Source organism: Eleutherodactylus coqui, chromosome 3, assembly GCF_035609145.1.
Source record: "Eleutherodactylus coqui strain aEleCoq1 chromosome 3, aEleCoq1.hap1, whole genome shotgun sequence".
Lineage (NCBI taxonomy): Eukaryota > Metazoa > Chordata > Amphibia > Anura > Eleutherodactylidae > Eleutherodactylus > Eleutherodactylus coqui.
Window position 1 is genome coordinate 16,613,082 of NC_089839.1, and position 128,021 is coordinate 16,741,102.

Consider the following 128,021-nt stretch of genomic DNA (forward strand, 5'->3'; position numbering starts at 1 on the left):
ATAGCGCAGAATCCAGGTTGTTGGACAGACAGAGAGACTCTTCTTACCGGTGGTCCATCTGTTGGCGCGGCTATCACTCATACCACTACTGAAATGAAAATATATGAATAAGGTGAGCATAATTAAAGTATCCTAATTCAGAGAAGTCTAAAGAGACATCTATTGGGCGTGATTGAACCAAACGTGGTAATAATACTATCCAGGACCTGCAGAGGCAATCCATGTGAAAAAAAAGTTCAAAGTGGCTGCCATCTTTGATTCAGTCCGAGAAACTTTAATAGAAAGGGTGTCATAGGATACATGATTTAATTGAGTTTCATCAGAAATTGGTAGGTGCAGTCATTTTATTCAATACCGGCAACCATTTTCGAGTTATGGATGCCCAACTGAGTAGTAATAAAGTTATGGTGAATTATGTGGTATGGAAAACACTAATTGCATGTATTTTCAGGTACCAGAAGATGCTGTTAACAATCTAGAACAGAATTGAGAGCACCTTGAAAGGTCGGTAGCAGGAGTTCACGTGAGGTGGAGTCGGCTCTCAATCAAGAACACCCAGGAAGAGGCCAATGAGGGCACAAACTGTCAGGAAACTGATTCAGAAGTTCAAGCAAACTGGTAGTATCCAGGACAAACCAAGGACTGGTGGTCCAAGCGGTGTTTCTAATGCCATGGTGTCCACAGCTGAACGAGCTGTTTTCACGAAGAGTTCACTGAAACGCACCAGTGACTGGCATTGGGGAATGGTTTGAGTCAACCTGTTGTCTTAAGGATCCTCAAGACACACAAGTGGCACCCATACAAACTGCAGCTGCAATAGACGTTGTGGGAGGGTGACCCTGACAGCCGCTTGGCATTCTGCCAGTGGGCATTACCAATGTGTGAACAAGATGCAGAATTCCTACATTCTGTGTTGTTTAATGATGAGGCACTTAATTCTGCCCTGGATTGTTAATAGCATTTTCTGGTACCTGAAAAGATATGCAATTAGTGTTTTCTATACCACAATAAAGATAACTTTATTATTACTCAACATGGCATCATCCATAACTCAAAAATGGTTGCAGGAATTGAAAAAAATTACCGCATCACTCAATTTCCAATGAAGTCTTATCCTTGAATCATATATCCCATGACCCTCTTTCCTGGAAGTTTATTAGACTGAATTCAATTTTGAACTTTTTTTTTACATGGATTGTGTCTGCATGTACTGGATAGTATTACCACCAAGTTTGGTTCAATTCCAGTAGATATCTCCTTAAACATCTCTGCGTAGGGATACTTTAATTATGTTCACACTGTATGTCAGACTGGGGTTTCTTGGGCCTGGATGGTCCCTCTCTACAGAAGAGGTACGCATTCACACACAGACCTTATTGATGATCAGTCCTAATAGCTTATTTATGACTCATTCTGTAAGAAATAGACCTATGGCCAGGGATTGGCTCCAAAGTCACCACCAAATGGGGCTGTCTTGCTGGAGTCCATTTCTGTCTCAGAGCCTGTTCCTTAGCATTTTGGTGGACCAGTCAACCCTGGATTACAGTGCTGGAATTACAGTAACTTTTGCTTGTGACCCTTTTGTTTGTCAAGATGCATTGTATTCATTGATGCATAACTTCTAAGAAGAACATGAAAAAAAAGTAGGCCTTTCGCATCATTAGAATCAGCGGTGCCTCAAGCCTTAATTCTGCCTGAGGCGAAGTGTGAAGTGACACCCAACCCCTGCAAAAAAAACAGTCATACGCAACACATATTTGAACCATTGAGACTTGTTTGAAGTGACAGAGTAATAGTGCTCCCCAGTAGTGGCTCCAATACTAAGTGTTCCCCTTGGTGGCCACAATAGTAATAGTGACCCTCTTAATGACCCCAGTAGTAATAGTGACCCTGTTAGTGGTGCCACTAATAATATTGACCTCCATATTTGCCCAGTAGTAATAATATTCTTCTTAGTGGCCTCAGTATTAATAGTAACCCTTGTTGGTGGTCCCAGTATTAATAGTGACCTCCATAGTGGCCCCTGTAGTAATAGTGTTTCCCTTGGTGGACCTCCAGCCGGGCAGCAGCCAGATAACATCAAGCATTTAACTCACTTGGTCTGTAGCTCTGGTCTGACGGTTGCAGCCACCGCCGTACTCAGACTCTAACCCCTGACCTCTCCCCCCAGAGTCTGCGTTGGCATCTACATGCAGGAATGCAGACAACAGGGGGAGAAGTTGGGGGTCACAGTTTACCTTAAGCAGTGGCGGCCACTGCTGAAACTACAGACTAAGTGTTGTAAATGCTTGTCAGCTTGCTGCCCGGTGAGCTAGCAATTATTTTTACAGTCCATCAATATAGCCGGTAAAAAATAAATACCGCCCTTAATTATCGCCCGGGTGCCAACCCTAGTGCTGCCCCCCTGAGGTCCTGAGGCGCTGGGCTCCTCATGGTAGGGACGCCTCTGATTCGAACAAGAGAGGACAAGAGCTCAGCGGAGTCCCGTGCCCATCTGGTTTCCATGTGTATTTTGTTGCTCTTTTCCTGTTTACAGTCTCTCAACTTTCTAGAGCCTACATAAGCATCCCAACAACAGAAATCGCTCACATGACTGCTGCAGCCAATTGCTGGCCTCAGCAGATACATGTCATTCATTGCACACCGAACCTCTGAGGCCAGCGATTGGCTGCAGTGATCATGTGATAGATGAAAGTGACATCATTACTTCCTGTTTCAGTAGGGACTGGAGCACAGGCAATGGGTCCATTTTCAAAAGTTGCAAACCGCTTAAAGAGTTATTCCCATCTTAAAATGCTACGGCAGATTGCTCAAATATGCCATAACTAATCAATGGGAGCCTCAAAAATTGAAATCCCCACCGATCCTGAAAAAGAAGGCACAGATGTCCCTTCACCAGTTCTCCTGTACATCAGTAATCCTGGTCCTCTGTTGTGCTGGGAAGATACAAGATATCTACATTCAGGGATATCTTGCAGTTCCCTGTATGCGGTGTACCTGGGATTGGTACTAAATCAGTAACGGAACTGCAGAGCTTAATTAGCAAAGTGGCTCCTTCATCCTGAGGACCGTGGGGGTTTCAGCTGTCGACAGCTTACTGATTAGGAAGTGATGGTGTATCCTAGCAATATGCCATCCCTCATATCTCCCAACCATTCTGGACTTTGTGGGACTACGCGATCAGCCAATAAGTAAGTTTCGGCTCATTTGTTGGCTGATTGTTCATCCTTTTACACAGCCCAATTGTCAGGAGAACTTGTATTGATAGAAACATTTGGGTGCGATGATCGGCCCACGTAGAAGAAGCTTTGGAGTAAAGGGGGCATGGCCTACCGTAAAAACATTGTCCCTCTTTTCATTGTCCCGAGGTTGGGAGGTATTCACCGCTTCCTATCGCTGCACAATCCTTTAATGTCACTTAGTGATGTTGCCAACAGCTGAATCAATTTGACACTCGTGAAAAGTTAAACAGTTGCTTAAAATGTTCACGATGTTCCAAAAATAAAAGTTTTTGGCGTCACACTTAGAAGAAAAAATACACAATACTCTATATGGTTTTATTGACATAAACTTTGATCTCTCTCTTAATACAGCAGGCACGTTGGCATCAAATGTTTGGCATAAGACAATCAAGAGAATTGCACTTGACCATGACATGAGTTACATCACTTTGTGGGTCGTACGGATTTAGTGTCAGGTTCCCGACATTTTGGTCTAAAACTGACATTCAAAAATTGAAATGTGAGGGACGACGTCCATTACGGCGGCTCTGAAGTGCTATCTGTTTGGCGTACACGTTCGTCTCTCCCTTTACACACATCCTTCTAGATTTGGAACATTATTTTTATTGGCTCAACTGGCAAAACAAAAAAATGTAACGAATGTATAATTGTGGAAAAATAATGAAAAAGTTACCCTCATGCAACTTCATCATGCAGGCGACTTAATGCCATTTTGTTAGCACCTTACCTTAAAGGCTATGTGCACCTTTACACTCTTTTTTTTTTTAACCAATGTGTTTTTGGAATTGAAGACTTTTTGCAATTGGTTTTCCTAAAAAAAATTTGATTGTTTGATTTCTATGCTTGCATTGCTTTCCTAGGCACTGCAGACTGGAGGACTAAACTGACAGCTCCTTCCTAGCCCTCCCCCTGTTGTGAGATTGCATTCACTGCCTTTCCACTGAGCTATTATAGAAGGCTGTACGACAATGCTGGAGGGATGGTGGAGGATAGAGATGAGCGAGCATACTCGCGAAGGGCAATTACTCAATCGAGCATTGCCCTTAGCGAGTACCTGCCCGCTCGGAAGAAAAGGTTCGGCTGCCGGCGGCGGGCAGGGAGCGGCAGGGGAGAGCGGGGAGGAATGGAGGGGAGATCTCTCTCTCCCTCTCTCCCCCCGCTCTCCCCTGCAGCCGAACCTTTTCTTCCGAGCGGGCAGGTACTCGCTAAGGGCAATGCTCGATCGAGTAATTGTCCTTAGCGAGTATGCTCGCTCATCTCTAGTGGAGGAGATCAGGAGAACAGAGAGCAGAGAAAGTTACTATTACAGAGGGCTGTATTACAGTGTAGGGGTTGATGGAGGAGTAGATTATGAGGACAGAGGGCAAAGAATGATTTTAAACCCTCATTACTCAGTTTAGTGACACTCAGATAAATCTGATATCAATGGGAACAGAAACTCAAAAATTTTCACTTAGTGAAATCGTCTAACGGTAAGACGGTTCTTGTTGCTCATAGCCACTAATCACAGCGAAGCTTTCATTTCTCAAGCTGTTGTGGTTAAATGAAAGCTGCGCCGTTATGACAGTTTTGCTAAATGAAGCCCAAAATGTTTTATTCTGCCGTTCTCACCACTAGGGGGATATGAGACAAAGTAGCTGTCAACGAAGACAGGAGAGCAATTTGTGGCCTTGGTTTTCACGTCTACCGGTCTGTTGTTAATTGCAATGCCATTTTCGAACAAAAGTTTGGTGAAGATCCACCCAGTTGGCACACAATTCGCAAGTGGTGTTCCAAGTTTAAAGAAAGAGGAGGCAACTGACAAATGTAAGCGAAAATCATCTGGTCATCTACCAGTAAGCGTGGAAACCGCAAAGTGTGTCCATGCAAGTTTCACACAAAGTCCTCGGATATCTACCATCAGAGCAACCAGGAACAGGAAATCCTGGGTTTCATCTTCCAACAGGATGGGGGCGCTCTCCATTTTCAAACTGAAATCAGAAGTGAGTTGCGGGAGTGTTACAGATAGAGTCTACATACCTTCCTGACCACCTGCCATGCACGATCTGCGAGGATGCATCACAGAAGCCATTGCATCAGTCAGTTGTGATCCGCTACAACATGTATGGCGGGAACTTAAAATACAGGCTCAATGAGTGACAAAGGGGGCTCACATTGATCACCTCTGATGGGGAAAGCATTTTTGATTATGTGCAACAAAACCGTTTGAGTTTCTATTTCAATTGATATCAAATTTATTTTTCTGAGTGTCATTAAACATGAGCCATGAGGGGTTCAAATCAGGAAGATCATTTGTAATAACCCTGTATTACAGAGGTCTGTAATTCACTCTGCTCCTATCAGCAGTGTGGGGGAGGGGGACCAACAGATTCTCAAAGAGAAGATGAGAAAGACTGACAAATAGCTGTGTAGTATTGGGTGGGTGTGGTTATGCAAAACAGCCTCTGAAAAACGGGAGGGGAGGGGGGGCTGAGGTTGTGGACTTTCATGAGAGAGACCAGTTGATCAGTGCTGCGAATATTCCCAACCCAGAAACCTGAACATAGGAGAGCCTGCAAAGCAAGTATAAAGTTTTCTAAATACATAAGAAGGAAAACTCAATGCAAAAAAGACAAGTGCATTTTCTTTGCAGGAACATAGTAAGATATATGTGTTAATTTTTCATGCACAAAGGTTTCCATAGCCTTTAAGGTCAATTCATATGCCGATGGAACTCTGGGCAAAACTGATCCACTCTTTTATGCCTGTTGGTGGAGCATGGAACAGGAATTCAGAAAAACACCACAGAGAACCACCCTCTAAGGCCCTGTACTAGATGTAACACAGTGTGTTAGTTTTGCCTGGAGTGTTCCTCATGGGCAGAACCTAATAAAATCATATTGCCCACCTCTGGCCATGCACAATGGGGTACCGGTTTATTGGCCCTCTGTAGAAGGGTATTTGCAAACCTAAAGCTTTGAGTGGGTTGCACATTTGAAAAAATATGGCTGCTTTCTTCCTGAAACAGCACCACACCTGTCCATAGGTTGTGTCTGGTATTGCAGCTTACCTCCCTAAGGTTTCTTTCATACATACATCAGTGATGCACAAAAAAGCTGAAAAATATTGGTGTATGTCTGTGCACAATTTTTCCCTAGAAAAGTAGGTGATTTTTATTGTAGGGGAAGTGGCCTCCTGTAGCCCAGCAAATTTACTATAATTTACTCCAGAAACTGCTCTTGGTTGAGGAAGATTTGACTGTCTGATACACAGGGGCCAGAGATGAGCCTCATTTATCAAGAGACACAGGACATGAGCCTCTTAATCAGGTGAGCCATATTCCAGCGCATTGCTACTGAAGATTGGCGTAAGATCACCATGCAGTGAACAAGCTGCATTTTGGGTAAAAACTACTGCATAGACCCAAAAAAATTGCGCCCAAAGTGAAGAAAAACACCAAAAAAAACCTCCAAAACCTTACAGTTTGTTTTATAAACCCATTGATCTACAGCTAGTACCTGATTGCGACTTTTTTCTTGAAAAAAAGATGTTAAAAATGTCACAAAAAACAGTTTCCCTAAGATCGTTACGTACGCAACCACCCTCATAGTGCGTGGAGGCAACCTACAATACCACACACAACCTTTAGATACATGTGGCACTGTTCTTAAATGAAGGCGGCCGTGGCGTGCTTAGAGTGAAACTTTACAGAACATAGCAAGCATCATAATGCATGAAGGACATCCTATTGATGGTGGTAAGGTTTGACCAAACGATTCCATACTCTGAGCCAAGTAATGGCTACAGAACTGAACATGTCTCATGAGCCATGGATGTTATGTAGCAGGCAGTGGATCATACAGGCAAATGTAAGGCTAAGCTGGTCCTGGAACATATAGTCTGCCAAGAATGTTACAATATGGTGTACAAGGGTGGTGAAGACGCAAAACTGTGTGCGTAAACAATATCTCAACAAGTTAGTAGCTGTAACTTGTCCCTCAAGATGTGCTACTGTTATGTGATGCTAAAGGCTCCAGTTCATAATGTTCATGTTCCACTTCTGCCTTTGTTCCTCGTGTGTCTAACTGATACTTATTACTGTGATTCGCCTTGTTCTGTCCTCTTTCGGTCGTACTTGATGACAATGCTTGTGAAAAGGCTTTGAACTGCAACTTTTTTGGCAACGGAATCTGACCACAACTTCCCTGTGGTCCTAGACAACGGCACATACATTGAAAAAAGAAGGTGGCAAATGCCCAGCTAATGCACATAATCAACATCATGAAGGTACCCAACTGGGTGTAGGCCAGAACAGTTGAAGGCATCATCATTGCTCCAGCCACGAAGGTCGTCAGAGCAGCCATAGCTATAGCAGAACCCATACGACTTAGAGAGAAGACCACTTTCCCTTCTCGATCAGGATCTGGAGCAAGACGATAGGCAACGCCATAATGTACGGCAAAATCTACTGATAGACCCACAGCAACGGAGATAGTGACAGATTCTAGAACGTTGAGTTCCCATCCGAGAAGAACCAAGGAGCCAACGGTAACAAATATAGTGCCCGCTATGGAAACTATGGCATACAGACTTATAATAATGTTCCATGTAGTAAGGAGCATGACGCTAAAAGCTACGGCAACAGATAATCCCATGGCAATCAAGGTTCCATCGGAAAGGCTGTCTTGGAGATCGTAAAATTCAAGGTTGCTGACAAACCATCCATTGCTGAGACCAACAGGAGCCGACTGGAGTTCCTTTGAAATCCAAGCGTCAACCTCCTTGTAGAAGTGATGCATCTTTTCATATGCGAAAGTGAAAAGGTAAGCGCTTTTAAACTCTAAGACTACAGCTCTGATGGTGTCATTAATGTCAAACCTCGGGCCGGGAGTCTTGCTGTCTAAGTGGTAACCAGTGCTCCTTTCAAGCTCCATGATAGCCCTTTTGATACAGAGCTCAAATACCTCCTGCTTATATGGAAATCCTGACTGGCTGCAACATGGGTAAAGTGAAGGTTCGTCGCAGTCCTGATTTTCCATCCACTGTTTGAAGGTCTCGATGAAACAGCTGGTGAAGTCCTGTTCATCCGTTTGATAGTAGAAAGTTTGGTTTTTCAACTTTTGGCAAAAATTCAGAATCCACTGTTGTGAGGCTGGGCTGGCAATATTAAAGCTACTGTCCAGTTTGAGCTTGCCCTTGCTTTTTGGGTTCAAGGGATCTCCATTGTCTTCTGGAGAAATTCCCCATACGATAGTAATGGGCATATGGAGCTCCTCCCCATGGTGGACCCGCTCAAAAATAAACAACTTTTTGAACTCTGCATCGTATCGCTCAAATGGATGGGAAGACCTGAAAACTTGGAATTCCGAAAGTTCTAACGATGGGAGTTTCATCTTTGGATTTACACATACGATATAGGCTCCACCAATAGTTATGGCCAGGAAACCAAACACCCAAACGTATCTGAATTTAATAACAATACACGGCAAGACTTTCTCGAAGAAAATCCTTGATGCTTCTGAAACGGCAAAGAGAAACTCCTGAACCTTCTGGCACATTACATTCCAACAGCCTTTCTTATTGTAAGGTCGTTGTTGAGGACCTTTAAAGCATGTAAAAATGTTCAGGAGGTAACGTTCATGTAGGACAACTACGGCAGGCAGCCATGTGACCATGAGAAGATAATTAACTAATATGGCGGTGCCAGCATAGACTCCGAAACACCTGATTGCGGTAATATTGCTGACGTAGTTGGCATAGAAGGCCGCTGCGGTGGTAAAGCTGGTGACAAACATAGAAAGAGCAGCATGTTGCAGGGTGATGCTAACTGTCTCTGAGGTTTCGGCATGAGGTTTGTCAAATTTTGTGTAGTTCCAGACGTCACACAGGACAAAAGCATCGTCCGCCCCAATTCCGACGAGAATTATCAGTGCAGTGAGGTTCATGAAGGGGAAAAACTCAAAGTTAAATACGACACGGTAGAGAAAATACGATACAATCAATGAACTAATTATGGCGAACATGGTCATCAGTGTGATAAAAATTGATCTTGTGTAGATACACATGACCAAGAGGACAATTAAAATGGCGATGGCCGGATACACAGTATCCATTAAGAGATAGTCTTGAAATAAGCTATGTTTGATTCCAAACTCGATTCCCGCGACGGTCGTTACACCATCAGAACAATTCCAGTTCTCAAAATTATCTAGATAAATGTTCATCATCGACTCCCCTTTTTCGGTTGGGGAGAAGAGCATACTGTGCCTTAAAACTGGATTGGAGAAATCCACATTCTTTGGGTTGGAGAAGTCTTTATCTACCAGGTAATGGAGTATCTGGTAAACAGCATTGTACTTGGTACATTTTCGAGGCACATTCGTACACTTCAGCTGGTCCTTCCTCTTGGCCGCCATATCCCAGCAGTCTGGTCCCAATGTTCCGTTATGGTAATATTTGGCACAGGTACGAATGAGTTTTAGTGTGTGAGACACGTCCCTCTCTACAATCTTATGGCATGATGATCTGTTGTTAAGAATGGCAATGTAGTTTCCTAAGGTCCAGCTGGGGCAACATGAATCGGCAGTGGTCCTCTGGCACAGGTCTGAAAACTGTTGGTGGGATCTGATCTGTGGGAAGGAAGAGAAGAAGAGTCAGTCTTAAAGGGGTTGTACGAGAATCTAGGATAGGCGATAAAAGGCAATAGGCAATCCAAGTCAGATCGGTGGGGCGATTGTACTCGGTTATCTCCGACAGTTCATTGAAAGTGAATAGAGCAGCACTGCACATGTGGCCACTGCTCTATTCAATCACCTCCTCACTACAGGGGGTACAGTGAGAAGGAGGGGAAAAACAGAACACCCATTCTCAAAACCAGTGGGGTCTCAAAAGTGAGACCCTCACCAATCAGATTTGTATCACCTATCCTAGGAATAGGTGATAAAAGCTGATTCTGTTAGAACCCTTTAACCCCTTCAGTGGCAGGTTTATTATTACCATATAATGGCAGGGAAATCTCAGGGGCTTGCTGCGCTGAGTATGCAGTAAAAACCCCGGAAGATTTCAGATGACAGCTCAGTGCTCTGCACATTTCAGCCTAGAGCAGTCCATGGAAAAATTCTTGGGTTTAACTGCATGGTCAGTGCAGCAAGCCTCGGAGATTTTCTGGGCGTGTCACTAAGGGGGTAAAGGCTTGATAATCCTGGGTTTAAACCCCACACATCTGCATGGAATTTGCATGGGTTTCTTCCCACACTCCAAATGCATACCGATAGGTAACTATAGATTTTGAACCCCAATGGGGACAGAACCCAATATGCATATACTATATAAATAAAGGTGATTATTATTATTTACTATATCTGGGAAGAATCTGGTGATAGACAGAAAGTATTGGCCAAATGATCATTCAGCCGAAAGCTATTCCTCCCAATCCCTGGCGGACACAAGTGATGAAATTGCCATATACATCTGGCATCAACTTTTCCTCCTTGAGAACAGAAGAATCAGTTATGTTGAATTCCAATAGCTCAATCCTTCTTTCACACAATGTCTGCCATTGGGAACTGTCAGGATAGTCATAGATTCTACAGGTTCACCTGACATTACTCTAACGCAGGGTTCCCCAACTCCAGTCCTCAGGGACCGCCAACAGGTCATGTTTTCAGGATTTCCTCAGTATTGCACAGGTGATGTAATTACTGTCGGTGCCTCAGACATTTCCACAAGTGTTCTTACCATAGGAGATCCTAAAAATATGACCTGTTGGTGGTCCCTGAGGACTGGAGTTGGGGACCCCTGCTCTAAGGTGTGCGGCCACATCCATAGATAGCTTAGCTTGGCCAAGCATACATGTTTATGTCATTGGGGAAAGAGTGGCTTTTCTCCCGTAGGAACAAATGTTTGGTCATGTTGAGATCCAACATACCTAGCTGCTACCCTTCCCTTTATATACATCAAAGCTTCTGCCAATCCCACCGAAATCAGTGGATTCAGAGTGTATGGCTAGTAAAACTGCCCATATAACTAGATGGAAATCTGCATCACACATACAAACCAATGGCCCGGTGGTTATAATGTCACCCCAACGAGCCTACAAAAACTTCAGACAGTAAAAAATGAAAATAACACCCCCCCCCCCCCCCCCGGAGAAAAAGCAAGAAATGAAACGTTTCATCAGCCAAGATCCATCCCAACAAAACACGTCAAACCACAGAATGCGAACAATATGCGTATATACCCGCAGTGGGAGGCCACGGGTAGCAGCAAATCAGTGTGTGTTGTGGATGCTGGTTTACGTCTGCGAGGCCACAAACGATTATAGAGATTGGCGTGTGAACACATCTTGTGGCCAGGTCACATTTTATGCCCCCATTTTCACAAAATTGGAGCAAACCTCAATGGGGCAAGCTTACCATAGAAATGGAACAGTCTTACATGATTCGCACTAAATTCATGATGCCTTGTAGACACTTCCAGACACTTTTTCATGGTGTTAAAAAAAATGGTCATTTTACCCGGGACAATTGCCAGGGGTAGATGCACCCGGCAGTCGTTCCAGCGACGCACAGTAGCAGCCATCACTCAGTGAATGGAGGCAGAGCGGCTGGGAATCAGTCCGGTTCACCCGCCTCAATTCACAGTAAACAGGCAGTCGTTCATAGATGACCAACTGCCTGTTTACACAGGCCGATCGTAGTTTGATTTTCAACCCCTTAAGGACCATAGTATGTATGGTTTTGGTTTACAGGGCGCATATGGCGACGGTTTGGTTGGCGTCAGCTTTGTGTTATTTTCTTTCTTTTTTTTTCACTGCGAAATTCGCAGCGTTTTTTTTTTCGGCAGGGGTCTATGGGACTTGTAATGTTAAAAATCGCGATCGCGCAAAATCACGATTTCACGGTAAATTGCGATTTTAACATTACAAGTCCCATAGACCCCTGCAGAAAAAAAAACGCTGCGAATTTCGCAGTGAAAAAAAGACTGCAGTGGGCAGTCAGTCACCCTTATGTACATATTGTTGTTTTATTCTGTTATTTTGTTTTACTAATGTATGTAATTATGTTTTTTACTATTTACGCCCCCCATGACGTCATGTAAGACCTCTGGGGGACATTCTCGTTTTTTAATTTTTTTATTTGACAGTTTCCCACTGTAGCTGAGGCATCCATAGGAGCCGCATCCATAGGAGCCGCATCCATAGGAGCCCCAGTTACAGAGGAAACCAACCCCTGTAGTGACGTTAGTCACTGGCACGGCTGCCCAGGGTCTAGTATGACCCTCCAGATCTTCTGTAGCAGGGAACCCCGGCGGTCACATGATCCCCCCGTCTCCCGTAGTGAAAGTTACATTGTACTTTCACTTTCTAGTACACAGTGCTCACTGTGTACTCGGGGAAGAACAAGGCAGAAAGGGTTAAAAACCCCTCCCGCCTTCTTCTCCGGGTTATCAGCTGTCACTAACAGCTGATTGATTGCACAGGCAGGAGACTTAAAGTGCCACCGTCATTTTACTATCGGCGGTGCTTCAAGCCCAGGACCAGGCGCTGTAAATTGACTGTGCCTGGTCCTTAATGGGTTAAGCGTGAATAAACTGGTCGCCGAATGATAAGCGCACAAATTATCGTTTGTCGCTGCAACCTTTTACGGTGTAGATTATTTTTTAGATTCCCACAATCCAGCGATAATGATGATCGGCACGTGGAAAAGGGGCTTAGACTTCGTCTGGTCGTATTATTGGACCAGTTAGTAAATCTGCCCCAATGTGTTTTGCTTCGATTTTACAAAAAAGTAGAGCAAAAACCGCAGTCTGTCCGCGCGGGAATATTCGCTGACGCACTCGTCCTTCATGTTGCTGCTAAACCGCCATTAATAAATCTGCATTGATCGGCCATAAAAACCTCGTTACCGGCAAACATTATGGACGGTCTCTGCAGTCAGACATGTTGGATTAACCGTGCACACCGGGGGTTAAACTCTACAGCTCCCATAATTAGATTACGGCTCCAGCGCCCTCCGTAATGAGGCCCTTTTTACTGCTTAGCGTGAACCATAACTAAAGGCCCCGAACAGTTTGTATTTCATGTTTAATTGCCTGTGTGTCCTACAGTGATGAAGAAAAAGTTAAATTAGGAATGTTCGGCATCTGAACTCCATTAGTGACTCGCCCGTAATTACCCACAACACAAGCCTGGGAATTGAGCGGTTTGAAAAGAACCCCCTTGTCACTATAAACAGTCTCAAAGCAAAACCGACCCAAAGTCAAACACGAATGAGACAGATACTAAGCCTCCAGTCTAGGTTATACCCCGTCCCTATTGTTCCCTGTTATCAGCCATTTCTGGAGAGAGACTGCTTGTACTGGGTAGAGAATGGAGGAGTCATAAAACCTGTTGTGCCCATAAATGCTAAATTATCTCCAGTGTTTAGACCCGCCATATACATTCTGTGTCAATAAACAAGCCGCCCCCAGAAGAAGTTGTCGTTTTGCTGTAAAGCCCGTCCTGTGGTTCCATCTGTAAATGATGAGAGTTGTGGTGATTAGATGGACGGTCTTGTCACCGGAGGCCCTATAAGTGGTTCCCCCTTGGCCTATAACAGGCTCTCGGAGGCTCCTTGTGTCTAGTGACCACGCAGAGAAGAGATCAACCCTGCCTTTGCTGTGGAGCGGCACACTGCCCCCTGCTGGTGTGATGGTCTGGGGGTCATTTACTGTAGAAATGGTGAAAACTCCTTCTGTCGCCCGGGGCCATACTCTTACCGACTTTTCTAACTCATTGATGATCAGACTTTTCAAACTAAACTGTCCCCTCTCCAATTCATCCTGAGCGGCAGTCAGGCTCCTATTTCTGTGCCACACCGATGCCTCCACTCTGTGCCAGTCACCACACTGATGCCTCCACTCTTTGCCAGTCACCACACTGATGCCTCCACTCTTTGCCAGTCACAGCAGTGGTTGTCCATCCACTATAGAATACAATATGTACTCATCATCCCATCCATAGAGCTCTCCTCAGTGCTGCACCGCCCTGTATGTCGTCCCTCCTCTGCTACCCCTCTACACATCATCTCTGTTAATGACCTCCTTAATCTGAACTTCCCACTCCGGTATCCAAGACTTCTCCACAGTGGCACCAATTCTCTGGAATATGCTACCCCAAACAATCTGGTTAATCACCAATATCAGAAGCATGACCTAAAAACGCCCCTCTACACGGCACGGCTGTCGGATATGTAGGCACCCCACAGCCATACAGCCACTATCGTGACGACCCTCCTGCTTCCATCGGGCGACAAGACGCTCAGCAGTTGTTGTGTTTGAGCAACAGAGCAACTTGTGACAACTGAGTGACTTTTCGCACCGTGTACAGGGGCTGACAATCTAGTGGGAGCAATTATTCCGGCGACTAACAGCCCGTGTAAAGGGAGGTTGATTACATTCCCCGGTCTAACTCTTTTCCATTTACCCCTCCTCTCCACACCTCCTACACCCCAATATACTTCATATCTGTAAGCACACGGCTCATACAGCTTTATATATACTACCCTAGTCGTATACAAGAACAAGCACTGCTACCTCTCAGGTCCCTCTATTGTAAGCTCTTGTGTCCCCTATTTCCTCATAGACTGTAAGCTCTTGTGTCCCCCTATTTCCTCATAGACTGTAAGCTCTTGTGTCACCCTCTCTCCTCGTAGACTGTAAGCTCTTGTGTCCCCCTACCTCCTCGTAGACTGTAAGCTCTTGTGTCCCCCTATTTCCTCATAGACTGTAAGCTCTTGTGTCCCCCTATTTCCTCATAGACTTTAAACTCTTGTGTCCCCCTATTTCCTCATAGACTGTAAGCTCGTGTCCCCCTATCTCCTCATAGACTGTAAGCTCTTGTGTCCCCTTATTTCCTCATAGACTGTAAGCTCTTGTGTCCCCCTATCTCCTCGTAGACTGTAAGCTCTTGTGTCCCCCTATTTCCTCATAGACTGTAAGCTCTTGTGTCCCCCTATTTCCTCATAGACTGTAAGCTCTTGTGTCCCCCTATTTCCTCCTAGACTGTAAGCTCTTGTGTCCCCCTATTTCCTCCTAGACTGTAAGCTCTTGTGTCCCCCTATTTCCTCATAGACTGTAAGCTCTTGTGTCCCCCTATTTCCTCGTAGACTGTAAGCTCTTGTGTCCCCTATTTCCTCATAGACTGTAAGCTCTTGTGCCCCCCTATTTCCTTATAGACTGTAAGCTCTTGTGTCCCCCTATCTCCTCGTAGACTGTAAGCTCTTGTGTCCCCCTATTTCCTAATAGACTGTAAGCTCTTGTGTCCCACTATTTCCTCATAGGCTTTAAGCTCTTGTGTCCCCCTATTTCCTCATACACTGTAAGCTCTTGTGTCCCCCCTATTTCCTCATAGACTTTAAGCTCTTGTGTCCCCCTATTTCCTCATACACTGTAAGCTCTTGTGTCCCCCCTATTTCCTCATAGACTATAAGCTCTTGTGTCCCCCTATTTCCTCAGACTGTAAGCTCGTGTCCCCCTATTTCCTCATAGACTGTAAGCTCTTGTGTCCCCCTAGTTCCTCATAGACTTTAAGCTCTTGTGTCCCCCTATTTCCTCAGACTGTAAGCTCTTGTGTCCCCCCTATTTCCTCATAGACTGTAAGCTCTTGTGTCCCCCTATCTCCTCGTAGACTGTAAGCTCTTGTGTCCCCCTATCTCCTCGTAGACTGTAAGCTCTTGTGTCCCCCTATTTCCTCATAGACTTTAAGCTCTTGTGTCCCCCCTATTTCCTTATAGACTGTAAGTTCTTGTGTCTACCTATTTCCTCATAGACTGTAAGCTCTTGTGTCCCCCTATTTCCTCGTAGACTGTAAGCTCTTGTGTCCCCCTATTTCCTCATAGATTGTAAGCTCTTGTGTCCCCCTATTTCCCCATAGACTGTAAGCTCTTGTGTCCCTCCTATTTCCTCATAGACTGTAAGCTCTTGTGTCCCCCTATTTCCTCATAGACTTTAAGCTCTTGTGCCCCCCCTATTTCCTCATAGACTGTAAGCTCTTGTGTCTACCTATTTCCTCATAGACTGTAAGCTCTTGTGTCCCACTATTTCCTCATAGACTGTAAGCTCTTGTGTCCCCCTATTTCCTCATAGACTGTAAGCTCTTGTGTCCCCCTATTTCCCCATAGACTGTAAGCTCTTGTGTCCCCCTATTTCCTCATAGACTGTAAGCTCTTGTGTCCCCCTATTTCCCCATAGACTGTAAGCTCTTGTGTCCCTCCTATTTCCTCATAGACTGTAAGCTCTTGTGTCCCCCTATTTCCTCGTAGACTGTAAGCTCTTGTGTCCCCCTATTTCCTCATAGATTGTAAGCTCTTGTGTCCCCCTATTTCCCCATAGACTGTAAGCTCTTGTGTCCCTCCTATTTCCTCATAGACTGTAAGCTCTTGTGTCCCCCTATTTCCTCATAGACTTTAAGCTCTTGTGCCCCCCCTATTTCCTCATAGACTGTAAGCTCTTGTGTCTACCTATTTCCTCATAGACTGTAAGCTCTTGTGTCCCACTATTTCCTCATAGACTGTAAGCTCTTGTGTCCCCCTATTTCCTCATAGACTGTAAGCTCTTGTGTCCCCCTATTTCCCCATAGACTGTAAGCTCTTGTGTCCCCCTATTTCCTCATAGACTGTAAGCTCTTGTGTCCCCCTATTTCCCCATAGACTGTAAGCTCTTGTGTCCCCCTATTTCCTCATAGACTATAAGCTCTTGTGTCCCCCTATTTCCTCAGACTGTAAGCTCGTGTCCCCCTATTTCCTCATAGACTGTAAGCTCTTGTGTCCCCCTAGTTCCTCATAGACTTTAAGCTCTTGTGTCCCCCTATTTCCTCAGACTGTAAGCTCTTGTGTCCCCCCTATTTCCTCATAGACTGTAAGCTCTTGTGTCCCCCTATCTCCTCGTAGACTGTAAGCTCTTGTGTCCCCCTATCTCCTCGTAGACTGTAAGCTCTTGTGTCCCCCTATTTCCTCATAGATTGTAAGCTCTTGTGTCCCCCTATTTCCCCATAGACTGTAAGCTCTTGTGTCCCCCTATTTCCTCATAGACTTTAAGCTCTTGTGTCCCCCCTATTTCCTCATAGACTGTAAGCTCTTGTGTCTACCTATTTCCTCATAGACTGTAAGCTCTTGTGTCCCCCTATTTCCTCATAGACTGTAAGCTCTTGTGTCCCCCTATTTCCTCATAGACTGTAAGCTCTTGTGTCCCCCTATTTCCTCGTAGACTGTAAGCTCTTGTGTCCCCCTATTTCCTCATAGATTGTAAGCTCTTGTGTCCCCCTATTTCCCCATAGACTGTAAGCTCTTGTGTCCCCCTATTTCCCCATAGACTGTAAGCTCTTGTGTCCCCCTATTTCCTCATAGACTGTAAGCTCCTGTGTCCCCCTATCTCCTCGTAGACTGTAAGCTCTTGTGTCCCCTATTTCCTCATAGACTGTAAGCTCTTATGTCCCCTATTTCCCCATAGACTGTAAGCTCTTGTGTCTCCCTATTTCCTCATAGACTTTAAGCTCGTGTCCCCCTATTTCCTCATAGACTGTAAGCTCTTGTGTCCCCCTATTTCCTAATAGACTGTAAGCTCTTGTGTCCCCCTATTTCCTCATAGACTGTAAGCTCTTGTGTCCCCCTAGTTCCTCATAGACTTTAAACTCTTGTGTCCCCCTATTTCCTCATAGACTGTAAGCTCTTGTGTCCCTCTATTTCCTCATAGACTGTAAGCTCTTGTGTCCCCTTATTTCCTCATAGACTGTAAGCTCTTGTGTCCCCTTATTTCCTCATAGACTGTAAGCTCTTGTGTCCCCTTATTTCCTCATAGACTGTGTTCCCCCTGATCTATGAGGTGTGGAATACGCTGTCGCTATAGATATGCAGATTATTTTTATTAGTTTCTTTCATTATTTCTTCCTTTGGGTACAAAAAGAAAATTTCCTCCTGTTTGTAAAAGTTTTTGGGTCCGGACCGCTGTCTTTTCTCCTTAGGGAGAACATCTAGAAGGTGACTGAGGAGACTTAGAAGGCCGTTCACACATATGATGCTGGATCTCCCTCCCCCCCCCCTCCTGGATTTGCCCCAGGGAATCACTGAGGGTAATGCTGCATCTTAGTGTGAATTTCTAGTATTTTAGCAATTTAATGGCATTCCGCCAATCACAGTGGGAATGACACTTTTGTCAGTTGGCTCCATTCCTACCCTGGAGACATGTAAGCAGATTTGTAAAGGAAGCTGACACCACCCCTCCCCCCATATTTACTCTCGGACTTTATCCATGTGACCTCTACAAATAGCAGACACTATCCAAATATCCCAATCCCAGGATGCGGTGGGACCCGGGGGGTTTGTTTCATAATCTCAAAACGTTATTTTAGAGAATTTCAGGAATGCCTCGAATATTGGACATTTTTGCCCTCACCCTTGTATTGTCTATATTGCACATGGACTTGATGGCTTGCAAATTCCATAGACTCTGCCCAGTCACTGAGGTAAATACGATTCGAGAATAGTGGTCATCTGAGAAAGAAAAAAAGAATTAGATTAAGATGATAAAATGCCCAAAGTCTCAAAAACAGAACAAAAAGAATACTAAATTTCATATTAATTGAACGTAACATCTTAAGACGGCCTTAAAGGGGTATTTCCATCTTGGCTTTTCCTGTTCTGTTTCAACTACCTGTTGAAAAGAGCCGAGCGCTTAGAGCAGCACTGTTTCCGTAGCTTTCATTGAAGTGACTGGGAGCTATGGAAACAGAGTGGCACAGCGCTACATTGTTTCAGTAAATCCCCAAGTTAAAGGGGTTGTCCCGCGGCAGCAAGTGGGTCTATACACTTCTGTATGGCCATAATAATGCACTTTGTAATGTACATTGTGCATTAATTATGAGCCATACAGAAGTTATAAAAAGTTTTTCACTTACCTGCTCCGCTGCTGGCGTCCGTGTAGCTCCGCCCCGTCACGTGCCGATTCCAGCCAATCAGGAGGCTGGAATCGGCAATGGACCGCACAGAAGAGCTGCGGTCCACGGAGGGAGAGGATACCAGCGGCCATCTTCAACCGGTAAGTATAGAAGTCACCGGAGCGCGGGGATTCAGGTAAGCGCTGTGCTGTTCTTTTTTTCAGTCCCTGCATCGGGGTTGTCTCGCGCCGAACGGGGGGGGGGGTTGAAAAAAAAAAAAACCCGTTTCGGCGCGGGACAACCCCTTTAAGGCATTGGTGCAGCATGCTGTGCCATGCTGTTTCTGTGGCAATCCTTCACTTCAATAAGAGCTGCGGAAACAGTACTATGCTTAGTGCTTGGTCCTTTCTGTAGGATCCAGCCAGTGGCCATGGGAGTCATGTCTCTTCTAGACTATGAAAAGCCAAAATGGGAAGACCAATTTGAAGTGACCCTTCAGTCCTGGAGACAGGAGGGGGAAGGATCAATTATCTTCTAGCCTCCATTTTTGGTGTAACTCGTCAGATCTGCCGATTCCTGGGTCCAGAGGCGTAACTTGAACCTCCTGGGCCTCAATGCCAGAGGCGTAACTTGAACCTCCCGGGCCCCAATGCAAAACCTGTAACAGGGCCCCCAACTATAACGCATAACTCATAGTACTTGGCTCACTGTATGGAGAAGAGAGACCTTATGGGCCCCCTAAGGCTCTTGGGCCCGGGTGCAACCGCATCCCCTGCATCCTCTATAGTTACGCCCCTGCCTGGGCCCCTCCCCTCTTATTACGCAATACACACTGTGCATCGGTAGTCTGAGACACATCATGCTGTTTCGGGATGGGCCAACACTGCTCATGTGAGAAGCTCTGGTCAATCAGAGAGCAGCGTCTTAGTCTATGAACACTGTGCATCCAATAAAAGTTAGATGGTAAGCAATACTATTCCCCTCCTCCCAGGACAAATTTCATTGCGGAACTGAAGGGTCACTTTAGCGGTCCTCTCACAAGTGTTTCCAGGACTAAAATATTGATGACCTATGTTCAGAATAGGCCATCAATGTCACATCTGTTGGGTCTGTTGGAAGGTCCGCCAGTACAGGAGCCACTCTTGCCAAGCGGCTCCAAGTTCCAGGTCTTAGAAGGGACCCCGTTCTATGACGTTCATAAGCCCTAACAGGAAATATGAAGAGAGGTTGTACTCTTGGAACAACAGTTAAGCTTATTCCAAGAGAACGTCCGGCTCGATGCCATGAAACCCAAGTTTGGTAATACCCAACATAGATGGAGCATCTCCTGCATGGATTATTGGGACAATACCATCAGGAGTCATGGCCTCGGGGTCTAGATGCACAGCTTCAAGCAGATTAAACGTTTGGGGCATGTCCAAACAAAAACATATTTTTTTTACCCCACATCCTGACTGGGAAGACAGACTTACTTGGCACCGCACAGAAAAAGCTGTCCTTGTGGAAGTCCCAGTCTACCTGTCTTTTTTCCCTCTCGTAGTGATCTTCTGACCATCTGTCGGCCTGATGACTGTAAGAGAAGACAATGTGATAAATATAGTTATATACCAGAAAAACAGCAATCTAAACCATTTTTCTTTGTTTTATCCCACAGGGCTTCAAGGAGATCTGATGAGGTGCCACCAGCACTTCTAAACCTAGGGGTTTCTCAAGGGGAAATTGCCCACTGGGCCCCAGATCTTGAATCAGGAAGTTAATAATGTGGTCAGTTTCCAAGGAGGCACCATCGCCGGGGCTGGCCGGAGACTTTTTGACAATTTTCCAGCATTTGTAAACTCTTGTATAATCTGAAGATGGGAGCAGTTGACGTCTTTGTTCTTCGGGGAGAAGCTTTTGTTTGTTCTTAGGCAGCGTCCTCGTGTTTTGAGAAGCTGCACCCCCGCTGATGCTTACAAACGTCTCTTATTGCAAGACTCAGCATGAATCTAAAGGCACTGGAAAATCACTGATACGGGCGAGCAGGGACTACAAAAGGGAAAATTACATTATGAATTCACTTTGTATCTCATGCCAAACAAATCCCAAGAGTCAAGTAGCCAATGCATCAAAAAGCCAGGCCTTAGCTACCCATACAGATCAGAAGGAATTTAAGAAGGTGCAGGGGTAGTGGTAGCACCCAGGCCCTGGTACCAAAGTGATCCCAAAGGCCCCTCTGCAACATGGCCAGACACAAAATGGCACATAATAGGTAAATATTTTGCATTGGGGCCCAAGATATATCGGTGACCATAATGGACAAGTTTGACTATTCCAGTTGAATGGTTGTTTCTGACGTTCGTCATGCGCACGATATCCTTTACAAATAACCTTGTATGGCCATGGCCAATGGTGAGCAGTTATTTGTCAACTGTTGCATGTTCCACTCATCGTTCTGACCACTTGCCGCCAGTAAAATAATCTGCACCCTGATGGCATGCCAAATGATGGAAGCATTGAGTAATTGCAAGTGAATCCACCTCCACCCCATATTACCGAGTCCACAAGAATGAATAGAGGTCAACATGGATGATGGGAAATGTAATAAAAACACCCTTGTTCTAAGAGTGTCAAGATCCAGAAGAAGTAAATCAGATGAACTCCCAAACAGGAGGCTCATCTCTTAAGTGAGACGCCCAAAAGCCTCTCGGGCAAGGATCCTACGCATGGCAGGCTTTGGGCATCGTATGGCTGCTTCAGTTGCTTATTGAGGTCATTCAATGAAAAATTTAAATTTGTTAAAACAAAAAACGTAATAAACAGGAACAAGCGGTGATGCAGAAGATAAATAAGAACGACTTAACTACTTTTTTGCTTGCTCATCTGCATATTTGAATGGATAGTTGGCCAACGTTGCCTTGTATCCTGTATTCTCCACCATGTTGTTCCAGGTCACCAGTCTTTGGCCAATGGCAGTCCCCCTGGGCTCAAAGCCCTGCGAAAGAAGATAAAAGGAATGTCAGTGTTGACAACAAAAGAAGCACAAATGAGCCCATGTGCAGAAAGAGGTCAGATCAGACAGGTCAGAGGTCACCGCCTCCAACAGGTGGAGGAAAATGGATAACTCCATCCTGGAGATGAAGTGCTCTGTGTTGTAAATGCTTGGGGCTACAAGTGGTGATCATCTAACATGCTTATTAAGCGGAGTCACAGACGACTACTATTCGTTATGTCCCTAAGGATATCTAAGACTTCAACATATTCTTAGTGTCAACCTGTCAAGCTCTATGTGGAATTCATCGCATAACTCCCATTGAAAAACATGCTTATTCATCATGTGCCAACATGCTCAAGAAAATCCAGTCTTGGCCAAAGAACAGTCCAAGAATCTGATACCTGCTGAATATTGGCCTTTTTTTAAAAAATATTTTGAGATAAGTGGTCATTGTCATTGGATGTCTATGGCCAGTTTAACGCCAGACTAGAATCACTTTGGGACCTTTTGGCCAGTCTTCTACCAACATGGGACATTCTGGCCAGTCTGGCACCACCATGGGACCTTCTGGCCAGTCTGGGACCACCATGGGACCTTCCGGCCAGTCTGGGACCACCATGGGACCTTCCGGCCAGTCTGGGACCACCATGGGATCTTCCGGCCAGTCTGGGACCACCATGGGACCTTCCGGCCAGTCTGGGACCACCATGGGACCTTCCGGCCAGTCTGGGACCACCATGGGACCTTCTGGCCAGTCTGGGACCACCATGGGACCTTCCGGCCAGTCTGGGACCACCATGGAACCTTCCAGCCAGTCTGGGACCACCATGGGACCTTCCGGCCAGTCTGGGACCACCATGGGACCTTCCGGCCAGTCTGGGACCACCATGGGACCTTCTGGCCAGCCTACGACCACCTTCATGCAGCTCTAGGCCTATTGTACAACCTTCAGGTCAATCTAGTACTAATGTAGGACCTTCAAGCAAGTGTATGAAAGAGACTATACCCACTTCTGTGTCTCCTATAGTTTCCATCATGGTATCTCTCACATGTGGTTAAATTGCAGACTACTCTACAATGTGACAACAATGTGACATACCGGGTGGACAGAAACAGGGAGAGTGGGTACTTGCTTGTCAGACAACAGCCTGGAACTTGCTCTAACGCTAGAGACCAAAGAAACCTTGGTTCCCCCGGTATTTAAATCATTTACACACTGCGGTCAGTGTGACTGCGGCATGCAAAAGATGGACAGAAGGAAGGGGCTCATTCTGTCAAACATCGGACACCTGCAATGTGATTGCAGGGTCCCAATTAGTTGCTATAGCACCAGGAGGCTTGACTATAGCCTCCGGGTCTGCCAGCTACTGTGACCTATGAAGCTCAGCCCCTGGCTTTCTAATGCACTACTATACTGAAATAAAGTAGTATATTAGGAGATTGATAAAAGATGCAGATAATTAATAATGTCCCTAGTGGGACAAAAATAAAAAGTTAAAAAAGTATTAAAAAATAGTTTTAAAAAAATTAAAAATTCCCAAACCATTTTCCCCTTTACTATGTAAAAAAAAGAAAAATCACATATGTTGTATCACGGCGTTCGTAATGATCCAGGGAAAAAAGTTATTTAACCTGCAAAGTACATGTCATGGAAAAAAAAATACTAAAAAAATGGTTAGCTAATTTTGCATATCTTGCCTTACAAAAAACGGAATAGAAAGGGATCAAATAATCGCATTGATAAACAAATGTACTAAAAAGTACAACTTGTCCCGCCAAAAAAAAAATCCTTCACAGCAGCGTTGACACAAAAAAAATATTTAAAAAAAAGTCTAAAAAAGTTACAAAAAAAAAAATATATAAATTTGGTATTGACGTAATTGCATCGGTCTGCAGGATTAATTGAACATATCATTTATACTGCGACCATATGAAGCATTGATTCCAATGCATCCGCTCAGATGGGCGATTTTCCAGCACGTAAAATCGGCCAGCCGGAAAAGATAGCGCATACAGAGCGCATTCCGGACGGAAAATATAGAACTCGTCCTGCCTTTTTGCAAGAATATGTAGCCGGTTCGCATAGAAGCCTATGGGAGCCTATGAGAGCCATTAGAAAAGGGGGAGGGGCAGGGAGGTGGGAGGGAGTTTAGCAGTACTAATGGCCAACGGAAATCGGGGCTGTGGCGTATATACGCTGCAGTCCGGTGGCCTGAATAAAAGAAACGGGAGATTTAGCCGCGACTTGGACGTGGCTTTCTTCCGTTTATGCGCAACACCCGTGTAAAGGAGCCCTTATAAAACACGTCCTGTTGCGAAATACGAAGAAAAAAAAGCCTTCCAAAAATAAGCGTTGTGCTCCACATATTTTTCAAAGAGCGATTGCATGTTTCAGATTTGTGATAGAAAACACAGATGTATCAAATCCCAAAATTGGCCAAAATATGACATTTTTTAATTTCAAATTCCTTGTTAGCTTTTAATTTATAGCTTCTTGTGTTTTTCCTTTGACCTGACAAAGGGAACGCTTAAAGCAGCTCTGTGGGGCAAAATCTTCTCCCGAGATTGGGGGGAAGAGTTATATTACTTGTCGTCCAGCCAGTATTCATTCATCCAACATGGCCACCACAATTTCCGAACGCACGCTGTACAGCGGCAGGCACTTTAATGCTGCTTTCTGATAGGCTAGCTCTGATTACATAAGAACTGCAGGCCAATCAGAGAGTAGATATAGCACATCCGGTAGTCAGAAGATTGTGGTGGCCATCTTGGACAAGCAAAAACAGAGCCTGTAACCCGCGGATCTGCGGGTAAATGGCGCAGAGGAGAGAAATTTGTTCCGGGACTAGAGGGTCACTTTAAAGGGCATCTGTCCATTTCCCCTATTTCCCAATTCTAGCCATAGATGGAGGAAATGTAGACAAACCCAAGCATACGTTTAGTTTCATGGTCTGTACCTCCATGGCTCCTGAAATTACCATTTAATATTTCCGCCATTTAAGGTCACTACTGGTAGATGAAGGAAAATGTTACGGACAGACTCCCTTTAAAGGGATATTTTCATGATTGACCATAGGATAGGTGATAAAAATCTGATTGGTGGGGTCTCACCATTGCAACCCCCACCGATCCCGAGAGAGTCCAGTGTCCCCCTCTCCTCCTTACAGTGGGCTTGCTACACCCCCCCCCCCCCACCCCCCATAGTGAGGAGGAGATTGAATGGAAACATGGCCATCTTCAATGGGACTGCGGGAGGTAGCCGAGCGCTCAACTATATGTCAGCCCCATTTAAACGAATGGAGCAGGGCTACTTATGGACAGCCACCGCTCCACCCACTGTGGGGGATGCATTGAGGAGGAGGGGGAGACCCGGTACCCCTCTTGGCTGTGAAACCCCCACCAATCGGACTTTATTACCAGTCCTATGGATATGTGATAAAAGCCAATTTGGGGATCCGTAGCCATGGGAGGGTGCAGAGGAAGCAGTTGCACCTTGGCCCAGATGACTGAAGAGGCTAAAAGGCCTGACTACTACAAAACAAGACCCCAGTATATAAATGCATACGGTAGGTGGAAGGCCGCTTACAGATTTGGCTTTGGGGCCCAGAAGCTTGAAGCTACACATAGACGTCTAGAAAGTGATGCGTTCAACCATACGTACCAGCAGCGGATCAGAAAAGTCTGGGAGATCGGGCACTAAGATGCCAATCAGGGCGCAGACGACGATCAGCACGGTACACATTCCCAGAACCACCACAGGCCAATCTGCTATCAAAGCGGCATAACTAAAAGAGAACAGATGACGTCATCAGACTTTTATTTGATCAAATTAATAATATTCACAATTAACGCATGTGGCCAGGAAGGAATTGGGAAAGAAGTTACATCAATTGGGCTTTCTTGTGTATTTCTTGCGTTCGTGAAAAAATGCAGTAAATACGGAAACAACAAAGTCGTTAAAAATGTGTATGCACCAAAGACGCATGTAAACACAGTGAAAATGGTGCTTTTTCACAGACAAAAATTGCATAGGCCCTATACAGTCTGACTCTTTCTGTTCTGTACAGATCACTTCTCAGCAGTCATCGTATTATCATCACAGCCAGGATTATAAGGACAGGTGACACCTATATAAAGCAACACAAGCACTACCATGCACAATAGGTAATAGTCATAGTTCACCTCCTCCCCCTCCCTGCACAGACCACAGAGCACGTCCACAACACTCTCTCATAGAAATCAATAGATGATGATCATAGCTCACCTCCTCCCACTCCCTGCACAGGCCACAGAGCATGTTCACAACATTCTCCCATAGAAATCTCACTAAATCATCAAAAGTCCGACAAACTGTAAGGGGTTGTCAACAGGTAGTTTCAGGTATGTCCAACTACAAAACGGGTTTGATGGTCTTGAGTTTTTGGAAATCAAGGAGGTCCAACTTTTGGGAAACCGGCAAGTAATCTTATGAGACGTTTGCATGCTGTTTTTAGTTGAATTCTCCCTTTCAGCTGGGCAGATGCAACCGAGCTCCATGGCCAGACAGAACGTGTGTTGGCAGGGGCGTAACTATAGAGGGTGCAGGGGATGCGGTTGCACCCGGGCCCAGGAGCCTTAGGGGGCCCATAAGGCCTCTCATCTCCATATAGGGAGCCCGGTACTATGAATAAAGCATTATAGTTGGGGGCCCTGTTACAGGTTTAGCATTGGGGCCCAGAAGCTTCAAGTCATGTCTCTGTGCAGCATAAGTTAGGTATGGGTACGGGTACAGATAGAGGGGGTGCCCCAGCTCACGTTTTGCATCAGGGCCCCTGAGCCTTTAGTTACGCCCCTGTGTGTTGGGTAAAGTTGGGGGTGAGAAGCGGCTCTTCCAACTGTTGGAAGCCTCAAAAACTCTCAAGGTGAACATTGCACCAATATAAATGATATAGTCGGGGGAGAGACACCATGTTCTTTATGGCCAACCCAAGTGTGGTTCTCCTCCTATGACTTCAGAACCAGATTTTAAAGGGATTCCATCAGCTCCTATGAGTCCCATAAACTAAAGTTAGGGCTCATAGTCCCCGGAGCGCTGAGTCCAGGGATTTGTTACCCTCATGCTCCCCTTCCTCCCTGTTCCTGCGCTGTTATAGATGAACGTCTAGAATCGGGAACTGACCTCTATTAAGTTTCTCATAGGGCGTATGGACATGGTTATGGACAACCCCTCTACAATGCGGCATCTGAGAGGTAAGTGTTTCGGGGTGGTGTGAGGAGTTCTCCGGCGCCTGCGGTGACCTTCTGGCAGGTGCAGAGCTCATCTATGTCAGCGCAGTTTTGGAAGCAGAGCACAGGCTCAGGGCTGTGCAATAACTTGGCATTAGACTGTCGCCGGTGATCTCATCCAAGGGATTGTCTGAGTGCCGCGCCGCTCTCATACACACATTTATTAAGTAGACAGAGGTGAAAGCTACAAATTCCAGATGATTGAAATGTGAGGACGGAGCAGCCAAAGTACAGATCAAACTGCTCACAGCACGAGGCCCAAATATAGGCTAATGCCACGCACAAAACTCTGGACACAGCTTAGATACACCTTAGATACTCTGCAGTGCAAATGTGTTCTCTGATGCAGATGGAAGGATAAACAGGAGCGATGAAGTCATGAGAGACGGATAGATTCATGAGATAGACAAGAGAGACGAACAGAGAGTCATGAGATAGACAGGAGAGAGGAAAGAGAGTCATTAGATAGACAGGAGAGAGGATAGAGAGTCATTAGATAGACATGAGAAATGAATAGAGAGTCATGAGATAAACAGGAGCGATGAAGTCATGAGAGACGGATAGATTCATAAGATAGACAGGAGAGATGAACAGAGAGTCATGAGATAGACAGGAGAGAGGATAGAGAGTCATTAGATAGACAGGAGAGATGAATAGAGAGTCATTAGATAGACAGGAGAAATGAATAGAGAGTCATAAGATAGACAGGAGAGATGAACAGAGAGTCATGAGATAGACAGGAGAGAGGATAGAGAGTCATTAGATAGACAGGAGAGATGAACAGAGAGTCATTAGATAGACAGGAGAAATGAATAGAGAGTCATTAGATAGACAGGAGAGATGAATAGAGAGTCATGAGAGACAAGAGAGAGGATAGAGAGTCATGAGATAGACAGGAGACAGATAGAGTCATGAGATAGACAGGAGAGATGAACAGAGAGTCATGAGATAGACAGGAGAGAGGATAGAGAGTCATTAGATAGACAGGAGAGATGAACAGAGAGTCATGAGATAGACAGGAGAGATGAACAGAGAGTCATGAGATAGACAGGAGAGAGGATAGAGAGTCATTAGATAGACAGGAGAAATGAACAGAGAGTCATGAGATAGACAGGAGAGATGAACAGAGAGTCATGAGATAGACAGGAGAGATGAACAGAGAGTCATGAGATAGACAGGAGAGATGAACAGAGAGTCATGAGATAGACAGGAGAGATGAACAGAGAGTCATGAGATAGACAGGAGAGAGAGGATAGAGAGTCATGAGATAGACAGGAGAGATGAACAGGGAGTCATGAGATAGACAGGAGAGAGAGGATAGAGAGTCATGAGATAGACAGGAGAGATGAACAGGGAGTCATGAGATAGACATGAGAGAGGATAGAGAGTCATTAGATAGACATGAGAGAGGATAGAGAGTCATTAGATAGACAGGAGAGATGAACAGAGAGTCATGAGATAGACAGGAGAGATGAACAGAGAGTCATGAGATAGACAGGAGAGATGAACAGAGAGTCATTAGATAGACAGGAGAGATGAACAGAGAGTCATGAGATAGACAGGAGAGATGAACAGAGAGTCATTAGATAGACAGGAGAGATGAACAGAGAGTCATGAGATAGACAGGAGAGAGAGGATAGAGAGTCATTAGATAGACAGGAGAGATGAACAGAGAGTCATGAGATGAACAGGAGAGAGGATAGAGAGTCATTAGATAGATAGGAGAAATGAATAGAGAGTCATGAGATAGACAAGAGAGAGGATAGAGAGTCATGAGATAGACAAGAGAGAGGATAGAGAGTCATTAGATAGACAGGAGAGAGGCTAGAGTCATTATATAGACAGGAGAGAGGATAGAGAGTCATTAGATAGACAGGAGAAATGAATAGAGAGTCATGAGATAGACAGGAGAGCTGAATAGAGAGTCATGAGAGACAAGAGAGAGGATAGAGAGTCATGAGATAGACAGGAGAGCTGAACAGAGAGTCATGAGAGACAGATAGATTCATGAGATAGACAAGAGAGATGAACAGAGAGTCATGAAATAGACAGGAGAGAGGATAGAGAGTCATTAGATAGACAGGAGAGAGGATAGAGAGTCATGAGATAGACAGGAGACAGATAGAATCATGAGAGACGGATAGATTCATGAGATAGACAAGAGAGAGGATAGAGAGTCATGAGATAGACAGGAGAGAGGATAGAGAGTCATTAGATAGACAGGAGAGATGAATAGAGAGTCATGAGATAGACAGGAGACAGATAGAATCATGAGAGACGGATAGATTCATGAGATAGACAAGAGAGATGAACAGAGATTCATGAGAGGCAAGAGAGAGGATAGAGAGTCATGAGATAGACGAGAGAGGATAGAGAGTCATGAGATAGACAAGAGACAGAGAGTCATGAGATAGACAGGAGATAGATAGAGTCATGAGAGACGGATAGATTCATGAGATAGACAAGAGAGATGAATACAGAGTCATGAGATAGACAAGAGAGAGGATAGAGAGTCATGAGATAGACAGGGAACAGAGAGTCCGGAGATAGACAGGAAAGATGAATAGAGAGTCATGAGATAGACAAGATGGATGAATAGAGAGTCATGAGATAGGAGAGACGGATAGATTCATGAGAGAGATGATAGAAAGCCATGAGATAGACAGGAGACAGACAGAGTCCTGTGAGACGGATAGATTCATGAGATAGACAAGAGAGATGAATAGAGAATCATGAGACAGACAAGAGAGATGAATAGAGAGTCATGAGAGACAAGAGAGATGAATAGAGAGTCATGAGATAGACAGGAGAGAGATAAAGTCATGAGAGACGGATAGATTAATGAGACAGACAAGAGAGATGAATAGAGAGTTATGAGATAGACAAGAGAGATGAATAGAGAGTTATGAGATAGACAGGAGAGAGACAGAGTCATGCGATAGGAGAGACGGATAGATTCATGAGATAGACAGGAGAGGATAGAAAGCCATGAGATAGACTGGAGACAGACAGAGTCATGAAATAGGAGAGATGATAGTCATGAGATAGACAGGAGAGATGATAAGAGTCATGAGATAGACAGGAGACAGACAGAGTCAAGAGATAGGAGAGACGGATAGATCCATGAGATAAGGCCCATTTACACGGAGCGATGATAGCTTTAAAAAAAAGGCGATCGTTTTAGCGATAATCGTTGCGTCTAAATGTGCGCCCATCATGCACTTTTCGGGCACTGATAGCTGATCGTTAAATTCAGTCCAACCTAAAAATCGTTGTTCAGCCTTATCAGCAGTTCTCCCCGGGGAGTGCTGATAGCATTCTTTCCTGTTAGAGAACAAAGGATCTGAGCGCTGATAATAGCCCTCAGGCTATTAACTGCTTTCAGCTAAGGCTTCATTTGCACACTTAATTGCTCTTAAATAGCTGAGTAGCTACCTAATAGTTTATGCAAATGATCGCTCAAAGCTGTCCCTCAAACTGTCGCTTGAGCGATCTTTGAGCGATCATTGGCCCGTGTAAATGGGCCTATAGACAGTGGAGATGATAGAGAGAGAGTCATGAGATAGGCAGGAGACAGACAGAGTCAGGAGATAGGAGAGAGGATAGTCATTAGATAGACAGGAGAGATAGAAAGTCATGATATAAAACAGGAAAGACAGATTGAGAGCCATGAGATAGAAGAGAGAGTCATGAGATAAGCATGAGAGATGATAAAAGAGTCATGAGATAGACAAGAGAGATTGATAGAGAGTCATGAGATAGGCAGGAGACAGTCATGAGATAAGAGAGATGATAGTCATTAGAGATGATCGAGTCATGAGATAAACAGGAGAGAGATTGAGAGCCATGAGATAGAAGAGAGAGTCATAAGGTAAACAGGAGAGATGATAAAAGAGTTGTCAGTTCGACAGGAGAGACGATAGAGAGCCAGACAGACTAGAGAGATGGATAGAGAGTCATGAGATAGAGAAAAGAGATAGTCATAAGATAGATGAGAGAGTCATGTGATATTAGAGAGACAGAGAGTCATTGGATAGACAGGAGAGAGAGGACAAAGCTAGGAGTGATAGAGCCCAAAGACAGATTGATTGAGCGTCATATGACAGATAGGAGAGTCAACGAGAAAGAAGCAATATGAGAAAGAGTCAACATGAGAGTCAATGAGAGAGACATATAGATGCATTCGAGTTATACAATGAGATGACCATTTTTAGTTTACTGATGGGCTAAGAGCACAACTGTGAGGACCTTGTCTTAAGGAGGTTATCCGGAGCCTAAACACCGATCCTCAGGATAGGCCATCGGTACGGATGTAGCAAAGTTTAACAAGACAATTAACACTTTAAAGGTGTTTTAAAATTGCCTCAGATGAGACAACTTGTTGTAGTGATGACCGATAAGACAAACTGTGCTACATCTGTATCAGATCGTTGAAGGGGAGGGGGTTAATGACTCCTGGCACCCCCACCAATCAGCTCTCTGAAGAGGCTGCAGCCCATTTGAGACAGTTGAGCGGTGTGGGTGTCAGGAGTCGGAGCTCCACCAATGTGATACCGATGACCTGTCCCAAGAACAGGTCATCATGTGCCGGCAGCCCCCGAGTCACGGAGAAGGACCAGTTCTGCTCCACAATGTTTCCTCTTTAATGCTTCTACATGACTTTGCTACAAACGTCCAAACCCCCTTCCGTCCCTGGATCTCCGTCTCCTCTACATAGCGCCCTTTGTTTTATATAGGCCACAAACTTCCCGATGGAATCCCACACACTGAGCTCCGAGAACAGACCTGGCAGTCACGGCCCCTAATCTCTTTCTTCTCTGCAAATGGCACAATTTCCATCAGGAAGTTACATTAATTCAGCTCTATAAATAAAATGGAACCAGAAACGTCAACTAACAGGACACGAAACTGCGCAAATCTGCAAGACGTGACTGCGATGGGGGCGAAAACTTCAAGATAAAGAGCCAGAGACAATGCTCTGTGAGCTGAACGGCAGCTGCACAAATCTTAGTGATCGTTGGCTACAATGGATCCGTTGAAGCGATTTAGCTCACAGAGCATTGTCCAGAGATTCCCAACTTCAGTCCTCAGGGACCGCCAGCAGGTCATGTTTTCAGGCTTTCCTCAGTATTGTACAGGTGATGTCATCATGGTCGGTGCCTCTGACATTGTCACGGATGTTCTTACAATGCGGAGGCATTACTGCTGCATGAGGACATTATTACTATGTGGAGGCATTACTACTGAATGGGGACATTATTACTATGTGGAGGCATTACTACTGCACAAGGATACTATTACTATGTGGAGGCATTACTACTGAATGGGGACATTATTACTATGTGGAGACATTACTACTGCACGGGGACATTATTACTATGTGGAGGCATTACTACTGCATGGGGACATTATTACTATGTGGAGGCATTACTACTGAATGGGGACATTATTACTATGTGGAGGCATTACTACTGCACGGGGACATTATTACTATGTGGAGGCATTACTACTGCACGGGGACATTATTACTATGTGGAGGCATTACTACTGCACGGGGACATTATTACTATGTGGAGGCATTACTACTGCACAAGGATACTATTACTATGTGGAGGCATTACTACTGAATGGGGACATTATTACTATGTGGAGGCATTACTACTGCACAAGGATACTATTACTATGTGGAGGCATTACTACTGAATGGGGACATTATTACTATGTGGAGGCATTACTACTGCACGGGGACATTATTACTATGTGGAGGCATTACTACTGCATGGGGATACTATTACTATGTGGAGGCATTACTACTGCACGGGGACATTATTACTATGTGGAGGCATTACTACTGCACGGGGACATTATTACTATGTGGAGGCATTACTACTGCACAAGGATACTATTACTATGTGGAGGCATTACTACTGAATGGGGACATTATTACTATGTGGAGGCATTACTACTGCACAAGGATACTATTACTATGTGGAGGCATTACTACTGCATGGGGACATTATTACTATGTGGAGGCATTACTACTGAATGGGGACATTATTACTATGTGGAGGCATTACTACTGCACGGGGACATTATTACTATGTGGAGGCATTACTACTGCACGGGGACATTATTACTATGTGGAGGCATTACTACTGCACAAGGATACTATTACTATGTGGAGGCATTACTACTGAATGGGGACATTATTACTATGTGGAGGCATTACTACTGCACAAGGATACTATTACTATGTGGAGGCATTACTACTGCATGGGGACATTATTACTATGTGGAGGCATTACTACTGAATGGGGACATTATTACTATGTGGAGGCATTACTACTGCATGGGGACATTATTACTATGTGGAGGCATTACTACTGAATGGGGACATTATTACTATGTGGAGGCATTACTACTGCATGGGGACATTATTACTATGTGGAGGCATTACTACTGCATGGGGACATTATTACTATGTGGAGGCATTACTACTGCATGGGGACATTATTACTATGTGGAGGCATTACTACTGCACGGGGACATTATTACTATGTGGAGGCATTACTACTGCATGGGGACATTATTACTATGTGGAGGCATTACTACTGAATGGGGACATTATTACTATGTGGAGGCATTACTACTGCACGGGGACATTATTACTATGTGGAGGCATTACTACTGCACGGGGACATTATTACTATGTGGAGGCATTACTACTGCACGGGGACATTATTACTATGTGGAGGCATTACTACTGCACAAGGATACTATTACTATGTGGAGGCATTACTACTGAATGGGGACATTATTACTATGTGGAGGCATTACTACTGCACAAGGATACTATTACTATGTGGAGGCATTACTACTGAATGGGGACATTATTACTATGTGGAGGCATTACTACTGCACGGGGACATTATTACTATGTGGAGGCATTACTACTGCACGGGGACATTATTACTATGTGGAGGCATTACTACTGCACAAGGATACTATTACTATGTGGAGGCATTACTACTGAATGGGGACATTATTACTATGTGGAGGCATTACTACTGCACAAGGATACTATTACTATGTGGAGGCATTACTACTGAATGGGGACATTATTACTATGTGGAGACATTACTACTGCATGGGGACATTATTACTATGTGGAGACATTACTACTGCACGGGGACATTATTACTATGTGGAGGCATTACTACTGCATGGGGACATTATTACTATGTGGAGACATTACTACTGCATGGGGACATTATTACTATGTGGAGACATTACTACTGCACGGGGACATTATTACTATGTGGAGACATTACTACTGCACAGGGACATTATTACTATGTGGAGGCATTACTACTGCATGGGGACATTATTACTATGTGGAGACATTACTACTGCACGGGGACATTATTACTATGTGGAGACATTACTACTGCACGGGGACATTATTACTATGTGGAGGCATTACTACTGCACGAGGACATTATTACTATGTGGAGGCATTACTACTGAATGGGGACATTATTACTATGTGGAGACATTACTACTGCACGGGGACATTATTACTATGTGGAGGCATTACTACTGAATGGGGACATTATTACTATGTGGAGACATTACTACTGCATGGGGACATTATTACTATGTGGAGGCATTACTACTGCATGGGGACATTATTACTATGTGGAGACATTACTACTGCATGGGGACATTATTACTATGTGGAGACATTACTACTGCATGGGGACATTATTACTATGTGGAGACATTACTACTGCACGGGGACATTATTACTATGTGGAGGCATTACTACTGCATGGGGACATTATTACTATGTGGAGACATTACTACTGCACGGGGACATTATTACTATGTGGAGGCATTACTACTGCATGGGGACATTATTACTATGTGGAGGCATTACTACTGCACGGGGACATTAGTACTGTGCAGAGGCATTACTGTTGCATGGGGACATTATTACTATGTGGAGACATTACTACTGCGCGGGGACATTACTCCTATGTGGAGGCATTACTACTGCACGGAGACATTATTACTATGTGGAGGCATTACTACTGCACGTAGACATTATTACTATGTGGAGGCATTACTACTGCACGGAGACATTATTACTATGTGGAGGCATTACTACTGCACGGGGACATTATTACTATGTGGAGACATTACTACTGCACGGGGACAGTATTACTATGTGGAGGCATTACTACTGCACGGGGACATTATTACTATGTGGAGGCATTACTACTGCACGGGGACATTATTACTATGTGGAGGCATTACTACTGCACAGGGACATTATTACTATGTGGAGGTATTACTACTGCACAGGGACATTATTACTATGTGGAGGCATTACTACTAGAGATGAGCGAGCATACTCGCTAAAGACAATTGCTCGATCGAGCATTGTCCTTAGCGAGTACTTGCCCGCTCGGGAGAAAAGGTTCGGCTGCCGGCGTGGGTGAGAGGTGAGTTGCGGCAGTCAGTAGGGGGTAGCGGGGGCGGGCGGGGGGGGAGGGAGAGAGAGATCTCCCCTCCTTTCCTCCCCGCTCTCCCCCGCTGCCGGCAGCCAAACCTTTTCTCCTGTTCGAGCAATTGTCCTTAGCGAGTATGCTCGCTCATCTCTAATTACTACTGCATGGGGACATTATTACTATGTGGAGGCATTACTGCTGCATGGGGATACTATTACTATGTGGAGGCATTACTGCTGCATGGGGACATTATTACTATGTGGAGGCATTACTACTGCACGGGGACATTATTACTGCGGAGGGGCATGCAGGGGCATTGCTACTGTGGAGGGAGTAGGCAAAGCATTACTACAGCATAAGGACATTATTATGAAGGAGGACATACAGGGGTAGTATTAATGAACAAAGGTGTTACTACAGTATGGGGGGCAATATGACTGAGAGGGGTGTACAGGGTATTATTATTGTGTGGGAACATTATTACTGAGCAGGGGCATCAATACTACACAGCGGCATTATTATCGAGCGGGGACATATGGAGGCATCACTACTGTGGGGGGTATTATTACTGAGCGAAGACACGAAAGGCATTATTACTGAGCAAAGGCATTACGACTGCATGGGAAGCATTATTTTTGAGGGGCACATACGGGGGGCATTATTACCGGACATTATTACTGAGGGGGTTTAGGCAAAGCATTATTATGTAGGGGCATTATTACTCCACAGGGACATTATAATTATGTGGGGACACAAGGGGAGTGGCTTAAGATAACAAGGGTGTGTCCCAACATAAAAATAACCGCTCCTACAAGAATGAGCCCTCTTTTCATTGTGCAGCTGTTGGGACTCATTCACTGACAGCAAGCAGAAATCTTGACACACAGCGAGGAATTCAAACTAAAAGTATATAAAAAAAACATACCATTTTTATTTCTATAAAACCCTTTGAATATCAGTTTTCTAAACCTGCAGCCCTCGCCAGATTCCAGAATAATTAACGGCCGGCGCCTGCAGTTTTAATGCCCAAAAACTGGACCGCGAGTAACAACTCGAAGCGATAAGTCAGCCGCATCCTGGAAAACTATGACAAATGCTGGAATAACATTACGAATCGGTGGTGTAATGACAGCGGCCAAGTGTGAACTCCGCAGGGACATTATTAGTTCCCACATAAAACGCTCAGCTGTGACGCCCACTCATGCGGGATCCTCCCGGCTGACATTCACAGGCTGCGCTGGTCGCGTTACGTTAGTCACAGATCGGCGGCAGGAAAAACAGCCCTGAATAGCGTCTCGTAAATATTAGCTCAACTCTCATGTAAGAAAATATCTGTGTATGATGGAGTGGAAGGCTCCACGGGGGGGAGGTTATATACCGGTGGTCTCCGACCGATGGCTCACCAACTTTGGGGTTGTAGCGGCACGACAGCTGGAAAGCCACGAGTCAAAGACCACTGATATATAATGTGACCAAGAACCACTGACAGGCAGTGGAGAGGGTGGGCATCACTGGCTACAGACAAGAGGCGCTGCAGCATCTGCGCTATGGAGGGCCAAGATAAACTGGAGAGCCATCGGTTGGAAATTATTAATAGGGCTCCTGCTCACGGGCGGATATTTACTTTTTAATCCGCGGTCGGAGTCCGGACCACGAATCTGCAGCAAATACATTACTTACTATGGAGATCCGCCGCTTCTTCCACACGAGCGGAAATCGATTGCGATTTCCGCTTGCAAATGAAAAATCGCAGCATGCTCCATTTTTGTGCGGATTTCGCACGGAGGGCTTTCATTGAAGTCAATGGAAGCTGTCCGACTCGCGGCCCGTCGGCAATGGAAAATTGCGGACAGGTCGCGAATTTCGCGTCATCGCCTAGCGACAGCACCGGAAAAAGAAAAAAAATGTTTTAAAAAATCCGTACTGTGCATGTGTAACGGCGAGCCGCCGGATCGATCCGCAGTACAGAATGTCCGGCGATAGAGCAGGTACGTGCGGGCGCCGCTGTTGTCAGAGCCGGATTCCGCTAGCATTATAAGACTAGTGCCAGACGAAAGGGAGCGGAAAAATGGTGGCAGGGACAGGAGCCCAAATAGGGGACAAATAGGGTCAGGATAGTAATATTCTGGGTGGGACTGAGACTACCAGCCAGATGAGAGGAGCGAGGGTCACCCTAAATAAATCCAATGGCCGCTGTGCAATATAAAGTATTGTCCACCTAAATCATCGTTTACCTTTTAGGAAGCTGGAACGGTTTTGCGGTTCTGTGAAGAAAACACAAAAAAGTGACATCAGTAAAAAAATAAAACATGAAGAATACACAATAAAATAATAATACAAAGGATAAAGTAAAGAACAATTATATTCCCGGCCGGCAGGGCTGGGTAGAGGTTGGCAGAGTCCTCCGTCTCACCCGTGAGCCCACATGACGCCCTTGTCACCGCCACATATAACATGCATGTGCCCCCTCCACTGAAGTCTGTCCCCAAACAGACATTATATTTACTCTATATGGATATTCCTCCGACCCGGCCATGCCGTCACCTCTACCGTATATACATGAACAAGGTCCCCCCAAAGGGCCATTGAAAGAGCATTAAATGGCCAAGACAAGAGTCCAAAGGGTCTTTATGCGATCCAAAATTCAGGCAAAAATGTTCCTAAGAGCGGGCACATGGGGTCAGTCGGGGCGCTGCTCATTGTGTTGGTGTTTATTTCTAAACCAGTTACTGGCCCGTTAAATGGCGGGGATGTGTGGGAATGCGGGCAGCGGAAACAGGAAGTGGGCTATGGCCGTTGTATAGGAGCGCGGTAAGCGAAGAGACGAAAGAACGTTGTGGTTAGTTATCACTTCGGACTTTTTCTGGGCCGATCCCTCTCGTGGGAGCGTCAATTGCCAATTCTGCTGACGCAAGCACCAGCTCTCGCCGGCTCCCCACTAACAGCTAAGGCGCTGCTGGTGTAGCCGCATACGTCCGCCTAGGCCACGCTAAAGAAACCTTTGTTGAGTACGAGGACTGTGTTGATTTACCAATGTTCTTAAAAACCTTCTATGCAGAGCTCCAGGACTGCTAATATGTGGCCACGGCCATTACTAAAACATTGCATGTCCCCTACCTAGTGAGAACCACGGGAGACCGCACCTTCGCCCCACCTATGTACCACCACTAGGCAATCCGATGTTCCCTTGTCTCCATAAACCTAGCTGCCTTGGACATGTGCTCCTAGCTGCCCACCTAACCAAACCCAAGATGGCCAAGAGCAAGACCCAGTGTGATCAGCTGTTTGCCCTGGACTCCGCGTTCCGGAAGGGGTTGTGCAAGCTAGAATATCCTCTTTGGTATGAGCCCCGTGTGGCGCAGAGTGTTAAGGCAGCAGAAATGCAGTCCTAAGCTCTCGCTCATGACCTGAAGGTTGTGAGTTCTTCTCCTGTGTGGTTCAGATACCCAGCTTAAGGTTGACTCATCCTTCTGAGGTCGGTAAAATGAGTACCCAGCTTGGTAGGGGGGTAATAAATAAATAACCTGCAAGTGACTAAAAAGGACTTTTAGTAGTTAAAGCGGCACAGAGTATCTGCCATTGACTTTGTGCTCCCAGATATCACACTGCTTATTAAAGTCATCCAATACCGTGGAAATTTTTGCAGATGTCTCTACCATTTGTGTTTCATGGCACCAGTCACCAATAAATCCCAGCTGCCAGCCATGTCACAAACCTGTTGCGTTCCCAGTAACAAATGGAAGGTCGCAGCCTGGGAATGACATTGTGTAATTATGTGACCCCGTTCTTCCCCCAACTTCCTTCCAAGAAAAATGAAGAACACTCTACTAAGTCGAGAGAGAACCTGGAAATGTGCCATCCCGTGCCATGTTACTAATCTGCATGGGCACCAGATCAATGGCGCCCTCGTTACACAGGTAATAAAACAGACAGCACATATGAGAATCATAACCGGACAGAATAACCCTGCCGAGGCCGCAAATCCCTTTGAAGGTTTTAGGGAATGCGCCAACAGATGTTAAACAGCTTTAGGTGGAACTGAAGGATCTCGTTTCTCCTAATCATTTAAGTTTCCAAACTAAACACTTTCTTGAAGATCCATAGGGCTACTTGTCTGCAGCTTATCCCATTAGTTCTGCACCACAGCGGGGCGGCTCGTCCTTCCTCTCGGAGTGGTCAGATCATCATCAAGTGCCTGCAGGCAAGTAAAACTACTCCAACGCTGAAGTACATAAAATATTTACCTGGAGTCCTATATAAAACCACAAACAATACCCCGGGATATCATCAACACATGACCATCTAACTCCGCTGCATCAGCATTTTTCTCTAATCTGACACCCACTGGTCTAGAAATCCAATAAGGAACAACTGCTGGAAAACGAATGCTGCATTTCCTGTACCACAGGCGGCAAAAACAAGGAGGCGGCGGAACAGGAACTAAAGACTCACAATATCAGCCCACAAGGAATCAAGGTCAACATTCCCAGCTTTGAGTAACTCCAATCTAATTAGACCAATATCAATCTACACTGCTGTGTATGTGATCCACCGATCAGATTGACATCGGTCAAACCTTAGGAATCTATTTCCTGATGATGTCCATCAGATTGTCTGAATCTCCAAACCACCAGATGATAGCAAATTCAGCATAATGGCCAATTCTTACTCAATACTAGACTGAATGAAGAAGGAAATCCAATAGAGACTGATAGAAGGCCAATGGGGATGGATAGAGAGATACAGACCACATTATTAGAGCTCCCGGCCCTCTCACAATTGGCGCTTCCCTGTATGGTAATTCTCCCCGTGACCCCGGCGACAGCCAGCCAACACCACAACAGTGGGGATCGGTAAAAACACAAATCCTCTCTGACCGTTAACCCCTTACTTGCCACGATCACGGCACGTAAAGGGTGTACAGAGGGATTACGTTGCCCATGTTACCTTATCAGCCCTCTGCAATGTAATCCTTGGGGGCCGATGGGTTGCCAATGGCATACAGGTCTGCCATGGCCTATAACTGCTATGAGCAGCGATAATGTATTATCATAGCGATCACAGGAACACAGATTCAAGTTGCCTACAGGGTCGTAAAAATGTAAAACAAATTAATAAAATTTCATTAAAAAAAAAAACTCATGAAAAATAGTTTTAAAAAAACTTTTTTGCGCACTTTCCCCTCTTCGTTTAAAAGAATTTTTAAAAAGTTAAAAACCTATGTCTGGTATTTGTCACATTCATGACACCCTGCATAAAACATGAAAAGCTCCCTTCATCCTGCAGGAAAACATTAGAAATGTGAAAAAAAGGAATCAAAAAATGCTTTTTTTGGTTCATTTTGCCTCCCATATAAAAAAATGCAATAAAAGTGATTGCAAAAGCCATATATATGTACCCCAATATAGTGCTAATAAAAAATACAGCTCATCACACTAAAAAAAACAAGCCATGACAGCTCTATAATAAAAAGGTCATGGGACTTGGGGTGCAGTGATGCAAAAACAAAAGGTTTTTGTATTGTGCAAAAGTGGTAACCCCTAAAAAAAAAATATATATAGTTTTGGTATTGTTGTAATGCTTTACAATTAGTGCTGTAAAAAAAGGCACAATTGAGGTGTTTTTGCTCCAGGCCCTACAAAAAAATTTAGCAAAAGTTATATAATACATCATACGTACCCCAAACCGCTTCCAATTAAAACTATGTCTTGCCATACAAAAAAAAAAAAAAAAAAAACAACAAGCCCTCATCCAGCCAGGTCAATGGAAAAGGAAAAAAGTTATGGCTTTTGAAAAGTGAAGAGGGAAATTCCCCAAAAATCATTGCGAACGTAGGACCAAAAGAGGCCGCGTCACCAGGGGCGTAACCATAGAGGATGCGGTTGCACCCGGGCCCAGGAGCCTTAGGGGGCCCATAAAGCCTCTCTTCTCCATTTAGGTCGCCCAGTACTATGATTAAAGCATTATAGTTACAGGTTTTGCATGGGGGCCCCTCTGTGCGTCACTAAGGGGTTAACTGGTGGCTCCTTCCAAGAAAAGTAAAATCCATTTGTCGTAGTGCTTTACGAGCCATTCATCTTCACCTGCTCGGGATTCTGGAACTCAGAAAGTGGAATTTAGAGTTGTCTTTGCTTAGAGCCGTTGTTCCATACGGAGCGCAGCCAGAGGTTGCAGACGGGAACAATAAACTCGCCATCTCTGCGTTTTACATTATACAAGACACTTCATAAAAACAGATCATCCAGACGTCGTCGTTTACCTGAAAACAGTCAAACACATTCAAAGAGCTTGAAGCGAAGCGCGGCCGAGATCGGAATCTATGGAGCCGCCCGTGAAACGGCGAGATCGACCCTCGCAGAGATAAATACTGTTTTGCTTTACATTTAATCAGAGGTTTCGATTTATGGGATTTCTTCATCGGGGAGAATAACACAAGTGGCGGAGAGAAGAAAAGCCAATGTCGCCGTCTACAATTTCCAGAACACAATCCCTGCACTGTAACAACAAGAGCTCCGAACATCAATATCCGACTGCTGGATGCGATCCAAGCGGCGGAGCGGCTGGGAGTCTTACACTGATATTCCTACTGATTCCCGCAGAGAGCGAGTAACGGACGAATGATGGACTATGGGGTCACGCCACGGAGATAAGGTGGTTAGAGGTAGTTTGGTTTTTGGACTGTCGAATACGCACATCAATCCTATCTGATGCCTTTTATCATCTACTGTTGAGTCACATTACTTCGACCACCTCCTACTTTCGACGTCAGTAGAGAGTAGCCCATGATGGAAGGGACGGTGTTGGCCGGCTTGGTGGGTATATAAGGTGTGCGCTAGCCTTCTGCTCACATACGGTATCACTCGTTTACACGGGGCTGGCACGAACATTTGTATGAATTCTTAATCTGATCTGTTGTGTGCCGAAAAAATGGAAACTGGAGCAGGAGGTGCATCTACGCCCCCGGTGAGCGGACGTGACCTATTAACGGTCGAGGAAAAGTGAAACCCCGAGATGAGAAGTGAACGGTTTACAGGTTCCTGTTCATTAAAGTTATTGCTGAAAAGTAGACATGTTGTCTCCAGGAATGTATGTGAGCTACACCCAAAGCTGGTGGGCTGTTGCCACAAGGTATGCCTATTTCCAGACCTGGTCTCCTCCCAAACCGGTCAGTCCGGAGCTGTGGCATGAATCCTTACTGGTGCTCCTGCCCAAGTACATGAACATAGGCACCATGGTGACCCTAAAAGAGTTGACCTGTCCCCTCCTGGTCCCAGAGCTAAAATGATCCCTTGCTTTTGAGACCATGTCACCGGTCTCTACGGTTTAAAGGGAAGACCCAAAGCCTACACCCGATGCCCTCTCAGAACTGCATGAAGGACGATTCATCTTCCATAGAGTCTGAATCAGTCCGTGTAAAGGCTGGCTAGACGAGTGCCGATCTTGCTGATTGCGGCTCTTTCAGCGGAGCAAATTTCTCACGTAAAAAGTCCATAACTGAGTTATTTTTATATTGCCTATGTTATTTTTCTATTTCCTGGCAATAGCACTGGTTCTTGGAATGGTCTAATTGGCTCCAACATTTTACAGTATTTGGCCATCTCTGGGCTCTGTGCTGGGATCTAGTCATTCAGTATATCCATAAAGGTCCACAGTTCTTGGAATCCCCAATAAAACCGTCTCGTATCTTAAAAAAATGTAAAAAATTTAAATCCCTTTAGTTTTCTCAACAGGTCGGGCGCCACTGGTGGCGGCCTAAAAGCAACACCGAAACTACTCTGCACACATGTATGTATATATATATATATATATATATATATATATATATATATATATATATATATATATATATATATATATATATGTGTGTGTGTGTGTGTGTGTGTTAGCTCTCCTCCAGAAGAGAATGGTCTGCCTAAAGCCCCTTTTATAGGCAGCTACCCTGTAAGTGAATGTCAGACCTGTTAAAGAGCGTTTAATGACAAAGGATTGCGGCCAAGCACGGAGATAAGAGTGCATTCAGATGCGCGATATTGACATGCGATATCTGACTGATTGTGATTGGTCAGATATTACACGTGAAGAGAACCAATTCCTTTCATTGTGTTTCTCACATGAGCCATATTTCTCTAGGACCAATGGTCGGAGACTGAGAATGCATGTCATATTTTTGGCCGATTTGTGATATTCATGCGAGTGCATGTGATTTTTCTATTTTCCCTATTGTAACAACATGTGATTTTTCCGCGCACAGCGATGTAATTTTCTCGGAAAGCACTACACACACACATTAAAAATGACAAGTTTGCAAGTGCATTATGGGTCTAAGACTATCGGACCAATAATACACTTGCCCAAGTGAATGCACCGTTACAGACACCCATCTGTAGACAGCGGCCTCTGGGGTTTTGCCTCTTGTCAGAATGAGACACCGGTTAGGGGGGGGTGAGAAAAGTTTGACATAACTCCAGTTTGGGGGAACGTTTTTTTCTTGTGGAGATCATCAGTTTGGCGTTCGGAGTCTTATATAGGCCATGCAATGTAAAGGTAATGTAGCTCTTCAATACTCTGGATTTGCTAAAATCCCTATTCATATAACAAGGCTCTTTAAAAGGTCAGACATTGACTTACAGGGTAGCTACCTATAGGTGGCACTTTCTCAAAAAACTCAGCATGTAGTTATATATCAGGCTGTAATGCAAATGATTAAAATTGTGGTGTGATTAGAATAACGGTCTTGCCACTTGAGACCCTAAAAGTAATGCTCTCCTTGGTCTTTAAAAGGCTCTTGGGGGCTCCTTGTGTGTAGCGACCTCTTTCGCTTGTGTAGAGCTTGTTGACCACTACAACACATTCTGTCCAGACTGTTAGGGGGTGTTGGGAACAGTGGATGGGGGCACACAAGGTGACCGGGCTCAGGACCCCCAGACAGACCACCAGTAAAGAGGAGCGTCTGACCAGACTGTTAGGAGGTGTTGGGACCAGTGGATGTGTGAGGGCACACAAGGTGACAGGGCTCAGGACACCCGCTACAGACCACCAGTAGAGAGGAGCATCTGACCAGACTGTTAGGGGGTGTTGGGACCAGTGGATGGGGACACACAAGGGAACCGGGCTCAGAACACTCCCTACAGACCACCAGTAGAGAGGGGCGTCTGACCAGACTCTTAGGAGGTGTTGGGACCAGTGGTTGTGTAAGGACACACAAGGTGACCGGGCTCAGGACCCCCCGACAGACCACCAGTAGAGAGGAGCGTCTAACCAGACTGTTAGGAGGTGTTGGGACCAGTGGTTGTGTAAGGACACACAAGGTGACCGGGCTCAGGACCCCTGACAGACCACCAGTAGAGAGGAGCGTCTAACCAGACTGTTAGGAGGTGTTGGGACCAGTGAATGTGTGAGGGCACACAAGGTGACCGGGCTCAGGACATCCCAACAGACCACCAGTAGAGAGGAACATCTGACCAGACTGTTAGGAGGTGTTGGGACCAGTGGATGTGTGAGGGCACACAAGGTGACCAGGCTCAGGACCCCTGACAGACCACCAGTAGAGAGGAGCGTCTGTACAGACTGTTAGGAGGTGTTGGGACCAGTGAATGTGTGAGGGCACACAAGGTGACCGGGCTCAGGACGCCCCCTACAGACCACCAGTAGAGAGGAGCGTCTAACCAGACTGTTAAGGGGTGTTGGGACCAGTGAATCTGTGAGGGCACACAATGTGACCGGGCTCAGGACGCCCCCTACAGACCACCAGTAGAGAGGAGCGTCTAACCAGACTGTTAGGAGGTGTTGGGACCAGTGAATGTGTGAGGGCACACAAGGTGACCGGGCTCAGGACGCCCCCTACAGACCACCAGTAGAGAGGAGCGTCTAACCAGACTGTTAAGGGGTGTTGGGACCAGTGAATCTGTGAGCGCACACAATGTGACCGGGCTCAGGACGCCCCCTACAGACCACCAGTAGAGAGGAGCGTCTAACCAGACTGTTAAGGGGTGTTGGGACCAGTGAATGTGTGAGAGCACACAAGGTGACCGGGCTCAGGACCACTGACAGACCACAAGCAGAGAGGGGCGTCTGATCGTCCGACAAGCACCAGCAGCTCCCACTGTTTAGTCCGCCATCTAGAGAGAGGTGGTAGCATTGTTACACCCCAGTGTCTGTTGGAACCATTTCCAGGCGCTTGAAGGAAGGACATTTGGTTTCGCGGCCCCCATTACATGTATGGCTTCTGACATCCACCGGCCCCTCCATTTGCAGTGATGTCATGAACAATGAAACTGGACGCTACGGAGTGGAACCGGGTTGTCACCAGCGACGAATCCAGGTTTAGTTTGGGCGCTGATGATGGCCGTGTTCGTCTGGAGACCTCGGGGTGAGCGCCTCAATCCTGCCTTAGCTGTGGCGTGGCACACTGCCCCCTACTAGTGTGATGGTCTGGGGGAGCTATCGCATACAACAGTCGGTCCCCCCTAGTGGTGGTACGAGGGACAATGACAGCTCAGCGATATGTTCAGGACATCCTGCAGCCACATGTGTTCCTCTCATGGCGGCTTCCAGCAGGATAAGGCTCGGCCGCACACACAAGGGGGTCACAGGAGCCCCCACAACATTGTCACACTACCATGTCTGGCCAGGCGCCAGATTTGTTGCCAACAGAAAATGTATGGGACCATCTGGGACACCAGCTTCCACAGCCCACGAGTTTGCATGATCTAGAGACTCAGTTACAGCAAATATAAAGCAATATGCCGCAGGACACTATATAGAACCTGTATGCCTCCATGCCCCCCCCCCCCCCCCCGTATCACATCTTGTATCCAAGCTAGAAGCGGTACAACAGGGTACTAGAGCCTCCATGCCCTTTGTATTACATCTTGTATCCAAGCTAGAGGCGGTACAACAGGGTACTAGAGCCTCCATGCCCTTTGTATTACATCTTGTATCCAAGCTAGAGGCGGTACAACAGGGTACTAGAGCCTCCACGCCCCCTGTATCACATCTTGTATCCAAGCTAGAGGCAGTACAACAGGGTACTAGAGCCTCCATGCCCCCCCGTATCCCATTTGAATCCAAGCTAGAGGCGGTACAACAGGGTACTAGAGCCTCCACGCCCCCTGTATCACATCTTGTATCCAAGCTAGAGGCAGTACAACAGGGTACTAGAGCCTCCATGACCCCTCCCCCCATATCACATCTTGGCTCCATGCCCGCTGTATCACATCTTGTATTCAAGCTAGAGGTGGTACAACAGGGTACTAGAGCCTCCATGCCCCCCCGTATCCCATTTGAATCCAAGCTAGAGGCGGTACAGCAGGGTACTAGAGCCTCCATGCCCTCCCCCTCCCCCGTATCACAACTTGTATCCAAGCTAGAGGTGGTACAACAGGGTACTAGAGCCTCCATGCCCGCTTGTATCACATCTTGTATCCAAACTAGAGGCGATACAACAGGGTACTAGAGCCTCCATGCTCCCCGTATCACATTTTGTATCCAAGCTAGCGGTGGTACAGCAGGGTACTAGAGCCTCCATGCCCACCGGTATCACATCTTGTATCCAAGCTAGCGGTGGTACAGCAGGGTACTAGAACCTCCATACAAGGGGTCAGTTCTCCACAATGAATCACCCTTTTGCTCTGATATTGTAACCCCTTATATCAGCGTTACAATCAGAGAGAAAGTTTCATCCGTCTGACAACTTCTAGGGGAGGGAAGTCACTGACAGTGAGTATTATATATATATATATATATATATATATATATATATATATATACACATACACATATACATACAATGAGTATATTAGCAGCAAGCTTCAGAGCTCTCCACGCTACAGGGGAGCGACCCTCTAAGCCCCCGTGACCTCTTCATCCTAGAGGGCCCAGACCCACACCAAAGTAAAGAAGTACTTTTTCTCCCTCTGGACCGTATATAGGGGACAACTGCTATGTTACGGATATTCTATTCGCCTTCATTGATGTATTGCGAGGAGCCGACCATCTCCAGCGCTGTAACCTGTATGGACTACAACAAGCCCTGACACTAGCCGCGGGGTCAGAGGTCACACCTGCCAGCATTAAATATTTTTGCTTCTACAAGGACGCATTACAATCTGTGCACCAAAGGCATTCCAGCCGCGACACCAATCCCTGCAGCTGTTATCAGCCGTTCTGTAGGATGCCGCTCAGTAAGGAATATTATCCCCTGAAACGTCTCCAGAAATCGTTTTGCTATGCTTGAGAAATGCCGAGCGCCGGCCGCCTCCTCCTCCCGCTCCGTGCAAAGTGGAGGAGAAGTACGGGCACCCGGCAATTTGACTTCAGATCTGTAATTTTGGAATTAGCGCTTTTGTGCGTCCTCGCTCATTACAGATCTATTTCAGACATGACGGGCTGGGAGTGGAAGGGAGGGGTACCGGATAAATGCCGGGGTAAACGCGTTCGCTAATGACTATGTTAGAGGGCGGGCCACCAGAGCCATTATTGGACTCAAGTTTCAAGTAAGCACCATAGATGGATTTTCTACTTCTATAGACATGTCAGAAGATCAGATGTGAGGGTGTGCAGGAGAAGGGACCCCAAATGATGCACCGAGGGCTTCAGAGGTGACACATGGTCAACAGACAGATCTCTCGACCCGAGTTTTCTACCACTAGTATCCTGCCCAGTATCCCTGCAGATTAGCCGATTCCCGGTTCCACTATCACTACGGACAGTGCAGGAAGTAGACAGTGCTGACCATAACGCAGTGGCCCAGGTTGGTATTGCATTGAATTCAACAGAAGCTGCGCTTGCAATACCAACCTGGGCCACAGGGCAATAGTCCGTGCTTTCTGCTTGCTGCCCTGACTGCAGTGACAGCAGCTCTGGGAATCAGCTGATCATCAGGGATACAAGCCGTGTCAATAGACAACAAAAAAGGCTTGGAATACCTCTTTAAGCTACCAGACATTTTTACTGCATGTGCCGCCATATGGTGCCTCTATATAGTACAATATTGTCTCTCAGAAGCAATGCCTCTATGGAGAACACCTCTGTATTAGGACATGCATATGAGTCAGGAGGAGTACTGTTCTCCTTGTGGAGAGAGCAAAGCAGGCAAAAGGAAGACTTTCAGGCCATGCAATGCTCCTCTGGGAAATTTCATATGCAAATGGCAGATGGTACAATGTTTCGGCAGTGCCACCTACTGGAAGATATCTTCCCTATAAGTCAACTTCTATTGGGCTCTGCAACATGTGAGCAATGGAAGCCGCCGTCTGATGCATTGGGTGGCGCTGATAAGTAGTCCATATGTTCTAATTTTATAAAGAGCGGACTACTTGGGAGCGCCGCTCAATGCAGCTTCCAAAATTCACATCGGGAAAACGATGGGGAAGGCAATTATAAAACTTACATCCACGGACTTCTTATAGGACTTACCTCATAGGCCTAAAAGTAGGTGACAGACTCCCTTTAATGGGTCCAACCGGCTTCTAGTATGCCTTCTTGCATTTTCCCAGACCAAATAGCTCGGCATGAAGTGTTATTTCATCCTATATGGAGGCTAAAAAACGGAACCTCCAGCGCAGATAATGAACAAGCCTTAAAACGGGATTCTTGGATTTCAACTATTTATGGACTATCCTCAGGGTAGGTCACTAACAGTTGGTCAGAAAGTGGGGGTTCGCCGCTCAGGACCCTTGTGTTCAGCGGATCATCTGGTCTGCTATCAACGCAGTGGGCCTGCCTAGTCTTGACTGCAGTGAGGAGTCGGAAGTATGATAGAAGGCATCACTCCCATTGATTTCAGTGGGAGTGACGCTGGCTATTACACATCAGGCCCTGATCACTGATGACGATGTCCCGCCCAACTGCACTGACAGCGGGCTGGGCAATTAGCTGATTAGTGGGGATCAAAGTAGCAGACCCCTACTGGTCAACTATTGAAGACCTTTCCGGGAATAGGTCATCAGTAGTTAAAGTCCCAGTACACCCCTTTAAGTTTTAATCAGTACACTGACAAATAGGCTTAAAAACTGACAACCACATTTACGCCGAAAACCTGCACAGAACAGTTGTCACACCCCCACTCCACTTAAATGCATTAAGGGGGGGACAGTGAGCAGAGAGTTAAACCTGTAGTGACTTTTTTTAAAAATTCCAAAAAAATTTCAAATCAAAACAAAATGTAAATTTTTTACTACACATTACAGAAACATTACTGCATCTTTAATACAGGGGGCAGCCAGGTTACTCTTGAAAAGTCTATTTTTCCTTCAAGTTTTGGGACCAGGTTGTTTTAAAAACCAAACTGTAGGGAAGAATAAATGTAATGATTTAATATAGGTTAATGTATAGCCGCTCAGCGAGCATGACATCATACGGCGCGCCAATGCCAAGTCTCTGCAGCCTCATGTGAAAAGATTGCATTGCGACATCTCACACATTTTTATGAGCTGTGAACAGGCCACATAAACCAGGTTTCAGCCTCTCGCATAACATGACATTGTCCCAGAAAACTGGAGGCTTCTCAAAATCTCCACCTGTCAAGACCCTCGTTACATCTGGTGGGAAAAGACGTCCCCCCCTCCGTGTTCCTGTACCTATATCCGGGGCTGCATGGCACATGCCCAGCAGATTGGGTCATAATAGTCAAGTAAAGCATCGTTGACCCACAATGGGGTGGACAGAAGATCCTTAAGGCATACCTGAGTTTTCACCAAGTGTTCTACAATACACCAAGTCCTTCTTACCCTCATTTCTGCTGTTTGCACCATTTCATGTCTGTAATTTCTGATTTTCAGGTGGTCTTCCGCATTTTTCTGTTGCTCTGCTGTTTGCAATGCACTTTTCTGGGAGCGGGATGTAGCGAGCCTAGCATTCTGTCAATACTTCACTGTCCTGACTTCCTTGCCCTCACTTTCCACGCTGCATTGCATTGTCTCTGGTCCAATCATCAGGGAGGCAGTAACAGCAGGAGAGGGAAAGACTGTGGAGATCTTTATCATAGTGTCTGATGGCATGACCCCTTTAAGTGGCCGGGGAGGGAACACCTTGTAGTCAATCAGATGAGCCCTGAGCAATTAAAAAAGCCCTGTTGTGCCTCCTGAGTCATTTACAGGCTTCAGCAATAAAATAAAATCACCCCCATCAAGCTCCCTGTAGCTTTTACTGGCGCTAGGTTTTGAGCCGTGGATATAGTTACTATGCAGGTCCAGAGAGTAGTCAGGGGAAAGCCAGAGGTCGGTATCAGATGGTCTCAGTTGCAGTACAGATGGATGAGGAGAGTAGCATAGTCAGAAGGGAAGCCAGGGGTCAGTATCAAACAGTCTCAGTAGAATTGCAGATAAGCAGGAGGAACTGGAGCTTGATTAAGACTTGGAGCACAATAATCATGAGCTGGTGCTGTTGCAGGGTCAGGCTTTTATAATGAGCCTAATCAGGAAAAAGAGGTGGGGGTCAGGACCAGGAGGCGGGACTAGATAACTGGGATCAGGGAACAAGGCTGAAAGTCATGCAGATTAACTGTCTACAGACTGGATGGCTCCCCGATTCGATTCCTGACACTCCCACTGTGTCCTCCATCCTCTGTCTCTTCTGGCCAGGCTTGTGTGGACCCTTACAGGCACTGCGATGACATCTTGCCTCGCTTAAATGACAGAGAAGGTGCCAAGTGTCGGAACAGACCGTGCTTGACTTCCTGCAGTGCCACTGTCTTAGTCATTTGTATCCCTGTCTCACAGACACGAATACAATTGATTCTAGAAAACAATGACCGGATCGATCCCATCCTAAACTAGGCTCAGTGGACCCCGGACCGTGGCCAAGTTTGCCAGTAGCTGATGCCAGCCCACAACATAGGATCAGATCTGTTTTGGTCTTTTTGGCCTCGTCAGCAAAGGGCAGGGTTCTCCTGTGGTCCCTGGGGTCCTAAATGCATAAGGACATTGAAAACACACTGCAAACTCACAGAAATCTAGTTAACAAGGCTGGTGAAGGGGGGCGGGAGTCAAAAAGTGGCTTAGCCATCGAACTGTGTAAAGTTTTCACTATTGAGGACAGGCCATCACACATTCCTCGCCATGTCCCAAAACTCTTTTCCTTGTCTACCCTTTGGCATGAAAGAACTCAAGCAAAATTGAAGAAACAGAAGTTTGACTTTCTAAATTAAATTCCTTGCGAGCAGCGGCCGCGGGGCGCCGTAAACTTTTGTTTACAGGTTGAATGGTCACAGCCAGAAAAGCAGAAGAGATGAGATTACACAATGCGGGATCCTTCTGGGGGATTAGGCGCCTCTCCTTGGATCATCACATGGTTTTCATTCGCTTATTTTGGGTTTACCCGCAGAATTAGAACGATCGGTCCATGTGGGACGCAATCTTCTCATTTTGTCATCTGGGATGCTCAGGAGCCAATGAAGTATAATAATGGAGCGGCCAAGTTGGGGCTGGTCTGAAGCTCTTCGCGCCAAAAGATCCTGATATTTTTCCTGACCTGGATCCCAAGTGTAAGCATTTGGCTCTTTGGTCGGAGGATGGATGGAGTTATATGGCGGTGACAGATAGGTCTGCATAGGAGCTGTATACACAAAACGGCAAGAGATCTTTAATCCAGACTATTTACATAGTTGCTTAACTTTTCACCTTGGATGCACCGCAGCAATAAAAAGTGATCGCAAAATTATACACAGCCTTTTATGAACACTGGTGATTGTAATGTATGAAGGGGTCTTTATTTCAGTCTGTATGGTGCCTGACCCTTCGACTGTCACAATTCACCTCCCCACCCATCCCCCTCCTATATAAAAATTATTTCTGATTGTTACATTTTAGCGCAGAGAGAAAGTTTCATATTTCCATAAATCATTAATGTCCCCAGAACAGCTGAAAACCGATACTGCACATTATGGAAATGTTACGGAGAGCAGAACTGACAAGCTACACAGGAGGCAACTTTTTGGCTTTGTCTAAAATCGTCCAATTTAAGTGAGTGCACAATAAGAGAGTGTTACGTGCCAAAATCCCCTGCAATGCAGCAAGCGAGTGTTCAGACAAGGACAGAATGACAACACACCGGGAATGACTAAACCGGACGAGACGCCGAATTAATATAGAACATTTTACAGGAGTCCTGCCAGTTACTGCTGTTTTTAATTAAAGATATATTTACAGCGACTATGCGGAAATTTAGGGCAGTACTAACCTGGATTCTTAGATATTCTGGAAAGAATATAACTACTATAATACTGCCCCCTATGTACAAGAATATAACTACTATAATACTGCCCCTATGTACAAGAATATAACTACTACAATACTTCCCCCTATGTACAAGAATATAACTACTATAATACTGCCCCCTATGTACAAGAATATAACTACTATAATACTGCCCCCTATGTACAAGAATATAACTACTATAATACTGCTCCTATGTACAAGAATATAACTACTATAATACTGCCTCCTATGTACAAGAATATAACTACTATAATACTGCTCCTATGTACAAGAATATAACTACTATAATGATCTTTTTATTTAAAACTTGCAACAAAATTATTACGATATACTAACTATAAACACATAAGAGTCAACAACGAAAACAGAACAACAGAACAGAAAAGCAGAACAAAATAAACTTCAGACCAACCGCACAGAAGTTGGTACCTGGATTCTCCTCCAGTTTATACTATGTACATTGTTTCTGTTCTTAGTCTTTACACTGTTCACATTTATAGAGCAGACTCTCAAAACTCATCTAAGTCACTGGTCTTTCTTGCTTTTCCTCCTCCGTCCGCTGCTGTCACCTGCAGAGCCCCATCTTTTGGTGGACACTGATGGTTGAGGTTCCTCTTCCTGAAGGTCATCATCAGAGTTATGTAAAGAGACACATTCTTTCTCTGACTTCTCCTCTGATTCTTCTCCCAGCACTCCATACTGTCCGGAGGTTATGGCCGGCACCGGCTGATCCGGGGTTTTCTTTGCTGCGGTGACTTTTCTAGCAGGATCTGCAGTTTTATTCTTTCTTTTAACCGCCTGGAACCCCTCTTCATCCACAGAGGGGCGTCTGGGCCTTGTGGCTCGGTCGGAGGGTTCTGTAGCCTTACATGACTTCTGTTCAGTTGATTTAGCAACAGGTTTACTGGATATTTTCTTCTTTTCATGAGGTTTCTCTTCAATAGCTGGTGCTTGTAGTACAACAGGGGATTTTTCACTTCTTACAGCAAGGATTTTTCTTTTTCCATCAGATGCATTCTCGGTGGCTGGTACTTGTACTGTAGTGGGAGGACAATCCATCTCTCCCTCTGCTGGTACTTGTAGTGCAGCAGGTGAGTTATCAGCCTCTAAAGCAGGGTCACTGGTACTTGGCACTACATTAGTATTAGGACTATTGGATTCTGGGGCTGTATCTGCTCTTGCGGCGACGTCCTCTTTACCTTCCTCCATGGGCTCTATGCCGATATCATCAGCTCCTTTATTATGCTCTGCATGTGGACACTCCCGGAATGTATGACCTGCTCCTAAACACAGGTTACAGATGACGGGTCCTCTACAATCGCTTTTTGAATGTCCAAACTGTCCACATAATGAACACTTGACTCGAGAGCAGTTGAAAGCGAGGTGTCTGCCCCCACATCTATGACATAGACGAGGCTGACCAGGGTAATAGCATATTCCTCTCTCTGAGCCTAGATAGAAGGAGTGCGGTAGATGTCTGGTCACACCATTGGCTCGCTCTAATTGGATCTTTACAGTGTATCCACCATTCCAGATTCCCTCCTCATCATAGATTTTTTCTGGATAGTTCATGATCATACATTGCCTACTCAGCCAGTGCTCCAGATCTGCCAGCGCCACCACCTCAGACTGGAACAATATGGTGGCCCTCACCACCTGAGGCTTGGACAGCTGGATCACCTGGAGATACTCCCAGATTGACTGTCCCCTTGTGTCATTATATATACTCCAGAATGCATCCAAGTCATATTGCAGTTTAAAGCTGATGTCGTAGATCCTGCTGGAGGGGATATGGATCAGAGCGTACACCTCAGAGGCTTTAAACTTCATAAAGTCCTTTAGGAGACTCTTCCCAATGTACAGTCTGGAGGGAATGTTCTCTTCTGGCCCTGTGTACTTAATCCTGACAGCGTTTCTCCTCTGTGGTGGAGGGGGAGCTGGCTTTGTGACATTGGAGAATAGTCTGTTGAATTGTGGACGGTCTGCAGAGGGATGAGTGCCTGACCTTTCCTCATCAGCAGGCTTACTGACTCCTGATTGATCTGCAGACACACCTGCGGTGGTATGAGACTGTCCTGCAGACACACCTGCGGTGGTATGAGACTGTCCTGCAGACACACCTGCGGTGGTATGAGACTGTCCTGCAGATTGCTGTACACACTCCTCTGCAGATGGCTGAGAACCTTCACTAATCTCCACCATATCTACTCCGGACAATGTAGTTGTCTCTTCACTCATTACACTACACGGTGTTTCATTTACAATGTCAGTCCCTGAAGCATACACCAGTTTACTACTTGCATTCATTTCATCAGCACTGCAAACAGAGTCCTTTGCAATTAACCCCTTATTGGCTGTCACATTTTGCTCCTCAGTATTAGCAGCATTTTCAGAGTCTGATAGCTCAGCTCCCATACTCAGTGACCCTCCAGGCGCTGCACCCGCACATCTCAGAGGGGTTCCCTGCTCCACCATACTATACACAACATTATAATCAGTACCTTTTTTCTCAATGACTTCTTTAATCTTCATGTTTTGCACTCTGGCCTCCCTCTTCATGTTTTGCACTCTGGCCTCCCTCTTCATGTTTTGCACTCTGGCCTCCCTCTTTTTCTCCATTGCCCAGTTTTCTGCTTTAGGTATTGCATTTGCTTCTTTGTCTAGTCGCTCCTTTAGTATAGCAAGCTCACGTGTACAATTATCCAGGCACTCACACTTCATCAGCTTTGTCTTTGCATCCGTCTCTATCTTAATCTCTTCTCTTAACTTCAAAATTTGTCTTTCCAGTTTAAATAAACTTTTCTTAGTCACTTTCATACTCAATCCAAATGCTTTACATGATTCAGTAATCTCACCAGCCACCATTTCCTGGTTACCACTTTCTTGATCTCCATGCTGCAAGCCACACTCCAGGCTCTGGGCTCTCCCAGGATCGTCAGCCCAGCTGCACTCACTTCCTCCTGGGTCAGAGGCCATGCCTCCTCCCTACTGGGAGCTCACAAGCACACGTCTATCCTCTCCTATGGACAAGAATAGAACTACTATAATACTGCCCCCTATGTACAGGAATATAACTACTATAATACTGCCCCTATGTACAAGAATATAACTACTATAATACTGCTCTCTATGTACAAGAACATAACTACTATAATACTGCCCCTATGTACAAGAATATAACTACTATAATACTGCCCCCTATGTACAAGAATATAACTACTATAATACTGCCCCCTATGTACAAGAATATAACTACTATAGTACTGCCCCCTATGTACAAGAATATAACTACTATAGTACTGCCCCCTATGTACAAGAATATAACTACTATAATACTGCCTCTTATGTACAAGAATATAACTACTATAATACTGCTCTCTATGTACAAGAATATAACTACTATAATACTGCTCCTATGTACAAGAATATAACTACTATAATACTGCCCCTATGTACAAGAATGTAACTACTATAATACTGCCCCCTATGTACAAGAATATAATTACTATAATACTGCCCCCTATGTACAAGAATATAACTACTATAATACTATCCCCTATGTACAAGAATATAACTACTATAGTACTGCCCCCTATGTACAAGAATATAACTACTATAGTACTGCCCCCTATGTACAAGAATATAACTACTATAATACTGCCTCTTATGTACAAGAATATAACTACTATAATACTGCTCTCTATGTACAAGAATATAACTACTATAATACTGCTCTCTATGTACAAGAACATAACTACTATAATACTGCCCCTATGTACAAGAATATAACTACTATAATACTGCCCCCTATGTACAAGAATATAACTACTATAATACTGCCCCCTATGTACAAGAATATAACTACTATAGTACTGCCCCCTATGTACAAGAATATAACTACTATAGTACTGCCCCCTATGTACAAGAATATAACTACTATAATACTGCCTCTTATGTACAAGAATATAACTACTATAATACTGCTCTCTATGTACAAGAATATAACTACTATAATACTGCTCCTATGTACAAGAATATAACTACTATAATACTGCCCCTATGTACAAGAATGTAACTACTATAATACTGCCCCCTATGTACAAGAATATAATTACTATAATACTGCCCCCTATGTACAAGAATATAACTACTATAATACTATCCCCTATGTACAAGAATATAACTACTATAATACTGCTCCTATGTACAAGAATATAACTACTATAATACTGCTCCCTATGTACAAGAATATAACTACTATAATACTGCCCCCTATGTACAAGAATATAACTACTATAATACTGCCCCCTATGTACAAGAATATAACTACTATAATACTGCTCTCTATGTACAAGAATATAACTACTATAATACTGACCCCTATGTACAAGAATATAACTACTATAATACTGCCCCCTATGTACAAGAATGTAACTACTATAATACTGCCCCCTACGTACAAGAATATAACTACTATAGTACTGCCTCCTATGTACAAGAATATAACTACTATAGTACTGCCCCCTATGTACAAGAATATAACTACTATAATACTGCCTCTTATGTACAAGAATATAACTACTATAATACTGCTCTCTATGTACAAGAATATAACTACTATAATACTGCTCCTATGTACAAGAATATAACTACTATAATACTGCCCCTATGTACAAGAATGTAACTACTATAATACTGCCCCCTATGTACAAGAATATAATTACTATAATACTGCCCCCTAAGTACAAGAATATAACTACTATAATACTATCCCCTATGTACAAGAATATAACTACTATAATACTGCTCCTATGTACAAGAATATAACTACTATAATACTGTCCCCTATGTACAAGAATATAACTACTATAATACTGCCTCCTATGTAAAAGAATATAACTACTATAATACTGTCCCCTATGTACAAGAATATAACTACTATAATACTGCCCCCTATGTACAACAATATAACTACTATAATACTGCCTCCTATGTACAAGAATGTAACTACTATAATACTGCCCCCTATGTACAAGAATATAACTACTATAATACTGCCCCCTATGTACAAGAATATAACTACTATAATACTGCCCCCTATGTACAAGAATATAACTACTATAATACTGTCCCCTATGTACAAGAATATAACTACTATAATACTGTCCCCTATGTACAAGAATATAACTACTATAATACTGCCCCCTATGTACAAGAATATAACTACTATAATACTGCCCCCTATGTACAAGAAGAGGGAGCTGAATGGGTAGTAAACAGTTCGGTTTTGGCTAGTAGAGTTTTGGTGACAGTCTATGATAAATCTCCCTGTAATGAAGTATATAAGAGGTAACGTGATGTTACAAGTTGCTCATTGTTTCCAGCCGAAGGAGATGACAAGTAACCTCTGAGGAAAACCATAAAACAAACTACAGAAGATTAAGGAAACTGACATTTGCTTCATGTCACTTTTCAGACCCAGACGTCATCGGCTGTAAGTCCGCACAGGAATGTTCCTCTTCTAAAACACTTTGATTTCATCGGAAAAGCTGCCTACTGCTCGGGGAGTCAAATAAAAGCTTTTGAAGGAACAATAAAAAGGCTTTTTAACATGCCTTTATGAGTCACTTTTTGAAAAGAAGCCAAAAAAATCGGCAGAGAGGGCAGCGCGGCCCCGGTGGAACCTCTCAGAATTTACCAGCCGAAACCTTCCCTGTATCGGACTTATGTGCCAGTAATGAAACCCTACATGACAAGACGCTCCGTCTGACCAACACATGTGCAAATTGCAAGTCCATATTCTCAAGAGAAAGTCCGGCACACGTCCTACTGAGGGGCCCCGAGGGGCCAGAATATGGTCACCACAAGCGTGTAAAGGTTGGGGTGGTGGATCAATAGAACAAAGTTGTATTGGCGAGTCGGTCTGTTCAGCTGGCATGGCCAACACGTTGTCTAACATTTTACATGTTGAAGGCCGCATACTATCAAGGATCACTAATCTATGAAGGTTGTAAAGATATAGACGTCTCAGAGCCATCAACAAAGATGCTCCTCAAGATCATAAAACACTGCTCAGACCCTTGATAATGGCTTTTCAAACCACCAAAAGTTCGTCAGCGGTTGAAAAAAAGAGTCATTGTGTGTGAAGGGCCTTCAGCAACCAGAGCCATATGAATGTGAATGCTCCTGGCTGTCTTGCCACATGTAGGCCGTCTGTGGTCAGTCTACAGAACACACGGCCAAAATAAAGTAAGCTGTTGGTAGAAAAATTATCATTCAGTTCCTCCGTTAAGTCGTATGTCCGGCTCAGCATTTCACGGATGTTTTCTCAATAGGACAGTAAAGGCGGCTAATCTATCGTTCATTGTACCATTCGTATAAATGATCCCATCAGCGAGCGTACGGCACGGAATGGCGTAGAATACAAGGAATAAGTCATACTCTCCTCCTGATGTGCCACTCCAAACCTGGAAGAAGTCAGTTGCACACTGAACATCATGGCCAGCAGGGGGCCTTGAGATTACTTACAATACTCTAAAGCCCCCTGCTGTCTGTGAAAAGTTTGGACATGTTGCTCTCCCATCCATACTAATGAAAGTCAGGGCGGTCCCCTTGGCTGTTCCCCCTTGGCGCCGTCTTGGGCTGTTCCCCCTTGGCGCCGTCTTGGGCTGTTTCCCCTTGGCGCCGTCTTGGGCTGTTCCCCCTTGGCTCCTTCTTGGGCTGTTCCCCCTTGGCTCCTTCTTGGGCTGTTCCCCCTTGGCTCCTTCTTGGGCTGTTCCCCCTTGGCTACTTCTTTGGCTGTTTCCCCTTGGCTCCTTCTTGGGCTGTTTCCCCTTGGCTACTTCTTTGGCTGTTCCCCCTTGGCTACTTCTTTGGCTGTTCCCCCTTGGCTACTTCTTTGGCTGTTCCCCCTTGGCTACTTGTTTGGCTGTTCCCCCTTGGCTACTTCTTTGGCTGTTCCCCCTTGGCTACTTGTTTGGCTGTTCCCCCTTGGCTACTTGTTTGGCTGTTCCCCCTTGGCTACTTCTTTGGCTGTTCCCCCTTGGCTACTTCTTTGGCTGTTCCCCCTTGGCTACTTCTTTGGCTGTTCCCCCTTGGCTACTTCTTTGGCTGTTCCCCCTTGGCTACTTCTTTGGCTGTTCCCCCTTGGCTACTTCTTTGGCTGTTCCCCCTTGGCTACTTCTTTGGCTGTTCCCCCTTGGCTACTTCTTTGGCTGTTCCCCCTTGGCTACTTCTTTGGCTGTTCCCCCTTGGCTACTTCTTTGGCTGTTCCCTCTTGGCTCCTTCTTTGCACAGGTATAGGCAGTAAAAGGGACCCAAGGGAAGGATGAAACAGATGGGGAAGTGGTTATGTGGTTAACTTACCCCTTGCCCATCGGTCCCTCCCTCCTTCGCAGATATGGGTCCTTTCGCTACCTGCACATGTGTTCAACTAGTTTAGTCCTTTATAGAAGGGAAGGAAGCTGGAGGGAACAACCGGGAAAGCGGTCACATGGTTATATCAGGTGACTGCCATTTTTTTCATTCGTATGAGAGCCTTGTCCAATGTTTTCACAGTCAGCAGGGGGCTTGAAATAAAGAGTGCATAAGCACCAGGGGTCTACAGAGTCCCCTGTAATAAACCATATTTGTGTATAGCAGATTACAAAGTAGGCAAGCCCTTTAAAAAGTACTTTGTGCCCTTGGATCAATGGGGTTGGCTGCATAGCTTTGCGGCCCACTAACTCTTTGTACATCCCTCCACCCCATACTCACCTCGGCTTTGACTCTACCAAGAGGGTTATCTCCTCCATTCAATGTCAACGGATGACATCAGATCTCCTCCACCCACTGGCGTCACCCATTGACAGTGAACAGAAGAAACCGTCCACTCGACAGAGTCATAGCGCCAAGAGCTGAATCTAATGGAGGCCAGTGCAGGAGACGTGGGTGCACAAAGAAGAGGTATGATAGAGTCAGTGGGACCAAGGGCTTTGCCGCTGTTATGGGGCTCATGGAGATAGGAGGCCTGGTGATGTTTGGTCCCACTCCTTTTTCTACTCAATGGCTTGAACCAATGCAGGACTGCCTTCTTCAGAGGAACTGAATGGCTGAAAAAGAAGGCGGTTGGAAAATGTCGATAAAAGTCAATTTTGGGATAATCCCTGAGATCCCTACCAATTCCAAGAACTGGGGTCCCATTGCCCACTTCTCTCACTGCATCCACCCGTAGTGACATTGGATGGAGCAGCAGTTGTGCATGCGCGGTACCTCTCCACTCATCTTCTATGGGATTGCTGGAAATCAATGAGCAGTTGAATGGGGCGGCGCCGCTCTTGTGGGACCACCACGTCACTGCAGTTGGGTTCAGCAAGCCTGCAGCGATGAGAAGTGGGGGACACAGAACCTCTATTCCAGGGATCGGCGAGACGCCCACCAATCAGACTTATTATGTATAGTATGGATAGCTGATAAAAGTTGATTTGGGGATAACTCCTTTAAGGATCATAGAAAGGGAGTGGAGGGGAAACAGACCCCAGACCCTTCTCTCCCGGGTGCCAAAACCCATCGCCTCCATAAGGGGCCCATTTTGATCTTTGCTACGGGGCCCCCTCTCTTCTATGTACACCACTGATCAGAGGACACAACAGGCCTCTTTAAGCATTCGCATGACGTTCGCCTTCATGTACTTTTTGATGCTGGATTCCGGATTATCGAGTGTTCCGGACTATCAGTTTTAACACATTTAGTAAATGTTGCTCGTGGTGTAAAATTAAGTGAAGCGAGGAAACGCCTGTAAAATGAAATCATTCCTATAACGAGCGCCCAATTACCGTAACGCTACATGAGCGCAGTCACTGATATCTAATCTCGGGGAGGATGAAGTGCTTGATGCTGTAACCAGTTCCCTCCTAATTATCGCTCTTCTGCCTGCCAATATAATTGCAGTACAAGGCCTGGACGACAACCAGAGACATGACGCCGCCGCGGCAGCAGATGGGGAGCGCAGGTCTCCTACCATATTAGGTTCCTGGTAATATCAGAGGGACATTATCCCAGGAGCCGGGTCATCTGCTCGGAGGGGATAAGTAGAAAGCCTATTCCCCAGGAGCATATTTCATTAGAATTCTACATTGTTATTTTCCTCTGTTATTCCTCCTGGAAATGTATAACTACATGCCTGGCTGTTACTGTTAACCTCGTCAATTGGGTGTGTCCTTACACCCTGGTTGGGGAGTAGGAACACACCTTTTTGAAAAGAGGAATGGTATCACCCAGTAGTCAATTCATTTATAGATTTCCAGGAAGAATAACAGAGGAAGAAGAACATCAGACTGCAGAGTCCTATTAACCCCTACCCGCTCTTGGGTGTAAATGTAGGCCCTGGGTAGGAAGAGCTTCTTGTGAATGGGCATACAGTTACGTCCTATGGATGGTGCAGGCCCATAATCTAACCCTATGCCATTCACAGCAGGAGTTGGCTGTGACTAACAGGCAACCTTCCACCGTGACACCGATCCCTACTGTTAACCCCCCCCCTATGCCACGATGTAAAACGTTCACAGAGGGATGGTGTTCCTTGGCCCTCCGCCGATGTGTTGCTATGGTAACCAGATGCCAGTCAACGGCGTCCAGGTCTGCCATGGCCTGCGATGCTATGATAAGTGATAATGCACTGCAGTACAGAAGTACTGCAATGTTCTACCACAGCGATCATAGCATCACAGGTTCAAGTCCCCTACAGGGCCATAAGAGTAAAAAAAAAAAAAACATAACCTAAACTAAATAAAACTTTTTTGCACTTTCTTCTAAAAAAAAAAAAATGCAAAGAAAAGTAAAGCCCCACATATTTGGTATCATCGCATCTGTAAGGACCCATAAAATAAATTCAACATCCTGTAAAAAAAAATAAAACAACGCAGCCAAAATGCTTTTTTTGTTCATTTGCCCCCCCCCCCCCCCCCAATGCAGTAAAAGGGATTTTAAAAAGCCATATGTACCCCAAAATGGTACCAATAGAAGCTACAGTCACGCAAAAAACAAGCCGTCATGGAGGTCCGTCCATGGAAAACTAATAACGTTATGAGGCTTTTAGTGCAGCGATGCAAAAAAAAAAATTTGCCCCAAAAAGGATTTTATTCTGCAAAAGTGGAAAAACCTAAAAAAACTAAAAGTATATATAATTTTGGCATAATCGTACCAACCTGCAGAAAAACCTTATATCATTTATGCTGCATGATTAACACTGTAAAAAAAAGGGCAGGTATTATGATTTTTCCTCCCTGCCCTCCAAAGAAATACTAAAAGTTATACAGGCACCCAAAATTAGTACCAATAAAAACTACGGCTCACCCCACAAAACACAAGCCCTCATACGGCCATATCAACAAAAAACTAAAAAACGTATATGTTTTGAAATGTGGAGATGAAAACCCCTTAAAATGTTCGCATCTTTAGGTTCAAAATAGTCCGCGTCATTAAGGGGTTAAAAGATACACCAGATTTGGTATTTTATGGGGATGTGCGCATTTACTAACACGGATCCGTCAGCAGACCACATGACCCTCTTCGCACAAGAAATCCTGATTGGCCATTGGTTTTTATATCGGTTTCCAGGAAAGCTGGGTGATGAACCAGAACGGTCATCACAGGTCATCACTAATCATGAGGCATATTTATCCGACAACTTTAGGAATGCCCCTAAAACAACTGACAACGCCCCTTTTTATGCAAATGTCCTTAAGCACCCACCTCTTTTGTGGTCCGGCTCATGGGACAGTCCTGTAAATAAAGGGGACTCTTGGCAGATATGGATAAGGCAGTAGATTACGTATCACACAGTTGACATTCATGAGCTTGGAAAGGAAGGGCGATAACGCCGTGGCAGCCATGTTGGTTGTCACATAGCGCTCTGTAACTGAGAAACAGACAGAAGAGAGCGACGCGAAGGGGAATGTTCACATAATCCAGGTTTTCTTCTCTACCACAATGAAGCTAATGGACGGCCGGGTCGGCTTAGTTCACCGAGGAACGATCATGTTCTCTTGGGAAGATCCCTCGGCAGACGGTTCCCTCCCGAATCTCCAGCAAGAAGAATATTGATGACACAAAGAATCTGTCAACATATTTTGTGGACTGTAACTGGAGACAAACGGGATTGTTACCTTCTTTTTTTTAGCCTTTCACAAAACCCCATTACAAATTGTCCTGAGAATTCCCGCAGCCGAAAGAAGACAGGAACCCAACAAAAGTCAAGAGAGGCTTCGCCCAAAGAGTCACCTCAAAGACCCGGGAGGAGCTCAGTGGGATCAGGTGAGAATGAGTGGAATCGGATTTTTAACATGTAATTATCCGACAAAGTCTTGGCCCGAGTTTTTTTCCGAGATGGGAGGGAGAGATGAAGGAAGGTAAAGAGTCTGAAGGGCCAGTATTGTCTTCCACTGTAGACATCAACCTTCTCGAAAGCCTTATGTTTGCATTTAGGAACATTTAGCTGTCTACACTCATTTTGCTAGGCTAGGATCAGACTAGGACTTAAAGGGGCTCTCCAATCAGGACATCCCCTGCTCATATGGAGAAGTCATGGGGGCGGGCCCAAGAGCAAAGAACTGCTGTAAAGAGTAGCTTGTTTCTGTGGTTTAGGTCTTCAACCTGTTGGACTCGTACTTCTGGCGGTACATGTAGGTTCGCCATCTGGCTGGTAAATGACCGGCTTGACTGTTAAGTCCCGATGCCGGTATTTAGGTGTTTATTTCTTACCAACAATATTAACTACCAATAAAAAATAAATCGCACCGGGCCGCACCCCCGACTCGTTGGGCCTCAGTCTTGGTTGTCCAGCTGGGCAGTATAGAGTTAACGAGCAGAGATCTGGAACTCACACTATCACAAGGTTCTGACGCTGTATGGGGAGGATACCCTGCCCTGCCCTCCCCCCCCCCCCCATCTCCTGTTCTAACCTGTAGTATATGCATGAGATGAGGGAGGAGTCAGATTATTCACATAGAGCACCCAATTTCCGGACCTTCTGACAGTGTGAGTGACAGATCTGCGGCTTGTTAACACTTTGCTGTCAACCTGCAGAAAGGGAGGGAGTAGCATTAGTAAGAAGCCTAGACTAGGTAGGAGGGGACAATTAGAAAGTGGGGCCACGGAATAGAGTACTATTACAAAATGGGGCCACAGAATGGGGCACTATTACTAAGTTGGGGCCACAGAATGGGGCACTATTACTAAGTTGGGGCCACAGAATAGAGTACTAATACTAAGTGGGACCACAGAATGGGGCACTATTACTAAGTGGGGACACAGAATACAGTACTATTACAAAGTGGGGCCACGGAATAGAGTACTATTACAAAATGGGGCCACAGAATGGGGCACTATTACTAAGTTGGGGCCACAGAATAGAGTACTAATACTAAGTGGGACCACAGAATAGGGCACTATTACTAAGTGGGGCCACAGAATAGGGCACTATTACTAAGTGGGGACACAGAATACAGTACTATTACAAAGTGGGGCCACAGAATAGGGCACTATTGCTAAGTGGGACCACAGAATGGGGCACTATTACTAAGTGGGGCCACAAAATTGGGCACCATTAGCAAACGAAGGCACAGAATAGGTCAGCATTACTGAATGGGGCCACAGAAGGGGCACTATTACAAAGTTGTTTTGGAAGGGGGGGGGGGGCAATTGTGCTATGGGGCACCAGGAGTGCTATAAATGCCCCTGACTATGATTGACCATACATAGCCCATGAACTACCCATGCATTTTCATGAAGGCATTAATGGGCAATGCTATTGTGTGTGGGGCATCTGTTGTTGGCAGGGCCATCACCAGCTGGCAAAACAACACGGAAGGCATTGTTGGCCAACACTTTAGTACAAGAGGCTCTAGAGCATAGTGCCGCAATATAAGAATGGCGACAGTCCGTTGTCGGGTTATTTATACATTTCCAAGAGGAATAACAGGTAAAAAAATAAATAAAAAAAATCCCATGTTGTCTTAAGCCACGCCCCCACACCATAACCCTTTTACCTCGGTCAGTACTTTTTGGTGTAAAAGGTGGCATCAGTAGGTGCGTGTCATCTCCCCAGGAGTCACTCGCTATGGGAGTCCATGGCTTAGAAACACCTAGAAATATTGGTCCCTGCCATAAGGGGTTTATATGTGTAGAAATGTATAGAAATTAAGGGGTATTTGTGCAAAAACTATAACTTCACTAAAAATGATCCGATTTTAAAAAGAAACCTTGTTCCCCCGAGACTCTTGTTGGATACTCATTACGTGGTTGTCCACTGAATGCAAGAAGGGACCTCAAAAGTATCACGTTTCCATGTGGCGCCATAAAACCGCGATTCCACTATGATCATAAGCAGCAGCGAGTTCAAGAATTTAAAGGGGTCGTCTTGCAAATCCAACCCTTCCCCAAATCTCCTACTAGGTGCCCCGCCAGGTGCCCTTCTGTGAGTTGACATGAAATTAATGGCCAAACACTGCAAAGCCAAACCTACAGGAAAAAACTAACCGCCCTGCCAGCCTCGTTGTTTAATGCTCCTTTTACAGTGGGCCCCTAGCAGCTGGTACTTATGCCAAGGGCACCTTTTACTACTACACTTTTCTCCGCTGCTGTGCCAGCAGATGCATTAGTGGATTATCCCGATGGAACGACCCCTTAACGCTAACAGTTGTCCTAAATGGAGCCAGTAACCCTTTAATGATGATCTGTTATAACAATCCAGCCGTCTCGGGTCGTCATAGTTATAATATTGCAGGTGACTTGGGATACAATGTTATCGTGTGAGTAAAGGGCCATTGGTTATGTAGCTACCCCCCAGTATATACTGTATACCGGGTTACTTTTTCCTTTCTGTCTGAAGCTTCTGGCCTCTTTCTCCTCTGATGGTCATGTGATCTCAGTCCTGACCAGATCTACTTGGGGTTATGTGTTCATGTTCTAGTCAATTTCTCAGTATATGTAATGCTGTTGCATGAATCCTAATGCAAAAATTTCTACCACACTGAATGCAGCAATTCTGACTCTTCTAGAACCTTCTCTAAAGGGAAGGATTACAATGAGAGGGGACATCTACGTGTATATATAGATAACACAATAGGCGATAGACACAGCTCACCTCCTTCCGCTCCGTGCACAGGTCACAGAACATGCCCACAACACTTTTCTCATGGTAGCCTATAACTGATGGACACAGCTTACCTCCTCCCTCTTCTGGCATAGGTCACAGAGCGTACGCAGAAGACTCTCCCATAGACACCTAATGGTAATGGATACAGTTCACCTCCTCCCCCTTCCTGCACAGATCACAGAGTATACCCACAACACCCTCCCATAGATGCTTATAGGTGATGGATACAGCTCACCTTCTCCCCTTTTATGGACATATCACATAGTAGGTCAAGCACTCTCTCATAGATGTGTGTAGGTAATGGTCATGGTTCACCTCCTCCCCCTCCCTACTTAGGTCACAGGGCATGCCCACAACATGATCAGAAACTATATAAAAAGAGAACAATCTGTTGAGCATATAGATAACACAGAATCCACTGTTTGCAAAAGGTGATGGACATAGTTCACCTCCTCCCCTTCCCTGCACAGATCATGCCCACATCACTCTCCCATAGAAGTCAATAGGTAAAAGTCATGATCACCTCTGCCCCCTTTCTGCACATGTCACAGAGCATGCCTAAAACACTCTAACATAGAAGTCAATAGGTGAAAGTCATGTCTCACCTCCTCCCCCTTCCTGCACAGATCACCGAGCATGCCCACAACACTGTCCCATAGAAGTCAATACGTGATGGACATGGCTGACCTTTCCCCTTCCTGCACAGATCACTGAGCATGCCCACAACACTTTAACATAAAAGTCACAGCTCCCCTCCTCCCCCTTCCTGCACATGTCACAGAGCATGCCCACAACATGATGGTAAACTATATAAAAAGAATCCACTGACCTGATGTTCACCAAGTGAGGTGGCACTTGCTGGTGCTGAAAATGGTCGCGCCATTGGTGGAGACAGAACGACGTGGGTGGCTGCACGCAGCAGACGGGGTGATACACAGGTGGATGGTTCGGACAGACAGAGTTCGGAGAGAACTCTGAGTGCTGCGGAGAACACCCAGAATTCAGTGCACAAGGCGCAGATCCTCCATTACGGGGAGGACAGTCTTGCCGGCTGGTCAGAGGGGGGTGATAGGAGCAGTGGTGGCAGCACTGGGGGACAATCGTTGGTCTCTGGTGCTCTAGAAACATAGGGCAAGGCTTGGCAGCGCCATTGTGGGAAATGCATCCGTTGGGACTGGCCTTAAGTCTTGGTTCCTCGGTGGTCGGAGGGCTTTGCTCTCCATCGCTGGATGTGGTTTGACCTGTACAATGGGTTTTGGATGGGAGGCTGCCATTGCTGAGAGTCACACAATCGCTGTTCCTGCTGTTCACTGCCATCATGTCAACGCCTTACAATCATGGAAGAGTCTACGGAGGGAAAAACGACATTAGCATGAAAAGCACAGTGAATGCGGACGCAACAAACACGGAAAAAAACAGAACTCGCACGACGCAAACGCCGTGCGGACGCGGTCATATAGTCGTATGAGACGGCACAGTGCCGAGATCCTACTTGGTGTTCTCAATGGGTTAATAAGCCCAAGACTCCAACAACTATTTTCCTCAACTAGAAATGTGACAGTGGTTGTCAGCTCCCTTCCCCCACTCCTCTGGGTCATATATAGTGCATGCGTCAGCAGGGGGCGATGGTGAGCACAGCAGAAAGAATCTGAAATTTGTGAGCTATTCTAGAGTATAATGGTGCAAATGATGTAAAGCTGCCCGCATGCAGGTTCAAATCTACCGAATCCGCTGATCTAGGCTGACTATCTGCATCGCGTGATAAGGATGGATCGGCCATGGCGGATTATGATATGCCGAGTATTTTGTTTTCCGGGAGATGAGCGGCGTCAGGTGTGTCTGTCTGTGGCTTATCTCTTGCCAACCAAGATAAAAGGGGTTGTGGTCAGGGGGCGTGGCTTATCACAATGTAAAATGTTACCTCTCAGTGGCCCTGTAGTGATAGCGCCTGCTCTCAGTGACTCCAGTAGTAAAAGCGCCGCCTCTCAGTGGCCCCAGTACACCGCCTTAGTACCTCCAATAGTAATAGTGCACCCACTTAGTGGCCCCAATAGAAACAGTGCCCATGATAGTGTCCCAATAGTGGACCCAATAGTAATGGGGTGTCCTCTTAGTTGCCCCAAAGATAACAGTGCCCCTGATAATAATAGCACATGCCTGATAGTCACTTCAATAGTGATTGTGCGCCCCTTTAATGGCCCCAATAGTAACAGTGCCCCAGTGGTAATAGGGCACTCCCGTAGTACCCTCGTGGAACAACCATGGTGGTAAGTAGTTTTACACACTAAACCAGCTCTGCTCCGACCGCCGCAGTTTCTGTACGCTTCCTCCCCGGCCTCTGCGTTCCTGTACGTAGAGCATGCAGCACAGATGCCGGGTGGCGAGTCAGGGTCTCTGCCTACAAAAGCTGTGGTGGCCGGAGCGAAGCCGTTTCGGTGAGTAGAACTACTAGCGGCCCTGGTTGCTGCCCAGCCAGATTCCCGAGAAGCAATTATTCTTTACTGACTATTAATGTAGGCAGTAAAGAATAAATACCGCCACCGGCCTTGGAACTTACCGGACGGGTTGATGGTTTACTAGCCGGATTGGCAAACCGACTTACCTCCCTGTCACCACGGAAATAAAAAGGCACACTCAGCGATCCAATGTTTACGGGGGCGTCAGGGGGGATAGTTGTCAGCCAAACGTGCGTACGGCGGACAGCGATGTAATGTGCACGCCCGGATTAGGCATACGGAATAGTCATTTAGATAAAGTATGTTTTCCAGTCATTCTGGGATGAGAAGTGCGGACACCTCGCCGTGTTTATGACGTCCCTGTAGGCGGAAAGCAGCAGACATGACAGCTCTCCCAGACGTGTGGGCGAGCGAGCTTCCCTGGAATCGGTGTAATCTGTAATAATTCAGGAGTCAGGCGGACAGATTAGGGGGCCGCCGGGAATTCTTACATCGGGGAAGATCTGGACACCCTCCTAGATGGCGCCTGGATTGGATTATACACCGTATATAATGTATACTAAGCTGTCAGTCCTGGAGACAACTGGAAACATTACAGCCACGGAACTCCAAGGCAGTCACATGACCCTAACTGGAGGGATACTTTACAGAAGGAACCTTAAAGGGACAGTCTGATCGACTCAAGGAACTGGGAGTTTTTCAGCAGCCAATAATGAAAAAAAAAATCCAAAAAAGTTACTTACTGATGGCAAAGTTCTGGGCAGGTTGGCTACCAGACTCCTGGGATTTGTCCAATCCCACTTTATAGCATCTTAGTTCCCGTGTAGCTGGCCCTTTAACAATGTAGTGAAACTCCAGAGGGAAACCGCCGCCAGAACTGAAGCCGCCGTTGTGCGATTGTTGATGGCAGTTTTGGTGCTGATGACTTCCGTCGACGGACAGGGCAGCGTACATGCAGTGTTTTTCTGTCCAGCCACGGACAGCGGACTGGTGCAAAAAGAGCGCCACAATGTCACCCGTTGTGCCCGACTGAGGGTGCGGCCCACGTAGCGGAACGTTCCATAGCTAAATCCCCAGCATTTCTGCATCAAAATCAGAATCGAAACCTGCACCCCCAGCAAACACCAGGAGTGACATCACATGAATGCCACCGGCAGCGCTCAGTTGCGGTTCCCGATGTGTGCTGGGCTGTCGGTGCTGGCAGTATTCGGGAGAGAGAGGAGGCGGCACAGACTGAAATCAGATGTGGATCGACAGCTGATTTCGAGTCAAAATGTGGAAATGCTACGGATTTTGCCTTTGAACATACCCCAAGACATGAAAACACTGACCGGACACAACTGATAAACACGGAAGCGTCCTAAGGGTGGTTTCACACGGGCAATAAAATTGCGCGATTTTTGCCTGATGCAAGAGTCTGTAAAAAAGCAGGTTATGAACCAAATCATTTTCGATGGTTTCCTTCCCATCTGCGATGTTTTCACTGATGTAGTGTTGAAGGAACCAAAAATGGCGGCACGCTCTATCATTCTGAGATGTGCGATTTTTTTCTCGCATGTTTCCCTATGGAACCGCTGTAGTGCGATTTTAACATTAGAAAGTCCTATTGACTCTTGCGATTAAAAAAACGTGCGATTTTATCGCGGGCGGCAGTGATGTGATGGAAGATTATTCTCCCCCCAAAAAAAGCATTGCCAACAAACAAAAATCGGGGGAAGAAAGAAGCGATTTTCTCGCGGCAAAAATCGCCTGTGTGAAACGGGCTTTAGGCTGCGTTCACAATTACCGCTTTATTGCTGCAATTTATGTGCGTTTCTAAACCACAGAAAAAAAACACATTAAAAAAGGCATTTACAAAAAAAAAATGAAACAAAATGTCTGAGCTTTTTTGAAAAAAAATGGCTGCAGTTTTTTGAAGCTTTTTTTGCTGCAGTTCGAAACATAAAAAAAACCACAGCATAAAACGTCAAATATGAACGCAGCCTAAGCTAACTGCGCGCAGGCAGGTGCGATATCAAGGTGAGAAGGCCGACCCGATATCGCGGCCGGCAATAATGAGCACACAAACGGGCAGCGGGACCGCTAAGGGTTCTTTTACACCCAGCAATTTGCCACAGATGATGAGCGCCAATCAACAAGATCGTCACTCATCTAGCAGGCCTTACGTGGGTCCACTCAAGACTCTACAGGAGACCAACGATTATTCATACGATGGTCCGTCTTCGTAGAGTTGGCATCACTGTTGGCAGCACATCGCCGGTTCATAGGGTGAGATTTGCTGCCAACAACGATCATTTTTCTTGTGCCGCCTAAAAGATGTCATCACTTATCGGTGGGTCAAACATCCGGCAACGGGACATTCCTAGGAACGTTCTTGCCTCATCATCGGCCCACGGAAATCGCCCTTTCACTCGGCCAATGCCGTTGACTTTCAGTAGTTGGATCGGCTGGATGGACCGCCACCAATCCAATAGGTTTAGAAGAGCCTTTTGGATTTTTTCAGTCAACCTTCTTTTTAGTCTAATCCGCCCCACCTGGAGATCAGCGGCATCGGAGGCATCTTCTTCCTCTACTGGAATAAGCTTTCATGCTTGGCCAAGAAAGCTTCCAGACTTGCGTAAAATTAGCCGATAGAGCAGCTTAGGGCCGATCTAGGCGGACGATTTATGGTTCGAACGAGCGAACAATGTCAAGAGTTTATACAGGCAGATTATCGTTCAAATTTGGACGATCAGCAATTTTCTTGAACGGCAATCATTCCATCTAGTGCCATTTAGGCCAAGCTGCAGTACCAAACACAACCTGTAAACAAGAACGGCGCTGTGGGGAAGAAAAAAAAAATGAGCTGAACTTTTCTGTACTCTCCCTTTAAAAGGGTAATAAAAGTCTGATGGTCGGGGTCTCCTGCGGTAATATTTATAGGCACACGTCCTCATTTGCATATGGTAAGCAGGCAATAAAAGTAGGCGCTAATAAAGCAGCACGGAGCACAACACCCGGAGAAGCTGCAGATGGTAACACAGAGTGCCGATATATGATGAATGTAACACGGTGATAATGAATGCAGGGAAGTGTTAAGTTGCTCCTCGGGACGATACGTGTTTGTCTGGGGACGGCGTGTTTGTTCTGCGCACAAGACGTGAACGCATTCCTGTCTCAGAAATGAATGGGGTTTCTGTCAGGAAATGTACGAGGGATCTCTGGGTACACGTCTGGCCTCTTTCAAGTCGGAAAATCTCTGCGCAGCCATAGGGCCCGAGCAGACGTATATAAAAGTTACCCTAAACCTTACATCCCCGCCTGGCGCCAGCACGTCTAGCACTTTAAAATGATTTAATTTCCTTCGCTGGCAGCCAGCGCCGTGTGACGGGGAGTTTTCCGCAGAAAAGAAAGATCTGGCAGCGCGACTCCGACTCGTGAACCACCTTATAGCACAAGACAAGACCGCTAAAAATTAACCCTCGCCTGCACGCTCGTATATACGTAGCATCCGTGTAACCTGCAGTACTGAAGAGGTCGGCTTCATCCCTGAAAACCTGTACGGGATTCCCTTCTCTATGGGCCTGTTATGTCAGGGAGGGAACTCAAGAACAGGGACGCCGCGGGTCGCATTGCAGTGCGGTGGCTTATCCAGAAGGGAGGGGTCCATAATAGTCTTTGAAATGGGGCCCCTCATCTCTAAGGACGCCCCTGCCTGTAACAAGTGCAAACATGGCAAATAATTCGGTTTTCCAGCTCTAGATGTGAACAACAAGTGTTTCCATTCATTAAAAGCATGCAGAGATCTGTTCCTAGATTTGGATGCTGATCTATGGAACATGCAGCGCTACCTATTGGGTGGCAGCATCCCTGCAAATCAATCTCAGACCCTTTATACAAGTCTTTATACCAATGATTGGGAATTGAAAACCAAGGCAGAATCCATACACAGACAGCTGTTTCGGGGTGTTTGCCCCTCATCAGTGTGCAGTAGGATCCTGGCTTGGCTAGTGAGAGCCCTGTGACGTGAGTCGGGAGGGGTAACATCACTCCTTAGGGAGAGCATCTAGAAGGTGAGTCAGAAGACTTATAAGACCATTAATGCTTCTATGGGGCAAAAAACCCTGAAACGGCTGTCTGTGTATGGATTCTGGCTTGGTTTTCAATTCCCACTAATTGTTATAAAGACTGTATAACGGGTTGGACACTGATTTGCTTCCAATAGGTGGCGCTGCAAATGTAGTGTTCCATTCCCTTTAGAGCTCTTTCACACGAGCGCATAAACAGCGCATTTTTACGGGTGACCATTATACGTGACCATCTGTGGCTTTGGTTTCCAATGCATCCGTTCACAAGGGCGACTATACGGCACGTAATAACGTCAAACTGTGAATAATGGAACATACAGGGCTGAAATACGCACTGACGCATACACGTTGGGCAACAATATAGTACTGGAACTATGTTTTGGCCAATATACAGCGGGTCCCATAGACTCCTATGGGAGCAGAGGTGAAAAGGGAGGGGGAAGCTGCCAAAAGCTTACAGGTGCTTCTGTGTAGGCATTAGAAGTCATTCAGAGGAATAAAGCAGAGCAAGGGTTTTCCGAGGTGCGACGTATGTATATTTCCCAGAGGAGCATGCATGGCCTTATAAGTCTCCTCATTCACCTTGTAGATGCGTTCCCTAAGGAGAGATGTTACGCCTCCCGAGGGGTTTGTAGTAATGGCTGCACACACTCCAATATACTGACATGCCATATATATGGCCCCTATCTCTGCCCCTTGTGTAGAGTCATCCCGAGCCTCAATGACGCCCCGACTATACAGTGGTGCCACTAGACAGCAAAGGATGAGCATGTTAGCGCTCTAGACATCCCCCAGCAAGAAGCTCTATACAAATATATTATGAGAGATGGTTCATTTGTAACTCCGTCGTCCTCGGCTGCCGGAACTGAAGGATCCTGTAAAGATACGCTACATGATTTCTCTGCGCGTTTAAACTGAAGGAACAGTCTTCATTGGTTGTTCGCTCGGGCCGACGATTTCTTGCTCCCTGTGAAAGCGCTCTTACACCTTGAATTACTTTACAATGGCTTTTGTTGTGTAAACTAAGAGGACAATAGCTTTTTAATGGCTAACTTTCTGCACTGTGCCATCATAATCCAGGTAAGATAAGAGAAAGTCAGGCAGAGGAAGCACTGAGCTGCTACACAACAAATGGAAGGGGTCGCCGACTACCAGCAACAGAAACCTCCAGATGTGGAGAACTGCAGCGATGCTAGTAATATGTCCGGACAGCGAGGTCCCCTTCATCTCATGTAGTAACACTACAACAATAACAAGTGTATCAATTATTTACAGCTCATCAAGTATTAATGACCTGCAGCCAATCAGAAAGAAAGCTACAACTGTGTGTACAAGGGAAATATCTACTGATCACAAATAAAATGAATAGTCAGAATGTTAAAGGGGTTGTCCGGGTGCAAACTAATAATCCTCAGGATAAGTCAGCAGCGGGGGTCCACTGACTGGGACCCCCTGACAATCAGCAGTTTGCCAGGCTGATGTGCTTGTGCACTGAACCGAATTCTGCAGGAGGCAGACAGCTCCGTTCTCACTGTAATGGCCAGGCTTGGTATTGCAGGCAGAGTTCCTATTAATTTCAATGGGAACTTGGCCTGCAATACTAAGTCTGGCCACTACAGTAAGAACGGAGCTGTCTGCTTCCTACAGAATTCAGTTCAGTACAGGAGTCCACCAGCCCGGCAAACAGCTGATCAGCAATGGGCCTGGGCAAAGGACCCCGCCAATCGACTACTGCTGACTTATCCTGAGGATAGATCATCAGTACTTTACAACCAGGTAACCCTTTAAATGTAAAAAAAAACAATTACATAAAACCTCGAATTGATGGGATGATTGATGACGTAAATGTAGTTGGGGATGTGTAACTTTTGGAACCGCTAGGACTCTGAAGGGGTTTCCTGTCATTCACGCTTATACTGAATGTAACAAGTAGGAGATACAGAAACCGTGCAAAGAAAGTGCCTAAAGCGCCAGCAGAAGGAGCCAAAAACAGACCAAAAAGTTATTTAAAAAACAATAGAATTGTCATTTCCTGATGCCATAAACACACGAGGCTGAACTGATTTCCAATTAAGTAGTAAAGAATATCGGGGCAGAAAGTGAGTGGGGGGGTTAGGGTGCATTCACACGGGCCATGTGTCACGAACGAGTTCTGGCCAATTCGGAGATTGACAGAACTTGCATGGGAAAAGGGCCTGTTCATGTGAAGGGGTTAATTTTTTTCCTCGCACCGATAATAGTCCCAAATTTGAAAAAAAAAATCATTGCATGTCCTATTTTTTGGTATTCTTTTTCAAGAATCGCCCATTATCTTCTATCAGACGGTAACTGCATGACATGTCAGGCGCAGGTGAGCGCGGGACGTCTTTAAAGCACGCTACTATGGGGACCGCATGAAAAAGAACCAGGAAGTGCAGAGCAGTGGAAAACGGATGCAAATCGCATGTGAAAAATGCAAAAAAACCATCACAGACGCATAAAAACTGCATGGAAAACGGTCAGCCTGTGTGGATACAGCTCAAGTATCTGCTTCACATATTGTAGCCAGAGAGAGATATAATAAAGATGAGATACAGCATGAGAGATATGAGATGAGAAATATGAGAGATATTAAGTATGAGACATGAAAAAGAGAGATATGAGAAAGATATGAGAGCTACAGTACAAATAAGAGAGGTAAGCGAAAGATACAGCATGATAGAGAGATAAAAGACATACAATATGAGAGGTTCAGTGTAGAGTATTCAGAGATAGATGAGAGAGAAATATGAGAGATATACAGAATGACACATATAAGCAAGAGATGAGAACGAGATGAGAGAGAGATATCCAATATGAGAAAGATGAGAGATACAGTATGAAAGAGAGATATAAGGGAGATAATATAGATACAGAATGACAGATTCAGTACAAGAGAGCAATATGAGAGCTGCAGTATGAGCTATATAAGAAAAAGAGGTGAGAAAGAGAGATATATTAGAGATACAGTATGAGAGAGAGACATGGGATGGGAAAAAGGGATGAGAGAGCGATATAAGAAAGAGCGGCGAGAAAGAAGGAGATATGAGAAAGAAAGATATATTAGAGATACAGTATGAGAGAGAGACACGGGATGAGAGAGATATAAGAAAGAGCGGCGAGAAAGAAAGATATGAGAAAGAGATACGGTATGATAGAGCAATATGACAGATATATTAGAGATACAGTATGAGAGAGGCATTAGAAAGCGATATAAGAAAGATTAGAGGAGTATGACAGAGAGATACAATATGAGAGATAACAGAGATGATAAAGATGAGAGATACAGTAAGAGGGAGATGAGAGAGCACGCAATATGAGGGAGATGTGAGACAGAGATGGGGAATTTGAGAGACACCATAGGAGAGAGTGTGAAATGAGAGCTGAGAGATATAAGATATCCGTCCTGTCATATAGCCCTAATCACTACCCCCCTTGCTGTAACATTGCTGATGTGTATTTAGTCCCATCTACAAAGCTTCTTGGAAGATATGAGGGAGAAATCCCAGAACAGGCAAGAACAGCATCTTAAGAAGTAGCCCAAGGCTCCTGGCAGTGTAAGACGTGCAGCCGCTCAGCCCCAGGCAGCAAGGACATTCCTAGAATACAGAATAATGGCCGTACCTTCCAGAAGAGCCGGTCACGGGCCCGTCCGCCGTCCCATCGTAGACATGGCAGAACTATTGTCTGTGTGGCACATAGAGGGGCTCAGCAGCAGAAGTGCTTCCACCGCCGCAGTCTGCAGCCGACTGACAAGCACATGTTCCTTCCACAGGCGGCTGATGGAGGGATGGAGAAGAGGCAGCCAATGGGGAGGCAGCGCCGGGCCTCCTTCCAGTGGAACCCCAGGGGCTATGTGCTTAGTGGTAACAGCTGGGATAGGAAGAGCCTCCTGAGAACACAGGGTCACAAGTCAGGATATGAAGGTGACATGTAATTTCTAGGCTCTTCCTGCTTCCAGAGAGGGGGGGCCGTAGAGCTGGTTTGTGTTACTTTCCGCCTTTGATCTTTTTTCCTAGAACATTTCTTTTAAGCAGTCCCCCCAAACGTGAAGAATGACCACTGCTTAACGAAAAAACTCTATTCCCATCTGGCTTAATGATATCTGCTTCTGGGAAAGCTGGGTGACAACCGATGCAGCCGCCATTGCGGCTTTTCCAAAGCCCTAAATGACAAATCTGCCTAGATACGAGATTATAAACCTCCGTCTTGGTTCCAGAATTCTTGACGGTAAGAACGGCGCCGTCTATAACAATACTCTTACTGTTAAAAATACCGAACCCCAATGGAAAGGTGAGAGACGCAGGTAAAAGTCAAGGAGTCCGGCAGAACGTGCGGGTATTATACATGGGAAATATATAACATATAATACATGGATGGTCCGAGAGTGCAAGAGCGGGGGAGGCTGAGCGATGGCAGAGTCTGCAGAGGATGTGTGGAATAGTGGTGTCTTAGCACATAAAAGTGCGGTAGCGTTATATGAGGTGCTGCGGATATTGGTCAAGAATGGGAGAGGAAAGGAAAAAGGGGCAAGGGGGAAGAAAGAAAAGTATTCAAAGGGGGAAAAGACTAAGGGGCAATGGAAGGAAAGGAAAAAGACAAAGGAGGAAAAGGAAAAGGGCAACAGAGGAAAGGACAAGGGTAGGAAAGAAAGAGGGCAAAGATAAGAAAGAAAAAGAGGCAAGGGGGAGTAAAAAAGGTGAAGGAAGGATAGGAAAAGAGACAAGGGGGGGAGGAAAAAAGGTGAAGGATAGGAAAAGAGACAAGGGGGAGGAAAAAAGGTGAAGGAAGGATAGGAAAAGAGACAAGGGGGGAGGAAAAAAGGTGAAGGATAGGAAAAGAGACAAGGGGGAGGAAAAAAGGTGAAGGAAGGATAGGAAAAGAGACAAGGGGGGGAGGAAAAGAGACAAGGGGGGGAGGAAAAGAGACAAGGGGGGGAGGAAAAGAAACAAGGAGGGGAGGAAAAGAAACAAGGGGGGGAAGGAAAAGAGACAAGGGGGGAGGAAAAGAGACAAGTGGGAGAAGGAAAAGAGACAAGTGGGAGAAGGAAAAGAGACAAGGGGGGAGGAAAAGGGACAAGGGGGGAGGAAAAGGGACAAGGGGGGAGGAAAAGGGACAAGGGGGGAGGAAAAGGGACAAGGGGGGAGGAAAAGGGACAAGACGGAGGAAAAAGGGACAAGGCAGGGGGAAAGGGACAAGGGGGGAGGAAAAGGGACAAGGGGGGAGGAAAAGGGACACGGGGGGGGGAGAAAAAGGGACACGGGGGGAGGAAAAGAGACAAGGGGGGGAGAAAAAGAGACAAGGGGGGGAGAAAAAGAGACAAGGGGGGGAGAAAAAGAGACAAGGGGGGGAGAAAAAGAGACAAGGGGGGGAGAAAAAGAGACAAGGGGGGGAGAAAAAGAGACAAGGGGGGGAGAAAAAGAGACAAGGGGGGAGAAAAAGAGACAAGGGGGGAGAAAAAGAGACAAGGTGGGGGAGGAAAAGGGCAAGAGAGGAATGGACAAGGGTAGGAAAGAAAAAGTGGCAAGGGAGGAAAGGAAGAGGGGCAAAGATAAGAAAAAGAGGCAAGGGGGAGGAATAGAGGCAAAGGAAGAACAGGAAATGAGACAAGGGGGGAGGAAAAGAGAAGGGGGGGGGGGTGCTGGGGTAAAATAACATCCAGTATACAGAATGTAAGACATGCGACTGAGCATAGGGGGCAGTATCACAGTGTAACCCAGTATATCTGATCTAATGATCTCTCCATGGGGCAGCAGGACTCCTGTATATTATCCCTGTCACCTATAGACTTCTGCCATCTGCTGACACGGATACGATGCACATAATACACAACAGGCAGTCCCTCATTGAATTACGTTCTTTTTAGGTGTTAATCCCAACATGGCGCTGCTGGCAGGGCACAGAATGGCGCTGGGCTCCACGGTGAAACCTTCCACCTGGCAGGGAGTGTCAGATTCCAATTAGTAACAATTAAGCTGCAAGGAGCTCAGGACGCCACTTATCCGGAGTTTATAGGTGATGTTTATGGAGAGCAGCAGCATGAAGACATGACACCACCGGAGAGCTTCCCAGGATGCACGGCTTCTCATAATCATGGATGAGACATCTGCCCCAACCACAGCAGCACAGAGGAAGAGAGCAAGCCCATGCTGCGGTATGAGTAATGTGGTGGCAGTACAGCTGTGGTGGCCTATTAGACCCCAGTACTCTCAGCAAGATAAAAGGACCCCTTTACTGCAGAAGACAACGCAGCGCCTCCCTTATCCATGTGGCTGCATTGGGTACTGCAGCAAGTGAGTTATGTTCACCAATCAAAATGAGCCCTCTAACTGTGTATTGGCATCGTAATATGGATCTATACAGTACAGATCCGTAATACTGTTGTCTTCATGGGCCCTTCCAGGGGCGCTGGGTCCTAATCTAGTAGGAACAGCTCAGGGTTTACTACAATTGCATCTGGTCTAGATAATGCTCTGTGACATCAATAGCACAAAGAGTTTGCTACAGTGTATCAGCGCAGGTAAAAAGTATCAGTCCGAAGCTCCCAGAGGATTGTCTAGACTGGATACGAGTGCATCAATAGCATACTGACAGGGGTTTATTGCCAAAGCCCCCTGCTGATCAGCTGTTTGCCAGGCCCATGCACTCGTGGACTGAACTGAACTCTGCAGTTATCAGACAGCTCTGTTCTTACTGCAGTGGCCAGACTTGGTACTGCAGGCCAAGTTCCAACTGAAATGAATGGCGGGTAATACCAAGCGTGACCAATGCAGTAAGAACAGAGCTGTCTGCTTCCTGCAGAAAGCAGCCCAGTGCACAAGCACACCAGCTGATCAGCAGGGGGTCCCGCCACCCCCCAAAAAAACAATATGCTTGTTTTCTTAGAGCTCTGCATTGTGTGGTTCCTCTATTATTCCTCCTGGAAATGCAGAAGCTAACAATTGTTGTTGCCAGTTAATAGGATGTGTTCCTACACTTTGACACTAGCAGATCATGCAGTGATACGTCTTATGGGGTAAATGGTAACTTCCAGGAGGAATAACTGAGTAATAGCACAACGCAAAAGTCTAGGAATAGCTAAATTCAGGTGCAATGCAAAAATCTACTAAAACGGACATGACAGGAGAACGGAGGGGTCCTCTTTTTTTTTTTTTTTTCAGGGGGGGGGGGGATTTAATACGAAAACTTCAGTTCCTTTAAATTAGAAGTAAAGACTAGCGGTTCAGGAGAGAAGTAGGAGAACCCGCGGATATAATGAGGTGCTGCCAGACAGAAATCCTCGGGCTGTTAGATCAAACATTGACCTGTGACCCTGCAGATCAGATATTGCTGTGTGATACTTAGCACCTATTACCCAGCTGCTCATTAGGGGGCGACGCTTCACAACACGGAATTGTCACGGATTTTTTTTTTTTTAGTTGAATTCGGAAAATCGATTTTCATAAAATAATTTATTTTTGACCCTTTTTATCTTAGGCCCAAACTAATAACAGATGTCGTGTTGGAGTGAATACGACCCCTGAGCAGTTTCTATACATCCCGGAGACTGGTACTAAATATACAGCAGCTCTGGGGCGCCATTAACCCCGTGATGTCAGCCAACGCACAAGAAAAAAATCCCAAAACATTACAGTTTAGAAAACAGTATAAATAAGTCCAGTATTTTATAACCAAGACATTGTGCAAATCACAGCAGAAGAATGCTTAAATTGTGTACAAATACTTCGTATCAGATGGGACGGCCAAACAACAGGTGACACTTGTGTAATTCAGGGGTGACCGACCTTCTGGCGTCTCCGGGCCACAGCGAATCAGAACCACTATCATCCAACACACAACCACCATCCTCCTCCCTAGTCCTTGACACAATCCCTATTATCGAAAACACAACCCCCATCGCCCTCCCCAGTCCTCCACACAATCCCCATCATACTCCCCAGTCCTCCACACAATCCCCATCATACTCCCCAGTCCTCCACACAATCCCCATCATGCTCCCCAGTCCTCCACACAACCCCCATCATCCTCTACACAACTCCCATTGTCTTCCCCAGTCCTCCACATAACCCCTATCATCCTCCCCAGTCCTCTACACAACCCCCATCATCGAACACACAATCCCCACCGCCCTCCCCAGTCCTCTACACAACCCCCATCATCGAACACACAATCCCCACCGCCCTCCCCAGTCCTCTACACAACCCCCATCATCGAACACACAATCCCCACCGCCCTCCCCAGTCCTCTACACAACCCCCATCATCGAACACACAATCCCCACCGCCCTCCCCAGTCCTCCACACAATCCCCACCGCCCTCCCCAGTCCTCCACACAATCCGCACCGCCCTCCCCAGTCCTCCACACAATCCGCACCGCCCTCCCCAGTCCTCCACACAATCCCCACCGCCCTCCCCAGTCCTCCACACAATCCCCACCGCCCTCCCCAGTCCTCCACACAATCCCCACCGCCCTCCCCAGTCCTCCACACAATCCCCACCGCCCTCCCCAGTCCTCCACACAATCCCCACCGCCCTCCCCAGTCCTCCACACAATCCCCACCGCCCTCCCCAGTCCTCCACACAATCCCCACCGCCCTCCCCAGTCCTCCACACAATCCCCACCGCCCTCCCCAGTCCTCCACACAATCCCCACCGCCCTCCCCAGTCCTCCACACAATCCCCACCGCCCTCCCCAGTCCTCCACACAATCCCCACCGCCCTCCCCAGTCCTCCACACAATCCCCACCGCCCTCCCCAGCCCTCCACACAATCCCCACCGCCCTCCCCAGCCCTCCACACAATCCCCAACGCCCTCCCCAGCCCTCCACACAATCCCCACCGCCCTCCCCAGCCCTCCACACAATCCCCACCGCCCTCCCCAGTCCTCCACACAATCCCCACCGCCCTCCCCAGTCCTCCACACAATCCCCACCGCCCTCCCCAGTCCTCCACACAATCCCCACCGCCCTCCCCAGTCCTCCACACAATCCCCACCGCCCTCCCCAGTCCTCCACACAATCCCCACCGCCCTCCCCAGTCCTCCACACAATCCCCACCGCCCTCCCCAGTCCTCCACACAATCCCCACCGCCCTCCCCAGTCCTCCACACAATCCCCACCGCCCTCCCCAGTCCTCCACACAATCCCCACCGCCCTCCCCAGTCCTCCACACAATCCCCACCGCCCTCCCCAGTCCTCCACACAATCCCCACCGCCCTCCCCAGTCCTCCACACAATCCCCACCGCCCTCCCCAGTCCTCCACACAATCCCCACCGCCCTCCCCAGTCCTCCACACAATCCCCACCGCCCTCCCCAGTCCTCCACACAACACCCACTGTCCTCCCCAGTCCTCCACACAACCCTCATCATCCTCCACACATTCCTCAGGGAAATGCGGTGAATATGGGATTGACAAGGCAACTGTTAGGTGGATTTACAACTGGCTGAGTGATCGTACTCAGAGTGGTCATAAATGGCTGCACATCCAAGTGGAAGAATGTATCAAGTGGGGACCACAAGGCTCTGTCCTAGGCCCAGTGTTGGTCAACATTGTTATAAATGATCTGGAGGAGGGAAAACTGATCAAATTTGCCAACAACACAAAGCTAGGAGGGATAGCTAACACTAGGGAGAAGAGAGAGTATTCAAAAAGATCTAGAAAAGCTTGCACAGTGGGCAGCGACTAACAGAATGGTATTTAACAAGGAGAAATGCAAAGTCCTACATCTGGGCAAGAAAAATGAAAACAGCACATACAGAATGGGAGGAATTGGGCTAAGCAACAGCACATGTGAAATAGACTTGGGTATACTAATAGATCATAGACTGAACATGAGTCAACAATGTGATGCAGCAGCCAAAAAGGCAAACACAATTCTGGGATGTATTAAGAGAAGCATAGAGTCTAGATCACATGAGCTCATTATCCCCCTCTACTCTTCCTTAGTCAGACCTCATCTAGAATACTGGGTCCAGTTCTGGGCACCCCACTTCAAAAAAGACATAGACAAACTGGAGCAAGTTCTTCAGAGAAGAGCTACCAAGATGGTGAGCGGTCTGCAAATCATGTCCTATGAGGAACGGTTAAAGGATCTGGGTATGTTTAGCTTAGAGGAGACTTAATAGCTGTCTACAAATATCTGAAGGGCTGTCACAGTGCAGAGGGATCAGCCCTATTCTCATCTGTACAAGGAAAGACTAGAAGCAATGGGATGAAACTGAAAGGGAGGAGACACAGATTAGATATTAGACAGTGAGGGAGATCTATGAGTGGAACAGGTTACCACAGGAGGTGGGGAGTTCTCCTTCAAGGGAAGTGTTCAGAGATCTGTCTGGGATGATTTACAGGGGGTTGGATCTGATGACCCTGGAGGTCCCTTCCAACTCTACCATGCTAGGATTCTATGAACCCCCATCATTCTCCAGTCCTCCATACAACCCCTACTGCCGCCCGTTTCTGCCTGGGCACAGGAACCTGTCCAGAGTCTCATTCAATCCGCAGCCGTTTCTCTACATTCTTACGTTTCTCTGTCAGTGCCCGGATGGTGACCCCGCTTACCGGGCCGGGTTCTTTTTTTATCTGTACTGCGGAAGCGCCGGCTGTCACGCTGGCCCGTATGTGCAGTTCAGTTTACGCCGCGCCGTCGCTAGGCGATAATGCGGATCCCGCGACCTTTCTGCAATGATAATTGCGAAAGGGCTGCGGGATGAACAGCTTCCACTGACTTCAATGGAAACGTCCAGGAGGAAACCGCTTGTGCGCAGGAAGCAGCGATTCTCCATAAGAGGCTATGGTCAGTATTTGCTGTAATAAAGCCTTTAGAGTTTGTATTATGCCCCATTTACTGCCAGAGCTGCATTCCGAATTCTGCAATTTCTTGTTAGGATTCTTTGATCTTGTCGATTAGCGCTAATCACTCCACGTCAAAGGACATTTATTAAGGAAGTCCGATATTAAGATCTCAATAAGGCTTATTTTTGCCGGGGTTTCTACATTTCCATATGACTAAAACTCCTAAACGGCAGCTGGTCATTTTTGGGGGGGCTCCCAAGAAGCAGTCAGACAGCCCTGTGGCATCTATGTGGGTCGACATCATTAGTATGTACTTTTATGACTTGCAGTACCACTTTTCACCACCGCCAGAATTCCAAAAATTTCGTATAGGCCTCCATGGAACAGCGCCCCCACTTACATTCCGGCGTAGATCCAATTCCTAGTTCTGTAACTTTGGTGTAAAGCGTCTCTTGTGGTCACTGTAATGTTTTTAATCTACTAGGACTATTACTGCTCTCACCCACATAACAAGTCTAAAACTATACACAAAGTATACACAATACATACATGCGTACACATAAACAATGCTTAAATGACAAAGGTGTTGGCTGACAGGACGCTAATTCTTTATGGACGAACATAATGAACCACATATTTATTTAGTAGAGCTTTGAGGGCAGCTACTTTGCCCCCATTTCCTCCAGCCAAAAGCTGTCTTCAATTGCTGGTAAAGCCTATGAATAAAGCGAATACCATGAAATTATATGCAGCTGCGAGCCAAGAAATCGCTTATTGAGAATTTTTACTTTATTCTCAATTATTTACAGCTTGCAACTTTTCCAAAACCATCCCAATGGGTGCGCGACGGGTGGGGTGGGGTGGGATGGGGGGGTAGTGAAATGCTCTGCAGCATTCTGTCCCGTGTATTTCATTAGCATTCGCTTCAATGCCACATTGACCTTATCCGCCAACAGTAGAAGTCATACATAATAGGTTAAGTATGTTCACCCGCTGCCGGAGGAAGAACAAACCCCAGACGCAATCCATCTGCTGGTTGTCTCCTGCTCTCCGATGACTTGTGTATCGGGGATCCCTTTAAGAGGAAAGCTAAACCCGAAAAAAAGGAATAAAAACATTCACTTATTTGTCAACCTGCAAAAAGTTGAGAAAATGGGGAACGTCTTCCTCCATATTGGTCTGAAATTTCAGAATGGGGTTGGATTAAAATGGGTTGCACCAGAATTTCAAGTTGCCCCCAATCCACCATTGAGACCCCTGTCGACCTGGAGAACATGACTCCCTCATTCCGTTCTGCTTCACTTCGGGTGTCGCATGAAGGAATTGCTTGTCGAACATAAGCGGTCAACGCTCCATTCATTCCAATGGGGCTGACAGTAACACCCAAGAGGGTCCTGCTCAGGTATCTCGGCAGTCCCAATTACAGTTAATGGAGTCCAATTACATTTTTGGAGACCTCAGCAGTACTGGTTGTCCTCCCATGGGGCATGACATCATCATGAAAATTGTCAAGCAAGAAGAACATTTATTGTAGCTACAATATTGCATCATGTGACCAATTTACACAGGTGATAAAGGTTCACACCCATGAGCAAAGCAGTCCACGCCCCTGAAGAACCACTGAAAGCTATTCATCACTAGTAAGAATTTAGACACCATAATGCAAGGCATCATTTTCAGGCCTATCACACTGATTCACTGTCTAAGGTAGGTGAAGGCGCATTTAGATAAAATGGCCTGGTTAGGTCTGTCGGCACGAGATCATCATCAAAGGTGTGAATCAGGAAGATTTACTGTACCATACTATCATGGACTGATTTAAGCAGATGATAGAGGTTCACGCCCCCTGAACATTCCGGTTGATTTTCCTGAGGGATTGCTGAAATCTATTCATCACAGGTAAGTACATAGAAACCGTGATGCAAAACATCACTTTCGGTCCTTTCCCACAGCTTCACTATGTAAGGCAGATCAAAGCACATATAGATAAAAAGCCTAGTTAGTGCCATGGGTCATGGCATCATCATCAAAGGTGTCAAACAAAGAGAACCTTTACTGTATACAGTATTATATCACGTGACCAATTTATGCAAATTACAGAGCTTCACGCCCCTGAGCAAACAATCAACACCCCTGAGAAACTATCGAAACCTATTTGTCACATGTAAGTATTTAGGCATAGCCCACAGCTTCACTATGTTAGGTATCATAGTATGTAAGGCCAAAAAAAGACACGTCCATCCAGTTCAGGTAGGTGAAGGCACAAATAGATAAAGAGCTGCAGCACTCAGAGATCCTCTGATCCTCACTTTTTCCCCCCAGTTTCTGAGCGCTGCAGCGGCATTCCGATCAGAATTGCAGAGTGCGTTGTAGTGATTGAGGCCCAGTTAGGGCCATCAGCATGACATAACCATCAAACGTATCAAACAGGAAGAACATTTACTGCATATACAGTATTCTATCAGGTGAGAAATATGATCCTATTCTGTCTGGGATGACTTAGTGATCCTGCACTGAGGAGGGGGTTGGACCAGATGACTCTTGAGGTCCCTTCCAACTCTACCATTCTATAATATGCAAATGATAGAAGGTCACACCCCTGAGGAAGCCAGCCCACGCCCCTGAGGAACTACTGAAATATACTCACAGGAAGATATTTCGGAAAATACAAGGCATCACTATTTGTCCTTTCTCACAGCTTAACTATGTCAGTCAGCTGAAGGTGCACTTCGATAAAAAAAAAAGGCCTGGTTAGTGCAGTCCACAAAAACAACAGCCAACTTTTTGGAATAAAAAAAATTAGGAGTCCATCCAATACTTGGAGACAATTTTTAAATTAGTTAAGAATATTATTTTGCCGGCACAAATTGTAACATTTGCAGACCATTAGCGTTAGACAAACAAAAATTTGTAATTGTTCCAACAGTATTTTCTCACTAATGTGCGGCTCTTGCTGGAGAAAGATTTAAGTAGTGTTCGCTGGGTAATACCGAGAGCCTGCCAAGTCCTGCGAGCCATTATATACAGCACATCCCTACCCTGGAAAACCAATGTGGGTTTATTTATTAGACTTATCAGAGACACAAAAGAACAATGACTTGACAGACGCAGACATGAGACGCGTTTCAGTGCTCAGCACAATGCTAACATGTTCCAGCATCGCACTTTCTACCGGATCGAATCGAAGTGACTTTCTTTTTTTTTCCCGTTTTTATTATGACAACCATTCAGTACAAGGAATTTATAACAAAGGAGGCAGAAAAAAAGTTTTCATTTCTGTAACTTAATCCTTTTTGCCTTGGAGCAAAACTGAGAAAATAAAAAAAATAAAAATTCCCCCGCACACTAAACCCTCCGTGTCGAAGCGTCTGTTCACGGTGCCGTAAGTGGAAAGGGATGGAAAAGACCTGCAGACATTTGTCTCTTGGTGAATGCTAACAAAAAATCTAAGTCATTTGTGCATTAGCTAAAGTTAAGACTTGTATCCAATAGGTCAACCAACTACACAGCGCCACTCTTGTCCGTGTGGCTGAGTCTGGTACTGCAGCTCAGCCCATTCATTTGAGCGGCAGAACCAGGCAGAGCGACATGGTGAGTGCTGTGTCAATTACACTTTATTCTGCTGATCAGTAGTAGCACTGAGGGGTCGGAGCCCCATACATCACACATTGATTGTTTCCAAAAGGGTTTTTTCTAGGATGTAACATTGATTTCTTACAATAGAACAGGCCACCCATCGGCATTTAGTAGCGGTCTGGTCCCAGGCAAGCACCACCGCTCCACAGAAAGAAAATGCAGTGAGCGCTTTACCCAACACAGTGCCACTCTCATTCATATGGCTGCGCATGGTACTGCAGCTCAGCTCCATTCACTTTAATGCGTACAGTAACAGCCAACCAGAGAAGAGCTTTTTAAACAGTCCAATGATCGAGCAAAGACGTTTTCTAGAAACATTTGTTTGCCCGATCAATGGGTCGTGTGAGGGTGCTGCTGATCACCTTACAAATGAGCAAAAAAAACCCCATCATTGTCAGAGGCACACCTCCCCATGTGAAGGGGGAATGTGCTGTGAACAAGGATGATACTCTAAGATGGTTGGACGACAGGATTTCATTGGTGTCTCAATCTGTAGGACATCTGCTACACATCAAAGACCTGTATGTCACTTAAAGGGGTTGTCCCGAGGCAGCAAGTGGGTCTGTACACTTCTGCATGGCCATAATAATGCACTTTGTAATGTACATTGTGCATTAATTATGAGCCATGCAGAAGTTATAAAAAGTTTTATACTTACCTGTTCCGTTGCTGGCGTCCTCGTCTCCATGGTGCCGACTAATTTTCGCCCTCCGATGGCCAAATTAGCCGCGCTTGCGCAGTCCGGGTCTTCTGCAGTCTTCTATGGGGCTCCGTGTAGCTCCGTGTAGCTCCGCCCCGTCACGTGCCGATTCCAGCCAATCAGGAGGCTGGAATCGGCAGTGGACCGCACAGAAGAGCTGCGGTCCACGGAGGAAGAGGCCATCTTCAGCGGTGAGTAGAGAAGTCACCGGAGCGCGGGGATTCAGGTAAGCGCTCCGGTGAGCTTTCTTTACCTCCCTGCATCGGGGTTGTCTCGCGCCGAACGGGGGGGGGGTTGAAAAAAAAAAAAACCCGTTTCGGCGCGGGACATCTCCTTTAATGTAAGGAAGAGGCCGCGCCTTCCAGAAACCTCCGCAGGTTGTCAAGGTATGCTGGGAAATGTAGTGTCGGAACAGTTAGGAGACCACCGCAATATACCACCCAAGACTATAAGGTATTAACCCGTTAACAACCACCCACCCTGAATGTACAGTGGACAGTCGCGGCTGCTGTCTAAAGTTCGGAAGCAGAGACCGCTCCATACCCGATGCTCTCAAGAGTCGAAAGCTTCCATCGCGACTGTTAATTACTTAGAAGCTACTGTCAATATTGACAGCGGCAACTAAGCAGCTATCAGGAGGGGGTCCACCCCATCACTCCACCCCCCCCAACATGATCAGGGGGGTGCAAATGGATTCACATGGCAGCCCAGAGCTTAGTGAAGGCTCCTAGGACTGCCATGTATCACAGTCTATTCAGCTCTGCCTGTGGAAAGGTTTAATAGACTAACATTAAAATATGGATCTAATAAGATGGAGATAAAAAAAGTTATTTTTTTTTAAAGTAATAAGTAATACAACCAAAAAGTATACATTTGGTATCACCACATATACACAGACCTGCAGAATAAAATTAACACGTTTTTGCTGTACTCTGAACGCCATAAAAACAAATCCCGAAGAACAAAACTGCGATTGTTTTTGTTCTCCTTTCATTGCACTTAAAAGCTTTTCAATACATTAAATGTGACCATTAAAAATGCTAATCATTTAGCTAAAAAAAAAAAAAAGGCGCTCATATGGTGATGTTGGCAGAAATAGTAAAAAAGTTATGATTCTTGAAGAGTGGAGAAGAAATAAAACAAAAAGGAAAATAAAAAAAGACTATTTGCAAAAGAACCAGGAATGACCGGTGGAAGTCTCCCAATAATTCCGTACGTCACCTACAGGCAACTAGAAATAGACAAGAGCTCCTCCTGCCACCTTCCCATCCCATATGTGTAATTCAGGCTTCCCCTTAGCCCAGACTCATAGATTGTTTCCCATGAGATGTACATCCTGTACAAGACAGAAACCAGATGATCCCACGTTCCATACGGGACCTCCGGCCGAGACAAAAAAGAGGAACATTTGGATGTATTCATGTCTAGGTGATGTAAAGGATCCTTCCCTTAGAAAACAGATGTCGAGAAGTACTGGCACGCCCGGTACAATGGTGGCACATCAGGGGTACCTAACCCAGACAAATGTGTCACCAACCCAATCATTTCCACAATAGTCCCCTCCACCCAAAAAGGCAACAACCCAAGCCCCGATATATATGATAAGACTGATGACAGAGCTCTGCATGGAATTGTGGTAAAGGGAAAAGAATGGACCCCAGAAAGGATAAATCCAAAAATATTGGGTTGTGATGACCTTAATAAAAAGTTACCACTAGAACACAAACCTGAAACAAGACGGTTCATGAGCCTTAACATAGACAAGTATGATGGGGGAACTAGAATGAAGGGTCTCAGAACCCCATCCTGGCCAAAAAGGTGGACCCAAAGTGCACTGCAATCTCCACAAACATCAAAGACCCAAACAACAGAGACATAGCATCATCATAAAAATATCTATAAAGGCACACAGACACCATATCAAGGAGAACAAACATATGTGTCATAATCCCACTTGGCAGAGGTGAATAGATAGCATGTATAGTGCACAAAAAGTATTGCAGTGCATTACATAGTTATCATATATTATAGGGGAGGTCCAAAATAATTCTAACCTCACATAACCACCATACTATGGACAAGTAACCCCAACATAGAGACTCCTCATATGTCAAATAGCACTAGTATAGCCTTATATGTAGAAAGTAAAAATGAGCATGCTCCACATTACTATGTCATCTCAAATCATGCAACCACCACATCCATCATCATCTACCAATGGGGAAGAGACACCACCCCGACACGCGTTTCACACCTTCTTTCAAGGGGCAACAAGTGATGGTGCGTCTCGAGTTTAAATGCCCATCTGAGATCGTCATGTGATCACCCAAGATGGTGCCGTCAAAAAGGCCAACACGCGGGGGGCAAGTGCCCGGCATCATGGTAATTCCAAGCAGGATAGGTAAAGTTGCCTTCGACTTGTGATCGGTGACCAAAAACCTAACCGTTTTGGATTTTTTATGACTGTCGTGTTTCGGTCAAGTAAAGCTGCAGCTGTCAACGCGACCCCAATAACAATTATTAGATTCGATGTCACAGTGCAACTCTGCAAACTTTGTGTCACATGACTAAAGCCTTACTTGAATGTTAAAGTTGTGCCAAGATATAAAACCATCTGCTTTGGACTGGACAGGGGATAACTTTATGATTGGTGAGGGTCTGACTCTTGAGCCCTCCCCCAATACCGAGAACGGGGATACAGTTGATCCCTAAGTAAATGGAGTGGAGGTCGCACAGGCGCATTAACTTCAATGACAGCAGCGGAGGTTAGTCAGCTCAAGCGTTTCGGCAATCTCCATAGCTGGGGATCAAGTGACTGGAGCCGCGATGCGCCTGTGCGACGTCCATTCCATTCACTCAGGAACTAACCGGACTCCCATTCTTTGGATCGGTGGGGTCAAAGAGGTCGGATTCCCACCAATCATAAAGTTATCCCCTATCCTGTGGAAAGCGGATAATTTGGCACAACCCCTTTAATAAAGGCGTTAGTCCCGCAGCACTGTGACATCACATCTCATAATTGTCATCGGGGTCGCGTTGACCCCTGCAGCTCGACCGCAACATGACAGTCACAAAAAGTCCAAAACTCGGTCACAGATCACAAGTCGAAGGCAACTTCCCCGACTTTAGCATTAGACCGTGACTCGCCTGCGCCTTGATTGCGATTTGGCCGTTCTTTTAGCATCCAAATGGCGTCGCGCCAAAATGTCGCCGACAAGTCGCATATATTTTTTGGTGAAAGTTCCGTGCAATCCTAGCCTTCTGATTATTTTTTTCAGTCCATGGCATGTACCGCTACGTGTGCAGTCCAGATGGGCCGCAGGGATAGAAGGTCTTGATCTAGGCAAAGCTCTTTACATGATTTTCCCACATCACATCTGATCCCAATATATTATTACTGTCCGATAGCGAGCGGCGCCGGCACGATCGTCAGCCGATAAGGCTGGAATGAGGCGTGCCGCGGCCTCGGCAGATATACATTAGCGATCAGCAAACAGTGCAGACAATGGGCGCATTAGAGAGGCGCTGGGTTTGGGATTCCTATGACAGAAAGCATTCCATACCTGCGAGGAATGTGTGGGGCGTATTCGCAGATATGTGAGAGTTCGTACCGAAGAGGAGATGAGTCAGCCAACACACGTAGAGGGGGATCCTGCAAGACACAAGCGCAAATATTTAATACAGTGGGGGTCATACTATTTACCTGCGAAGTCTGGGCGGCGATGTCATCAAGAGCTTTGTCTAGGAATGGCGCAGTAGCGGCATTAATGGCGACTTTGTAGGCAACGAACTTTGTTAATTTGCTGGTTAGTAACTATGTAGGATATACCCCAAAAAGGAATGAACAACCTCCCTCCTCCGACTGGTATGGGCGTCACTCCCCTCTGCAGTCGGGCGACCCTTATAGTAAAGAAGATCAATGGCGATCATAATCCTCAGCCGTCCTAAATATCCACCACATCGCTGTTTATGGCAGTCTGTATTCCACGTAGCAGCAGATATAGGCCATTATGGAGCAGTCTGCAGGGCATATTTACCTAAGGCCGTCAAAGATGGGGGTATTGTGGCCAGTTTAATACTGACAACACTCATCTGTATTACGGACGCATAAATCGGGTGGGAATACGCTCGTCTGTCAACGGCCTAAGGCGTATATATATATACTGGTGTAAGGGCTACTTAACAGGAGCGTATACGCATTTCTGCATGCATTAGTGCAACTTTTTTTTTTAATGAGGCTTTTTTTGCAAGCATACCAGCATAAAAGAGGTGCTGCAGCAGTAAGGGTGCTTTTACACGGGCCGAACATCGTTCAGATTCTCGCTGGATCACGGGAATCGGAACGATTATCGTTCAGTGTGAAGGCTGCAGCGACTGAATGACAAGCAAACGAGTTCACTATCCAGTTTCTGCACGCATAAAAAACGGACAACAATCGGCCGCGTGACCAGCAGCCGGTCATCGATGGACGACGTCCCGTTTACTGCGCATAGAGGTGGGCGGGCAGGAATTATCCCCGGCTGCTCCGCCTCCAGTCACTGATCGCTCAATCAATGATCGCTCCTTTGTAAAATCACTGGGATGACTGTTAGGCGCTTCTGTAAAAAGGCCTTAAGGGCGAGTTCACGCAAACACATTTGCGCAACGTATGATGCGGTTAACACGCAGCGACTAGAAGGCCCCAGAACGGCATTGGCCGATTGCCGATCATGACCTACCTGAGGCCTGTCTTGATAGACTGCCTGTCAGATCAATGTATAATGCAATACTTTGGTATTGCATTATACTCTAGGAGCGATCAAATGATCACAAATTCAGTTCCCTGTGGGGATTGAAAAAAAAATGAATATGGAGTAAAAAAAAAGTTTTACGGTATTAATTATTAGAAAAAAAATAAAAGGTAAAAAAATGTAACCTCCGCCAATTCCATATGTTAAATAAATTAAAAAAAAGATAAAGATATTTTAGTACCGCAAAAAGGAACTATATAAATTTGGTATCGCAGTAATCGTACCGACCGCCAGAATAAAGTTACGTCACTTTTGCTGTAGAAACCGTAGAAACAAAGATGGTGGAATTGCTATTTTTTCTATTTCCCTACACTTAGAATTTTTTTTAGTTTTTCGATACATTAAATATTACCTATAAAAAATACAACTCGTCCCGTAAAAAAAGAAAACCTCAGACATCTACAGTGATGAAAAATAAAAGCTGTGATTTTTTTTTTAAATGGGGAGAAAAAAAAAAACAAAAAAGGGGAAAAAAGGGCCATGTTATTAAGGGGTTAAAACAATGGGGTCCAACGGCCGATCCCGCTCACGGCTGCAGTGGCTCACTTACTGCGTTGTGGCTACCATTATAAGAGATGTGACTCTTCATCTGTACGCACCTGGTTTTGTACACGTTCAAGTCCTTGTTTTCTAAATAAAGTTGGTTAAAATTAAAAAAAAGGATTCCACGGCAGAAACATGACCAATCACATCGCAGCTTTCATTTTCCACAGGAGCTTCAGAAATCAAAGCTAAGCTCTCATTGGTTGCTATGGGCAACAAGGACCATCTGCCTGTCAGGGCCGTCCACAGTGACCAAAAAATAAATGAAAATGTGGGGCTTCACGAATCTGCGTAATAAAACACTTCATACGTTTGACTACGTTTCGCCTTACATACGTTTTCATGCGTTTAATTCTTTTGTGGGATGGAAATGCGCGGCCCGCTACATTTTTCTGTCACACACAAAAAACACGTGGAAACATTTTTTTTCTTTTAAACATTGCAATCAATGCAAAACGAATGGAACCATACGGCTGCGTCTCACCGTACGCTTAACGTATACGTTTTTGTGATCAGGTAAAAAAAAAAAAGAGGTTGAACTACAAAACTTTATTAGAAAATGTTTACATATTAAAAAACGGATGAAAACGTATCCTGCGTATTTGTTAATGTAAACATACGTTTATGAGGCATACGTGTTTACATTTTATAACTACATTTCTCGCACACCTGTACGTAAAGCTGCCATTGTGGTTGGTGTTTAGACAGGTATGATAACTGTCACCTGAGGGCGAAACAGGCGCTATACGGAACGTACCGTCACTATATATTACAGGGGCCATAACATATAGCTCTCCATCCACACCGTGAAACGCACACGGATGAAAACGTAGCGTTTACGGATCCATAGGCTGGACCGGTTTATGCGTACGCCGCGCATATGATTTTACAAATATAGACGAATGCTTACATTTTATACACTTTTTTCATGTGGATTTCTGGCATACGTGAGAAACTTACACGAAGGCGCGGGCTCTGCTGCAGACTGTCACCCGCGGATCGGTCGTAGGGCTCATTCAGGTGGGGGTAACCCTCATTTATCTATATCACTGACCGCGCCTGGAGCCAGTAAGCCTCGTTCAGACGGCCGGTTTTCGCAGCGGAGTCCTCGCCGTTTCTACGGTAAATATATACGCCGTTCATTTCAATGGGAATCCGTACCGCAGTCTATTTCAAATCCAAGGGCAGAAAAAAAGAGCCAACCTGCCGCAGCGGGAGTTCAGCACGCAGATCCGGCTGCGCAGAAATTCACAGCTCACATCTGCTACGGCTTTTAGAGGTGGGATCCGTATGGAAAAATGGCTACCCTATTACGTAGCCGGAACGTACCGCAACAGTCCGTAGGGCTGTTCTCACATTTTTGACCTTTTTTTTAACCCTTTAGGCCAGTTTCACACGGGTGAAAATCTTGCGCGAGTTTCGTGTGAGTAAATCGCATGAGACTCATAAACCTTGCACAAATATGAGCCCCGAGTTTCACGTGCCAATACCGCGCTCGCCCGTGTGTAGGCAGCCTTAGGCTGGGTTCACACAGGGCAGAACAGCCGTGGAATCTCCATACAGACTTTCCGCACGGCAATTCCGTTGCATTGTTAAACCTGAGACTAAGCGGCAAAGTGGATGGGATTTGCAAAAATCTCGTACACATTCTGCCTATAGTCAACTGCGGACAAGTCGCGTGGAAACTGACATGCGGCGTGGAATTCAAATCCGCGACATGTCAATCGTATCACCGTCTCCGCTGCGGACTCTCTTCTCTCTATGAGGACAGATTTCCGCAGTGGAATACAGGCAGAAAAGCCACTTCAAACCTGCGCCAAATGCGCAGCTCTTGAAGCAGCCTTTCTGCTCCTCCTCACCCATCGACACCCCGCAATGTGATCGCAAGGTACCAATGGGCTCCCATGGCAGCCAGAAGCCTGACAAAGGTCACCATGTCTGCCATGTAGCTCAGTCTATTAGGCCCCGCCTCCAGCAGAGTCTAGCAGCCTGCTGTCATAGGCTTAGTAGAATGCACTACAAGTAATGCAGTGTACTATTCTAGTGATGGAGCGAGAGCATCTTCAAATCTTCTTGAGTAAGTACGGATAAAAACGACGACTCGTCTCACAAAAACAAGCCCTCCGTGGCCCGAGAAATAAAAACGCTATGGCCCTTAAACGCGGCGATGAAGAGTCAATTGTTTTAAATGTCTTTTTACTGTCTAAAAGTAGTAAAAAGTAACAAAAAAATCTGTTATCGCAGCAATCGTGCCGATCAGATTAAAAAGTCATCGGGCGCAATGTCCGGATGTTTTTCCATCTTCCCTCAAAAAAAAAGTTCTACAACACGTTCCACGGACCCCGGAGTGTGGTTGCCAAAAAGTGCAACTCTTCCCACAAAAGACAAGCCCCATACATAACTCATATGTCAACCAGTTACGGTTTTTGCAATGTTACTATGACAATCGCTCGGTCCTAAGGCCGCTGTCACATGGGCAACAACAATCACTCGATCTTGCCGCAATGCGATAGCGCAAGAAAACGCATATATGTGCAGCCCATGCTTCCATGCTTTCCTACGGGTTCATTCACGTTAGCGATTTTTTCTCTGATGCGATCTTGCGAGGGGAAAAAAAAAATCGCACTATATTGCCACAATTTTTCTGGCCCATGTTTCCCTATGGAGCTTTAGCTTTTGTCGCATTGCAACACATGAAATCGCACTTTTCATGAGATGTGATTTTATTATTAGAAAATAAGCCCTACCCCGAAACTAAGCCCTAGCTGCACTCCAAAAAAAAAAAAAGGCAATACTTATCTAGCAGGCTCAGTCCTCCCGCTGCTCTCCAGAGCTCCACTGGGCGTCCTGCAGTTCTCGTTCGCCAGAAGAAGATCACTTCCTGGTTGCAGGATTCATAAATCCTGCCTCCAGGAAGCGATGGCTCTTGATTGGTTCATCCACTCACTGCTTAGCCAATCAATGCAGCGCTCAATGAACCAATGCAACGGCTGTGATTGCTTCATCCAGCTCTGTATTGATTGGTTGAGCAGTGTCCGAAGATCCAATCAACAGTCAGCGTGTTGTAGAGGTGGGATTTATGAATTAGCTGAGCTGCAGCCAGGGCTTATTTTCGGGTAGGGCTTAACATTCTTGCAATAAAATCGTGGGAACAAAGCTGTTACATAGCTGCGATTTCGTAGTGGCGATATCGCTGCTACCCGTGTGAAAGAGGCCTAAAAGAAAAAAATATATGCTGGTCACTAAGGGGTTAAACTTGGACTGGTTGTATAATAAATACGGTAAGTCCACAGAATATCAGTTCTGATCCGTTTTTTTTATGACAGTCGCCTATTCAAGTCAACAGGGGTGCGATCCGGCATCGCCCAGCAACGCCGAAAATAAACGTTGGGTCTTTTTTTCTTCCTTTTTGCACCCAAGAAAAATAAATAAGGGTGTTTTTACGCAAACAGTTTCCCGTGCGAGTTCTGTCCGACTGAGATATGGATGGAACACACGAGGAAATTAATGGGTTAATTCACGAACAATTTTTTTTTTTTTTGCTCCCACCAACAGTTCGAGGGTGCAAAAAAAAAATCGCAGCGTGTCGTATTTTCGTAAGATCCTGTCCCTGAATCGCCCGTTATTTCCTATGGGAGGCACAAAATTGCATTGTAGTCTGATGGAAACGCGGTTTTCCTGCGAGCGCGATGCGACATTCTATTGGAACAACATGCAATTTTTACTGCACGAAAATCACAAGTGCAGAAGTGCGGTTTTTTTGCACGAAACATTGCAATCGCAGAAAGAAAAATTGCAGGTTTGCGAGTCCCTCCGACCTTTATCACACACGTCCGTGTGAATACAGCATGACACACAGGAGGAACGGACGGACACGCAGACGGTGACAATACGGATGCAGGCGCGGGGTTAAAATACTGCTCATTTTTCACGGACCAACATCCGACCCGCTTGTTTCAATAAGGCCTAAATGCAGGTAAAAAAAACATACAACGCATCCGAAGAAATGCGCAAGCTGGCTGCGCCAACCCAAACCGCGCCCAGAACTGCCCCGTATCCCCGGGTTACTTATATATCAAAACCAGGAAATCCACCCGTTCACTTATCTCCGTTCCCTGACAAGTAAAAAAAAGTCTGACCGTAACCGTCAGATGCGCAAAATCACTAAAAACTAACATTCACAACCAAAACCTTCCAGTTGTTAAGGGTTAATATTCTGTTCAGATATTTTATCAGCTTCTGGGAAAGCTGCGACAACAGTCACCAACCTGCAGAGCGGCCACCCAGCTTTCCAACACTACAGAATGGCAGATGAGAAAAAAAAAGTAGGGGGCAGCTGGGTGACAAGCGATTCACTCACCAACACAGCTGTCACCCAGCTTTCTCACACTACTGAATGGCACAAGAGGAAAGAGCAGGGGACAGCTGGGTGACAACTGAGTCATCAGCCCACAGGGCTGCCACCCAGCTTTCCCACACCATAGAACGGCAGATGAGAAAAGAGCAGGGGGGAGCTGGGTGACAACCAGTTCATGAACCAAGAGAGATGCCACCTAGCTTTCCCACACTACGGAATGGCACATGAGGAAAGAGCAGGGGGCAGCTGAGTGACAACCAGTTCACCCACCAAGAGAGATGCCCCCCAGCTTTCCCACACAATAGAACGGCAGATGAGAAAAGAGCAGGGGGCAGCAGGGTCATAACTGAGTCATCAGCCCACAGGTCTGCCACCCAGCTTTCCAACACTACAGAACAGCAGATGAGAAGAAAAAAGCCAAGGGACAGCTGGGTGACAAGCCATTCAGTCTCCAAAACAGCTGTCACCCAGCTTTCTTACACTACTGAATGGCACATGAGAAAAGAGCAGGGGTCAGCTGGGTGACAAGCAGTTCACCCACCAAGAGAGTTGCCATTCAGCTTTCCCAGACACCTGTATGCCAGGCACAGTCCCTGTAGGTCATCCCTGGTTGCCATCCAGCTTTCCCAGACTCCTGTATGCCAGGCAAAGTACTATGTGCCAGTCCCTGCAGGTGATCCCTGGTTGCCATCCAGCTTTCCCAGACTCCTGTATGCCAGGCACAGTCCCTGCAGGTGATCCCTGCTTGGCATCCAGCTCATAAATCATCTACATTGTCCAACCAGAAATCTGCAACCTGCGGCTCTCCAACTGAGAATCCCCCTGCAGGCTGCCATTGCATGCTGGGAGTTGTAGTCCTACAACAGCTGCAGAGTACAAGTAGCAGAACACAAGTCTCATCAATAATATTTACACTCCTCGCTGCTACATTGTATCTCTTCTCTCTGCCAGCAACAACTAACTTTTGCTTCCTACTGGGACAATAGGAAAAGTTTTGCTGGTCCCCCTCCTCCTCCTTATTCTTCTGCCTGTGCAGCCACATCTGCTGACACTTGTAGTTCCCCAGGCACCTGCCCCAGGTTGTCCCAAGCTTCCCCAGAAGTCCATACCTGCTGTGTCCTGTCTGTTCATGCTGGCTGCTCACATCCTTATCCCCCACATCCACTTCCCAGCAGGCAGCTGTGTGGGCACATTGCAGCAGTGTCTGCAGCAGCAGCAGCAGGCAGGCTCAGTGTGCAGCTCCTCCTCTGCTCCCAGCACAGGAAGCTATGGAGGGATTGCTTCCTGTGTCACTGGAGTAATCCCTGGATTATCCTGAGGACATGCACAGACCCCTGCTGCTCCCCTGCACTGACTCCCTGCAGTGCCAGCCTATGGAGAGCAATGCATGTTAACCCCTGCAGCTCTCTTGTGCAAGGGGCTGACTGCTGGGGCTTGTAGTGACATGGGGATTGGGATGCAAGGTGTCAAGAGGGTCACTGGGCGAAGGAGACTTGGGGACAAAGTATCTGCAGAGACAAAGATCGATAAGCAGCAATTATCTGATATCATCATCATCATCATTATGTATCCCTGGCAGGAAATCTCCAGTGCTGGACTCTACTGACACCTAGTGGTAGCCAAAAGAAGTTAGCACTTTCTCTAGGAACTTGCATAAGGATGCCCAGTAGGGACCATGGAGTCCAGTACAGCCCCAGATCCATGGGGTGGAGGGTCCTGGGCAGGACACTAGATGAGGGCTGCCTCCTGGTTTTAGCAGTGCTCATCCACTTCCTTGGAGACGATGCCCCACAAATACTATTAGAAGTCACTGAGGCCAACCAGGAGGAGCTCAGAGGCGACTTCTAGTATCCTATATTACAGGGGTGATATAATATACACCTTATTAGCTGCTGCAGAACGTCTTTTTGAAAATCAAGGTCGGAGATTTGTGTCCAAAATGACATACCTCGTTTGTTCTTTTTAATAAGATCAGCAGCTGAGGTGTGTAGTGTAAGGGTTCTGCAGCAGCTGAGGTGTGTAGTGTAAGGGTTCTGCAGCAGCTGAGGTGTGTAGTGTAAGGGTTCTGCAGCAGCTGAGGTGTATTGTGTGAGGGTCTGCAGCAGCTGAGGTGTGTAGTGTAAGGGTTCTGCAGCAGCTGAGGTGTGAATTATGAGATTCTGCAGCAGCTGAGGTGTATTATGTGAGGTTCTGCAGCAGCTGAGGTGTGTAGTGTAAGGGTTCTGCAGCAGCTGAGGTGCGAATTATGAGATTCTGCAGCAGCTGGGGTGTATTGTGTGAGGTTCTGCAGCAGCTGAGGTGTGCAGTATGAGGTTCTGCAGCAGCTGAGGTGTGTAGTATGATGTTCTGCAGCAGCTGAGGTGTATTGTGTAAAGTTCTGCAGCAGCTGAGGTGAAAAGTGCGAGGTTCTGCAGCAGCTGAGATGCATAGAGAGGTTCTGCAGCATCTAAAGTGTATAGGGATTTCTGTAGCAGCTAAGCTGAGTAGTGCGATGTTCTGCAGCAGCTGAGGTGTGTAATGTGAGGTTCTGCAGCAGCTGAGCTGTGTTGTGTGAGCTTCTGCAGCAGCTGAAGTGTGTCATGTAAGTTCCGAAGCAACTGAGGTGTATATTATGAGGTTCTGCAGCAGCTGAGCTGTGTGGTGTGAGGTTCTGCAGCAGAGCTGTGTAGTGTGAGGTTCTGCAGCAGCTGACGTGTGTAGTCTGAGGTTCTGCAGCAGCTGAGGTGTGTAGTGTGGGGTTCTGCAGCAGCTGAGGTGCAGTGTGAGGTTCTGCAGCAGCTGACGTGTAGTCTGAGGTTCTGCAGCAGCTGAGGTGTGTAGTGTGGCGTTCTGCAGCAGCTGAGGTGTGTAGTGTGGCGTTCTGCAGCAGCTGAGGTGTGTAGTGTGGGGTTCTGCAGCAGCTGAGATGTGTAATGTGGGGTTCTGCAGCAGCTGAGATGTGTAATGTGAGGTTCTGCAGCAGCTGAGGTGTGTAATCTGAGGTTCTGCAGCAGCTGAGCTGTATATTATCCCTTTAACTGCGCATTCGCCTTTTGATGATGGTTGTTAAGGAGTTTTATTCTGATGCAATAACCTTTTTACAGCGCTGCATCAGAAGCCTGGCACTGGGTAAAAACAACTTTTTTTTTTTTTTTTATTCACTTGTCCGGTATCGCTGCATCGGTAATGACCCAGAGAGAAGTTACTGCATTACTTTACCCCAATGGCGCCCGGCAGGAAAAAAAGTACAAAAAACTGGAATAGAAAGCGATCAAAATGCCGTATGAAGCAACAATTCTTTGCAGGTTAATGGCGAGCCGACTGGATCTATGGGATAGGGATATTTCCAAAAAGTACAATACAGCGGCGATTGGACTACTTTCTGCCCCATAACTGGAAAACCTCACATGGCAGAAAAAAACGGATATCATTTTTGAATTCAGCACCAAAGTTACTATAAGCCGCCCATCTGCTTCTCAGTTACAAACATTGGGCCGCGCAGTGTAGTCTATAGCGCCAAAAATCAAAATAAAAAAACAGAACTGCAGATTTTGGTAATTTTGCCTCTGGAAAAAAATGGAATAAAAAGCAATCAAAATGTTGTATTTTTTTCCCAAAATTGGATAAAGACTGGAGTTCATCCCAGGAAAAACACCGAGCCCTCGTAGATCTATGAAACAAAAATGCTTTGGCTCTTGGAACGCGGCGGCGCCAAAGCAAATCTATAAAAAATAGTTTTTGAGAAAAAAAGGAAAACATTAAAAAACTGTATAAGGCCTCCTGCCCGCGGCCGCGACGGGCTCCGCAAAAGGAATACTGCAGCGGAGTCCGCCACGGCGCACCCCCAAAGACCCTATATTCACCTCCTGGATCCGCTGTGCAGGGCCTGCATGACGCAGCGGCAGTGACATATGACGCGGTGGGCGGGGAAGCGTATTAATGCTATATATCCGCCATACCACAGTATAGCATGACGGCCAGCTTCCATTGACTACAATGGAAGCCGGCTGCGCGTATTCCCGCGGCAAATAGGACATGCCACGGGTTATTTCACGCTGCGGGATTCCACAGTGTGAACATTGAGCTATTAGGTTCAATAGAACCTAATAGCTGCGGTGCAACGCCGCGGCCGTGGGCATTAACCCTAAGCATGGTGCCGCCAGAATCGTACTGACTCGCACAATAATGTTATCACATGATTTATTCTGCATGCGGAACGCCGTAGAAAAGGAATCCAAAAAACAAGGGCAGAATTCATTTTTTCCCCCAATACCCCTAAAAAAGTAATAAAAGTTAAACACATTAAAAGTGATGCCGCTGGAAAATACAACTCGGATCGCAGAAAACAAGCCCTCTTAGAATATGACAAATTAGCTGGTCATTAAGGCGCAAACAGGTATTATGAGGTTCTGCAGCAACTGTGACGCAGTATGCATAATACACTGCAGCTGCTGAGGAAACTCTTTAAAGTGGAGCCTCATTTGCCTTCCCTACATGATATGACGAGGGGTGTACATAGAGCTCATAGGGTTACATAGCTCAACTCAAAATCCTCCCCCCTACACAGAAAATTATACATATATTGGAGACAACAAAACTATAGGTTAGCTTTATAACGCGGTCGGCTCAGATATGGCGGCAAAGCTCTAGTGTACCTCTATATAATACAGTCACCAAATAATAGTCAGACACCATAGAATCATAGAATGATAGAGTTGGAAGGGTCCTCCGGGGTCATCGGGTCCGACCCCCTGCTCAGTGCAGGACTCACTAAATCATCCCAGACAGATATTTGTCCAGCCTTTGTTTGAACACTTCCATTGAAGGAGAACTCCCCACCTCCCGTGGTAACCTGTTCCACTCATTGATCCCCCTCACTGTCTAATATCTAATCTGTGTCTCCTCCCTTTCAGTTTCATCCCATTGCTTCTAGTCTTTCCTTGTACAGATGAGAATAGGGCTGATCCCTCTGCACTGTGACAGCCCTTCAGATATTTGTAGACAGCTATTAAGTCTCCTCTCAGCTTTCTCTTCTGCAAGCTAAACCTTCCCAGATCCTTTAACCGTTCCTCATAGGACATGATTTGCAGACCGCTCACCATCTTGGTAACTCTTCTCTGAACTTGCTCCAGTTTGTCTATGTCTTTTTTAAATTGGGGTTCCCAGAACTGGACCCAGTATTCTAGATGAGGTCTGACTAAGGCTGCCTGCAGACGGCCGGGTCGGATCTGGCTGCGAGAATTCTCGTAGCAGGACCCAACCCAAGCCCCTGCAGAGACCAGTGCGGCACCCACCTGCTCTCGTGGCTCCGTTTCCTTGATGTGCCGGCTGCCAGGCAGCTGGTGCATGCGCAGACCAGAGCTGGAGGCCAGGGAGTGACATTTCTGTGTGGGGCTCGCAGAGAAATAAAGAATGCCGCGATTTGTTTTCTGCACGTGATTTCGCACAGACAAATCGTGGCCATCTGCCTAGGATTGCGTCTTTTAGGATGTAATTCATCTGGACCTTGAGACTTGAATTAATCTAAGTTAGCTATGTGTTCCCTCACCATTTCTCTGCTTATAGATAGCCTGCATTCTTTTATCCCCCCCCCCCCCCCCCCCCAATAGCACAGGGAAGATCAGTTGATGTTCCATCTACTTTCTGAGAGAAAACAGATACAAAATAGGAATTTAAAAGCTCGGCCTTCTTCACCATTTCCATCTTGGAAGCATCCAATAGCATCTTTGACTTTTATCCACCCAGTTATAGTGCTTACAGTGCAGTTACCTGCAGTGATCACAGGTGGTGTTTTCTCTGACTGTTGATGTCTGTTTTCACCTCTCTTTCATTCTTCTCTATCTGGGCCCAGACCACTGTGGCAACTTCTTCCAGCCACAACTCCTCTCTGTTGCTACTACCAATGCCTTTTTCAGTACCACCCCCATAAGCCCTCTGTTGGCCCACAAAACAATAGTGCCTTCTCTGTGGCCCCTCAAAATAATAGTGCCCTTTTCAGTTCCCTCAATAGTAGTAGTTCCCCTTCAGTGGCTCCACAAATTAATAGTGGCTCCTCTGTGCCCCTCAGAGTTATTATTCCCTCTTCACCCCTGGAAGTTATAGTGCCCCTCTTTACCCTTCAGTTTTATAGTGTTGCCTTTGGACTGCACAATGTTATAGTATCCCCCCAGTGTGATCTTAATGCATGGGCCTGATGGGCACTGGCCAAGGGGCCCCACAAGCATAGGGGCCCCATACTAATCTATGTATGTTAACATTTCAGTGCACTTTGTGTCATCTATGATAATGTTGTGTGGCGGGATACGAACTTGGCTCCCATCTCTCTATGCCATATGTGAAGACTTTAATTTTGTCACTTTCTATTTCACTTTCAAATTACCCATAATTCCTATTGTAAATTATCCATAATGTCTATAATAAAAAGTGAGATTTCCCACCGACTGGATGTGTGGATCGTCTTGTGAAGTGAAGTACATCGTCTTGTTACTTTCTAGTGTAAAGTAGCTGGCTTTATAAAGATAGACGTCTACAGCGCAAGAGGAAAATGGACCCTAGAGACTTAGACTTCCGGTTCTCCGGTCTAGGTCGCCGATTACTAATTCGCTTGTCCTCCCGAGTTTTTTTGACGTTGTCCCATGCCTGCCACATCCCCATTTATATTCCTGTGAGTAGTTGTCGTAGGGGCCCCAGTACACAGCTTTGCTCAGGTGCCCATAATGCTGTTAAGATGGCACTGTATCCCCCTCTTTGCCCCTCAAAGTTACAGTGTTTGCCACTGTGTTCCCCGCATCCATGGCAGCAGCCATCAGCAACAGCTGAAGTACTGCTGGCTAAGCGGCTCGGTGTAGTACATGCTCCAACACCTTCCTTTTTCAGTACAGTGAAGCACCATAGAAGGGCAATGCACGGCACAGAGCTGCCCAGCATCTGGGAGTATTGTGGATTAAGGGAACCTAGTGGGTCATTGGAGGAGAAGGCAGGGCCATTCAGCTTCCTGTCCCATGGGCCCCATAGCAGCGATGTTGTCTGCTACCAGAGGTGTCATGCCACTGTCTATGGCAGGGAACTTTAGCGTTACCCCATACAAGTGAATGAAGCCGGGCGCAGTCTCCTGCATAGCCAGGTGGCTGGGAGGACCGGCGTACAAGAAAAACTTAGATGGGGATGCATCACTACACCCAGGGGTGCCCCCACAAATAACCCCATTTTAAAAACTACACCCCTTAATGTATTAACTGAGGGGGGTCAGGAGTATTTTGACCCCACAGTTTTTTTCAGGAATTAATTAAATTTAGAGACATATTTTAAAGACATATTTTTTTTCCTATAGTGCACATGAAAATAAGGATTGACACAACCTAAATGGATACCCGTGTTTCTCCCGTGTTCAGAGACATACCCATTGTGGCCCTAATCTTATGTCTGGATGCACAACGGGGCCCAAAATGAAAGGAATAGTCGGAGTCTTTCAGAACAGACATTTTGCTTGAAGTCCTTTTAGGCCCCATTGCCCACTTGTAGAGCCCTTGAGCAGCCAAAACGATAGAGAACCCCACAAATGACCCCATTTTGAAAACTAGACCCCTTACCGAATTTATCTAGGGGTGTACTGTGTATTTGTACCCTAAAATTTTTGAATAAATCTAAGCAAAGCAGTAGGAAAAAAATTACAATTTTCATTTTTTTGGCAGTTGTAGCAATTTAAAAACAGGTTTTTTTTGTACAGTGTACATAGGAATGAAGACTTTCACCCCAAAATGGATCTCCCTGTTTGTCCCGTGTTCAGAAACATACCCATTGGGGCCCTAATCTACTTACAGGACACATGGCTAGGCCTATAATAGAAGGAGCACCCGTTGGATTTCAGCGTACAACTGAATAAATTCCAGGCCCCATTGCCCACTTATAGAGCCATTGAGCGTCCAAAACGATAAAGAACCCCCACAAATGACCTCATTTTAAAAACTAGACCCCTTAACAAATTCATCTAGGGGTCTACTGCGTATTTTGATCCCACAGTATTTGAATAAATCTAAGCAAAGCAGAAGGAAAAAATTACAATTTTCATTTTTTGGCAATTGTGTCAATTTAAAAACAGTTTTTTTTGTACAGTGTACATAGGAATGAAGATCCCAAAATGGATACCCCCGTCTGTCCCGTGTTCAAAAACATTCCTATTGTGGCCCTAATCTACTTATAGGACACATGGCAAGGCCTATAATGGAGGGAACACCCATTGGATTGCAGGGCACAACTGAATAAATCCCAGGCCCCATTGCTCACTTGTACGGAATAAAAAAATTGACACCTTAAAAATCCCCCCCCCCCCCTCCACCCTTTTCGGCGTTCCATAAATCTTAGATAAAAGTAATAATGTGAACTGTGTGGTATTTCCGAAGACAGGAGTAATTACGGAGGCTGGTTGGGATGGGCACATGGGGCAATGAAACCGGGTATCCCCCCATCTCTCATGCTTTTTGTGGGGTATTTCTTGATCGGCAGGGATGGGGTATAAAAAGTGGCGTTGAGTCTCCATAATCTTGCTGAGGTCTCACACAGAAGGCGCTCAACAAGCTGCTCCTGGAACTGCAGGAAGGCGAGCGTTCCCAGAGCTTCTTGTAAATTACGTATCACAGGTAGCGGTCTGAATAATACTGGGCTCACACAGCCGTATGTGGAATCCACTTGCGGAGACCCACAGCGGATCCCAGCTGTGAGCCCGGCCGTCGCGTTGTGTATGGCCATGTAATGGCACGCGGGCGGTCATGCGCAGTACACCTTTTTTTCATTTGTATTTCCCGCACCGCCGCTTAGCGATGACACGGGTACCCACAGCCTGTACACAATTTAGTTGCGTATGGGCTACGTGTATATCCACGACCATGGAGCACAATGGGCTCTATGTCACGGATATCTGCGATAAAATAGAATATGCTGCGTTCTCTTTTCTGCAAGTGGATTACACAATTCCAACCCACTGATGTGAGCGGAATTCTGTAATCCATTGCGATTGATCCACGTATTACTGTGGATCAGACGCATGCGAAATCTGTAATTCCTATTCGGTCGTGTGAGACCGGCCTAAGGTAGATCGCTACCTTTTTATCACGTGACCGGGGACCGCAGAACGAGGTCACTGCTCCAGGCTCTCAGCGATCATTGATCGCCAGGAGCAAGGAGATTTTAAGTTTCCTGAGCTCCCCATCTCCTGCGCATGTGTCCGGTGTTTTGCCGGCGTTCACATGTGCAGAATCCGGGATAGTTCACGTTGGGGTTTAAATACGGAGGCCTCCGGTAAAAAGTTTCATCTCCTCTCACTGGTCGCATCAGTGAGGGGATATGAAGCTTCACCTTTCTTTTACTCTTACGTTATCGCAATTATCCATGGCGAACATGTGATCAGGAGCCGCTCACCACGGCCCCCCGTGAAATCTCCAGGCTCTCAGCTAAGTTTTGTAGCCCAGAGCAGGGAGATTTTAAATTACCCTGGCAAGCCACGACTTTTGCGCATGCGTCTGCCATTTTGGCGACGGGTGCATGCGCAGAAGCTGGGGTAAGGTCCGCAGATAAATCCGGGGGCCTTAGGTACGTAATTTCATCCTTCCTCACGGATATGATCCGTGAGGGGAGATGAAACGTAAGCTTTTAAAAATTTTTTAAAACTTTTTAAAACTTTCTTTTTTTTACTTTAAATGATCACTGTTATCCATTGAATTCCAGTGATCATGTCCCCGTGGACCTGTCTCTGCTGCTGGCTATACATGGTAGCCAGGAGCAGAGGGCTATTGAATTTCCCCGGGCTCGAGCCCCTCTGTGCACGATTGACATCAGGTGCGCATGTGCAGAAGGGGACTTCGGGTCCCGGAAGACCAGGACATCGCGGAGGACCCGAGGTGAGTATTTTCACATCCCCTCATTGATCCGATCCATGACGGGAGGTGAAACTGGCACTTTTTAAAACTTTTTCGTGATCGCAGCTATCCATTGGAAAGCTGCGGTCCCCGGTGACTTCTCCTGGTTCCCGGCTACCTTCAGGAGCCGGGAGCCAGGAGATTTTAAATTTGCCGGAGCTCCCAGCCTTCTGCGCATGCGTGTGACTTCATTAGTCTGGCTCGCATGCGCAGAAGAGTGGCGACGGGTCCTGGAGGACCAGTGCACCGCGGGACAACACCGACAAGGCGGGTGAGTAATGGATCCGATCCATCAGGGCAGCTGAATATCTAACTTTTTGAAAACTTTCTTACTTTATTGCGATCGGCGCTATCCATTGGATCGCATTGCATTCCTCTACGACTAACCATCCAAAACAACTACCAGATAGCTTAGACTGGTGGCCTCGTCTTCCCTGATGGAGAGAGAGTTAAGGAGTCAATGCCTGTTATGTGTGGTACCAGCAAAACCGTTGGAGTTGTCGTTGTCTTTAACAACTGCTAATCTTTCAAGTACCGAGTAAACGGTGTGCCTCCGGGTTTTACCAAAGCTCTTTGTTTCTGGACTCTTTATTTCATCATTACTTGATACTTTGAGGCACTGGCGTCATATGGAACTTTTACTATTGTGGTTTTTAGCCACCCTTGTGTGATCCGTCTACTGCATGGATCTTCGTTCCACGCAGAGTAGCCGCCGCCATGACTGGGCCTGAGATAGGAATGGACCACATGAGTTACATCTGCCTGCCAGCTCGTTGCACTATTACTACTGGGCCCACTATGGGGGCAATATTACTATTGGGGCCACTATGGGGGACACTATTACTACTAGAGACACTAACGAGGTCACTATTACTGTTACGGTATCCTACCCGATGATACGCCAGCCTGGGTTGCCCTAGAACTTACTCGCAACCCCTGTCCCTGCCTACTTGCCTCCACTCCACATCACAGACGGGACAAAAGGTTTCAATAAAGACTTATGGAAAACCCTGTGAACTCTCTGTGTAGCTGGCAAACCTAGTTCATAGGCGAGAAGGTTCACTACACATGTGATGACAAAGGGCCCCATGTAACGCGGCGCCAGCTTCAAGGACGGGACCCTTAATTTGAGATATTTAGAAGACAGGTATACCTTCTGTCCCAACCTGTAAGGTTCAGATACTGACAGACTCCTCCCACTACGCACCTGCATACGAGCCCCCGTTGCTTCCAAGCTTTTCTGTAATTCTTTCCATGCTCCCTGCAGCATATCTGTGACGACGTCAGCTGCAGGACAGACAGATGCAGTAGGGATCGCTGTAAGGAAGCGAGAATACTGACCGTATACACAAAAGAATGGAGATACCCCAGTGGAAGAACAAGTGCGGTTGTGCAGCGCAAACTCTGCCAGCGGCAGAAATTCTGCCCACTGATGAGCCTTTTCGCCAGCAAACAACCGTAAATATTGCACTAAATCCTGGTTCTTCCGCTCAGTCTGACCATTGGTCTGCGGGTGGAATGCTGACGAGAAGGAAAGCGACATTCCCAGGTTTCTGCAGAAGGGTCACCAAAACTGCGCCACAAACTGAACACCGCGATCCGATACAATGTTTTGGGGAACCCCATGTAGGTGAATGATTTGTTTTACAAAAATCTTGGCAAATTCTATTGCCGAAGGTAGCTTCTTTAACGCCATGAAATGTGCCATCTTTGAGAACCGGTCGACAGCCACTAAAATAGTGCTGAACTTCTGGGATTCCGGTAGATCGGTGATAAAATCTACTGATAACTGCGACCACGGACGAGAAGGTACCGGTAACGGTCTTAGAGGACCCTCCGGAGGACGCCACTGACTTTTATTGCGTGCACAGACAGAGTATCCCTTAACAAAGTTGCAGATCTCCTGAGACATGCCTGGCCACCAGTAGTGTCTAGAACAAAGATCCAGAGTCCCCTGAAACCCCGGATGGCCTGAGAAAACCGACGAATGAGATTTTTCAATGACTCTGAGATGCAAGGTCTCTGGCACAAACCATCGGCACCCCCGAAGGAGCGTCCTGCTGACAGTTCTGTAGTTGAGGAACGAAGTTAGATTCTACAGCTGCCACCGCCACCCCTGGTGCCAAGATATTCTCGGGAGTCATAGTCTCACTTTCCGGCGCCCCGAAACTCCGTGACAGGGCGTCCACCTTCACGTTCTTCTCTCCTGGGATATATGTCATGACGAAATTAAACCTGGCGAAAAACAACGCCCACCTGGCCTGACGAGCCGTGAGTCTTTTAGCATTGGCGAGATATACCAAATTCTTGTGATCGGTATACACGGTAATGGGGTGTCTAGCCCCTTCAAGATGGTGTCGCCACTCTTCTAAAGCCCATTTGATCGCCAGTAACTCACAGTTACCCATGTCGTAGTTGCGTTCTGCTGAACTAAACTTCCGCGAAAAGAACGCACATGGACTATACCCGGATCTCCCACTGACTTCCTGAGATAATACAGCTCCTGCCCCCACCTCAGACGCATCTACTTCAATGAAAAAGAGTCGTCACGCGTCCGGCTGTACTAGCACCGGGGCAGTAGTAAACTCTCTTTTTAGACCACTAAAAGCTTCTAGGGCCACAGGTGACCATTTTACCAAGTCGTCCCCCTTCTTAGTCAGATCAGTCAAGGGTTGAGCGATAACCAAGTAATTCTTAATGAATTTACGGTAAAAGTTTGCGAAACCCAAAAACCACTGGAGAGCCTTAAGGTTGTCTGGTCTGACCCATTGGGAGATTGCTGCTACTTTATCAGACTCCATCCGAATCTCCGTGGGTGAAATCACATAACCAAGAAAAGATACTTGTTTAGTACCAAATGTACATTTCTCCAACTTGACAAAAAGTTGATACTCGCAGAAACGGGTCAGAACGAACCTCAGGTGCCGCACATGTGAATCCCAGTCAGGAGAATACACCAGAATGTCATCAAGATATATGATCAGAAATACCCCCAGGAAGTCATGGAAGACCACGTTCATAAAACCCTGAAACACAGCGGGGGCGTTACAGAGTCCGAAGAGCATGACCAGACATTCAAAATGTCCTAACGGGGTGTTTAACGCGGTCTTCCATTCATCTCCCTCTCGAATGCGAATTAAATTGTAAGCCCCCCTTAAGTCCAGTTTGGAAAACCAGTGGGCCCCTACCACCTGATTCAACAAGTCCAGAATCAGGGGCAAGGAGCACTGGTTCTTCACAGTGATTTTATTCAAGGCCCGATAATCCACACAAGGCCTCAATGTCCCATCCTTCTTCTCAACAAAGAAGAGACCTGCCCCGGCAAGGGACCTGGACGGCCGGATATGTCGCTTGGCCAGAGACTCCGAGATATAGGACTTAAGGGCTTCGTGCTCACGCCCCGACAAATTGAAAATAGCTCCCTTAGGGATGGGACTGTCGGGAATCAGATCAATACCACAATCCCACTCCATATGGGGAGGCAAAGTCTCAGACAGTGTTTTGGAGAATACGTCCTCAAAATCTGACAAATACTCCAAGACCAGTACGGTATTTGCTGAGCGCACGGCTAGAGTAGTTAAGTGTTTATGACAGGATGACCCCCAATGTGTCAATTCCCGGGTGGACCAATCAAATTGGGGGTTCTGCAGTGCCAACAAGGGCATACCAAGTACCACATCAACAGACATCTTTTCCATAACCAGGAAAGACAGATTCTCAGAATGAAGAGCACCCACAATGAACTGTAGAATGGGAGTGCTCCATTGGACAACACCTGCAGAGAGAGGGGTCGAATCAATACTGATGAAGCGTATGGGGGGCTTCAGCATGGAAAATTCGATTATCAGAGGTCTGACAAAATTTAAATTAATCAGATTGGTGGCAGCACCCAAATCAATAAAGGCTTGACCGGACCGAATAAAATTCTGGAAGCCAACCTGACAAGGCACCAACAACTTAGGGAATACCTGTGATCCTAGGCGATACTCCTGACAATTGCCTAGGATCTGTAGTTTTCCGCCGGTTCAGACTGATGTTGCCGTAGCTTCTGTGGACAGTGTAGGTGTCTGGCTTCTCTACAGCAGAGGCAAAGACGGTGAGTCATCCGGAACGGTCGCCGTTCCCCGGGACTTAGCTGGTCCACTTCCATAGGCTCAGCCCCAGGAGTTGGCATTGGAGAAGTGGGAGCGGGTCTGCAGGACTCCCTAGTTTTACAGGCCTGACGTTCCTTTTCTCTAGATCTCAGTCTCCTGTCAGCCTTTACTGCCAATACCATCGCCTCATTAAGTGTTATGGGAGCGGGATGGGAAATAATTAGATCCTTGACAGCATCAGAAAGACCCAACAAAAACACATCTTTGAGGGCACCTTCGTTTCAGGAGGTTTCACCGGCATACTGTCTACACTTAGAGTAATAGTCTTCAGCACACTGCTGCTCCTGACATAGCGCCATAACCCCGCCCGGTCTGGCTCATCAAAAATACCTCCTAGTTCCCGAAAAAATGAATCAACAGACTGCAGGCAAGCCGAACTCTCGGGTAAGGAGTAGGCCCATGTCTGGGGGGGACCTCGCAGTAGGGACATAAGCAATTCCACCATTCTGGTACTCTGAGCTGGAGGATCCGGGCCGTATCCAGAAATATAGTCTACATGCCTGCTGAAAAACGAAAAACTTGCTTCTCTCACCGGAAAACACCTCAGGGAGAGGACACTTGGGCTCAGGTATAGACGGGGCGGCAGGAACCTGCGCCAACGCCGGCTGCTCCTGGGCCACCATACGACTGGACAGGTCTTGGATCACGCCCACTAGATCCTGAAACTGACTACCAAGGACACTCCTGGTCTTTATTGGAGAGCAAAAACAAAAACCCAGTGGGCAATTTTAAGGGCCAGTTAATATGTTACGGTATCCTACCCAATGTTACGCCAGCCTGGGTTGCCCTAGAACTTACCCACAACCCTGTCCCTGCCTACTTGCCTCCACTCCTGGCTAACCCCAGGCGGGCAACTGGGTGGCGGTTCCTACTCTCACTAGTTACCGAGAGGGGGGACTGGCGTACCAAGACAGAACAGGGTAGAATACTGACAGGAAGGGCAGATGAAGTAAACCAACAGGAAATACACGCAGACCAAGGCAGATGGGATAACCTGGCAGATAAAGCAAAAGCTGACAACCAGGAGACTGCCGGAGGCAGGATGCAAGCACACTGAACAGAAACCAATAACTGGCAGTGAATGGACCTCACTGCCAGCCTTATAAACAGAAGCCTCCGCCCAGGGGCGGAGAGGGGGAGGCGACACCTCCCAGCAGAATCCCATAACCATAGGCTCGTGCATAGAGCTGCACTCACAGGCGCGCACGCACGACGCCACCCGGACCCACGAGCGCGAGCACCGTGCCGACCAGGCAGCCGCCGCATGGTAACAATTACTACTAGTGCCACTAACAGGGGCACTATTACTACAGAGGCCACTAACGGGAACACTGTTACTACTGGGGTCATTAAGGAGGTCACTATTAGTGGGGCCACCACTAGGGGCATTATTACCCTCCCAATTACTATTGGGACCACCACTAGGGGCATTATTACCCTGTCACTTCAGTCAAGTCTCAATGGTTCTGATATGTGTTGGATATCTTGTGTATTAGCCCTTTCAATGCCTAGAAGTTTTTTTTGAGGAGTGGGGAAGGGATGCATGTCACACTTTGCCTCAGGCAGCATAAAGGCTTATGGTACCCCTGCTACACCAGCACTCCAACTCATTCATTCTCAGGATTGGCCAGACTACCAGTAATATGACATTGCTTAATAAACTGCAGTACTAGTTATGGCCACCAGGTGGCAATATTGAGCACTATTTTTGGCGTTTTATTATTTTTGTCACCTGTTATTTTTGTGGTGCCAACAGAAACAAACTCGTGAGAGCATATAGAACACATCCGAGATACACACACGGGCTTTGGGGGCGCCCCCTGGGCATTGATCCAACCACAGAAACTTTTCCCATAGACCAGTTTGCTGGGGTTCCCCTGAAATTTGGGAAGACAGTAAGTGACATTATAAAACAAGTAGCCTAGTGAGAGCAGAAGTGCGGTCACTGAAGTATCCGCGGACATGAATTAAAGGCTTCATTCACGGAGGCTCAGTGTGTGCCATCTTTGGCACCAGAGAACAAATAATTGGCTGTGAAGACGTAATCCCAGCAACGAACACGTAAAGAACATCTTGATCTTAGTAAATAGGACTGAGATATTCTCTGACGCTGGAAACAATGCGCGACGCCATGCTGAATAGAGGCGTAGCGGTATCTGATACACGGAGGTCAGACGTGCCCTGGACATTACACACAGAGCGCAATCGATCCTCATTACGTAAGGGACGTGACACAATCTCCCATCATCCTCGTATCACTTACTCAGCTCTGCTGTGCGGACAGGGGTGCTATCGTTGGGTAAGAACATGTCTATGAATGTTTGTTTGCCCAATCATCAGGCCGTGCCATGCTGCGCCCGGTTAGACGATGTCCGCGCAAATGTTCGTTCGTCGGCTGATCGCATCTATTGCACAGCTGAAAAAAGATCATCATTGTCGGTGGCACACCTCCCTGTGTGAACGCGGGTTGTGTTGCTGACAATGATGAAAATATATACACGATCGTTGCCGTGAAGGCCAGGTAACGAGCGCCGAGTCTCAGTCGCAAGGGGAACCTGTTATGTGGGAACGCACTCCTATTCTATGAACTCCTACATGCTTACATTGCTCTCAGTCGGCAGGGGTATTGTCTCTCCTTGAGGAGAGCACCTAGAAAGTAAGTGAGGAGACTTATACGGCCATGCATGCTCCTCTGGGTAATATGCAAATAAGGTAGATGGAAAAATACCCCTGCAGCGCCACCTATTGGATGGTAGCATTCATGGAAATCCATATGCAACCCTTTTTAAGATTTGTATAAAGGGTCGTACATTAATTTGCAGGAATGCTGCCATCCAATAGGTGGCGCTGCAAAGGTATTGTCCCATCTTCCTTATTTGCATACATTGGCCTTGTCACATTATGGCTCAGCACACACACCTGAGAGTACAGGTACGGCCCCTCCTTACATACTCTGTACTGCTGGTGACATCCTCACATCGTGGCATCGCCGTCATCGCATACAGCTCTGACATAATTACCGTGGATTCAATACCGACCTTACAGTATCAGGCTGGGTTTCTGCACAGCGCTTTTTTTCCACCTCTTCCACATTTTTAGCGCAATTATGCAGCGTTTTTGATGCACTTTTCATTTGCTGCCCAAAAAATGTGTTTTAAAAGCCGCATAGGTTTTATCATAAATCGCTGTGGTTTTCGACCACGTAGTTTTCACCAGCGAAGCATGTGTTTTCAGTGTGCTTCATCTGTAAGAGCAGCGCGGCTAAAAACTTCAGAGTATTGTAATGAAATGTATTTGGTTTGTAAAATCTGCCTTTTACCTACCTTAAAATGCATCAGGAATGCTGCAAAACTGCAATATAAAGCAAAAAAAGGATAAAACCCAGTACAGGGGGAGATAAGAGAAGATAGATGGATATTAGATATGAGATAGATAGACAGATAGATATAAGTTAGATGCATACATAGAATATGAGATAGATCAATAAATATGAGATAGATATGAGTAGATGGATAGATAGATAGATAGATAGATATGAGATAGATATTAGCTATGATATAGATAGATGATAGATATGAGATAACTAGATATGACATAGATGCATACATAGAAAGATATGAGATAGCTAGTAAAGATGAGCGAGCACACTCGGATAAAGCAGTTACTCAAGCGAGCATCGTTCTTCTCGAGTAACTGCTTACTGGTCCGAGTGTGCTCGGGGAGGCAGTTGGGGTGAGCAACGGCCGGCGGAGGGTAGCGGTGGGGGGGGGTGAGATTGAGAGAGAGAGTTCTCTCTCACTCTCCCCCCCCCCCCCCCCCCGCTACCCCCGCCGCTCACCCCTGACCCCCCGAGCACGCTCGGATCAGAAGAGCGATGCTCGCTCGAGTAACTGCTTTATCCGAGCGTGCTCGCTCATCTCTAATAGCTAGATCGATATGAGATAGATAAATATATAAGAGTTGGATAGAAAAAAAGTTAAATAGATATGAGATAGATAGATGATAGCTAGATAAATATGAGAGATACATAGATGGATATTAGATATGATATAGATAGATATGAGATAGATAGATAGATGATAGATAGATAGATAGATAAATGGATAGATATTAGAGATAGATAGATAGGAGATACATAGATGTTGGATAGATATATATGAGATAAAATAGATATGAGATAGATAATGATAGATAGATAGATAAATGAATATGAGATAGACACATAGATATAGATATGAGATTGATAGGTAGATAGATACTAGATATGATATAGATAGATGATAGATAGGTGGATAGATATTAGATATGATATAGATAGATGATATATATATATATATATATATATATATATATATAAAAGATAGATATGAGATTGATAGATGGATAGATATTAGATATGAGATAGATAGATGATAAATAGATAGTTGGATATGAGATAGATAGATGATGGATAGATAGAAATCAGATATGATAGATATGAGATATATAGATAGATATTAGATATGATATGCTGCAAAACTGCAATATAAAGCAAAATAGAACAAAAGATAAAACCCAGTATAAGAGGAGATAAGGATAGATAGATAGATATTAGATATGATATAGATAGATGATAGATGGATATGAGATAGATGCATACATAGAAAGATATGAGATAGCTAGATCGATATGAGGCAGATAGATAAATATGAGATAGATATTATATATGAGACAGATAGATAGATATTAGCTATTATATAGATAGATGATAGCTAGATATGAGATAGATAGATGATAGCTAGATATGAGATAGAAATATATGAGATAGCTAGATCTATATGAGATAGATGAATATATATATTAGATAGATATATAAATTGTTATGAGATAGATGATAGATAGATGATAGATATTAGATGGATAGATAAAAAGATAGTTAATAGATAGATATTTGATAGATAGCTAGGTAGGTAGATGGATGGATAGATATTAGATATGATATAGATGGATGATAGATAGATAGTATGTAGATAGGTAGTTGGATGGGTAGATATTAGATATGATATAGATAGATAATAGATAAATAGATAGATATATGATGGATAGATAGATAGATATGAGATATAAGATAGATAAATATGAGAAACAGATAGATATGAGATAGATAGATAGATGGATTGATAGATATTAGATATGATATACATAGATGATAGATAGATATGAGATAGATAGATATTAGATATGAGATAGATAAATAAATAGCTAGATAGATATTAAATATGAGATAGAGATGAAATAAATACATGATAGACAGATATATAGATGGATATACATTAGATATCCTATAGATAGATGAATATATAAATAGATACGAGATAGATAGATAGATAGATAGATAGATAGATAGATAGATATGAGATAGTAGATGATGGATATATAGATAGATATGAGATGGATGGATAGATAGATAGATATATAGATGGATAGATATTAGATATGAGATAGATAGATAGATATATAGATGGATAGATATTAGATATGAGATAGATAGATGGATATATAGATGGATAGATATTAGATATGAGGTAGATAGATGGATAGATATTAGATACGATATAGATAGAGTCACATACAGGTCGGCCGTGTGAAGTCAGGGACGTTATTTTTGCAGATCTCTAGATTGCACAATGATGTCTCTCCGCTGGTTAGCAGCACACCCCGCGCTCTCACACAATCACAACATTGTTTTTCTGGGCAGCGAACAGGTAACCCATCTGGTGATGACTCCTCGGCCCTCCAGCTAATCACAATGCACTTCTCTTGTAAGAAGATAGATAAGTCTGTGGCACATATCCAACCTGCAGCTCCATAGAGCATGACAGGGTAGTCTCAGGGCATGCTGAAAGTTGTAGTTTTACAACAGCTGGATTTTCAAGGGTTGGAGAATGCCCACCTGCTGTACAGTTGTTGTGCATGCTGCCATAAGCACGCTTCATCTGCCCTGCTGAGACCTGCCATCATTCCTGCATGGTCTTCTGCTGGCAGTAGTTGTGCGCCTCATCGCCAGCTTCTTCTACTTACCTGCCTCCATGTCCCCTCGCTGTACACCCAGCAAGTCGCTGCTCCATTCGTGAATCGGTCTCATCTCTTCATTGTATGCGTTTGCACACATGCAGGAAATAATGTGCATATGTGCATGAAATGCGTCTGCACGCATCGAGCGAGGGCTTTCTGGGCTGACAGTGATGGAAAAAAGAGGTAGGAGAGTAGAAAAAGCAGAGCCTGGATTCAGAGGCCGCTGTCCTATTAACCCATGAATTTCGTTGATGGTGCTCAAGGGACCTGGCTGCAACGACTGGGTTGAAGATAAATCCTATCCCTACTGTTAAACCATTTCGATGCCATTGTCAGTACTGACAGCAACAATTTAAATGGCCTGACAAAGGAAGTGGTCTCTCTCTGTTGCCCAAATAGACTCCTATGCCTTGATCACTGGGTACTGTTTGGTTACCATTGCAGCCTGGGGCCTTGTGAAGGTCCCTAGGTTTGCCATGGATTTCCTCCTGTTAAAGAGGATGTCCCACATCTAGCTGTTTTCTCTTACTGAAGTTAATGAGACTCAGCATGCAGTACCAACTCAGGCCACTGTGCAATATACAGAGTTGTCTGCTTCCTGCAGAAAAACATCTGGAAGTGGGACAACCCCTTTAAGGCCTGCTTACGGCATCCTTTCCTATGACAGGGCTTAAAGCTAATGTCCGTTTTTCTGACATAAATCTGTCCCAGGACCGGAGGGTGTAGGGGTCTCTTACCTGTATTTCATCTTCTCTTCCTGACCCTTCGATTCGCCATTTCTGGTTCCATTATTTAGGTGGCCAAGATGGCTGCCATCATCTTTAGACTATCAGAGTATCCCTAGTGGATTGTTAGAGTTAGGGCTACCAATGCGCTGTAGCCGCTCTGTGATTGGCCAGCGCTTGGCTAGTTACAGAGCAGATCACAGTGTCTATTAGATTGTTAGAAAATGGTGACAGCCATCATGGCTGCTCGAAAACGAAGCACCAAACCAGCGGAACAGAGAGGCCAGGAAGACAAGGTAAAGTACTAAGATAACACTGCACCCTCCAGTCCTAGGACAGAATTTTGTCACGAAATTTATGATATACTGCAATACTAATGTATTGCAGTATATTGCACATACAATTAGACGATTGCCAGTTCAAGTTCCCGATGGGGCTGAAAAAAAAATTAAACCTTTTTTTAATCATTAGTAAATTAATAAAAAATATTAAAAGTTAAAAAAGCTGCTTTTCACGGTTGCCACATGATAAAGTAAACAAATCACTGTAAAAGTCCAATTTCTTGAAATCCTGCATGGTGAATGTCATCCACAAAAAACATGCAATAGCAGGATTTCGCTTTTTTTTGGACACCCTGCCTTTAAAATAACAATTTACCACAAAAAGATCAAAAAGTTGCATGCATTCCAAAATGGGACCAATAGAAACGATAAGTCACCCCGCAAAAACACAACACAACACCTCACCTGGTAGAACAAAAAAGTTATGGGGTTCCAAAGATGGTGCCAGAAAACGATTTTTTTTAAAACGTCATTTTATTTTAAGTGGTACAACGTAAAACCTTTATATATTTAGTAACGCTGGAATCGTTTTGACTCCTGCAGAAAGGATAATGTTTCATTTTTATCCCAAAGTGAATGCCATAAAAATTAACCCTCTCCAAAAATGGAAGGAAATTGTGGGTTTTCTTTCCATTTTACTCCACTTAAAACTTTTTTAAAGTTTCTCAGGACATTATATGATAATTAAGTGGTGCCATTGACACTTCATTTCAATGGGAGTTAGAGCAATGCCCCAAGAATAGAGAGAGCAGTTGGTGCAGGTATGTATAAATGTGGAGAAAGAACAGGACTCTCCTGGTGCAGACCGCCCGTCGAAAGACAGGCCGCCACACCACTAGTCCTGGTTCGCCTTCAAAATATTGTGGTGATGGTCCACTTTATTGCTTAACCTCTGTTGGTATCTGTGAGGATTCTTAACTTCCATGCATCAGTGGATATAAAAGGCTTCATATCTTAATATACTAATATATTTACTTAAGTCTCAAAAACATTAATTATGTGTATTAGACAGATAAGTCTAATAGAGCAGGGGTCCCCAACTCCAGTCCTCAGGGAATGCCTACAGGTCATGTTTTCAGGATGTCCTATGGTAATAACACCGGTGGCAATGTCTGAGGCACTGATGATAATTACATCACCTGTGCAATACTGAGGAAATCCTGAAAACATGACCTGTTGGTGGTCCCTGAGGACTGGAGTTGGGGAACCCTGTAATAGAGTATATAAAGGCCGGCTGCAAACGGGCGGATTTGCATTGCAATGTTGGAAGAATGTTTATTTGCCCTTGTTCTGAGGATGTTTTTGGTGTGGCCTACATACTACAGGCCACAAGGGCCTTCAAGTAAATAAGCAATATAATTTGATCCACAGTTGAGGAAGTCCCGTATGATATTGTTTCTATTTTCGTTTTCTATGAAGATCTCTCTCTTGTTCTGACAGATATTCAGACAGATATTCCATACCTGAAGGAAGCATAGATTGGTCCACCCTAAGTGGATTGTGTTTGAGCATGTGCTGGTGAGGACAGGAAGGGGCCAATATGCTTGTGAGGGTTTTATTCCTGGTAAGGACTACTTGGGGGTGACTAGGTATGTTATTTGTAAGGAAAAGGTCCCCTGTAACATCCTCAATATCTTGGTATTATAGTTTTTAAGGGGGCATGTTGGGTGGTAAAAGAAGTCACAAACAAAATCATTGAGCCATGGTCCCCATTTGTCACAGACCTCTAGAGGCTCACTGGCTGGTCTTGCGGGTAAGCCCTAAAGAAGGTTGGATTCGCCAGCTTCCTTGGGTATCCCTTTTCTTTAAAACGTTTTTTGGGAATGTTAGATTGTTGGCTAAAATCTGAGTCTTTGGTACAGTTTCTCCTGATTCTCTGGACTTGCACATAAGGAACATTGGGCATCGACTAACAGAATGGTGTTTAACAAGGAAAATGCTAAGTCCTACATCTGGGCAAGAAAAATGAAAAAAACACATACAGAATGGGAGGAATTGTGTTAAGCAGCAGCACATGTGAAAAAGACTTGGGTATACTAATAGATCATAGACTGAACATGAGCCAACAATGTGATGCAGCAGCCAAAAAGGCAAACACAATTCTGGGATGTATTAAGAGAAGCATAGAGTCTAGATCACGTAAGGTCATTATCCCCCTCTACTCTTCCTTAGTCAGACCTCATCTGGAATACTGTGTCCAGTTCTGGGCACCCCACTTTAAAAAAGACATAGACAAACTGGAGCAAGTTCAGAGAAGAGTTACCAAGATGGTGAGCGGTCCGCAAATCATGTCCTATGAGGAATGGTTAAAGCATCTGGGAATGTTTAGCTTGCAAAAAAGAAGGCTTACAGGAGACTTAATAGCGGTCTACAAATATCTGAAGGGCTGTCACAGTGCAGAAGGATCAGCCCTATTCTCATCTGCACAAGGAAAAACTAGAAGCAATGGGATGAAACTGAAAGGGAGGAGACACAGATCAGATGTTAGACAGTGAGGGGGATCAATGAGTGGAACATGTTACCACGGGAGGTGGGGAGTTCTCCTTCAATGGAAGTCTTCAAACAAACGCTGGACAAATATCTGTCTGGGATGATTTAGTGAATCCTGCACTGAGCAGGGGGTTGGACCCGATGACCCTGGAGGCCCCTTCCAACTCTACCATTCTATGATTCTATGATTTTATTTCCATTTCTTTCTAAGATAGCTTGAAAAATCTAAATATCTATTTACAATAGCTTTAAAGTGGGTTTTGTGTAAATCTGGCCTCGGATGCATACAGTTGTAAGTCTAAAAAAAACCATTTGGCTGGCCTTAGTATTGCCTAAAAACTCCTGACCCCAAATGTTCACATTAAGATCAGAAATAAAATCCTTCCGGTCATTTATTATACTTCTCTTTACACACTGACATTATGTCTCACTCCATCATGTATTGTGCTTGAAAAAGGAGGCTCATTCACTTGCATGTCCTCCGAAACGCGTTTTTACTGTATTGCTTACATTCTGCCTTTTGGAATAAACTGGATTTGTTCTTATCCCTCAATTCTTTACTTGGTGAACTGTGTGATATTTTCTAAGCGGACGTGGATATCTGGGGGGGCTCAGCCAATTCATAAATCCCGCCTCCACAACACGATGGCTGTTGAATGGTTCTTTGAGCACAACGGCTTAGCCAATAAAGGCAGTGCTGGATGAATCAATAGGATGGCTGTGATTGGTTCATTGAGAGCTGCATTGATTGGCTGAGCATGCCGTTCGAGAACCAATCACAGTCATCGCTGTGACTGCACAATGCTGAATGGAAGTGAGCAGGGTACAGTGCGCCCATTATAGCTGAAAAGGGAGAGGTAAGTATGTGCTGTTTTTTTGTAACTACATACATGGGTACAATGGGACATTATTGCTAAAAGGGGCATGATTATTTAAAGGGGAGCATTATTTCTTAAAGGGGGCAAACTGGGGCATTATTACTGAAAAAGGGGCATTATTAGTGAAAAGAGAGCATTATTACCAAAAGGACGCAAACGGGCATTATTACTGAATGTGGGAAAACAGACATTATTTCTGAAAGAGGGCATTATTTCTAATTGTGGCAAAGGGGGCATTATTACTGAATGGGGACATAAGGCATTATTGCTAAGCGAGGGTCTTTTTACTGTGTGAGGCTCACTATAAGCAGCACTTACTGTGTGGGGCCTACAGGGGGCACACAAATGGGGACAGAACTACTGTGTGAGATACCACAGGTGGCATTATTACTATCTTGGCTACTATAGAAGGGGGCTTGTGTAAAGGTGCAGATGAAGTGGAAAGGGTAATAAAAAAGTAAGGAGCCAAACATGCTGGTGTGTTAAATTCTACAGAGATAGGTTGTGGCCGGGAGAAGTCATCATGGTGGTCTTGGCCGTATACAGAGAAAAGGAGAGTTGAATGACTTCAGTCAGGGAAGATGTCACCTGTTATTACTGCATATAACGGTACTGTAAAGACATATGTGGTCTGCAAAACATATGTGTGCAGCTGGTATCTACTTTTTTATGGCCATTGTATGCGCAGCTGCAGATTTCCTGCCAAATGTGTGTTACACACTGCAAAGGGGCCCACTGACCTCCGTCGCCTAAGGGCCCGCATAAGCCTGGAGCCAGCACTGCAGCTAGTTGGGGATTGTATAGTGCAGCATTTATTTTGAATTATTTATCTAGAAATAAATGTATAAGGACACATTCACACATTTTCATGTGGATCTGCACCAAAATCCGTAGCATATGTTGCATTGCAGATTTTGCTGGGGATTCACCCTTTAAATTGGAGGGAGAAGTCTGCTGCGAATCTACGTGAAATCCAAAACAATGGTGTAACGCTGTATTTGATGGAGATTTTGGTGTGAATGTTCTGCTACATATGAACGTACCCTTACATTTATTACATTAATGAATTTAACCCATTCCAATCCACTGTCTGACGCCTTTCTACATTCTGATTGAAGCTTGTACAGCTCCAATGTCAGAAGTCGTCCGACAGGGTATTCTTACCATCTATTGGCAGCCACTCTGCTGTCGGAGCCTCTCCCTTTCCGGAACGAAGCCCACCTGGTCCATGTGCTGGGATGTATGACTGTAAGTGGATAGCCAACATTTTAGAATATAGCTTTGTATCAACATTTAGTAATGATATTGGCCTGTAGCTCCCGCAACAGGTAGGGTCCTTTCCTGGCTTTGGAATAACTGTGATTACTGCTTGAAGAGCCTGCGCAGGGGAGGGGTGTGTCTTAGAGATTGCGATGAAAGCATCTAAGATTAGAGGAGCCAGTTGGTCAAAGCAAATTTTGAAAAAACGGGGTGTAAAGCTGTCTGGACCCGAGCTTTTACCTAGTTTCAGGGCTAACACTGCCTCTTTAAATTCCTGCAAAGTGAAGTCTTCCTCCGGAGCCTGCTGGTCTGCATTTGTGATGTGTTTAGGAGCAAACGTTGTTATTAGAGATGAGCGAGCATACTCGCTAAGGGCAATTACTCGATCGAGCATTGTCCTTAGCGAGTACCTGCCCACACGGAAGAAAAGATTCAGCTGTAGGCGGCGGGCGGGCAGCGGCGGGGGAGAGCGGGGAGGAACGGAGGGGAGATCTCTCTCTCCCTCTCTCCCCTCCGCTCCCCCCTGCTCACTGCCACAACTCACCTCTCACCCGCGCCGGCAGCCGAACCTTTTCTTCCGAGTGGGCAGGTACTCGCTAAGGACAATGCTCGATCGAGTAATTGTCCTTAGCGAGCATGTTCGCTCATCTCTAGTTGTTATATATGCCTCCCTTTCCCTCTCGAATTCCTGTTCTGGTCTCGTTTGCTCACTCTGTAAGCTATACAGGCCATGCTAAAGTGCGTTAAAGCTCTTTAGTATCCTTGTATTATCATGCACCAAACCCTCTCCTGTGGAGTTAACTGCAAACACGTAAGTCTGTGGTGTTCTTGGGTTAAGTATTCTTGCTAATCCCTTGCTGCACCTGTTCCCAAACTCATAGAATCTTTCTCTAGCCCTATCCCGTTGACACAGTGAGGCCTGGTCTGATATATTGAGCATATCATTACGTATGGCTGAGATTTTTACCGCCGTCTGATCCGTAGGGGTTGTTTTGTTAGTTGTTTCTAAACTATCTAGCTGTGTCAGTAATCTCTCCAGTTTTGCTGATCTATCTCTCTTAAATCTGGCGCCGTGGGATATACAAAATTCCCTGAAGCACACACTTGAGGGCTTCCCATTTCATGGGACTTGGGGTTGGGTCTAGCCTATGATCAGTTTGGAATTTTTCTATAGCCTGTTGAACATCTAGTAGACATACTGTATCATCCAGTAAATTGTCATTAAGGCACCAACTACAGCCCTTCTGGTCTCCCTGTGTCAACCGAAGAAACCCCCGAACTGGGGTGTGGTCCAACCATACAAAAGATTCGATTGAGCAGGAGGGGCTTTGATCCAGCAGTCCATGGAATACAAGTAGATAATCTAATCTATGGTAACTATTATGGATAGGAGAATAAAAGCTATAGTCCCTCTTCCCTGGGTGTTATGTCCTCCACAAATCCACTAGTCAGAGATTTGCTAATTGTCACTTCAATCTGCGTATTGCGGTGGAGGAGACCCCAGACTTACCCCTAGAGGAGTCGTGTATCGGATTCATGCTGATCTGGAAATCTACTCCGAGTATGATCTTTGACCCATCAGCACAGGCCGCCAATGCCCCCGGCATCCGGATCCCAAAGCGTTTCTGATTCTGGTTCGGAAAGTACTCATTGTCAATAGTTAATATTTCATTAGATACTTTGATAGTTATACCGATTTTTAGGAAGATACACCGTCCCACAGCATCCATTTCAGTCAATATTAATTTATGAGGGAACTGTTTATGTATTGCAATTGAAGTACCTCCTGCCTTCTTCATGGGGTGTGGACTGTGGTGCCACGTAGTATAATATCTGGATTTACAACTAGGAATTTTGGTGTCTTGTAAGCGTTTCTAGGATAAGGGCAATCATCATTTTATTGTGATTAAGATGGTCAAGTATTTGGCCCCTTTTGGCAGATTTATTCAACCCCCTTTCATTAAAAGTACCAAAAGTCAGGTTAGCCATCTAATTTTCCAGGTATAGAGGTATGGTAGCTGACCGGTATGTGAAGGGGGTGGTAAACATGATAGGGAGGGAAAGTGGGATAACAGAATAGCAAAAGAAAAAGAAGAGAAGTGTAACAGAAAAGGTTTATTTAGAGAAACCTTTCGCAGCATTGAGTAGTAGAGATGAGCGAGCATACTCGTTAAGGCGATTTACTCGAGAGAGCATCGCCTTTTTCGAGTACCTGCTGGCTCATCCCTGAAGATTCGGGGAGGCTGCGGGGGGCGGAAGGGGCGGCGGAAGGGGGCGGGGTGGAGAGTGAGAGAGATCTCTCTCTCCCTCCCAATCCCCTCCGCAACCCCCCGCTCCCCCCCCCCCCCCCGAATTTTTAGGGACGAGCCAGCAGGTACTCGAAATAGGCAATGCTCTCTCGAGTAAATCGCCTTAACGAGTATGCTCGCTCATCTCTATTGAATAGCTGTCATTATCAGAGTGAACTGCTGGCCTATCTATCGTCAGCATTTGCATCAGAATACAGTTGGTCACCCTGTGTAGGGAGTGGAAGGGCTTTGACAGAGACAGGTATGGCTCTTCGCATCCCACCCAGGGTAGAAAAATAGAAAACAATAATTTACAATAGACCTCCAACTGGGGTCTTAGTGGAAAACATTCAAGGCACCTATAAATTGTTCCATCTCGACGTCAGGGAGAGGGGCAGAAGGACTGAAGAATCCGCTCGAAGGTCCTGGGGAAAACCAACTTAAAGTAATAGAAAAAGCGAAGAGAAGAATGAAGAAAAAGAAAAAAAAAACAAAGGGGGGGGGGAGAAGGGATGAGAGTTAAGGCAACAGAAAGGACATTATAATCAAGCAAGATACTAAAGCATATAATAATTGGGATAAACATAATAAATGTGGATTAGAAAGATACTGTAAGATTTTGAGATTTTGTATACGACTCCGACTGTAGATCATAAGTCCCAAGAAAAGACCTTGTCTTTACCGTCCATATCTAAATTTGTGCCAAGTTAAAGAAGGCCAAAAAGAGGGGAAAAAGAGGGGGGGGGGTGGAAATCGAGCGTCTCCAACAGTGTGCAGGTTTCCGCAGCAAGAGGTCGGAGGCCATGAACTCTCTTGTAAGCTGTAGGAACTTCATTGTTTGGCATAAAGGGAACATTGGTAAACTTGTTTTTGAGATGTGGTTTCAGGTGTTCTTTTCCATCATCATGTGTTTCTGTCGATGAGGTTTGGGCCAGGTGTTCTGCCACTGCTCCTGGGCGTATGTGCTACAACCGTCAGCCCCATGGTCCAGTGCGGCAGGGACAGCATAGGCAATTGAAAGGTCCCTAGTATATTGGGTAGGTCTCCCAGAGTGCGGAAATCGGCTGTCTTTCCCTCTTTCTTTGCAGTCAGGGAGAACGGAAATCCCCACCTATATGTGATCCCTTGTGCTTTCAGGGCTGTCAAGAGCGGTTTGAGTGCTCCTCTTAGGCGGAGAGTATGGCGTGCCAGGTCTTGTGGAATCAGAATAGGTCTGCCCTTGAATTTTAGCTTACCTTTTTCTCTAAGTTTGATTAAGATTTCGTCCTTATCTTTGAAAAAGTGGATTCTGCATATGGCATCTCTGGGGGCGGTTAGGATCAGTCACTTTGGGTCTCAGAGCCCTGCGGATC

At 45.7% G+C, this 128,021-nt stretch overlaps 1 protein-coding gene across 1 annotated transcript; it reads right to left on the minus strand.

The window, feature by feature from the left end:
- Window positions 1-3,543: 3,543 nt before the first annotated feature.
- Window positions 3,544-99,812, minus strand: DISP1 (dispatched RND transporter family member 1). Its single transcript, XM_066595183.1, has 9 exons — window positions 99,699-99,812; window positions 92,463-92,551; window positions 68,060-68,577; window positions 38,115-38,144; window positions 25,764-25,887; window positions 21,972-22,102; window positions 20,604-20,701; window positions 18,651-18,748; window positions 3,544-9,850 (listed from the first exon to the last, which is right to left on the minus strand). The coding sequence occupies exons 3-9, from the start codon at window positions 68,548-68,550 to the stop codon at window positions 7,220-7,222; spliced, it is 3,603 nt and encodes a 1,200-aa protein (XP_066451280.1). The 5' UTR covers window positions 68,551-68,577; window positions 92,463-92,551; window positions 99,699-99,812; the 3' UTR covers window positions 3,544-7,219.
- Between the last annotated feature and the right edge of the window lie 28,209 nt (window positions 99,813-128,021).

What these genes read in the sequence shown, in the direction of transcription:
- DISP1 (XM_066595183.1), bottom strand. Translation starts at nt 68,550, where the DNA reads ATGATGGCAGTGAACAGCAGGAACAGCGATTGTGTGACTCTCAGCAAT. An exon ending in ACTTTTCTGATCCGCTGCTG is followed by an intron (nt 22,103 to 25,763) that starts GTACGTATGGTT and finishes CTTCTTTCGCAG; the next exon opens with GGCTTTGAGCCCAGGGGGAC. An exon ending in GCAATATAGACAATACAAGG is followed by an intron (nt 9,851 to 18,650) that starts GTGAGGGCAAAA and finishes TCCTTCCCACAG; the next exon opens with ATCAGATCCCACCAACAGTT.